General features: G+C 39.8%; 6 protein-coding genes across 6 annotated transcripts in view; 5 read left to right on the forward strand and 1 right to left on the reverse strand.

Annotated features, from left to right (window-relative positions):
• Positions 1 to 5,634: 5,634 nt before the first annotated feature.
• Positions 5,635 to 34,589, forward strand: nectin1a (nectin cell adhesion molecule 1a). The gene is made up of 11 exons (XM_012855245.3): positions 5,635 to 5,844; positions 5,976 to 6,054; positions 27,362 to 27,474; positions 29,161 to 29,419; positions 29,696 to 29,813; positions 31,208 to 31,389; positions 31,482 to 31,599; positions 31,709 to 31,860; positions 32,898 to 33,030; positions 33,133 to 33,193; positions 33,754 to 34,589. The coding sequence occupies exons 2-11, from the start codon at positions 6,003 to 6,005 to the stop codon at positions 34,069 to 34,071; spliced, it is 1,506 nt and encodes a 501-aa protein (XP_012710699.2). The 5' UTR covers positions 5,635 to 5,844; positions 5,976 to 6,002; the 3' UTR covers positions 34,072 to 34,589.
• Positions 34,590 to 48,321: 13,732 nt separating this feature from the next.
• vsig10l2 (V-set and immunoglobulin domain containing 10 like 2) lies at positions 48,322 to 61,492 on the forward strand. The gene is made up of 16 exons (XM_036143107.1): positions 48,322 to 48,414; positions 48,496 to 48,754; positions 49,407 to 49,682; positions 51,100 to 51,375; positions 53,172 to 53,456; positions 53,543 to 53,800; positions 54,885 to 55,163; positions 55,745 to 56,020; positions 57,216 to 57,503; positions 57,612 to 57,869; positions 57,954 to 58,244; positions 58,342 to 58,698; positions 59,128 to 59,250; positions 59,674 to 59,698; positions 60,181 to 60,281; positions 60,408 to 61,492. The coding sequence occupies exons 2-16, from the start codon at positions 48,574 to 48,576 to the stop codon at positions 60,488 to 60,490; spliced, it is 3,357 nt and encodes a 1,118-aa protein (XP_035999000.1). The 5' UTR covers positions 48,322 to 48,414; positions 48,496 to 48,573; the 3' UTR covers positions 60,491 to 61,492.
• A 5,282-nt stretch (positions 61,493 to 66,774) lies between these two features.
• Positions 66,775 to 77,901, forward strand: LOC105919805 (V-set and immunoglobulin domain-containing protein 10-like 2). The gene is made up of 12 exons (XM_021312185.2): positions 66,775 to 67,012; positions 67,664 to 68,047; positions 69,360 to 69,635; positions 70,209 to 70,484; positions 71,020 to 71,307; positions 71,384 to 71,641; positions 71,726 to 72,016; positions 74,714 to 75,070; positions 75,749 to 75,871; positions 75,976 to 76,000; positions 76,090 to 76,190; positions 77,169 to 77,901. The coding sequence occupies exons 1-12, from the start codon at positions 66,943 to 66,945 to the stop codon at positions 77,318 to 77,320; spliced, it is 2,601 nt and encodes an 866-aa protein (XP_021167860.2). The 5' UTR covers positions 66,775 to 66,942; the 3' UTR covers positions 77,321 to 77,901.
• A 23-nt stretch (positions 77,902 to 77,924) lies between these two features.
• On the reverse strand, positions 77,925 to 87,233 carry chek1 (checkpoint kinase 1). Its single transcript, XM_012855249.3, has 14 exons — positions 87,088 to 87,233; positions 86,840 to 86,905; positions 85,406 to 85,520; positions 85,232 to 85,340; positions 82,489 to 82,553; positions 81,856 to 81,925; positions 81,589 to 81,777; positions 81,013 to 81,117; positions 80,626 to 80,709; positions 80,282 to 80,345; positions 80,037 to 80,205; positions 79,811 to 79,942; positions 79,614 to 79,715; positions 77,925 to 78,028 (listed from the first exon to the last, which is right to left on the reverse strand). The coding sequence occupies exons 2-14, from the start codon at positions 86,902 to 86,904 to the stop codon at positions 77,933 to 77,935; spliced, it is 1,365 nt and encodes a 454-aa protein (XP_012710703.1). The 5' UTR covers position 86,905; positions 87,088 to 87,233; the 3' UTR covers positions 77,925 to 77,932.
• A 1,310-nt stretch (positions 87,234 to 88,543) lies between these two features.
• Positions 88,544 to 104,770, forward strand: LOC105919840 (complement factor B). Its single transcript, XM_036143109.1, has 19 exons — positions 88,544 to 88,561; positions 89,691 to 89,756; positions 91,497 to 91,703; positions 91,787 to 91,972; positions 92,462 to 92,638; positions 93,508 to 93,594; positions 93,844 to 93,983; positions 97,326 to 97,470; positions 97,572 to 97,700; positions 98,007 to 98,117; positions 100,853 to 100,987; positions 101,514 to 101,623; positions 101,878 to 102,010; positions 102,127 to 102,265; positions 102,361 to 102,437; positions 103,735 to 103,835; positions 103,927 to 104,056; positions 104,147 to 104,196; positions 104,313 to 104,770. Exons 2-19 carry the CDS (start codon positions 89,699 to 89,701, stop codon positions 104,487 to 104,489), a joined length of 2,292 nt encoding a protein of 763 aa, XP_035999002.1. The 5' UTR covers positions 88,544 to 88,561; positions 89,691 to 89,698; the 3' UTR covers positions 104,490 to 104,770.
• Positions 104,771 to 130,329: 25,559 nt separating this feature from the next.
• Positions 130,330 to 137,132, forward strand: part of layna (layilin a) — a gene marked incomplete in the record, with an annotated part of 75,994 nt that continues 69,191 nt past the window's right edge. The window contains 1 exon segment of the mRNA XM_036143111.1: positions 130,330 to 130,611.

Here is a 137,132-nt window from a genome sequence, read left to right on the forward strand (position 1 = left end):
AGATTGCATCAAGTCTTGACAAACAGCATTCACTCCTCCTGAAAGAGCGTAGAGCCACAGTGGACAGTTGTCTGCATTGTCCATGGCTTTGCAGCAATCCCTCATACTGAGCATGCATGAAGTGACAGTGGAGAAGAAAACTCCCCTTTAACAGGGAGGAAAACCTCTAGCAGAACTTGGCTCAGTGTGAACGGTCATCTGCCTCGACCGACTGGGGGTTAGACAAGACAGAGCAGAGACACATTAAAGCAGAAGCACACATTGATCCAGGAATCCTGTCTATGGTGAATGGTAATGGCCAATGATCTGTCTCCCCCGGATGATGTCACAGCTAACAGAACGCCAGACCAGGTGTACCTACTATTAAAAGAAAAGACAGAGAACAAAAAGTTAAAAGTTGAAATAACAACAAACAATGCAAACTGGAGAACAGTAGGAGAACTCAGCAGAGTGAGAAAAATAGACCATGATGTCCTCCAGCAGCCTAAACCTATAGCAGCATAACTATAGAGGTAGCTCAGAGTAAACTTAGCCACTCTAACTATAAACTTTGTCAGAAAGGAAAGTTTTAAGCCTAGTCTTTAAAGTAGACAGGGTGTCTGCCTCATGGACCAAAACTGGGAGTTGGTACCACAGGAGAGAAGCCTGATAGCTAAAGGATCTGCCTCTCATTCTACTTTTAGAGACTCTAGGATGTCTCTAATCCTAGTAAAATATGACTTACTTTTAGTTCCCTTTTTGCAGTGCATCCCATTTAAGGTAGAAAGCAATCCAAGCTAACCTCGTCCCATGTGACAAAGTAATATCCCCTAAACTTTATAACTGGTTGTACCTCCCTGAGCAGCAACAAATGCAAGCGAATATTTTAAACAATTGGCAATGAGTCTTTCACATTTCCATGGTGAAATTCATGGCAGAATTGTTTTACATCAGCCTCATTTAAGAGTTTTTGAGCATAAACCGCCTTTAAAGGTCATGCCGCAAAATCCCAATCAGATTTAAGTCTAGATTTGATCAGGTTGTTTAAAAACTGTAATAATTTTGTCAGGAACAACAGGGGTTTGATGGTTTCTTGTAGCTCCCTGAGGATCCTGCTGTCTGTTTGTGTTTTTCACCTTAGTATTGTTTAGCCTGAGATCTTTGTTTCTCTCATTAGTTTAAACTTCGGTTTAGTATTTATGTTTATAGCTTTAGTTGGTATCTGTTTGATTCAGTTTCTGTCTCGTTAACGTATGTCCATTATTATCTTATTAGTTCTGTTACATCCTTACTTTATCCTTGCCTTCCTTTAGTTTAGTTCCTGTTTCCGAATTCTGTTTGAGACATTCTTTCGAAAATTAGATACAGCTGTTATTAGATTCCTGTTTTAGTTAGCTTCTGTTATTAGTCTGTAATCTGTTAGATCTGTTTCTTGTTTGTTTAGTTAGGTTTTCCCCATGTCTGGCAATTCTCTAGTTCCCTGTTAGATTCTGTTTGTTCCCTTCACCTGCCAGTTCATTGGCCCTCTTTTCCTTCAGCACATTGTGTCACTCAGTTCACCTGTGCCTAATTATCCACCAGTAGTTCCCTTTGTTTCTTCCCCTATAAGTTCAATCCACTTTGTCTCACACATAGTCAGGTCCTCTGTCATCATCCTGTTATGATCTCGGCACTGCTGCTGGTCTGATCAGTCACTCAGTACACCTGCTCAGCTCCACTCCACCTGTAATCAGCATTCACCGGTTCCACCAGTTTCCACCACCATATAACCAGGCTTCAGACCAGCCATCAGTGCCAGATTGTTTCTAGCCATCCCGGTGAGATTCATCCAGCATTCTGATTCTGTCTGTCTGCCTACCTGCCTGTAATCCGACCTGTTCTGCCTTTGACTCTGAGCCTGCCAGCCTGCCCCCTGTTCTGATACTGTCTGCCTGTCTGAACGTCTGACCCGATTCAGCCCCTGGATTGCCTTGCCTGCCCAACCTGGACTGCCTACCTGTGATCCCGAGCCTCTCCACCTGTGAGTAACTGAGCCTGTCTAACCCCTGTGATTCTCTGATCCCAGCCTGTTATTGGACCTGGACTGGACCCCGACCCTGTTTCTGGACTCCCCCCTTTGGATTGTTCTCTGGACCTCTGCTTCCACGGCCCCGACCCCGGACTGTCCTCGGAAAAACGAGTTTGTAAAGCCCTTCAAGTCCCGCCGGCCTGCCTATCAGCAAGCCCACCTGCCTGCGGTTCTGAATGCCCTGCCAGTCCCAGATCTTTGTGATCCAGCCCCAGTCCACCCACACGAGCCGGCTCTCAGCGGTGTCAGACTCTGCCCCGACAAAGGGGTTTTTGTCCCAAGCGCAGACGATAGTCCTGCGAGTTGGCGGGCTTCCGCCTTCAATAAACAGCTTTATAACGTCACTGACTTGTCTTGGTTGTGTACTGGGTCCTACCTCCGAACATTACACATCCATCTATGCTACCCTGTTCTGGTCATCCCCTGCTGTGTTCCTGGTTCTGCTAAGCCTGTTGCCTTCCATAAATTATCACTTTGTTCAACATGCGACACCCAAGCTTTGATCTACGTCTTGGTCCGTCCACCACAACACTGACACATTCATCTTCTCTTTTATGACCCATACTGAGATGGACTTGTTGGTGTGCTTTGGATCATTTGTCCTGCAGGATGACCCAAGTGGACTTAAGGCCATGAACAGATCAGCATTCCTGCCAGCATTCAGGTAAAGAACGGAATTTAAGCTTCGACTAATTATGCCAACTCGTTCGTGTCCTGAAGTAGCCCCAGACCATCACTCTGCCACTAACATGTTTTACTGTAAATATGAAGTTATTTTTCCATAATACTCTATTGGTTTTACAATTGATATCCCAGGAAACCCACACCTTACAAAAATCTCTACTTTTCCCTTGTGAATATTTTTCAAATGAGTGAACTATCTGAGGAAAGTGGTGAAAATGTATAAAATTATCAGTAGAAAACTTTGCTGGAGAACCAAAACCTTACAAGTGAATTTGGAAACTTTTCTAGACAGATGGTGACTTTGTTTCTCATCTGTTCTTTAAGTTATTTAGATACATGTATGGCATGTTGTGTTTTTAAATCTTTTATCGCACTTATTATTAGCAGATGTGTTCCGTATGAGGTATTTCTTGATCCTAGACCAAGAATGAACAAGTGAGACTTTCATACAGGCTTGTAAGATTTTTTTCTTCTTTGAACCGAACCGATGTCAGCAAGCTTGAAGTGCTGCATAATTTGGCAAAAATATTTTATCAACATCTAAACAGACTCCAAAATAAGAGAGACCATTTCAACAGATAGAAGCCAAATAGACTTTCAGAGAAAAACAGCTCATCTCCGGGCTTTATGCTACGAGGATGATGGGCTCATTCTGGAGCCACAGGACCAGAGTATTTTGCAATCACTGAGTAAAAGCTGAACCTCTCTGTTTTCCAAAGTATCCTACAGTCAAATGTGAGGCCATCTGTCTAGGCTCAAGTTCAGAAAAACTGGGTCATGCAGCAGAACAGTGATCCAAAAACACAGCAACAAATCTACAACAGAACAAAAAAAAAAAAAAAAAATCACTGATGCATTCGGAGTGCAGACCTCAACTTGATTGAAATGCATGCATACATCCCATAATCTTGAAATGCAGAGTAAAGAAGACTGGGCCAAAAATCCTCCGCAATGATGGGTAGGATTGCTCAAGATTGCACAGAGGACATTAACGATGAAGTTTGTTTACTCACTGTTTCTCAAACACTGCTTGTTTTATTTATGTACAGTTTTAGACTTTAAAGTAAAAATATCTGTCATACATCTTTTCCTGATGTTAATTTAAAAAAATCAGGACTTACATGAAATTAAGTTTCTTATTGTCTTGTCTCGTCACTAGATACCAAACATGTCTGTAGGAGAAAGGCTAACAATGTAGCATCATACGTGTTGTTCTATCTAAACCTGAGCTGCTGTTTACCCATTGAATCACAATAACTTAATCTTACTGAACGATGCAATTTATCATATATAAATTATTGTTATAAGATAAAATGTCGCTCTCTGTTTGTTCTTAATGTTAACAAAATATTTTAGTTTTATTGCATTTTTGCTCATTCTTTTTGATACTATAGACTCAACTGCCTTGACGTGCTCACCATCATCCAAAGACCTTTTTTAAAATATTGTTTGTGTTGACTTGAATGTTTTTCTTCGCGTAGTTGCTGCTATCATGTCTATTTTGTGAGAATCCATGATTTCTTCTTTGGAAGAAGAACAACAAGAAGAGCCTTGACTAGCTTACCTTGTTGTAGTTGTGAACATGATGCCTGCAGCTTACATTTTCATTTGATACCATTAATTGGTTAAAACCAACCTTTGGTAGGCGGGCACTAGGTGTTGCTTCGTCCAATCAGCTCGCAAAGTTCTGCTGCATGTCCCTCTTTTCCCCAAACTGATTCGATAGGAGCAGTCCCAGAATTGATGATGTGCCAAATGTAAAGTGCTACACATTATCAATCTGGCTTGTCAGGTTATCTTGTACAGGTAAGTCAATCTCGTACTAAAAGTCTGATTGTTGTTTGAAAGGGATTTTGATTGACCCATGGTCAGCTAATTGACCCAGTTAGCTGATGAGGTGAATTGATTCAATGTATGTTACACACCTTCGAGGATGTACTTAAATTTCCAACAAGCTCGGGGTTCTATGACACCTTCTGCTACAATTATAAGAACTATTACCAATAACACAGACTTACGTCTAAGAATCCAAACTGGTCCTTCAAAGAAGTTGGATTTCATGCATGTTTGTATCTTAGTTATTCCTTAAAATGTTTTAGTGCGAGTGACCACTCTAAATCCTGCACAGTGGCACAGATTTTAGCATTGCTGCAAGCAAGAAGGTCTTGGGTTTGATTTCTCTTACCCATGCATGCACAGGTTCTGTCTGGGTACTCTTGGTTAGGTTAAAAGGCCATTCTAATTTGCCTTTGGTTTAATTGTGTTCTTGCAGGGTTGCGTATACATCTCTGTGTAGGATTGGTGGTCTCCGGTGATGCAGTCCAAGCAGGCTGCCCTCTCGGATAGGCATCACCACTTCATGACTCTACAATTAGGTGTGTGAAGAAGAACAACGGTTGTATGCACGATGCAAGTGGTCCAATGAACAATTATAGTATTATAATTATGCATGGCCTCCGCCCACCACCAGGGGGTGTTGTAGCACTCCTTGCATCCTCCCCTCTCACCGCTTTGTTTGAAACTACACAGATTGATAACTAGCACAGAGGCTGTCCTGAAGCTATTAAACATCTAACTGTTTTTCAAACGGTACATGTGTTTTTGTTGATAGGATAAAAGAAAGCAAAAAACAAAAAAACAAAAACACAAACCTTTTAGATGGAAAATACTAAACAATATATCACGGGATATGTTTTCTGGCGTGAAAATTACAGAGGAGTTTTTGGATTCATCTGAATAAACATCCAACATAAAATATCAGATCACTTTCATCTGAGGATAACAAAAGTGCAGCTAAAGGGGGGGATACAATGACAGCCCCTAAATTCTCTTGCTCCGTCCCTGTCTGGCCTGTTAATTGCGTCCCCAGCTCACAGCTCTTTCATTTATCCATACACCTTATATCTGCCCGCCTGGCGGGTTGGTCAGCACAGCCCTCGCTCAGTGACTGACAAACAGGCTGTTTGTCGGTCGGAGCTGGGGAGAAGTCTATCTCGGAAATAATCTGCCCACGCGTTTAAGCTGCTTTATCCCCGCCGAGCTCCAGAGCGCCGCAGCAGCTCCGACTCCACGCTGAGCGCCAGAAAGAAAAAGTGCCACAGGTCACGCTGAACGTGAGCTCTCCGTGTGACACACACAGGAGCGGACCCCGGTGCTCAAACCGAGTCTCTGTCCCTTTTTTCCCTTCCTTTCTTTTTATTCTAAGAGGAGTTCAGCAAGTTTACTCTGGGAATTTTAAACGCAGGGAGAAGCTGGCAACGGTGGTCCGGACATGGAACAGACTGGACTGTGGCTATTCTTCATGACTACTTGTGTTATTTCAGGTAATGTTGGTTTTGTTTTGGTAAAATATAATTTCTAAACAAGTATGTCAGCCTCCTATAGACCCAGCGCTCTGACACTGTCTTCCATTTAGTAGGAGAACTGTTTAGGTTTAACTAAAAATGCATCACTTCACAATTTGCTTTTGTGTAAGTATGTGGTGTTTAATGTATTTACACGTATTTACAAGCATAACCCTAACTATAAAAAACATTTGTGATCTCAAAAGGTACTATTTAAAAAAAATGCTAATTAGGACTCATTTGAGCCTGTTTTTAATTAGTTGAAATGTTAATTAATCTGATTTCCAGTGACAACACAGTGGTGATGTCATCTCTTAACATGGAAGGCTTACAATTATCATTTTCCAAACATAGGCTGTATGGCCAAGTCAAAGCTACTTAACCACTTTTAAAAAAATGAAATTGACTTGTCTTCCATTATGCACAACACTCAACACTCAACAATGTACAATGTCACACATCATAACGCTATATTGTTGTCCAAAAGTACAAGGACTGTAAAAAAAAGTAGTGGTCAGAGTAAAACATAGACATGTTATAAGGAAGAATGAGTAATTGGTCCTCACCAATGAAAATGTAGATATTGACATGTTATTTTTTTTAATCTAACTTAAAAAAAAATATATCTGAACATTTATCAAACATGACATTATGACCACTGGCAGGCGAAGCGAATAACAACGGTTATCTTTTCATCATTGCACCTGTCTGTTGGGGGGATATCTCAGGGACCATGTGTCCTGAAAGACGACGTGCCGTATCAGAGGCAGGGCACTGTCCACGAAGTTCGGAAAAGTGGTCAAAGGAAGAAACATTGAAGAACTGGTAACGAGGTCATGGGCAGCCCAGGCTCAATGATGCAAGTGTGAAGGCTGGTCCCTGTGGTCCAGTCAAACAGAGGAACTGCTGTAGCTCATGTCGCTAAAGATGTTAGTGCTGGTTCTGATGGAAAGGGGTCAGAATACACACTGCAATACACAGCTTGATGGGTATGGGGCTGCAGACCAGTTAGAGTGACTATTGTAGTCATAATGTTATGCCAGACTGGTGTAGAATACTGAGATTCTGAAAATGAAAATAAGGTATGGTGTAAGTATTTCAGCATACATTTGGAGTACTCTCAGCCATATAGCTACGTGCCATAGCTGCATTATGGTTGTGTAATTTAGCCTATAGTGAAGAGAAAGTTATTATTTCTCTAAACATTTCTGCTTGTTGTGTGCGGTTAACATTGTTTCATTTTGTTTGGTTTTGTCCCAATTACTTCACGTTATATTGGTTCCTTGTCAGTCCTCCTTTCGGTATATTTTGTCTCACTTTTGGAGACAGCACAAATGTTCCTCATGTTAATGATCCCTGTCAGGATTTAGAGTCCCGCTTTCCTGTGTGCGTATTTGTCAGATCCACATGTTGTCATAGTTACTTCCAGGTTTCTGTCATGGTTGGCCTTAGCTTCCTTGTGATTGTTTTTTTTTTTTTTGTTAGCTCATCCTGCACATTGAATCCGATCTTGCATCAAACAATTGCACTTGCTTCCACCTGTATCTTCCTGCTTCTTTACTATTGTCTGCGTAGTGCTTCTTCTGCCAATTGCACCACGACAGCATGGCTCATTTGGTATTCAGAGGGTATGTTGATACCATACCACCGGGTCACCATGTTACACATATATAATAATGTGTTTTATCACGGTTGGGTAATGAAGTACAGATTTTGTTGCTGGATTTTATAAAATACAAACTTCATATTCTTCAGTTGTGTGTGTGTGTATCTGGATCAATGGCGTCGCAAAAATCACAAGAGTTGAGCCGATCTGGCAGATTTTGCAATAGTTTTGAAGCATGGCAGTTGTGAGGGAGGTCAACTTTATGCGTTTGAGCCCTAGTTTGACATCCATGGATGGTGAAACTGAAGTGAACAATGACAACGGCGGTGGCTGTCTTCAGAACGTTAACTGGTATAAATCTGTTTATATTCCAGTTGGAGTTTTTCCATCTAAAGATATATTATATTTGCCTCGTTCAAAATGTGTAAATTCTGTTTTCTTTCTCTATCACAATATTTAGTTGGGTAATTAGTCAGTACAACAGCACTGCATGCTGTCTGAATTAGGGGTGGACAATAATTACATATTAATATATATCGCAATATAACTTTACTCTCTAAAGGTGATATGACATTTCTGATATTTCAATATACATTACAGTGTACGATTACAGCTTTGTCCCTGACTGATGTTCCGGGTTTTATTAAGTTTTATTTTATTTTTTAAAACAAATACTTCTAAGGTGTTATGTTGGCGGAGTTTTATGAACATGGCAAAATAATTGTCATAAGCTTGTACATGCATCTGTTTTGGGCATTCTTGGCAGTCTTCCTGAGGCTTTTATTTTCTTTATATCGATATCGTAATTATATTGTATCGACTGAAATTAACAAATATATCGTGATATAAGTTTTGTCCATGTTGTCCAGCCCTAGTCTGCATGTATACTACTTTAGATGTACAGAATACAAGTAAATATCTTTGACGAATGGTTTTGATTGGATGCCTCATGCCTTTTGTGATGTCACCAGAGGAACATATGAGTGAGGAAGCTTATTTCTTATAGGGTAGCCTTTATCTGATAATTAAAATGGCAAATTACAGGAAAATAACCAAATGAGTTGGAAAACTGACCCAAGACATATACCTGAGTGAGTTTGACTGATTTTTTCCAAAAAGCGTCTGGCTAGAAGGTTTCGCACTAAGATGAAAAAGTCAACAACATGATTTATATGTGCATTTGAGAATAGAAAAGCCTTTGTTATAAGTTCTGTTGCTATTAGATTATGCACAATAGAAATGCAGAAAAAAACAGTAGAGAAAGAGTTCACATTATCTTCTTATGGACTTTTTAAAATCTGTTGTGTTACTTACATCCGGAAACACCGCATCATAAATAGTTCCTCTGTTGACAAACGTAAACCTCACAAGCACTTCTCACTTTGAGACATGGGATGGTTAGCAACATCAGGCTCAGATGTGAAACGACACTAAATACTCAGCTGCTCAGCAAGACTTACATATCGTCTGCTAAACTTGTGTGAGGCAGTAGTTGAAAAAAAAAATTATTGGGTGCTGCTTCAGATGGCATAGCTGTTCCTAAAAGTTTATTGTGTGTTTGAATGAATGGTCCAAAGCCATGGCCACTGGAACAGGTGCAGCAGTGAAGTCACCGTGAGCTTGGGCAACGCATTCAGCCGGCATTTGCTCTGTGGCGGCGTCGTAGTGTACGGAGGGTGGTATGGGTAAAATGTAAAGCTAAAGCTGCTGTGACATCTGCTGTGATTGCCCGCCCCCCCCCCCCCTCCCCTTCCGCTCTTGACAATAACAATGCCTCGCTGTGTGAGCTGGGCAGTCACTGGCTGCCGTGCACATGTATGTGCATACGTGTTATTAGTATGAGTCCGCACCATGTGATTGTCATGTTGAAGGACGCAGCAGTGGATTAGAGCCGTGCAGGAGGCAACAACAAGACTGGTGCCAAGATTCAGCCTGCCGACTGTTGCTGCTGGGTTTTCGGTGTTTTTTTTTTGGAGCGGATCGGTGGGGGGGGTTTTGGGGAACCTGGCAATTATTGGTGACGAGCGCTGTCACAATCGGCTATTTGGTTTTTCCTCTTGCATTAAAACTCTGAGCTCCCCTGCATTCGGGCACACAGAAAAGACTGAATGAGGCTAACTGACTTGCTCATGCATTTCTGCATAATCCACTGCCCACAGCTGGAACACACAGACGCTACTCTACAGAAATAATCCTGCACAAACGCACTCCTTCTGTCATCTCTGCCTTTTGTTTGTCTCTTTTCTACTCCAGTCTCCCCAGATTTTGCAGATTTGAATCACTTTTAAGACGCATTGTGTCATCGGCCAGGTGACGCTTCTCCGCAGGTGTTTTTTTTTCCTTCCGATTTCTCTCCATCTCTTCTCCTTCTTGCCTTTTGTGTTCTCATGTAATGTCTGAGCCACACATGCAGCAGTCCCCATAATCCTGTGAGCTGGCCGCTGAACGCTGGCCAAGCGTACTCGCCACGTTCCTGCAATGCCACAGAGATTACACACCCACATAAACTCAAATACACACGCATGAAGACACGTGTGCGCGCCGGTTCCAATCAAAAACAAGACTATTGATTTCAGGGGCAACGAAGGCTTTTTATCCTGCAACAGTGCTTGGAAAAAATGTATTAGATTTCTCCTGTTTTTGGATTTTTGTCACACTTTGTTTCAGATCATCAGGCACCTTTTAAGAACAGAACTGAGTCAATCAAAAGGCCGTTTTCAAATAGTGATTGCATTTATTAACTGAACAAAACAACCGGAGAACATGTGAAAAAGTAATCACTGCTCATGTTAAATCCTGGGTTAACTGTGATCGACCACACTTTGCAGAAAGTTCAATTTCACTCGCAACACCCAGGGCTGATTACAGCCTGAACTGTAGAATCTGTGGAATCAAGAAAGTGGTTAAACCGAACCTGTCTGGCATCATGAAGTAGGCTAAACAATCTAAAAAAAGCCGCATATCATGCCTTGGACTAAAGTACAGAACAGATGAGAAAAAATAAATCATCTATCAGTCTGGAAAACGTTACAAGGCCATTTAAGGGTTTGGGACTCCAGAGAACCACGCAGAGAGAGAATCCTTATTCACAAAAGGAGACAACTTGGAACAGTACTGAACATTTCCAGGAGAGCACAGACCCCCAAAAATAAGCCCAAGAATGCATTGATCACTTGAGGTCACAGAAGAACCAACAATGTCTAAAGCTCTGGGAAAGCTTTACTTTCATCAGTTATACGGTTGTTGTTCATGATTCAACCATATGAAAGAAGCTGGGCAAAAATGTCAATCAATGTGAGAGTTTCTAGGTCAAAATCTGACTGAGAAAAAAAGAACACCAAAAAACATCTTGATAATCTCCAAGACCTTTGGGAAAATATCTTGTGGACTTACAAGACAAGGAAGAACTCTTTGAAAGGCATACATTGCAATAGCCTCGTGAGACCATCCTGATCTCGCGAGCTTTCAAGGTTTCACTCGCAGATCAGTCTGGCTACTCTCCGTTGAAGAAAATTTGGAGCTGTTCACCAAACGAACGTCCAATCAGCGTTGGCTTTGAGGCGGGTTGAGGTGTGACGCAACGAGAAGCGCGACTGTTCAGTCTAAAGAACATGGCGGCTTCAGCCGATGAAACTAGCGTTAGCGTGGCTATCGAGCAAGTTTTATCGGAATTACAGAGTATTTCTCTGCTGGGCTAACGAGCCTTTACCTGCAGCAGCAAGACTAGCTTGGCTTGTGGTTGTGTTTTCGTCGTCGCTCGTAACAGAGCGACAACGAAGCATGTTGACGAGTACGTTATATGCTTCGTTGATCTGATTGGTTTATTTGGCCCGTCTATCACCAACATAGGCCAATCAGCTAACCAGTATTTTCGCCCCTTCCCAAAATTACTTCAACGGAAGGTTTCCAGATGGATATGCGAAGCAAATCTATCTGGCGGCGTCAGGTTAACATTGCAATGCATTTTACATAAAATATACACTTTTCAGAAACATGTTTCTGACACTCAAACATTGTGGTGGGTGTTCACTTTGGTCTGGGGCTGCTTTGCTATTTAGATCAAGACCTGGACGACTTTTTGTATGTAATGCTGCTCTGAATTTTGCTCTTTGCCAGAATATCCTGAAGGAGAATGACCAACCATCAGCTCTTGAACTGTAACACAGGCACACTTCTGTTATGGAGCAGGGAAAGGATTCAAAGCTGCCCAGCGAGTCCACCTCAGAATGACTCAAAAACCAAAACAAAATGAAGGTTTTTCAATGACCTATTTAAAAGCCTGATCGAGATGCTGTAGCATGACCTCAAACTGGCAGGTTATGCCAAAAAAAACTTTAAATGTAGCTGAATTTAATTGATTCTGAAAAAAAAGGGTGGATCAAAATACCTCCACAGAAGCTCATTGCCAGTTATTGAAAATTAAATTTGTTGCTACCAAAAGTGCCACAAAAGTGGACATAGGTCCAGGTTGGTTTGGATAGCTCTGTCTCACTTAATTTTAATTGCATCTTTTTATTTACCTCTATTTATACAGGTATTCTCATTTAGATCCAACATCTTACTTTAAAGGGAGACCTGTTTACTTAAACAAAACTGAAATGAAAAACACAGTACTACACAGTATTACGTACATATTCTATTATCTAATTTAATTCAGCTCAATTAAACAAGCTGATAAAATATGATTGAAGTCATATTTCATATCCCTTAATGAATGAAATCATCAATAGAAAAACTGCCCTTTGTATTTGCTCGGGTTTACTTTATTCAATGTTAAAATTTGCTCTGCATTGTTTAAGCCTAACAAAAATACAAAAAACAGGAAGAAAAAAAAAACTTTAAAGGGGCCAATACTTTATCGCAGCACTGCAAATCAACGGAAGATAGGAATATATTTGGTACATTTTATGTCATCATACTTTTTTTTGTTGTTGCAAATTGTAAATTTGGCAACGGTTAAAGTAGTGACATTACAAAACAACCAAACCACTGTAAATATGGTTGGTGTCTGTCCTTTTCAGATTTTTCTGCATCACCAGTCACAAACCCAAACACACAAACAGGGCATGTAATCCCCGATCACCAGTCACCAATTCTATGAACGAAAGATTAAACAGTTAATCTGCCCTCTTCTCTTCTCTTCTCTTCTCTTCTCTTCTCTTCTCTTCTCTTCTCTTCTCTTCTCTTCTCTTCTCTTCTCTTTTCTCGCTGCATTTTTTAATACGTCTTTTCATCCAATACATGAGGTCATTGTTTCTGTCTGGTACTCATGTGGGTAAAAGGTTAGTAAACGCTGAACTGATTTTGAGATGAACAAAAGTTTGTGGTTTGTTCTTTCTTTTGGTCTTTTGTAACAGTTTTTGCATTTGGCTGAAAATGTCGCAATACAGAGTTCCCTTCAAAAGCATTCATACTCTAAACGTTTTCATGATTTTTCTCATGGCATATGCAAAGTATTGCATGATTGTAAAGTGTGAGAAATGGATACATAATCGCACAATTTTTTTTTTTATGCCTGCGTCAAATAATTAGGACACGGAGAAGAGAAGAGGTGTTAATGAGAAGATGGATAGATCACTGAGGACAAACTAACACTCCAGACATGGTACTGGCAGAATTATGCTGTGGAGGTGCTTTTCTTCAGCAGGGCAAAGAAAGGTGATCAGAGTGGACGGGGAGAAGGAAAGTTTTTATCTTCCTGCACGACTATAATAACATTTAGTACAAATAATTTTCATCTAGTCAAAGTCCAGACCATAATACAACCAAGAATGATCACCCACACCCTTTAAGATGGCACGGGAATATAATAACCCTCAAATATTGTGTGCAAGAAGTCCTTTGCAGATGCACACATTGATATTGTGGTGAGGCTTTCAGTTTGTAGTTCTATTGAGAATACAAGCATCACTTTTTTTTTTTTTTAGCCTGAAGTTCATAAGCGATTTGAAAGTGCTTCACAGCCAAACAACTTTAGATTATTTTTCTTGTTTTTTTGTGGTACTAGTGGCTCTTTTTTTCAAAGTAGGCTGACAGGAAAGGGGGTCTGAGAGAGGGGGGAAACAATTGAACCCGGGTCAGCCGGTTCGTGGACTAGCACACCCCACAACGAGACTATTTAAGGGAAAATATTACATAAATGTAATTTTTAGCTGTTAATCTAAAATATTGGCTAGCCGAGAAAAAAAAAAAGACAAATACAAATTCTAAATGCTTGGCTGTACATATGCATTTAACGTCTTTAACCTGATACCTCTAATTAACAGGAGTAGTAATAGGAAGATGATGAGGTGCACGCCTCTGCAACAACTATTATTAAAAGGACCATAAAAGAAATATCTAGAAATTGCAATGCAGAATTTCACAAAAATATGAGTGCCTAACTCTTTTACAGATTTCAATATGACTTCTGAAGCATTTACATCAGACTGACCTTGTACATTATGACTACTCAGACTTAGAGTGCATTAAACTTATCTACCAATACCAGTTCTCCAGAGTAACACCTACCATGACATGTGTGAGCCACATGCCTAGAATAACATTTCAATTTAAAATAAACTAGCAAAAAACAAACAAACGGAAAGAAAACTCCTGACATTTTGTTTTAAAGAAGCTGGAATATATGTTAGGAACATCTAACTGATTTTCAGTCATAGTTTGGCCAGCATGAATACGTGACCTTTTTACAGATATTTTTAACAATTAAGAGTCACAACACCTGCCGTTGCCTCAGTGTTTCATTCATACAGACATATGTTAAAATTAGCTTTTCAAATAACAGCAAAAGAAAGAGCCAGGATCTCCATGCAGGATGTTCATGAAAACCCCACCGTCATGCTGCGCTGCTCTAAGCGTTCCTAAATGTTGCCCATTCAAGCGGGAAACAGTATTGCCATTGTTTTACACCGTTCCCATGCTTGTCTCTTGCCAGCGTGCTCCTGTTTATGGTTTATTGACATGGTGAGCTCATTTCCCATACTATAAACAATAGAAGAATGTGAGCCGACACAATCGAAAAGAGGCAGCTGGGAGAGATGTGGAGGAAACAAGGGTTTCTGTACCGTCACTGAGGTAGTCTTTCTTTGCGCTGGCTTCAGCCTGAGCTCCTAATCAGCTCAGTTGCAGAGCTCATCAGAGCGGACTCTCTGTTCGGATGCTTGTGTTTGCTGAGAAGAAAAGACACGGACACCCAAGAATATTTTACATTTGATGAAAAAGAAAATATTCTTTACACAATCTCAATGGTTATACACTATATGATAATTTTTACTAATTGTCCTTGGTAATTTTTGTCGGGCCTTTAGGGAGTGATCTCTGAAGCTGAGTGGAATGTGAAAAAAAAAAATCATGCAATAAAGAAACTGACAATTGAAGACGGGTGATGAGGTTAATATGTCAGAATGAATTTGGGTGGTCAATCCAAACACACGAAGAAGACAACAATAGCAAAGTCTCCAGCCACATTGTAAGTCTCTAAGGTGCATAGTTGTATGATTTGTCCAGTGAGGTTAGGAGAGTCAGGACAAGGGTTGACTTAGAGTAGTAGCATGGAGACATTGCAAACCCTACACAGGCACTGCCCTGAACAACCCTCTTCTATCTGCACACTTTTCTGTAACCTGGCAAGCCAGATTGATAATGTGTAGTGCTCTCTGTTTAGTTTTACACATTATCAATCTGGGACTCCTGCCATCTAATCCATTCAGGGAAAGGAGGGACATTTGGCAGAACCTCCTGAGCTGATCGGGCAAAGTGACACTTATTGCCCGCCTACCAGAGTTTGGTGTTAGCCAATTACGGTATCGAATGAAAATGGCGTGAGAAGCTGGCACCATGTAACTTAGCCTGCAAATTGAATTCTCGCAGTATTTGTACGAATATCTTCTTTCAAAGATGAAATAGTGGACTCTTACAAAACAGATGTGAAAGCAGCGGCTACACGTGCGTCTTCCTGCGCTGCCGTGTTTATTTTTGGTTCAGCTGTGGGCTCAGCACCTCTTGTCTTTGTCCAAGCTGTATATCCCGCCTTAAACCATGATACTGCAACCTTATTGGCCGACTCGTGCCGGGTCACTTTGCAAACGGTTGAGGCGGGAGAAGGACCAGATGGATTCTTGTGTGTTTGCGAACGCAACAAATACCACGTGAATTTGGCTTGCAGGCAAGGTTAACTTTTCTGTTTAAAAATTGTGACTCTGGTAGCATGTTGGTATAAGTTGCAATTTCTGCTTCACGTCTTTCCAGCTCTTAGAGTGCAGAGGGGTCAGCGTCCCATTTCTAATTCAAATCAGTGTTTATAAAATAGTGTTTGATTTTGTTTCCTCTCCTGTAATGTTGTAAATAACAGAAAATAAATCAGATCAAATGCAATCAAATCAAAGTGATTGAATCCAGATTATTCGTACAGTGACAAATACCCTCATCTCCCATTTTGGTGGAAGACGAGGACAGTTTAGATCTCCAAGCCACCACAGCACCATCCAGTATGTGTGTTGGCTGCTGATTTACTGCTGTGACTGACATGATATGGACTTTGAAGAGTAGGAGGGCTTTTCTCGCTGACAGGTTGGAAACAGGCCTGAGAGTTTTCAGGGGCCTGGGCTTGAACAAGAACGTGCCATTTGCTGGATCTCCAGGATCACTTTTCTTTTCATTTCTTATTTCCTTTCATTTCTGATCAATACAAGTAGTAGTTATGCATTTTTGTTGTCTATTTAAAAAAAATCGGATTTATTACTTTTGTTTCTTGTCTGTAAAACTGGTAATTTAAGATTAGTTTTACTAATAATGAACTCTAGATTTTTCTCTTAGGTGCTTGGGTGACATGTCCCTATCTTGCAGTGCTAAAAAAATATATTAAATCCTGACCTTTTTATATGTATTGACTGTTCAATAGAAAAGGAAAAAAAAAATCACCTCAGATTGATCATTAACTAATTAGCTAATTGACGGTGGAATAATTGAGATTGATTTACCTCTCATATTGTACTTTGAATTAAAATAGTCTGAATCCATGCTAAGACTTCGTTCTATTTGCCTCGAGGTATTGACTTTGCAGCTATCCAGCCTTTGGAGGAACCAAGTGCTGGTAGTTTTCTAAAAAACGTCACCACTTTGCTTTTTTTCCCCCTAAACTATTGAGCAATGATGGATCTACTGACCTAAGACCTGGAGGGTTATCTGTCCCCCGGCAAGGGGAAGCAGCTCCTCATACTGGGTTCTGGAAGGCCAGAAGTACTGCTTGAAGCGACCGTCAGTCATCCAGACACAGGTGGTGGTACTGGCAGCATTATCGGCGTTGACTGTTTGTGAGAGAGCAATGAAATGTCAAAAATTAGTATTCGTGATCGGTGGGAATGTTCTTTTACAGAAACCGCTCATACAGAGACACTCTTCAGAGGCAAAACTTAGCTGGTTTCAGTGAGTTTAAAGTGAGAAAACGCCTTGGTAAATCCGCGGCTCTGATACAGCACATCTGCTTAAGTGTCTTTTATCTTTTCTCTTTTTTCCCCCCTTCAGGCGTGGCTCATGGTTTGTCTCTTCAGTTTGTCTGGACTTCCTCAGAGAAAAACCTTCTCATTTCTCCTCACCCCTCGGCCAATCACTGAAAAGCAGTGGCTTCACAGGAGTCAGCTCGGTTTGACCCTGCTCTTTAACAGAAAAAAGCTGCTCCTGATATGCTTGCATACAGAGTCCCTAAAGGCACATTGGGGGAAATAAAAAAAAAAAAAAACTTTCTGGTGCGCACCAGAAAGTGTCTGGTGGGACACAAGATACACGAAAGAGTAGATTTTTTTTAAATTTCTCTTCAATGTCCCTTTAGAGCCTCCATACTCGCAAGCGGGCGGAGGGACTCAATATACACTATGTTATTCATTTGGCTCAGACACTGAGAAAAAAACAGTTAGTGATTAATGCAATCCATGGAGGCCAGCAGATGGTTTTCTACGACAGACAGAGGACAAATAAAAGGGAAAAACATTGGTGAAAATATATGGGAAACCCATTAGGCGCTCACTCCATTCTTTCCTGCTTTGTCAAAATAAAGTGTACCCTTTAAAAAAAATAATGTTTTTTTTATTTAATTGTTTTAACGTATAAACTTTCTATTTGGTCTACAACAGTTAGCATGCATTGCTCTGAAATATGCTAAGCCGTCATTAATCTGTAGTGGTTTGCTTTCCAAAAAGATTTTTTTTTTCTGTCAGAAAGGTTAATTGAAGCAAAAATACCTTATCTGCTTTGAGAAACTATGAAACGGCCATTTCCCATTTATTAGTATTTCACACTTTAAAGATTGTTTTGTTTGCTTTCTGGCTCTAAAATGTAATGAATTTAGATAATAGTTATTAATCATACCTAATTTGCCAAGGTTTGTTCAAAGATGAGCATAAATGGGTAGCAATTATTGCCTGTTTCTATCAAGCTTCTAAGCACTTTACACACATACTATGTAGATATATTTTAACACCAGATGCAAGAAGCAATTGACTAGTTTCATCAGGTGTGCCTGTGACCACAACTTATTTGTAAATGTATGAACTTGTGAATAATTTTATTCAGAAAGTTGAATAATTGTGAGACTGGCATATTCACCCTTCATTTTTACATTTCTTGTTAAATCCCCCAGATCCTGTTCATGGTAATGCTAATGTTGTGAAAAGTGAAAAAAAAAAAAAAAGAAGTGAACCTGTTAACTAGTATTTTCTTACTTCAGCATCGTGGTGCAGAGCTGCAGTTGTGTTACTCTGCATCCATGTTGCCTTTCAGATTTTTGCCAGTCATGCTGTCACAGATTTATTTTCAGAGAAGACATTTTATTTACTGCCAACATTTTGTTCAAGTGGATTAGGCTGTGATGGATTTTGTCGTATCCGTTTGGTCTAAGCATTTAGTATTTTTTGGACTGGGAAGTGGAACAAGTATAAGGAAGAGGGGAATTACATTTGATGAAAGCCCAAGGAAACCTGTTTTTTTGAATTTTAAATTCTAATATTACTCATATGTTTCCTGTAATGTTCAAACTATTCAATCCCCTCATAACAAGCACTTTTACACTTAGAAGAGCTCCGTAGCGCTGCTGTTATCTTCTACTGGAGTGATTCAAGGCCAGATACCAGCTTCTGACAGCATTCCTGAGACGTCTTAGCTCTTTCCTCAGGGGCAAAGGCATCAACATACTACGGTATGTGTGTTTCATCCACCCTTTTTCACCTGAAATTTTCAATAGAAGTCAAGTCTGGTGATTATGTCGAACACTTTAGCTTCTTCCTGGATGTCTGCTGAAACCACTTTTTGGTGGGATTTGAGACATGCTTTGGATCATTTTCTCGTTTGAAGAACCAGTGATGCTTCAGCTTCCCCACAGGCAGCATATTTTTTTCTCCTTTGATTCCCTGATATTTAAATACATCTGACCCTCAACCTACAACAGGTTTCCAGTGGCAGAGTAAGCGATGTGGCCCCGAAGCATCACTGAGCCACCACCATGCTTCACTGTTGGCATGGTGTTTTTTTAATTTTTTTTATTGATGCCGTATTCTTGTTTCTTCCACCTTCAGATACAACGTACAATTTTAAGATTTTCTTCATTCCTTTATTCCATGTAGAGAAGATAAAATGACTACTGAATATATCAACATTTGTCTCAGTTTAAACGAGGCCATAAAATTTACACCAGATGTATGCAACAACCTAAGTAACTCACACAAACAAAGAAATCAAAGCAAATTATTCCACAAATTAAAATATGGCTAAAACAATTAAATGACCCAGGGAATAATTATATAACACAAAGGAAATAAGGTGAAATCTGTCACTATTCAGAAAGCATTCCTGTTTCAATGTGCAAGTCAATATCAGCTGGTTTAATAACAACTGATGGCCTATTAAAAGGTTCATAATTGCCAAAGGGTTGCATTGGGTGGTAAAACTGCAAAACCCCCCTCATAATCATACTAATGCCAATGATTCCAGCTGCATTTTTAAACTTTAGTGTTTAATTCTTCTTCTCTGTGCAATTCTCATTTTATTTATCTGTAATTTCATTGGAAGACTAAGTTGCTTTGATTTATTTATTTGTGTGGATTACTTGGCTTGTTGCCGACATTTAGTGTGAATTTTATTCCAATACAAATATTAGAAATAAATTTACTGGGAAAAACGTGATGTGTTCAGTACTTATTTCAGCCGCTGAACATGTATATTATACACCATAATGAATGATGTTTTTAAATCGGCAGTCTCCAGGCGGTCATGGCAGATGGCTGTTCACACTGAGCCTGGTTCTGCTGGAGGTTTCTTCCTGTTAGAGGGGAGTTTTCCTCTCCCCTGTTGTTACATACATGATTAGTATGAGAGATCGCTGCAAAGTCAGCAACACAATGCAAGTGACTATCCACCGTCGTCACATTCTCATCCAGGAGGAGTGAATGCTGCAAGTCATTAACTCCAGGCAACCTGCTGGGTTTCCTAGATAGAAAACTTTTTGAGATGACATTTGTTGTTAATTCCATCCATTTTCTAACACGTCTATCCCCTATTGGGGTCGCGAGGGGTGCTGGAGCCTATCTCCAGCTGTCAATGGGCGAGATGCGGGGTACACCCTGGACAGGACGCCAGTCCATCGAAGGGCTTGTTGTGAATTGGCTACGTATAAATAAACTAGAGCTGGACCGTATAGAAAAAAAGCACATCAATAAAATAGAAATCATATTGATCGAATTAAACATATATTTTAAATGCAGCCCTGGCTATTTTAATGCTGTTGCTTCGCACCCTATTTTTAGATACAGAACTAGGGCTGAACGATTTTGGAAAATAATCTAATTGCGATTTTTTTTTCTTAAAATTGCAATTTAATATGATTTTTTTCCAGTTTGATTTATCATGTCTTTTTAAACATATACAAACAACAAATCAATTTGTTTCCTCGCTGTGCGGATTAGTTGCTAAAAGACCCACAGTGTCTAAACTCGGAGCAGAAATGATTGCGTTCTGCCTAAGATATATTTCAACCAAAATTGCAATTTTGACTTTTCTCCGCATTAACCACAAGCAACAAAAATGGCCTCTAAATAAAGATGTTTGTAAACAAAGACTATTTAAAACAAGAACTTTTAATGTTTCTATTAATCAGAATATTATTCAAGAGAACAGCTTTTAATTGATCAATCCTTGTTGAACATAAAGTGCAACCAACAAGCAAGTCTATGTATTAAACTGATTGACCTGTACTTAATGCTATGTATGATTATATAAACTCTAAAACAAGTAATAAATTAGAATATCTCACTGCTGCAACTGTCTTCCCTTCCATGTGGAGGTAAACCCACTTTAAACATTTCACCAACACCTAATGGATGTGTCTGATTCACTAATTGTTACAGAGCCAAAAATTGCAGACTCTACGATTTGGAAATTGCATTTTTTTAAATCACGATTATATTGAAAATGCGATTAATTGTTCAGCCCTATACAGAACACACAAACACTGAATTCAAACTAAACCCTTTATTCAACTAACATTTTACAAAAACTGCAAGTTTTTAAGCTAGAAAAAAAAAGAATGTGTGCTCTCTGAACTCTTTGAATGGGGCAGCCTTGGTGACGGAGTTTTCCTGGGTCTGTGTTTCTGATTGGTTGGGAGGATGTAATGACTGTGATATTAACCTACATGATAGGCTAGAATACAAAAGGAAGGAAAACTGTTATTCTATTGAACTTTTTACTGACCCTTTTTGTTCTATCATCGATATACGTCTATTGATCGATATATATTGTTATTGAATTGTCGTCCAGCCCTAAAATAAACTGATCTGAATTGAAACTGAATTGAATAACTGGAAGTTGTGGTGGAATAAATGTATGCCTTTTAGCCGTTTTAAGGCCACAGTATAGAGTATAACTTATTTAAAAATGTTTAATTTTCTATTTCTATGTTGTTTTTAAACAACACTGGTATTGTTCAGCTAACTGTACACATTGCTAGCTATGAATGACTTCCACTAAAGAAGTAGGTAACATAGCCTGCAGAAAAGCTAGAAACGCCTTTTAGTGTCGCTCTTCAGGCCTTGGAAGGTCAGTCTCTGGTTATCCATATGTACAGCAGCAGATGGACTGTAGATTTTCTGATGCAGATGCATTTTAATATCCTAAATCCCATAATCTACTGCTCTCATTGCCATTGTTTGTCCTCCAGTCCAATCCAATCTAACTTTATTTATAAAGCGCTTTAAAAACAAACTGACCAAAGTGCTGTACATATTAAAAGCAAATAAACTGACATAAAATGAATAAAATAGAAAAAATATGTATTATATACAAAACCCAAAATGAAACCCCTAATTGGATAAAAAAAAAAAAAGCATATAAAATGGTGGGTTTTCAAAATATGACATAAAACCCATCAGGGAGGAGGCCTAATGCTCAGCCTCATCTGAGCTTCTGCCTGGTTCTCTGTACTGGAAAGAGCAGCAGGTCCGCAGATCTGGGAGAACAAGGGGGTATTTAAGGCTCTAAAATATCAGGGATATATAAATGCGGATTTACTTAAAAATATGGTTAATACCTGCTTAAAGGTTGTTTTAGTCAAAGAATACTTTAATCTGATAAACGAACCTCATCGAAAAGAAATTTCCAATTTACTGAATTTCTATATTTTCTCGATCTCTTATAAAGATGGCAGACTAATCCACTGAAGCTTTGATATTGTGATGTTTTTGTTAAAACCCGATCCAGCTGACGATGCATGGTAATCTTTCAATAAATGGGTAAATTAAAAGAATGTTGACTTTTTTTCTTCTCCTGACATCAGCTGAACTTCAAGCCCTGTCAGTCGAACAACAAGTGAAAATAAACTATTCTTAGGGATTGGCCAAAGCAATTTTTAAATAATTTTAGACACGTTATTTGAGTTCTAAACAATAAAACAGAGCTTAAAGGGGCTCGAATAGACACGGATCCATGAAAATAGTAGAATAGAATAGCCCCTTATCTATTTAAAATGGAGACTGTAGAGTGATGTCAATCGTACAAAGTTCAACGATGCAATTCTGAAAAAAAAACTTGCTGATTCTACAAAATGTGGCAGTAAATCTTAATACATGTAAAACAAGACACTCAGCTTTTTGATTATTTAAGGGAAGAAAATGGGAGTTGGAGTTAGAGTAGCACAACAGAACAACTGTTTCCCATTAATTGAAAAAAAAAATCAAATTTTCTATTAAAACTTCTGGTGCAATAACTAAACTGTGTTTAGTAGAGATATGTACGGTATATGAGTAGAGTAGAAAATGACTTGCTGTAGTTGGTCCTGTTTGCAGACTTAATTTAAAAAGCGTTTGTGTTAGGTTATTGTTGTTGTCATGATTTAGTTTTGTTTTATGTTTGGACATTCTGGACTGATGATGTCTCACTTCTCAGCTCAATCCCCTTCCAGCCTACAGTCACCTGAACTGGTTCCACCTGCTGCCATCACTCATCAGTCCTCTCTGCTCGCCTGTCACTCTCCCTGCTTATACCTGCCTCACTCAGCCGCTCTCTGCCAGAACGTCTCGTTTTGTTTCTCTGCGCCAGTGGCTTTCTTTCGGTTTTCCCTGGGATCAGTCCTCGCCTTGCCCTAGCTAGTCTGCTTGCTCCTGTTGGACCCATAACCCATAAAATTATCGTATTTACATATGTACTCTTGAAGTTTTATGACATTTGATGCATTTTCCAAGCAGTATAACTACTGTTTGTTTATCTTTGGTCTTTGACATCAACCTGCCAATGGGGCTAGAGATTGAAATTACCCACCTGGGTATAATCTCATGTATTTCGATGCTAATGTTCATTAATATGCAGTGTCCCAATTTTAAAAATAAAACAACCTGGTGGTTGAGTGGGAGGATCCTACTGTGGATCCCATCTGTACTCGCCTGCCATCAGTGTGCCGCCTCCTTGGTTCACCTGTTCTGGTCATGGCCTAGCGTAAGCACATTCTGGTCTCAGATTTTCAACACATTTTCCCACATTTGTAAAAAGATTGATCCAGTCACGATCATTGCTCTGATTTCATTTCAGATTGAGAGTGTTTACTTTGGATCAGCGGTGTCTCTTTTTGTTGAAATCGCTTCCAGCTCGTGTTGATATGAACTGGCCCCACAAACGCACATCAAAAATTGACCCATCGTTCTGGAAGGGCATTCCCAAAATCTCTGTTAAAAATGTTTTCTCTATTCTTAAAAGCTGGGGCTGTGACCAGAAAGATACCCGTTAAAATCAGCTCTACCAGTTTCCAATTTAGCCAAGAGGGCTCGTTAATTGTTCCAGAAACTTGTTGCTGACTACAAACACTGGTTTGCTGAAGAACATTTAAACAAATATAAGTGATAGTGTATAAATGGATAAGCCTAAAATGATTCATACACTTGGCAGATTTAGATTTGGTATTGTTTCATTCTGCCAAGATTGTTTCTCTTGTAAGGCAATAAACAATATGAGTATCAGTTTAGAAAAATAATAATGATTTTTCTTTATCAATATTACAGCACTATAACCCCCTTTTTTTTATAATTGCTGACCATTTTTTTTGCATGTTTCCACTTGTATTTTTGAATATATTTGTGGCAATTACCTCCAGTTTCCTCCTGTTTACCAGCACTATACTCTTCAGCTGTTCTGTGGAGGCACAGGTTCCTCTGTCAAATTCAGTTTGGTACATTAGCTGGGCCCCTCCAGAAGGTTAATATTCCTTCTAGTCAGAAAAAGAACGTGTTGGCAAAATTAAAATGTTAAAAAGCAGCACAGTGAAACGTTTATCCACTAGGGGGCACTAGACTTGTAAGTATGATGGTGAAGATTCTAAGGGGGGGTGGACCTGTTTCGGTTGAATTTGCATGTTATCTAAGCCATTACAAGGCCTTTGTTTGGGCAGTAGTATAAAGCTTGATGCTCCGCATTACTCCAGACTTTTTGAGAAAGCTTCCTGGAGAGGAAGCGAAACGTCTTCAACTACGGAAAGCAAGTCCAGTTGCTTTGTTTTTTACTTTTTTTGGAACTAGACTTGTAACTTCCAGGTTTAGCGCCCCTGAAGGTCACAGGCAACACTGCACTGTTGCAAAATTAAAGTCTCCCTCCGTGTTTTGGAATCTGATAGCAGACCACTTTGGACCAGCAGATTGGGAAGTCATGGAGTTACTGGTAAAGACAAGGCCACATTTACTGCTCTAGATTAAATCGTGCATCAGAGAACCAAAAACATGTCAGAGTGTCCTAACTGTTTTGTCTTGTTATTACGGTAGTCTGACTACCTCCGCCTGCTCAAATGTCATGATGTTGCATGTTGTTCTCAAGTGTGTTTAAACCTATAACTGGGAGTGACAAAGGGGGTGTCCTGCACCGTCCACCACCCCTCCCAAATTGTAGCTGATGCCAGTGCTGCCACAGCGAGCTCTTTGGCCTGACAAAACAACAAGCTGACGTTTAAAAAAAAAAAAAGATAGATTCTTTGGAGAATTTACAAATGCAGCAATATCAACTACATGAAATGGTTTATACGGTGATGTCACGGCACCTTTTTAATATATTTGACATTAAGCTAATGCTTAATAAAGGTTCAAAACTTACATGGTGCTGCTTTAAACATATAGGGTAATAAAATAATAAGAGGGTTGTAAATAATAAAACAATGCTAGGGTTGTAAATAATTGTAGAGTAACTGTATACATGATAGCCTGCAAGAATTTTTAAGCTCTCTGGATTCATGGTTTGACCCTCATTCCATCAAGAAAATCTGAAAGTTCAAAGTCACCATTAAAACCACCAAATTTAAGATGGCAACATTTACATTTCTGACTGAAACTATGAATACTGGTGAAGATTTAAAATTCCAATTCAGGTTTAAGCTTGGAGCTTGGAGCTCCACACTAGTCCAGACATTTTGAATTGAAAAAGCTTCCTGAATGGGAAGTGAAACGTCTTCAGCTTCAGAATCGATGTCCAGGTTTTCTTTTTTTGTTAGTTTTTTTAAAACCTTTAATTTTTTTCTTATTTTTGGTTTAAGATTACATGTTGTGAATTGGTGCTAGAGTGGGGCAATATGGACCAAAAATTATATCTCGATATTTTTAGACTGAATGTCGATATACAATATATTTATCTCAATATGTTTTTCTATTTATAAAGTAACCACAAAAAAGGCATCTCTGAATCAAAGCTTTATCCCAAATGTCTCACAGACAGATTTTTTTTTTTTAACAAACAGCTGTAGATAAATATGAGAAACTGCTGAATAATAACCTACTGGAATACATAAAAATATCATTCTAACGCAACATAGACCACCTCAAAATAAATGATATAGTGTCATCTTATATCTCTTTTAAAAAAATCTGGTTGGTCCACCATAAGGACCAAACCCCCAGGCCTAAGATGAGCGGAGTGGTGTCTGCGGTTCAGTGCAGTGAGGAATGTTCTGCTCTTTATATTGAAGAAACCAAACAGACACATGGCTCAACACAGGAGAGCTGCCTCCTCAGGACAAGACTCAGCCGTCCACCTGCACCTTAAGGACAAAGGACACTCTTCTGAGGACTAAAATGTTCACATTTTGGACAGTGAAGACAGATTGTTTGAAAGACCGACCTCAAACAGAGGAGGAGGGCTCACATCAATAGGTTTGATTCCTGCTAAGTTTCACCCCAATTCACACCTCCATGCATGTGACCACAACATTTCTGCAGTGAGTGAGTGCAACGACTTTCCATTGTGAGGGGCGATCAATTCCAGGTGAATCTGTATGTGAATCTCAGCTCTAACGAGGCCTCGCCGGCAGGTCCACCAAGCTTGGAACTCCACGCTACTGCAGACATTTTGAATTGAGAAGCGAAACGTCTTAGACTTCAGCATAAAAGTCCAGTTTTTATTTTTTAACCTTTTTTTTTTTTGATTGATCATGGCCTGGATGACTGAGAATCTTCACCAACATGTTTAGAAGAGCAAGTGCACAGGAAAAACCCGTTGAATGCTGGAGCTGATCACATGGATTAAAATAGCTAAATACAGCACCGGTCTTGGCAGAGAAGGCCCTTTTTTGAGGTCTCTTATCCTGCAGGGTTAGAAGAGGACATATTTTGGAAACTCTGAAAATAATGCAATTTTATTGAGTAAAATGTAAGGGTGAAACGTTTCTGTGGGTCGGTCTGTGTATGTGTGCATATTTGTATATTAATACATGAGAATTAGAGCAGTTATTGTTTCATGGTGTATTGTTCAGTGTACTCTCTTTGTCGTCTAACCCACATCCTAATTAGGAGGAATTCCATCCTCCATGACCAAAACAAAACAAAACAATGAGCTTTATTTGCTGAGTCTGACGGGCACAGGTAAACAAATGTGATGCATGTACTCTCGGTACAGAAAGTGGGCGTGGCTCCGTTGTGGATTTGTTAAAGGAGATCAGTAAGTCAGTAGAAGGAGTAACTAAACAAATCCTGCTTATTTATACCTCCAGCTAATCCACACATTCTTTGGCCGCAGTTCACCTGCTCCCCTGCCAACAAGCATCACCTTTTTACAGCTTCGCTCACATGTTGAGCATGCTGTAAAACCCTGCTGGCCTTATACTCTGGTTTGTGAATTTTACAGTAATTTATTACCTGAATCTTTATTTAATCTCATTTTTTTTATTTGTTGCAGAAGTAAATGGACAGAGAGTGGAAATGGATGACGGAAAGTCTGGATATGTTGGCTCAAGGGTGGATCTGCGCTGCCGGTTCATCAACAGTAACCCACCTGTCAAAATATCCCAGGTATGCAAAAAAAAATTGTTGGATTAATGCAGCCATATACAGATTGAAATTAAATACAGAAATAATTAAAACCTAAATAAAATAGTACAGCTTCTCACTTTAAGTCACACCCCCTTACAACCACATGCAAGTATTTTCAATTTCCAGTCATCAAAACAATTAAAGTACAATTATTTTGGCTCATCAGTTAGTAAATGCCACCATAACCTGTCATTAATACAGGTTACGGTGGTTTATGTCTCTCTGCAGCGCAGAAATAAATGCATAGTTTTTAGCATAATTTTTATAAAGATTTCTTTGAAGGCCTGAAACATTTAGGTCACAAATAAAATAAATTCAAGGGAAGTCTGTGATTATGCCAATACCTTTTTACCGCACTGTACCAAATCGTGTTTCACTACAATTTCTTCTAAACTAAAACCAATATGTTTTGAAAATGTACTATTTATTTTACCTAACAAGATTCTCAGAATAATATCCTCATTTCGTGATTTAACAGCTTGTTGTTGTTTTTTTTAAATAAAATAAATTTCAGATTTTAAATCATCAGCCTTTTTTTATTCTTTAACCATAGCCTAAAATTTTCCTCAATTTCTGTTTTCATGTTTTAGTTTTGCATAAATGACGCCTATCGATACGTCCCCATTTTTATGGTCGAACATAATATTAATGTTGTTTAACTCCAATGGTGTATAGACTGTTTTAAAAACTTGTTAACAAATGTATCAAATGTAGCAATAATGTATCACTGCAAAAGTTTGTAAGCTGCTTTTCAGCTCATACCATCTGACTGAAATGAGGATCAGCAACTGGGTAGGAAATCAATCTGAAGCTAGAAGCTTTGAAAGCTTTGCTAATGAATTGTACAAAATGAAACCCAGTGCTACAGCAGCAAGCAAATGTCATTTGCTGCTCCCTATGGCTTTATGTTTCTGCTTTTAAAGAACCAGATTTAAAGTATATATTTATAAGTAGTCTTCAGTAGTGTTCCTGTTAAATTCAGTTCAGTTTATTTATAGGGAACTACAACACAAACAAGCCAAATTTGGTCCAAATTCAAAACATTTTTTTTAAATCTAAACATATATTCAGATTTGCATTAGTAGAATCCAATTCAATCCAACGTATTAAACAATAAAGTACAAGTAAATTCAGCTTAGAATATACTGATTGGTAAAAAGTTACCTTTCTAAGCAAGCTAAGACACTGGAACAACCATTATGGTGCGTTCACACTGAAATACCACACCATGAAATCCTGGTCCTCCCTGTTGAGTTGCATGTGCTCAACTGGCACCAGAAAATGCTATTATTGGGCTTTCTTCGTCTGGAAACAGATGCATACAACACCTTATGGGCACGGCCATGATGAACTGGTTGAACTCGCATATCTGACAATACAGCGATCTGATTGGCTGAGCAGCAAAACACGAATCACGTGACCCCTTGGACCGGAGCGCCATAGTTTAGATTTTTTTATCGGCAATAACTTATTAATGTGCAAATGAAAATGTGGGAACATTGGTGTTTTGAGATCACTGCTATGTGTAGCAACTTATCCAAGTGCAAGAAAGTTGCCCCCTGACAGTTCATACGAAAAGTCATCCTACAGATTCTGGCCAACGGCCTATATTCTCCAAAAACTTTTTTAAATTTCTTGCTTGATCCAAAATATTTTCTTCTCAAGGTAACATGGCAGAAACTGGTGAATGGCTCCAAGCAGAACGTAGCGATCGCGAATCCATCCCTGGGCGTGTCTGTGGCCCCGCCTTACAGGGACCGCGTCACCTTCAAGAACGCGGCAGTCAGGCGGCGAACTCCGACGCTGGAGGACACGACCATCATCTTCTCTACGCTCCGCCTCTCTGATGAAGCCACCTACATCTGTGAATACACCACGTTCCCCGCAGGAAACCGAGAGAGCACCGTAAACCTCACTGTGTATGGTAGGAACGTGATTGATAAACACAACTGAGTGGCCTTTCAGTGTCTTATATGTGAAACTCTTCATGGCTTTGAAGGGTGAAACACTGTTTGGTTATGTGTCGTGGATTCTTTGTGCATAAATGGCTAGTTAATCTCTCTGAAATATTTTTCATATAACCATAGTATGTTAATTAGGTGAAATTTGGCCATACACACTCTGGTCAGCCCACCAGACTGACAGAAGTATCTGCACCGTTGTGAAATAGTAACATGTACATACTTTAATATTCTTTCAGTCCGGCCAACAACTCAGATGAGTTTGTCCACACCAACGCTGGTGGCTCGTTCATCAAACCTGAAAACTCCCGTGGCCACCTGCATCTCTGCCAACGGAAAGCCTCCTGGCACCATTAGGTTTGTTATCGTCTGAAATGCAAATGTAGAATAAGTGTTTCATCAAAGTATTCATACTTTTAGAACTTTTTCACACATCGAAATATCACAGCTATAAACTGTGCTGTTGTAATAGACCAACACCAAGTAAAATGTGTTGAATGTGAAGTGGAAGGAAAATTATGATTTTCACAGATACATTTTAAAGAAATCTGGCAAGCAATCAGATTTTCTTCAAGGATTTCTCTACATTTAGCTGCAGTTGTCCTCCCCACACCTTGATGCTGCCACCACCACCTCTATGTTTTACTATTTGGATTGGGAGAGTTTTGCATGTAGCCCCTTCTACATGAATGTGTGGCCTTTATGGCCACAAAACCTTATGTTCCCTATTCAAGGGGGAGCCAGCAACTCAAGAACCCAAAGAACAGAGGCTACACAAGGTTAAAATGAGTAATAGTTTATCCCAAAAAAACATAAATACCAAAAATACTTTCAACCCCATAACTCAAGGTAACCTGGGTAAAATAAGCACATTAAAATATAACATGTTCAAAACCCTTCAGGGAGCCTATGGAGTGAAACTCAATAAAACAGTTAAAAAAAAAGAGTCTGGAAATACTTTTCAATCGTCACCAGGAATAGGGCCAAATTCGCCACCAAGAGCCTCCACTTGATCTACGCTGCTAATCCTGCTGATTTGTCTTCGTTTTCACCAGCCAGCAGTTGTTTTTTCCCACTTGACCTGGTGCTTCTGGGTAGAGCGCAGCATCTTGGCTGCTTCATTTTAAAATTGCTCCTTTCCTAGCCTGTCTGGGCGGATGGCCATGTTTTGTTAGCTTTGAAGTTGTGCCATACTCTTTCCATTTTTGTCTTATGAAAAATGAACAAAGAGGTCACTGGGGAAAAGGCAGTGCACTTCCTGGACAGGTCGCCAATCCATCATCAGATAACAGAAACACACCGAACAAACGACCGTGCACCCACACACTCCCACCCAAGAGCCAACAGCCAATAACGAGTGCCCAGTTAACCTAACGAGCATGTTTTTGGACTATACGAGGAATCCCGAGGACCCGGAGAGAACCCAAACAGGCACAGGGTGAACATGCAAACTCTGTTTTTACAGAAAGGCAACATGGTTAACACCTTTTCCAGAATGCTGGGGGATTGGCTGAATGCAAATGCAACCACACCTTTCCAAATCTTATTTGTAAGACTTGGCTGTAACGTGACAACATTTTAAAAAGCGGTATGAATACTTCTGCAAGACACTGTGAATGAACGTCAAAATTACAACTCTGTCCTGTGTGCTCGCTTTAAAAAAACAAACAAAAAACAAAACGTTATTTCATCCTCCACAAATATGTTTGTGTGTCTGTGACATGGCACTGACTCCTCTTTGATGGGAACAGGTGGGAGACCAGGGTGCCTGGAGAAGTGACCACCCGGGAGTACATAAACTCGGATGGGACCTTCACTGTCCAGAGCGACTACATATTGGTGCCCAGCAGGGAAACCCACAGGGAGACGCTGACCTGCGTCACTACCTACAACGAGGAGGTCTATACGGACAGCGTCACTCTAGATATCCAGTGTAAGCAAAAGATGTCACGGATAAAGAGATCTTTTCAGATTTAAATTCGCATTATGAGTAAAAAGCTGATTTTGCTGCTTCTTCCGCTTCAGATGAGCCAGATGTTATGATTGAAGGGTTTGACGGAAACTGGTACGTGAACAGAGAGAACGTCCAGTTGAGTTGCCAAGCTGACGCCAATCCTGCCGTCTCTCTGTACCAGTGGAGGCTGTAAGTGCCGTGCCCGCGTACACAGATTCGCAACTGTGACTGAAACAACCTGCTCGCGTAGTTACCTTTGCCTTTTTGTTTTGTGTTTCTGTGTTTGTATGCTCTGCAGGATTAACAGCTCCATACCGAGCAACGTCGAAATCCGAGACAATGTCCTCTTGTTTAAAGGGCCTGTCACGTACGACGTCCAGGGAACATACGTTTGCGATGCGACCAATAGCATCGGGACCAGCTCCGCCTCTGTGGAAGTCAGCGTTTTAGGTAAGGTAGTTGGACAACATCTCAAATTCAGTACTTCTAAGTTTTTCAAAAACCATTATATGTTGAAATTCACTGACCTAAAAGGCGAAAAGCCGAAAAACGAGCCCTTGAAGGAGTTTGAGAGGGGTAGCATTTTGGGTTTGCATGAGGCTGGGTGGTTTCGGTACTGGCAAATGACTCCACATGTGGGGTGTAAAGACAGACCAAGCGAGGATTGTCATATTGTGCACTAAGTTATAGAACTCCATGACATCTGTGACTGCAATAAGGTCACAAGTGATGGTCTCTTTACAAAAGCCCTGGCTACAGGTTTACCGTTCACCCAAAGCAGAGGCTGATACATGCACAAGGTTATCATGTTGAGTGGTAAATATCTATTCTTCATCACTGGAGATGAGGATGATGGAGGCATATGGTGATGCTGAGGGACTTAAACCAACTCTGCCTATGCTGTTGAGTTGCATTGCTTTTACTCTTGGCATCATAGTGTAGAGAGCCTTTGGGGATGTCTTCAGGCTACCTCTGGTAGGGACTGGTGGGAATCTGCCGTGGCCCAACATGTCAGGCACCCTGTGCCTTGAGATGACCTGGCACTATATAGATAAAATTGAACTGAATTGAACAGCATAAATTTCTACTTCAAGTGCCAATCTGCAAGATTGGCAAAGTCAGTAACAAGACCTGTGGTCGGCTTTGCTACAAAATCACTTCTTGTAATCAGTGCATTCCTCCAGGGGTGCAACATTTCGACGACTTTGCGCCATTATATTTTCCCATACTGCCAGTTTTGTCATCTGTGTGATCTGATTCTTGAATTAAAAAAAACAACATTGTCGATATTTGTTGAGTTTATTTCCCTTCCACAGCTCTGTTTATATCTTTATTCCAAAAACTACATTTTAGTTTCAAGTATTAAAACCTTTATTCAAAATGTTTTGAATTATCAATTAGATTCTATTTCCTATTAACTATTGAAAATGAAATTCAGATTATTTGGGCAATTAAAGTTTTTATTTCTGTGTCTGCTTATCCTACAGAGAAGCCTCTGCCGCAGATTGCAACAGGAGATGTCATCAGTGTAATCGCCTTACTACTGGCTGCCGGAGTGCTGATGGGCATTACTATCACCGTCCTTGTGCTCAAAATAAGAACCAGAAAGGATAGCTCATCGTACGTAAAAAATTTATCTCAGACTCACATTTTTGCTTTTTATCAGTGATTTTGGTCCATCTTTACATGTTTTTTTATTCTTTCCTCTTGCTTTTCTATCAGAGGAGACTCACCATCCAGAAAACAGTCTCAACCGATCAGAAAAAGACCAGAAGATATTCAGGTAACCAGTGTTTTGTGCTTAAAATGTACAATTTAGAGGGCTTAGAATCGGTCTATGCTGCAATAAACCATATTATAATGCTGTAATGTTACTTTTTGTGCTGTATGAGAGGGGAAAAATGTATGAGTAAAACTCCCATGTTAACAACACCTCCGTGATGGAAAGCCATATTTGAAATTAATCGCATGCTGCCGTCTAATAAACACCAGCCCTGCCTACTTAGCACCCTTTTGTGCTCAAAACTATTAAGTTGCCTTAAACCAACACACAGGAAAATGTGGCTTATGTACACTAATGCCTGCAAAGGTACCTTGTCCGGATTTTACATCTTTCACCCCAATAAACAGGCCCTATATAAACCAGGTGCGGCTCAAAAATGACACACTTACTTCATAGATCAAAACTTAATGTTCCAAAAACTGGGTGCGGATGCAGGAATAGACCTTGTTTTCTACCTCCCCACCGTTTTTCTGCAGGACACCAACAAACAAAAAGCAGTTCAGAGAACGCCTTCTGGCTCTCACCTCGACTTTTAACGTTCTGCTTTTGTTTCTCTGCAGCATGCCGGGCGGTTTTATGAGGAACTTCCAAACACAGCGGACTACGTGAGCTACAGACTCGCCTGTAACAAGGAGGACTTTCCGGAACCCTACTCCCCACCGATCAACCCTCCGCTCTCCTTTCTTCCCCAGCAGCCATACCCCTCCTCACAGTTGATGCCTGTTTTGGGTGCCAGCAGTGCCAGCACGCCGTCAAAAAACACTTTCGCTCCTTCAGCACACACAACAGCCGTCTTTAAATACCCCTCTGTGCCGGGTTTATCATCTCCTCCGCCTGGAGTGGGACAATATACTTTTCCCAAAGAACAGTATGTCTGAAGCAGCATCGTGTCACAAGCCCAAACTTCTTGAACCAGAACATATCTTTAGAAAAGGTTTGGCGCAGCTTATTTGAAGCTAGCTGGACTATCAGGCAGCAGCTCTGCTCTACGGAGATCTGAGGACAATGAGCATTTTGATGATGGACTTTTACGGTCGTTTCACTTACTTGTTCTGTCTTTCTTTGTCTTAACTGAATGTTGAAAGGGAATCTTGTGATCCATATTCGATGTTTAGGGTAGAGAACGAGCGTTTGAATAAATAATGCTATTGGCTTTATGAAAGGTTTATTTAATCATGATGAATGGTTTACCCTGATGTTTGCTCTCCTTACTTTGTCCACGTCAACATTATTTTATAAAGAAAAGAAAGAAAAAGAAAAACATGAATTCCTTTCTCCAATTTCTGATGGCTCTCTGTTTTCTCATTGCAAACAAACAAAACCCTTTTATGTAAGGTTTTTGGCATCGTCGCATGGTCTACCGTACTTCTGTGCTTGTATTTTGTATCTTTAATGTTTTATTGTTCTTAAAGAAAAGAAAAAAACAACTTTATATTCCTAAGTTGTGTATGGAACTAACTGTTTACTATTGGTATCTGTTGTTGTTGTTGTTGTTGGATGAACGTTGGAAATTTTAGCAAATAAATGTGATCACATAAACGATTAACTGCTTTTTTGTTTTAGGTACTTCTTTGTCAGCTTTCGTCAACTCAAGTATATCCGTTGGTAGATGGGAAAGCCCTTGTGGCAGTATGACAGCTGACAGGAGGGGACAGACTCCGTTGGGACAGGTATGGGTTAGCCACCCCCATAGTTTCTGTTGCTGATCAGCATATAGGACCACCATAGCTATGAAAAGTCGAAAGAAGGAAATACCCCCAGAGTCTGAGAAGATTAATCTGCTGTCATCATGGTAACAGACCCTGGACTGAATATGACTATGAGTAACGAGAGCACAGACCAACGGAAAGCCACGAGGACTGCCACAGTTACATGTGCAGCGGGAAGCCCTCAGCTTTACGTATGTATATGTGGTTTGGAGAAGAGTTACATCGTTAGGGAAGGAAAAAGTGCAAGACATGGGCCCCGCATTAACTACTTTCTGTGGAAGGAGTCAATTCAGTTGAGTGAAGCACAGCAACTGGACTCAAACCATGGTGTGGAGTGCATCGGTACTCCATTCATAGAAGAGGTGTCCTCCAGCACTGAGAGGGCAGCATCAGAGAATCCCACCAAGCTTCTCAAACCTCCGTCTGAAAGGAGGATGACCGGGCACAGGCCAAAAGTGAATTAGCCCACTGTGGCACATAAGAAACTGTGGGAATTGACCAAGATTTGAGCTTGACATTGGAGGAGTTGAAAGGCACACCCTGTACATACCCAACAGGTGTTGGTATGTTCTCCGACGGCATGTAAGGTTCTCTTTGGGTATTTTTTGTCCACTTTTCAAAAACATGCGTATTAGGATAAGTGGTCACTTTACATGGCCCTTACCTGTATGGATTATTGTCTCTCTGTTGCCCAGTGATGGACTGCTGACCTGTTTGCCGTGCACCCTGCCCGCAAACACTGACCCCACACTGTGACCTCAGACGAATTAAGCACATTCAGAAAAAGAGATGTTTGGATGACCTATGCACTAAAAATATTGCAGAATAACTGTTGCTGGCAAAATGCTACAGTTCATCGATTAAAGGCATACTATGCAACATTGTTCAGTTGATTAATGTGTTCCATACCGTTTTGGATGATTAAATGAGTCATTTCAGGTCGAACAAAGGATGCTGACTTTGATTTTTCTCGGCCGCCCTGGTGGTCTGTGGGGGAAATACCGCCATTGCAGGAGCCCTCGGCCCGCACACACAGGCTCAGAAGTCTCGTGCAAGACCGTGAGAGTCGGTCTTGCTTTACGGCGAAAACTCCATGTGTTTTTGCCCTGCCATTCACTATATGCACGCGCGAAAGCAACAACAAAGAAACATGCAAGAATATCGAGTTTTTATTATTATTATTGTTATTATTTTTTTTTTTTGAATGTTGGTGAGGCGGTAGCGTGAGTTTGGCGAGGCGGCCGCGGCGGCCGCCTCGCCAAGATAGCGCTGCGGGAAGCTTGATGTTCATACTTTCACTGTGTTAGTCATTGTTTGTACTGCCGTTTTTTTTAAATTTCATTGCGTTCGCCTGTCTGCTAAGCTCAAAACAACCGAGCCTGGTTTGACGGAGAAACCAGAACAGCTGAGCATCTTTATGACAGTGCACTTTTACTTTCGCCCTCTGGGGGGAGCCTCGCTGGAAAATCAACCCCAGTTGCATGGTATACCTTTAAACTGTTACAATTTGGTCCCTGAAAAGCTTAAAATCTAAAGAGATAGTTAAGGGGGGTTTGAAACAAGGTTCTGTTAAAAGATCTCAAGCATTTAACATTTTAGCCTCTTCTTTCTTAAAAATCAAGATGAGCTGTTTCCACAGGCTAAAGCTAACAGTCGGTCTGTCATGGGGAAAAGACAAAAGCAGACTCAGACCTTAAAACAATTCCAGTCTTAAAAATGTCATAATGGTTTGTGCAAGCAGAAATAAATGAACCTTTTACACATTGGCAGGTTTGCATTGGGCTGTTATATATTCACAAGGCGATCATTGTTTACACAGGTAATGAGGGTGGAGGTGCCCACCACTAGTTACATTCCTGTGTAAAACATTTGCCTACAATGAATTTGCAAACTTCTTTACTGCAAGGTGTTAGAAGGGCAGTTTGTACATCAATGTCAGCTCCAGTGCCAATACAGTCTCCAGTTAGAACTAAATAAACTAAAATGTCTAAATTCTGCAAAAATAAATAAATAAATAAAAAATACAAAGGTTCATCAGTTAGGTTCCCCCTCCAGCTGTCTTGATATTTTACCCACAGGTTTCCTTGAGAAAATTTCGCCTGTCGCAGCGTCTGATTTGACTCAGACAATAAACACGTCCCTTTCATCAGGTGATTTGCCCCAGGCCTTGAAAACGGCAATTATTCGATCACTGTTGAAAAGGAGCAAGTTGGAAAAGTTGCTACTGCAGAACTACAGGTCCATCTCAAACCTCGCATTTATCAGTAAGCTTATTGAAAAAGCTGTGTTTCTACAGTTAAATACCTTTCTAACAGTGACCAGCTGTTTTGACGTTTTCCAGTCAGGTTTCTGTGCTCACCACAGTATTAAGATGGGTCTCATCAAGGTGTTCATTTAAATCTGTATTAATACAGACTGTGGAAGAATCACAATGCTGGTACTTTTGGACCTCAGTGCAGCATTTGATACAATTGATCACTCAATTTTGTTAAGTGTCTGGAAAATGGGCTGGTCTTTCTGGCACAGCACTTTGACTGGGTTCAAAAATTACTTGAAGAATAATTTTGATGTGGCATTTCAAAATAAGAGCCACTAGAAATCTGTATATATTAAGTAATTTTGACCAAAGTTCCTGTTCAACTTGGTTCAAAGTGACTAAATGTAGAGATTTTGATTGGCTCTTATTTTGAAATTCCACATCAGAATTGTCTGAAACTTATTGAGCCACATCTGGAGGTGTTCTACTGTCATGCTGAAGTGGCAGCTTGATTATCTTTCGTTTAGTTGCTATAGGGACGGCAACTTTAGTCAAAATTACTTAATATATACAGATTTCTAAGACTCTACAAAAGTAGAGCACATCAGCCCAGTTCTGGCTAGACTAGTCTTTTACTAGTGCTCGTGTGCTCCGTCTTCATCACTAGTTCAAGCCTGGTTAAGCCTGCCGTGTCAGCCACTACTCAACCTTTCAATAAACCTCTTAAAACCTAACTCTATATCTGGCTGGAATATTAGGTTCTTAGAGTATTACTCATTACAGTTTGTAGTCCAACTGTTTTTAAAAATCAGAAATATTTGCTTTTAGTTTCAATTTTCCTATGTTTTGATCATGTAACACACTTTGCATTGTCCTGGTACTGAAATGTGCTATACAAATAAACTTGCCTAGTCTTACAACAGAACATGTAAAGCATTTCTGGTTGGTATATGAAAAAGGAAAGTAAAATATTGTAGGCTACTCTTGGTTAACAAGAAGGAGATCAGTGATTTATTTTTTTAAGTCAACCAGCACTAGGATTCACAAATCTCTCAACTTTATATCAATGTTATCTACGTGAGATGTCACACCACAGTTTCTCACGGAAGATCTGGGAAACTTCTGTTTGGCTCTAATGAGCACTGTTACAAGTTAATATTAAAAAAGGATGTTGACTCCAAAACTCGACTTTCAACCTAGGGAGGGAGTTTTTTTTTCCTTATCTGTGTCAGGCTCTTCCTGGCATCTTCTGAAAAACCCTCCCAAGGTCTCAGTAAAGTGAAATACAATGGGCTTACACAGAAATTAAAACTTTGCAGATGCAACAGGCGGAGAGAATATGTTTATCAGGTCATTCAAGGTGATAAGGAGAAACTTCATTCAACAGGTACCTGTAGTAACAATGTAAGAGTGGAAGAAAAGTATAAAAATTGTGTTGCATTTTACTGTTTTATGTTCACTCTGACGGGAGATGAGTAACAAAAAGGAAACACAGATTCTCTTCCATATGGCACATACGATAGAAACTAACAGACATCTACAGATTGACAGTTCTTATCAGGAGTTTAATGACTGAACAGCTTTGGTGTTTAGTTTTAGCTCCAGCTGCCAGCTCAGCATACCAAAGCTTCCCACTTTCAGAAACTTTTGATCTAATAGAAGTCTGGACAAATGGCCATGAGAATTTATTCACTTATGTATAATTTCATATCCAGCTGTTCTCTGAAGGCCTCAGAGATTTGTTAGAAAATAAAGAGCAGCATGACGACCAAGAAACACACCAGTCAGGTCATTGTAGTGTAATATTACCCTCAAATATGTGAACTTTACTTTTTATTTCATTAATAAATAGTAATTAATTAATACAACTGCAGACCAAAGGGTTTCTGTTATGCACGCAGAATGTGTGTTTGTGTTCTCATTTTTTCTCGCCGAGGGCTTAAATCTTTTCCTGATTATTTTGTCACTCTGATGATTAATAATAATCATGTTCATCTTTTAAAACGTGTAGGCCGTTTCAGGCATTGATTATTAGTTTTATGCTTAAAAATTGATGCGGTTAAAATTATTCATTTATTTTGCCTGAGGTATTTTAAAGTTATATTGTGTGGTTTAAGAACCTTTGAAGATTTTCTGAAGTCTTGTGTAAAAATATCTCCTTTATTGAGAAATCGTGGGTTACCCATCCTCTGCCATCATTCCTGATAACCTGGTTGCACCTCATCTCTTGTTAAGGTGTCCTGCTCATTGGAGCTAGTAGTGGGGTTCAGATTGTCACATCAGTGACCTCAGTGCCAGAGATTTGTGAAGTGTTTATCCAGCCAATAGAATGTGCCATCAGCCCGGTCAAGTCTGATCAGCTTTGCCTTGCATGATTGCTTTAAAATTCATTGTTTTGTTTTTGTCACTTAGATAAGAAATAAGATTGAAGAGTGTAAATCTTTTTGAACAAGGTTCATTAAAGTCTCATGAAGCCTGGATATTCATTGGAGCATAATCGTCTGAAAAATGATATTCCTGAATGGTCACTTAATACCTTAGACATCCTTCTGTTTTTTTAAGTAAGTAATTTGTTCTTTGTCATTATCTTTGTCATTTGTTTTGTTTATTAGATATATTTATAACTATGTTATGTGTGCAAGTATAAACAAATTTGATTATAATTGATTTACACCTTCATTTTACTAGCAGAAGTGGTGATGTTCTCATAGTCTATTGATGACGTGTCCTCATCTGTGATGGAAAATAAATAACTGCACCAAGGAATAAAGCAAAGATTTTACATCAGACTGAAAACCAGTCTGATTAAATAATCAGTTTAATTTGGGCTGTAATGAACATTACGGCAAGATGATTTAGATGGTTGTTATTACCTATTTTGTCAAGTTGTCAAGGAACTCAATTCATTGTGTACCCAGAAAACGCCACACTCTCAATCTTAGCATATGCTTGGTATCGTCTTACCAAGAGAGGAATTTGATATCTGTTCTCCAGTCACTCATCACTAAACATCTCATATTACATTCTACAGCTTTCTTTTTACAATCTGTCCTTCTGTTTCTCCTGGATAAACAGAATAATATAGGAATAGCACAATGCTCTTTTTAAAACACAAAATATTTACTGCTGTCTTTAAGCAAATGTGAAGGATTTAAACTGTTTTAATAGAAACCTCTGCTATATTGGGGGTAATATGAGCACACATCACTGTTAGTAAACTACAGGGCATTCCAGCAAGATTCCTGATTTCTTAATCTAATTTAATCCGAATCCCATCTGTGGACTTTACTCTCTCTAATCAGTCCTGCCATGACCTATGTGATTAGAAAATGAAGCATTTAATTTTGAACCTTAGTCTCAAAAAGACTAATGTCATGGAAATATGTTTTTTGTTTTTACATTATTACTTTAATTGTGTGTCAATGACTATTTTCATTTGTAACGTTCTTAATGACAGAGAAGCTCAATCAACACCGGGAGTCTGCTGAGAAAATCTTAGAAGTAATTACGTTTATCTCTCTGTTAAGTCATCTGTTATAACTACATATTTTATTCTGCCTTTAATAATGTCTGCACTTGATATCTGCATTGATTATTTCTTTGTATTTTTATGTATTTTGGACAGCACCAATGTGTGGACAAGTTAAAAATGCCATGATTTATTTCTAATCTTTCAACATTTTCACACCCATAACGTTAAAATCACAAATGCCTGTTTTATTTAATTTTATGTAATAAACTAGCCCTAGTAACTGTGAAGAAGAAAAATTATACATAAATGCAACATTGGCTTTTGTTCAGCCTTCCCTACTCTGTGGTGTGATAACAGCAGCAATTATTAGTAAATGGCTACTTGTATAGCACTTTATCAAGTCCAACAACCCATTCACGCACACATTCACACCCTGATGGTGGTGAACTATGTTTGTAGCCACAGCTGCCCTGGGGCGGACTGACAGAAGCAATACATTGGCGCCACCTCTGACCACCGCCAGCAAGCATTGGATTCAAGGTTCATCAGTCAGAGCCTCCTGTCCAACACCCCAGAGTTAAGCTTGCAACATACTCCATGGGAAATGATAAATTTGTTCTCTCTTTACTTACCGTAAATTTTAGTTTGACAACAAAAACTAGACACGAGTTTTTGAAAAAACTCATATAAAAACAAAATATGCCTTCTCAGATGTTAAAATCATCTTTGTATGTCTTTATCAAATAAGGCTTGATAAGTTGCAACCTGTGCAGCGACAACTTTTAATCAATTTCAAATGGCAAAATATTAATCTCAAACTTTTAATGTTGGCCCCAAACAATCTTGGTTGTGTTAGGTAATGTGCAGGTATGTGCATTTATGCATGAGCATGTGTGCGTGGAAGTCTAAACCGGTCACCCATGCAAATGACCTGCATAATAGATGAGGTTGCTATCCCTGTGTCATCCTAAGCCTGAAGGAAAGCAAAGGAGAAGAGACGGACAGAAAAAAGGAAAACAACAACTGGATAACGCTCAATCAGGATTTAAATTTTGTCTTGTGGCTTCAGCTATAATAATCGAGAATCATTTGGATCATTTGGAGACACAACTCTAGTGGAAATAATGTGCTAGAAAGGGATACTTTGGTGTCCAAAAACTTCAGCTTTCAATGGGTTCCCCAGTTTTTGGGGTAAAGGTTTTGATGGACTCAGGATCTTCATGATACCATGGTAACCCAAGTGCAAGAGAGAGAATTTTTATTTCTTTCAACAAGTTTATTTGTTTTGACAACATGTGGTAAGGTTTGAAATCTATCTATCTATCTATCTATCTATCTATCTATCTATCTATCTATCTATCTATCTATCTATCTATCTATCTATCTATCTATCTATCTATCTATCTATCTATCTATCTATCTATCTATCTATCTATCTATCTATCTATCTATCTATCTATCTATCTATCTATCTATCTACCAGTTCTCTATAAGTTATCGTATTTACTCATGATTACAAATGATGGCACGATGACACACAGTACCTCTCAGTGTAGTAAACAATATCTAAGTTACTTAAATGTGTTTAACAATTTTAAAGTCTTAGCAAAATTGTACATTTTTTATTTATTTCAGAAGTTATTCTGTGCAGTAACGTGAGGTAAATACTTTGTAATCAACCCTGGCTGCAGTTGAACAACCATGGCACATGAAACCACCAGCTTTGTTTCTTTTGTACACATAAACACAAGCGCGCACATTTTACCAGTATAACATGGTTTCATCTCTCTCCTTTAGCCCTTCAGATAAATCACACTGGGGAAGTGGTGTATCGTGACATCAGTGTGTACGGGGTGGTGGACAAAGCTGTGGTTTTGGAGTGTGGAACAGCGTTACCTGACTTATACATTTGGAGCTTCACTAAGCCGGGCACTGATGCCATCAAAGCAGTGCTTTACGATTTGGGGAAAGGACCAAGGATCCAGAAGTTGGCTAAGATGGTCGGGCCATTGTCGATCCTACCAAACACAGCATCTGTAAGCATAGAGAAACTGCCTCTGGCTGCTCATGGCTTGTTCACCTGCCAGGCTTTCTATGACATTGAGGATGAGCCTATAGTTTACTACTACTATGTACATCTAACTGTCCAAGGTAAGATTCCCTCTAACATATGACTCTACTTAGAAGGATGCTTCAAAGTTAGTGATATTGATGTAACCTTGCAAGCTAATGCAAGGTTACAGAGTGGCAACCTGCACATTATAAATCTGGGCCTGCTCCCTTCAAATCTGTCCAGGTGAATGAGAGACACTCAGCAAAACTTTCCAAGCTGATTGGGGCGAAGCGACACCTAGTGGCTGATTTTAGCCAATCACGGTATACAATGAAAATGTTGCAAGCAGCAGGCGCCACGAGTAACCACAACAAGTTTATGTTGGTCAAAGCACTTCTTGCTGTTCTTCTTTTAAAGAAGAAATTGTTGATTCTGACGGAACATATGTGAAAGCAGCAACTATGCGTGTGTCGTCTAGCACTGCTATATTTGAGTTCTTGCTCTTGTTACAGATGTAAGTCCCACCTCAAACTATAATACTGCAATGTGATCGACCCGAATAGTTTTTGGTTTTGGCCCGAACAGTTGAGATGGGACAAGATGGATTCTCATGTGTTTGTGAATGCACAAATACTGTGAGAATTCAGCTTGCAGGTAAGGGTAATGTCTTCATGACATTGTCAGCTGCTGTTTTTCTGTCTTGATGTTGCTGAGGAGTCAGTGATTTCTATTACCCCTGTTATTGAATATTGGAATAACCCCTGAAAACAGACAAAGACTCACAGAGGAAGACCAGAATTAGTCCAGATGGGAAAAGGTATATATTTTGTAAATCCAAACCTTGGAGAGCTATTTGAGCAAGTTCCAGGTACAACAGTGGAGATCAACTTTTGATGCAATTTTAGTCAGATTTCTTATGCGAGGGGTGCTGGTGCCTATCTCCAGCTGTCAAAGGGCGAGAGGCGGGGTACACCCTGGACAGGTCGCCAGTCCATCGCAGCCTAGGCACATTAGTCAGATGCAAATCAAAGATCAATTCACCCCTCTTTCAAACCATCTATTATCTTTGTTCAAAATCTGGACATAATTGTAGTCCAAGAGTGGCCTTTGTTCTTGAGGTGCAAGTGGACTGCTGAGTCTTGTCCTGAGCTGCTGGCCCTCCTGTGCTGTGCCATGCAGTGATGTAGCTGTTGTTTACTTTCTCCGATGTAGGAATCTGAGCAGTACAGGGTAGGTGCTTGGAAGCTGGGTCTTCCAGAGTTTATTGAAGGTAGACAGGAACACCTCTGTTCTGGTAAGACATGAAAAGAGTTTGGATTGTCTTAAGCATGTTGTGTCCACTGCTAACGTACAATCTTGAACTGGAGAGACAGAGTGTTGACAAAAGCATCCAAGAGCCATTTGATTAAGTACTCTGTTGGCTAACATTTATAGGTGGCCCCAATTCTATTTCATTAGAGAGACAGTCTGGGACAAGAAACCGTCTTTGTTTGCTGCTGATTTTTCCATATAACGCTCTGTGGTGCCAACCTCAGGGTAAAAGTCTGAAAAGTTTGTGTGCAGGATGTGTAGGGTCTGCAGAGGCAGCCTTTTCCTGACCCTAGACCTGGATGGAAGGTCGGCCTCAGTAATCTTCTCTGCAAACCTGTTTGTTCCTTGCAGTTTTAACCTGTCCTGCTTTGTGGATGAGTCAAACCACGCAGTGATGGATGAACACAGGACAGACTGAATGATGGCAGTGTAGACGATGATTAGTAGCTCCTGTACAAGGTTGTACATATTGAATTGAAGTACAGTCTTAGCTGGCATTCTTTTGAAAAGTGCCTATGTGTGAGGACCAGCTCAGCTCCTGAGAAAGGATGGTTCCAAGGACTCAGAAATGACTCACAACAGACAGAAGAAGACAGCAGAAATGATCTTATCTGTATTTTCGCGTGCATTGTGGGATCCCAATACATTCCCTATTTGGATGGAAACCACTGTGGTACTGTTTGATCATTTAATCATGTGAATGATGTAAATTTCTAGAACAAAATTTTGATTATTTCAAACAATCTGTTTAATGAATTATTATAAGCAAACCGAGATTATGTGACTTATAGCGTCATGTAGTGCAAAAATATCGTCAATGCTGGCATTGGCAAAAAAAACTAAATTAGCTCCTTTTCCAGGAAATGGACAATGACTGACCAAGAGGAAACATCTTAAACTCAAAGCACTGACCCATGAGCACCAGGCAGGGGATAAAGATCTGGCTGCTGCTAATCATTTAGTGATGTCAAGTTGTTTATGAAAAGAAAATTCAGTCTAAAATTACTCCTCTTATGAATGCTGGTATAAAGTCCTTCTTAGTCAAATCGTCAGTGTGTGGCGATTTTGCATGGCTGCCAGGTTAAGGAGTCTTTTACATTACTACTGGTGTCAGATATCATAGTAATTGTGCTTTTGAAAGTAAAAATGCTAAATTTCTATAATATTACACACCTGAAACATCACTGACACCAGCGATTCTGTTTCAAATACAGTTCCCATCAGCAAACCATATCTCGTGTTGAGCGAAGTATCTCCATTGGAAGGATCTCCTATATGGATGAACTGCAGTGTGGAAAATGGCTCTGAACCAATCCAATACATGTGGCAACATCAAACTCTCGATGAAAACATCTCGAACTTCTCACTGAGCAACGGCAGCATCTTCGCTGTGACCAGCATCAGCCGAAACCACACGGGCTGGTACCAATGTGAGGCCAGCAATGCTGTCAACAATGAGACCTCTGACCGCTTACTGTTAAATGTCACATGTAAGTAATTTGGATTTTCTTTGGTGAGTCCGCGTGCATGACTGCATGCGTGTGTGTGTTTGTTTGTGTGTGTGTGTGTGTAGTGAGGGGCTTAGTGCCTCTTACTTTAAATGAATCCTCTGTATCTGCCATTGAATGAGGATTTGTAGAAAAACATTGACTGTGTGGGTTTTTTGGATTTCTGTACATTTTATATACCTTTTATATTTTGTCTTGTAACTTTTTGACATTAATATTTTTCAGTTGGCTTGTATCTTTTTTTTTTTTTTTTTACGTGTTTCACCTGTTTTTTTTAATTTATTTTTTTTATCTGTGATCAGTACACCATTGCTGACTCAGTAATACTCTACCCAGGGCTTTTACTTTCCAATTCTCTCACTTCACTGTTACAGCATGCTGTTTCTTGCAATTCATCCAACAACTCTGTCTCACATCTTGATGTGGAGTTGCTTAATGTTTCACCATTATTCTTACATGTTTATCTAAATATCGGTTACGCTTATAATTTGGTCATTCCTTTACAAACTCCCATAAATTTGATGCTAAATAGGAAATTGCAAATATTGTTGTTGTTAAAAGCTTGAGCCACCCCCTCTTCTGAACAAGGACAAGCATTGGTTTCAGAACGCTGAGCCCTTCAACTGAACAATTTTAATTTTATAGCAATAGTTACTTAATGCTAAAAGAAACTGCAGAAAAATTACTACATTGTAGTTGATAAATTTTTTGCCACTGCAAGTTTGCGGACAAATCAGCAAAACTTGTTATGTATGATAATCTGACCTGTTTCAATAAACTTTACGGGTGATATCAGAACTACAGATAATGATTAAAAAAGGTAATTAATATTGACGAGTAATGCTAACCCCAGGAGTATGGTTACAAAAAAATTAAATAAAACTGGACACCCTTTGTTGTTACACTTTTGGACAAATGAATATATTATCATCTAGACGTTTTTCTGCTTAGGATGCCTCAGGATGTATGTGCATTTGAAATTGCATAACTAATATAAGGAGTATCACACCAAATGCACATAATCAGAAAAATATTATTCAGCAATCTGAAGAAAATGTGTCCAGTTTAAACCTCAGATATTTAGCTTGGTGTGGTCCTGACCGTTGACATGAAAATAACAGATCCAATGAGCTCCCTGGGACCTTCAAAAATAATATTGTAGCAACAGATTGAGTGTTTTAAAATATTTAAAGCAATTCCTTGCTGAAAGCACAATGTCAGAAGCTAAAAGAAACTGACAAAAACCCTATGACGTCTTCAGAGGACCTATAGGCTCTTGCTACCATTAATATAGAAATGACCCAATGCATACGGGAAAACATCCGTAAGCACAGCTGGCTGAAAACTAAGAAATCAAAAGTCCTCAGCAGAGTCAAGTCACCCCACAGCATCTCAATAATCAACAATAATATAGAACTGAATACTTCATGGCATGTTTTTTTTCAACTGTATATCTTATCTGCTATGTGGCTTGAGTTTGACCTGAGTTTGAACTCACACTGAACTGCCTCAGTGGAGGCAATCTGAAGCGAAGGTGCCATTACGTCCTGCTAAAACGGGCTGACTGCACGCACAACAGCACATACCTGTGCTCACTTTGATAACAAGGTTAGAAAACTGCCTCACTAATCCAAGAAGTCGTTGAAATATGAGAGAAAGGGTGGTGGCGCCGGGGCAAAAAAAAATGTGACCCATGTACAGAGGCCTCAGTCCCTGGAGCAAGTGTCACAGGTTCAAGTCCCAACGCATATACCTTTGCTGCATGTCGCTCCTCTATCGCTCTTCGCCTATTTCCTGTCTGGTGACGGTTAAATAAAGGCCACAAGAGCCATAAACATATAGAAAAAAAAGAAATATGTAAGACAGCGTGTTAACAAACATTTAACTACAGCTAAAAAAAAGCATGTGGCAGAATAAAGCATGTTTTTTCCATCAGATTTTGCTGTCCTCAGTTTTTTTCTAAATACTTTTCCTCCAGTTTTCATTTTCTACTTAAATGTTTCGTCTGTTATGACCTCTGAGACTTTTTTTTTTCCTACAAGAAATTTTTAAAGATTTTGATCAAGTTAACATAACTTTTCACAGACATCTGGCAAATAAAGAAATATTCCTCATCGACGTACTGACTCCTAAAAAAAAAAATGTAGTTTAAAAACGAGGCAGGAGAAGTCCTTGGGAAAATAAAATAACATCTCTGGTGTAAGTGTGTATCTCTGATCTTCGGTTTTCCTCTGTGTTCATGTTTTTTTTATTTTTATTTTTTTTCAGATGGTCCAGATGAACCTCAGATAGATGTGACTCCATACCATATAACAAAGCATGGATACTCCGCTCTGGAGAATGAGACGGTTTCCATGTACTGTCAGGCCCAGTCCAACCCAGCCAGTCAGTACATCTGGCTTTACAACAACTCCCAAATTGACTCCAGCCCACTATTCACTCTTGACAAAATCCTCCGAGCCCACACTGGCAACTACACCTGCTTGGCCCAGAACTCCCTCCTCCACACCCAGTCCAGTAAAACCCTCAGCCTGACTGTCTACTGTGAGTGCTCACCTCTGACCAGACCTTTTATTTAACCATCATTTTCTCGTGTTATGCTCTGTTGTCAGTCTCGTTTATTTCCCTGCAGACCCCCCTGATGGCTCCCCCTTGTGCTCCGTGGAGCCTGCTCTGAATCACACCGCTCTCATGCTCCTCTGCTCCTGGCTTGGAGGATTTCCCTCCCCGTCCCTCCACTGGACCGGAGACTCTACACAGGCGGGACAGAAACAGGCTGATACGGGGCAACAAACACCTCTACTAACTATGACGGTTTCGTCTGAGAGTCTGAATCTTAACAGCAGCTCGTTCACATGCGTCGGCTCCCATCCTGCTCTGCGGCGTCCTGCAGAGTGCAGCACACAAACACGTGAGAACACCAACATTAGGACTGTCGGGACAAACCGGAGAGAAAGCTTGCACTCTTCACTTTTTCTTTCTCCCATGCCAGATATCCCTCCTGTGGAGCCAGTGTGTTTCACCAACGTGACCAGCGACAGGCAGTATCTGAGGCTGTCCTGCTCCTGGGATGGGGGGGTACCCAAAGCCCTGGTGTGGTGGGAAGGGCCGGAGGACCAAAGCAAGGGGGGGACAAGAAAACTCCAACACCCTGGTCCTCCGCTACGGGGCCGCCCTCAGCGGGAAACCCTACACCTGCTACGCCAAACACCCACTTCTGGCTGCAGCAAAGACCTGCAGGATCACACTGGGTTAGTGCTCATCATCCCTGTACAGAACAATGGGAGTGGACATGATATGCAAATAAATGCACGTTTTTTTTTTTTTATGTGCACAGAAACCTACATAGCAGCAACGACGCGACAACCATCTTTGTAGAAACTATTTTTTAAACTAATGCAGTTGCATATACAGGCTGATATTTTTTTTCCTGAAAAGCATATTATTCACAAACGAAATGCTAATAGTGTTTAAACAACAATAAAAAATAATGGCTTTTGTATGAACTACAGATGCTCGGATCAGGATTTGTTTGTTGTTGTTGATTATCCAAGAGCAGGAATTAGTTTCTATTTCATCCCAGTCTGATTCTTAACTAATGGCTTTTAATAGTTAAAAGGTGTCATAAAATAACCCATGACATTTCTTCAGTACCACATGGTCTTCGTTAATGTGGGTCCTAATTCAACTCCCTTACCGATGATCTTATGGATCGTGAGGTGACTGATATTTTCTCCCAGCTGACGTTGCTGTAGGGCAGCCTTAATATTCACCTCCAATGTGTTCACAAGTTTAACAGCTTGAGAAAACAATTACAATCTTCTGATAAGTCATTTGGTGCTTAGTCATAACACTATTTGTCTCCTCTCTCTCGCTACATCTGCTATTTTCTCCTCTGCGTAGTTTCCGTCAGTAAGCCGAACCTCCTGATGAGTGATGCATCCCCAAAGGAGGGATCTACAATCCGGATGCACTGCAACGTAGAGAAGGGGACTGAGCCGATTCATTACGTGTGGCAGCATCAACCTCATAATGGCAGCTTCGTGACGTTCGGAGAGGGTAGCAGCGGCTTCATTAACGTGACAAACGTCGTCCGTAACCAGACTGGCTGGTACCGCTGCGTTGCAGGCAACGCCGTCAACAGCGAGAGCTCAGAGCAATTATGGCTCAACGTCACATGTAAGCAGCAAACCATCCCCAGGCAATTTCTATCCTTCCATGTTTGGTTTTGGTTTGAAAATTCAACCCATACTTTAGCCTATGCCTTCACTTATATATTCACCAAGATTGTTCCCCTTAAACTTTAACATTCCATTTGCTCAGATCAAATATAATTACATAATGACAGATAAAAGCTGTTGAATGGATTCTCTGTTTTATACGTCGTCCAATAGATTCAACTCTACAACCGAAACATTTTCTTCTCCGATCTGTTTGTAATTGTAGTTTGCCTTCTTTGCTTTGGATTCCACAAATCAAATGTACTTTACTGTTACCTGCAAAAATAGCCCTACCAAATTAAACAATTTCCGAACTCATGACAACCAAACTTCAAAGTATCTAATTGGAATTTATTTTAACATTTTACCAAAGTAATGCAATACTGGTAAATAAAAGGAAGATGATGAAAGGCTGTCAAAGGTCTTAGAGTGAAAAGAGCTGAAATCAAATGCTTGACACACAGCTCAGATTTTTATCAGTGACACGCTTGAATAAAGGAAAGCACACCTAACCGCCTTTAGAAATTCATTTTTTAAATAGAGGCATTCTTTGTAGGATTTGATCTCGGTATAAAAGCAGCAGTTTGTGAAAGCTTTTCAGAATTAGATGCTTTTTCTTCAGCAGGGACAGGATATCTGGTCAATGTGGCTGGACGTAAAAAAAGGGCAAACATGGAAGATAACCTGTTTGAGGCTGCAAAAAAAAAAAAAAAAACTGGAGATAGGAGCAACGGTTTACCTTCCAGAAGGACAAAACAACTAAACAGATATCCAGAGCTACAATGCAACTGTTGGGATTAAACAATATTTTTTTGTGTTAGAATCCTGTTGTCAATGCACAGAAGAGCGACAGTATTTTGCAGAGACAGTTGTGCAAACATTGCTGTCGCATGTGTAATTGCACCAAACGGTGGTTCTCCAAGGTACTGACTCAGGCCAGCTGCATACAAATGCATCTTTTTAAGTTTTGTATTTGCAAAAAATCACAAACCCCTTGTATGATTTTTCCACTTAACAATTAGGCTCTGCTTTGTGTCTATAATCTAAAATCAGAATAAAAAATACATTAAAGTTTATATTTGTGGCATGGCAAAAATGATAAAAGGTCAAAGAACAATTTTACTTCTCCAAGGCACTTTATAATTTTTTACAAGAAGACTAAACTTCGATGAAGCTGCCATTTTTTGCAATAACATTTTTTTTTTTTTTTTTTTTTACAAAAAACAAAGAATTGGTCAAAACCAAATAAAGTGGAAGAAAATGAATTAGTCATCTTGGTTAATCAGTGAATGGTTTCCGACAACACAGCTGCCCTACTCTGTTGTTATATTACTAACGGAGCTGTTCCTAACATTGGTTATATTATCTCTGCTCAGTCGGTCCAGATGCTCCTCGGATTGACGTGGCTCCCTCCAGCGTCGTGCAGCGGGGATACGCAGCACTGGAGAACGAGACGGTTTCACTGATGTGCCTGGCCCAGTCCAATCCAGCCAGCCAATACGTCTGGTTCCACAATGACTCTGAAGTGTACACTGGGCCCCAGCTCACCATCACCAAGATCCTGCGTGCACACGCTGGTGACTACACCTGTGTGGGACAAAACTCCTACCTGAACACGCGGTCCAGGAAAACCATCACCATGACTGTTCACTGTGAGTGAGACTTTTCAAATCAGCTGTATCTGTGATGCCTCCCTGTAAGCTCCTGGGCTTAAACCAAATCTGTGTCTAGCGTGTGTAAAGTATATAGAAATCTGACAGAAATCACATTTTTTATAATTTCAAAAGAACCCTCTTTGATTTTAGCTTGATCAAGTCCAAAGTTTTCTGCTGGTTTAATCCGGCTAGGCTCTCTTTTCATCTAAAACCCTCTTATTTCTAGTTTCAATCGTAAAACTCTGGCAGTCTTCAAAGCAGACTCAAAGGAGGTATAGGGGCGTCTTTCCAGCATCACATAGATGATTTAAATAATAATGAAAAGCTCCAAAATGTGCATCTCTTTTCAGATTTGTCTAACCCTTTCACACAGATTCTTGTAGTTCCTATAAAATTACTTTGATCAAATAACAGAACAAAAATCTCAAGAGAGGAAGACAAACGCTAAAACATTAAAGGGTAGTTCAGGTCTTTCTTTTAGTAGAAATCCAGATTAGTTAAAGAACGGCTGAAGCATACAGCTGGCCTAGCAGGACTCAAAGCTGTTCTAGTGAACAACAACCAGTCTGAAAAAAATTTAGGGTGAATCACTCAAATGCTATTGAATGAACCCTTAAATAAAAATCTTGTTTGCACGGGGCTCTGCTAATTATTCACACCGGAAATTAAAGTAGAAGGCGCTGTGCCACCAAAGTGTGAAAATTCACTAACATGGCAAACTGCTTAGGCTACTGTATTATTTTTGCTCTTTACATTGCTTTTATTTTCGTATCAGATATTTGCTCTGATGCTGTACATGTTTCACCCAGGAGGATTATTGGTGGTGCACCTTCTTCTATATCCATTTCCTGTCGGAAAGCTGCCCAATAGAAGCATAGATTGGATGTTTTTGATATTAGAGTTGGTTTAAAATGGAGAAAAAAAATGCTTTTGGTCTTTGCCCGTCTCAGACTAGCTGTTAGCTTTAGCCTTTACACTCAGTGGAGACATTAACACACTTTTCTGCAGCAGATATTTACTGCTTTTACCAGCTTAATAAAAAAATTACCCCAAAACCCCTAAACTTATAGTGTTTTCACTTACATCAACAAATCAAGACCAAAAATTAGTATTTTTCTCATTTCACGGACTAATGTCTCTTTTCAGACAACTTACTTTAATCATTAATCAATGTCAGATATCAGGGTAAATATACCAGATATATTTTATTTAGAGGAACATTTTGTTCATCTCATTTCTATTTATGTTTGAATGATTTAATTGAATTGGAACAGAAAATTTAATTTAATGTTTACCAAATAGTTTTTTATGTGATACTTGGTTGTTTCAAGTATTTCTGAAATTGATATTCTTTTTATTATAATTATTTAATTTCTGAAATTGATTTATTTATTATTTGTTAAATGTGTTAAATTTGTTAATTGTCTGAAATAAATTCCTTTCATCATCATCATCATCAATGTGAAAAAAGAGATGATGAAGTATTATTCTAAAATTAAATTTGAACGATTCTTTTACTTAAATTTGATTAAAAAGATTTTTCAAAAAAAGTCATTTTGTAATTTAATTTCCACATGGACATAAACCTCTGGGTGCCGTTTACTCTTTGTCCCATCCATCCAGGAAGCAGATCATGTTACTTTACTAGTTGCTGTTCTGACAACCTACAGCTAGAAATGATTAGAAATGGTAACATGTAACATTTTAATGTAATGTAATGCAACCTTAGGTAGTGAATATGCACAAATTATTAGAACACTACCCTTCCCTAATAACATATTTAATCCCTGCAGATCCACCTGACGGCTCCCCCGTCTGCTCTGTGGAGCCGGCCCTGAATCACACCTCGCTGAGGCTGCTCTGCTCCTGGCCCGGTGGATTCCCCTCCCCGTCCCTCCACTGGACAGGAGACCTGATCCCTGCAGGACAACAACAGCTCAACAAAGAACCACAAACAAGTCCATCCAGCTCAAATATCCTGCTGCCCTCTGGAGGTTTGACTCCTAACAGCAGCTTGTTTACGTGTCATGGCTCCCACCCTGCTCTGAAGCAACAGACAGAGTGCAGCACACGCACCAGTGAGTCCAGAAAGTTGCTGAAAATGATATATGACATAAAGTAGCTTATGTGTGTAAGCTATCCCATTTTATTCCTCCTACATTAGAGACACCGTCAGCAGAGCCCGTGTGTTTCTCCAATGTGACGAACGACAAACAGTTTCTGATCCTGTCCTGCTCCTGGGAAGGAGGGGTCCCAAAAGCCTTGCTGTGGTGGAAGGGCCCAGGTGGTCAGGGCAAAGACGGAGAAGAGAGCGCTAATGTCCTGATTGTTCGTCACAGCACCTTTCAGTATGGGAAGCCCTACATGTGCTATGCCAAACATCCACTTCTGGTCCAGACCAAAACCTGCGGGCTTACGCTGGGTCAGTGCTCATGTTCACGAATAGCAACAGTTGCAGATGTAGCCTATTTTCATGCATGGTCTGAGCTGGAAAGACATGAGAACTGTCACAGGTATAAAGCACAACAGTGCCAGAGCCTTTAAATGCAATAACAAAACAACACAACACTTTGTCTGTATTTTCTTGTCCAACTAGAAGTTTGACCTTTTGTAAAAAATTATTCACCTTCTTCGTAAGTTTTACGGTGAAAATAATTTTACCAACACAACTTAATTAGAAGGAGCAAACTATTTCTACCATTTTTACAAGACCAAACAAGACTCGAAAGTGCAAAGGTGCATGGGTTCCGATCTCACAGTTGATAACGCAATAAAAAAAATTAACAACCCAACATTCTTAAGTTTATAAGTAAAAAGAATTCTGAAAGAAATTTGGAGTTGCAGCCAGCTTAAAAGTAAACGTAGCAGATATACTCTTAACAAAAACCTCACCCATGACAATGTACAAAAGCACCGTTTTCCTCTGTAGTGTGAGATGTTTCCCGTAATAAGTGCAACCACACAGTATGCACATATATAATGTAAGCTTTTTCTGTTTTGTTCACATTCATACATGTTAGAACGTGTACTGTCAGAGGAACATCAGTAGTTTTAATGTATGACATACATTCACAATTATTGTCTTTCTTCTCTATCCTCTCCGTAAGAACACGTCACATCACAGCATTTGTCACACAGTTGACATTTGCAAGGCAAAAGTACAGGTCTTAATAACATTCAGGTTATTTTTCTAAATGCCATTTTATGTTTTATCTTTCTTTAGTTGTCTCATGGTTAAATTATATTTTATTTTCGGACTTTAACGTTTTTACATTGTTACAGACAATCTTGTTTCCTTTGTTCGACATGTTGATCTATTTGTTTCATAATTCTTTACACATTTACTTAGCTCAGCATTTTTTGTTGTTGTGACTGTTAATTGCTGCTTTCAGCCTTGTTCTTTTGTATTACCCTCTAAAAAGCATTTTGTGTTACATCTGACAGTAAAAGAGCTTTATACATCATTTCTGACTGATTCATTGTAGTTATTTTTTTTTTTTTTACAGTGCCTGTGAGTAAACCATCCCTTCTGATAAGAGACCCATCCCCAGTGGAAGGATCTACAGTAGAGATGCGATGTAACGTAGAAAATGGGACTGGACCTATCCGGTACGTGTGGCAGCAGGAGATTCAAAGAGGCAACATCACAATTTTTGCCCAGGGCAGCAACAGCAGCATCATCACCCTGACCAACGTTAACCGGAGCTACAGTGGCCGGTACCGCTGTGTAGGCAGCAACTTCATCAATACTGAGAGCTCTGACTGGGTGTTTCTGGATATCATCTGTAAGTTCTATTTACATCTGGGTAAATTATGCTCATTTGTAGGAGTTTCTCATCTTTTCAAACGTGTTATCTTTTCTTGCTGTAAGAGAAATGTTTCCATGAACTATTTAGAAACCGCATGAACCCCCCTTCTCTCTCAGCACAAAAAAAAAAAATCCTTTATTGCTCGGGATTCAATTTGTACGCTTTGTTCTCCAGTATTTCTTAGGTGATACATTTTAAGACGTTTAGTACTTACCAGATACTTTCCTGAAACTTTGCGCTAACCTTGGAAGTAACCAGTAAATCCCACGAAGGTTTTAGGAAAGTTACCTCTTACCTCTAGGAAAGTACCTATATGATGGAAACATTTCCTACATAGTACAGACGGGTTCCTCAAAGAACGTGATTAGTTCCACAACATGTTCTGGAAATGTAAAGTTCGACTAACGATCCAGGAAAGTGCCTGGTAAGCTCCATAAAGCTAACTTCTAGATATAGTCTGTGCCATATTGCAGGATGCTTTCTTAGAAACTCATATACTATGTTTAGTAGATATCATTCAGCCCTTGGCTGTGTTTGTGGTCTTTTTCCCCCTCCAGTTGGTCCAGATGTTCCTGAGATAGACGTAACTCCACACAGCATAACCGATCGAGGGTTCTCCGCTCTGGAAACTGAGTCTGTGTTGTTGTCATGTCAAGCCCCGTCCAATCCAGCCAGTCAGTACATTTGGTACTACAACAACTCCCAGGTGTACACTGGGCCGCAGTACACTATTGCCAAGGTCTTTCGTGCACACACTGGTGACTACACCTGCTTGGCGCAGAACACCCGCCTGAATACCCGCTCCAAAAAAACAGTCAACCTCATTGTCTTCTGTGAGTGTGATGTCTGACATATTTCATATCGATATTTAAATTAGTTACTTTTTATATATTGGGAGCAAGACAAAGTAAGACTTTGTCACTTTTATTTAATCTCAATTAACTCAAAGTCTTTTACAATTGCATTTTCAGTTTAAAACCTCCTGTTTAGAGTAGCTGGTTCATGTTTTCCTTTGTGTGCTTCATTGGATAGGTGGAGTCAAAGGAAACCATTTGTTCATGCAATGTTCTTAAGTATAATTTAGCAATAGACATTCAGTGCATGCGAAAACTCAGGTCGGAGACAGTACCAACACCAATATTAACCTCGTTCAGTCTACTTTAACACTGATCTCTGAACTTAGCATGTTTGGGAGTAAAAACATCTTCTCTTCTATCTACATTGCACTTAAGGATATTCCTAACTGCCTGTAATTATATTTTCTGTATGGGACTGCGGTCATGTGTTGACACAGAAATATAAGTTGTGTGTCATTAACTTACATATGGCAAGAGACGTAGTAAAACTCATTAGACTGCATAAGGGGGACCATATTGGAATTTAATAATAGTGGTCTGGAAATACAGCCTTGAGGAACCTCATTTGATCTGCATACATTCACATTTATAATTGCTCTAACAGGCCATGTGGGAACCAGTTCAGTACAGTACTTGACATAATTGTGTTATTTCAAAATGATGGTGGAAAATGCATGTGTCCTGACCAGTGACCAGTTAGTACCAAGATCCTTATCCTGGTTTTTCCTCCCTGTTCTTTATGCTTATCGTGTAATTTATTTGCTATGTTACATTTCCGGTATTTAAAACAAAATTACTTCTTGATCATTCAAAAAACACGTTCTTTATATTAATCTTGTATGATTGGTGCAAAATAAATAAAAGCTACAAAATGTAGCTATACATCTCACTAAACTAACACATGTAACTCAACTGAACTAAAACAATTATACGTCAGATATTGATGTGTACAGTGGGAACCTGTATTTATTTGTGTTATTTAGCTAGTTTTATGTAGTTTAATTGTTTTCTTTTAAGAAACACAAGGGTGTGACATCTGAATTGAAATAAACTGCTTTGACAGCCACCCTAAAGAATAAATTTGCTTTTTTTTTGTTGGGTTTGTTTTACCCTAATGACTTCAAACAAGAGTTCATTGATCTATTCTATATTCCCCACCCGGACCCTCCAGACCCTCCACCCGGGCTCCCCTCCTGCTCTCTGGAACCAGCTCAGAATCACACTTCTCTAAGGCTTCTCTGCTCCTGGTCGGGTGGATTCCCTTCTCCGTCCCTCCGCTGGACTGGGGAAGCAATAAAAGCGGGTCAAGAACAAGAGGAAACAGGACAGCAGTGGAGCGTACAAAGCAGTGCTCCCCTCTTGTTGCCCTCTGAAGGCCTGATTCCAAACAACAGCTTGTTCACATGCGTCGGAGAACATCCTGCGAGAAAACAGCTGGCAGAATGCAGCACACGCACATGTAAGCACAAATATTAAGATGAATAAGCAACACCGAACAGAAGTAAAGGAGACATTAATGTTGTATGTTTAGATTTTCTAAGTTCTTGCGTTTTATTTCTCCATACAGATATCCCCCCTGCAGAACCGCTGTGCTTCGCCTACGTCACAAACAATCAGCAATATCTCATGCTGTCCTGCTCCTGGGATGGAGGGGCCCCAAAGGCCTTGGTGTGGTGGGAGGGACCAGGGGGCCAAAGCAAAGGAGGACAAGAAAACTCCAACATCCTGGTCCTCCGTTATGGGGCCGCCCGAAGCGGGAAACCCTACACCTGCTACGCTAAGCACCCGCTTCTGATGGAAGCAAAGAGCTGCACGCTCACACTCGGTCAGTCCTCGTCCTCACTGTACAAAACAATAAATAAACAGACGGGAGTTTTTTTTCTTAATACCTTATGCGTTTTATGTATAGAGGCCCCCGTCCTGTTGACGCAGCGCAGAGTCGTGTCTGTGTACGAAGGGAGTGACGTGCAGCTCACCTGCAATCTGAGAGCCAATTACCTTCCAGCCAACGACATCACCTGGTTCAACAATCAGGGCGTGGACGTCCGAGAAACCTCAAAGTACATGCTGCTGCGAACGTCCGCCTGGGCCAACCTGACCGTGAGAGACGCCGAAGAGACGCAGGACAGCGGCGAGTACAGATGCTCCACTTCCAACGCGGTGGGAGGCGCTGAAGTCAACGTCACTCTGGTGGTCAAGAGTAAGAACAGCTGCTCTTTGGATAGCCTGGAAGAGTAACTCCGACAGCTGTCAGACCAGTGAAGTGCATATTTCTGTTTGCTTTGCCCTTGTATCAGAACACCCAGCGCCGCCCAATGCAACCCTGATCAGAGCGATGTACAACAGCCGCCATCGTAACGAGGTGGAGCTGGAGTGGCAGGTAGAGGATGTGGAGGAGAACGGAGGTTGGACTGGTTTCCACCTGGAGCAGCGGTGGGTGTCCGAGCGACCTAATAGGAGAGGAAGCAGCAATGAACCACAGGTGCAGATGGAGGAGAGGGCCGGTCCCCAAGACTGGTCCCGTATGGTCATCCAGGATCCAAGCATCAGGAGTTACACAGTTCGAGGGCTGATCCCAACTGCTACCTACCAGTTCCGCGTAATATCCATCAACCACCGCACCATCGGACACCCCTCAGTCGCCAAGACTCCAGGTAACAGAGAGGAAACGGAAAGTTTAGTGATAATTTTGTGGCATTTTTGCTATCAAAGAAACAATGACATACACTTCACCCCCATATGGCTTACACTTGCGTCCCCCTCAAGTTTGTTTGCTTGTTTCTATCTTTCAATAAAAGCAGCATTTTTTATGTGCTGGAATGATAAAGAGGGACCCATTTTAGGAAGAATCAAGGATGCAATATCAATTGTGAACAAAAATGCATAAAAGTTAAGAGAGTTACTGACCACAATGGGATAATGGTTTGGTTTTTTATTGTATGAGACAAAACCCGTTCTTGATTTATTTTTATTTTTGTTTTTACAATTTAATACACTTGGTGAGTTTTATAGCTGTGGATTTTGTTTTCCTTGCAGAGTTAGACTTTATATTTAATCTGTGTTCAACTGTGATGTTTTTGCAGTGGAACTGCGTGACAACGTGTACCCGGCTGTGGTTGGAGCCGCTGTCGGTGGGATGCTCTTTGCAGCCATTCCTACTGTGCTGCTGCTTGTGTACATCATACGGAACCACAAAAGCAGTCCTCGTGAGTCCCACACATTAAAGGCTCTTTGAGAAGGTCATAACCTGGGAATATGTTGTCGTCAGTAACTGTTTACATCTTCATTTAGTATAAATCCAGATTAGCTGGTCCCAGAGGCTAAAGCTCATGGCCAAAGTGGCCCTATACCGTCATCTATAAACAACTTCAGACCTAAAAACTGTTTTTTAAGACAGTAGAAGCCCACTTTGGTCTTTTACCATCTTGGATATTAGCACATAGCTTTAGCTTTCAGGATCGACTAAACTCAGTTTATATTAAAAGATGTCAAGGTACTTAGCTACTGAAGAACACATCCACTTTGTAACCTTTTAATGGAGCCTAATTTGAAAAATCCTGAACTGTCGCTTTAAAACGGATACTGAACTAGGTGGTGCTATATTAATGGTCTGTGTTTTCTGCCCTCAGGACTACGTGCAATGCTGTTTGGCCGGTGAGTATTTCAGCATTTACTGTATCTAAAGACAAATCAGCAATTTATTTTTCCATACACCTAACTATGAGAATGTTAGACCGTCAAAACTCCCAAAACTTCTTCATGTTGTAGACAGAAAAAGTTAGATACTGTTCAACCAGCTTTAAACCCAACCACAACAGATTAATGAGCAGCTCACTCCTGGTTTGCTGGTTTTCATTAGCTCATCTGCATTTTTACAAAGGATTTGTGGAAATGCAGTGTGTAGATAAGCATTTTTAAATATACTCTAGCTTTCTGGCACATGCTTTGTTTAAAAGGATTTATATTCAGTGTTCAGTGATTATAAATAATGTGATTTGCCGATTTAGTTTGGCCCTAACAATTACATACAGTCTTTGTATTATTCAGGAGTAAATAAGAAATTAGTTTTCTGTGTACCTTTGCAAACACCTATTTATCTATAAATGCACTTTATTTGTTTTTGCTTGCTATTCCAGGCAACACAGTCAGTCCAGGGAAAACATTAATTTCCCAGAGGATGAGGCGGTTGCAGGTTCAGACGGTGGACTACAGAACACTACTGGATCACCGAGTCCAGGCAAGATAAACTCACACCAAACACATTTATGTTCAGTCCAAGCACAGATTCTAAATGTGATCACAACGTAGCGACTAGCTAAATTTTACCTGCTGACCTACCTGATGCTGGGGCACGGTTTTTCAGGTATGGCAGAACCAAAAGTGTCATCTCTTCCCACCGCTTCATCCCCGTCACACATCGGCCAGGATCTCCCACTGCAGACGTAACGAGCCCCTTACCGCCATCTTCTTTAAGGCTGGAGGATTATCTTATGAACCCAAATCGTTTGGCTATAACTAAAACCCATATTTATTTTTATAGCCTGTACAACGTTTTTTTTTAATGACACCAAGGGCTTTTATTAATGTGTGAGCAATTTAAATTTATAATCTGTTTAGGTAGTGATGAAGATTGATTTTTGAGCTAACTTTTCCACAGCTAAAGAACAAAGCCAGAAAAAACAAAGCTATATGTCTGAATGTCACAATAATTTTAAGCAATAAATTACATGCTGAAATAAGGTGTGTTTTTTTTTAAATACAAAAGTGTTTGCTATCTTTACAAACATATACAGATACAGATACAAACATATCTCCAGAAAGTGTAATGTTGTCCATGCTATCCAGGCACTCTACTGACTCTTAGCTCTACAGAATGCACTCTTGGTATTTTACATTAGATGTTTTTTTTTTCATTGCATCACTAGAAACACAATTTTCTCTATTGCATCTGTAGAATCACAATGTAATAAGGAAGAACCTCCTCCATCTTCAAACTAATGTTTTTTACAGATTAAAGCTGTGCCTGTATGCTGTCTTTATCTTGCCACCCCCTCGCTGTACCCGAGTTCCCTCTTTGTCCTTCTTCTTGAGATTTGATGGCGGTTGGTAAAATTCTTTTAGTGCAACCCCTCTGTGTCCTGTAAGTGTTGACTTCATTAAATTTATCCATTCAACATGACACCATGCTATGTGTTAATTAAGTTTCAGGCACCACACCTGCGAGCTTGCCTCTTGTGGTGTTCCAGACATAGAAATAAGTGAACCATTAAGTTTGGGGTTGGTAGATACCTTTGGGTCTGATGATGCTCCTATGTGGTGGAGAATGTTGAGGTTGTTAAGTATGTAAATAGAGGAAATATAACAGTTCACCTATAGGGGCCGCTGTGTAAAGAAGAAGGGCAGGGCTGTTGGATGAAAAATAAAGTTGCCGTGTGTTCTTTCCAGTAATCTGCTTGAACATTCTTTTATTTTGAACCAGTGTATCATACACGACACCTCTCTCCTGTCCTGCAATCAAGTTCATTCCACATACCTGTTTCCTGCTCTTTACAAGCTCTCCTGTCTTGGGGGGTCGTGGCCGTGTGGTTAGAGCAGCGTGCTTGCACTCAGAGAAGGATGCAAGTACCCGGTTCAATCACAGTGCCTGCACTCTGGGTCCCTGAGCAAGACCCTTAACCCCAGATTGCTCCCCGGGCGCTGCACATGGCAGCCCACTGCTCCCCAAGGGTGATGGGTTAAATGCAGAAAGCAAATTTCATTGCAATGTATGTTTCAATGACAATAAAGATGATATTACTATTACTACTTTCTTTAATCGGATATAGTGTTTCCATTGTGGTTGATGCTTCAATTCAGAGGTTGCTGGTAATAAACACTCAAAAATTGTTTGCCAACAGGTATTAAACTAGATGACATTGTCTGGTGTGATTGGTTCTCTATGAAAACTGAGTTAAAATTGTAAAAAAGTCCAAGGGCATTCACAAGGATTTGTCAGGATATGTGGAGTTTGAACCCAAATTAAGCCGCACACAGCTTTAGTTTAAGAGTTTTATTGAAGCCAGGATGAGTTGTGGAGAGAGAGAAAACCAGAGTCTTGACTGAGCAGGAGCAGAAGGAAGTAGATGGCACGGGCTGGAGAGAGCCTTCGGGTGGAACCCAAGGATGCAGGTGAGTTTCGGGACGGGACCTGAGCGGTGCTTGGAGCGGGATCCAAGGGGGCCAGAGAGATTACTTGGCGCTGAGGTAGCAGGAGAACCAGCAGCACAGCAGAGGGATGACTTGCAGGCAGGCGTCGACGAAAGGAACTCTGACAGGCAGACGTGGGAAAATCTCTGACTGACAGACGATGCTTGGGTGAAGGATGATGACAATCCAGTGGGGAAGAGCAGACTGAGGGAGGTTTAAGTAGTGGTGTTGGCAGGTGCACTGAATCCAGGCTTAATTAGGAACAGCAGGTGGAACTAATGAGAAGGTGGAGTGAGAGCAGGGCTGCATGAGAGGTGGAAAGATCTGGAAAGTTCATGGGGACACAGGCAGGCCAAAACTGTATCATGAAATTTTTTTTGGGTGTAATATAAAGTTTTCAGTCAATATGTTTTTGGACTAAATTGAAATTTTGAGTATTCTTATGACCAACAATTAATCAATATAATTCCCGAAAAGACAAATACACTGTTACACCATGGTTTAAGTAAAGGGTACAGGATGGTTTGTTTCCAGGTACAAAAAGGAGCTAAGAACGGGCAAAATGGCAAAACATTGGTGAGAAATGGGTAGCTTTTTAAAAAAAAATTTTTTTTTAAAGATGGGTTTGTTGTGGGTTAGAAGATTCCCATCCCACTCAACAGTGAACCGGGTTCAAACTCACAAAGGATCCATTTCCTTCCAGATGCAGGTCACCTCCATGTCTGATCAGAAACATTGCTCAAAGCCTTTTCAGGCTTTTAGCTGGTATTAGGTATACTACAACAGGACTTACTTTCATGAATCCTTTAGTATTAAATCCCGAAATAATAATAATAATAATATCTATAATTATAATAATAAAGGATATGTTCCAGTTTAAGTTTTTTTTTGCATATCCTAATTCAGATTTTAATTTTATGATAATCCCTCAAAGTTTAATATTTTTTTCTGTCTTTGTCTTGTCAAGTAATAAAGCAACACATTTGTTGTTGTGCGGATAATAACTTAATTGTGTGGAGCCTAATAAGTTTAAAATTATGAATAAAATCTTCCATCCTGCCTGTAATTCTATCACTGACACAAATAAGAAATAAGGAGATGTTTGATCTGAGATTCAGTGAACAATATTCTCATCACTCCATCATAATGTTTTTGAAGCTACCAAAGGGAGAAAACTGTTCAGAGTAAAGATATTTATTTTGTACAGGTAATAGCAAAGATGAAAGGGTTGATTTGTAAAAAAAGAAATTAAAAAAATGTGGATGACATAAAAAGAAAGTTGCTCTTATGTTTAAATTTTGGAATATAGATTCATTTTAAATAGAATTTGACTCCTTAAATTGAGAAAGTCTCAGATTTGCATCTCTTTTACAGATTTGGTGCTGCTCTCCGGGAAGGAAATTTGAAGAGGCATCAAGGATCATTAACGCTGACAGCATGTTGTGTTTTTACAGTTGATTAAATAAACCGTCATTGGGTTGCAAAGTGTCAGAACAGTGATGAGAAACAGACTGGCCTGTATCTTCACATTTATTCTGACTTTTCACATCATTTTATTTCAGGTAAGCTTTCGTATAATTTTATATGGGTATCAGATGGAGGCTGAAACCTCGTGGAGCTATTAACCTCACCTTTGAGTCTCTGTTTGCCCTTGTCAGGGAAGGAAAACTGATCTCTGTCCTGCATTCATTCATGAAAAACATCTCACGTTACATTCTCACGGACCCACTTAGCACTCCCTCCTCCTCTTTCTCTTGTGTAAGCCAATTCTTCTTCTTAAAATAAAAGAAATAATTCTGATGTGGTGTATAAATAAAGGTAAATAATTGCATTAATATTGACCTTTAAACAAGTAAAATGGTGGATGTTTCAGGGCATTGTGAGCTCACACAGATAATTATGATCAAATGCCTGTTTTAATTCTAATCTGATCAGAAAAGTTTGCCATGTCTCTTCAATCCTTCCTGACTTTAGAGATAAGAACATGAAGCCTTTCAGTTCAACTTAATATGGTCACTCATGGAAATAATAACGCAGTACAGCCTTTTGCTATACATAGAAATTATGCTTTTTTTTGCAGAATATAAGAAGTTCGGGCTTTGCGATATATATATATATATATATATATATATATATATATATATATATATATATATATATATATATATATATATATATATATTGTAATGCAATATAAGTAACCACAACTGCTTGAACTTTAAACCTCTTGAGTCAATATTTTGTCACCTATTTATAACAGGTCCAAGGCCACCATAGTGAACAGACCACACAGCTACTCATCTCCGCTGAGAATTTATTAAAGATATATATTTCACTCTTTCTCTGAATTCACTACACACACTAAGGTGCACACAATATGCCAAAAGAAATGATAATTTAGCTCCGACACCTTTTAAACAATGGATGATGTCAAAGCAAATTACAATGACTGGTTGTAAAAATAGTGAGGGAGACTAAAACCCTTGACCTTTATGCTGCTGTGTACATAAGTGTGTCTGTGTCTGTGTCTGTCCCGCCCAAAGTGGCTGCTGTAATTTTGGCCCCTAAAAAGTATTTGTACCCCACTGCAAGTATTACTTTATAACCTAACTCTGCTTTAAACCTTTCCACAACTTCCTCCTTGACCTATCTGCTGTATTTCTTGGTCTCATTGATGCATTTTGCTCACTTCTGTTCTCCAACAAACCTCCACACAACAGCTGGATTCATACTGAAAGGACATTAAACACAGGTGGATTCCATTTAATTAGGGTTCTTCTGAAGTTAGTTGGTTGTTCTGTATTTTATTTAAAGGAATAGGGGGTATATGGGGCCAAATACATGTCTACACATTTAGCTTTTTAGATAAGTTTTTGGGAAAATAAATGTGAAAGCCATGTGTTTTGTTTTTCTTTGGCGTCACAGTTATGCTTTTTTTTGGCATACATCAATCACAAACATATTGCTATTCTCATGATCTGCAGTATTATTAGGCAAATAATAGTCAAGTTTTGCCAAGTGATAAAATTTAATGAGTAGAGATGTGCATTGTCCATAATACTTAATGGGAAATGTGCTGCAAAGAGATATCTAACTAAAACTGGTCATAATTTATGTTTGAGATGGCTTTTAAGAGGCAGTTCAGCAAATACTAATTAAAGTAAAATACATAGTTACAAATAAATAAATAATAGCACAGGTGTTGTACTGAGTATGGTTCCCTGTTTGGCTCATTCACTGTGTGTCTTTGCTTGTTCTCCTGTTAAACAGTGCTGCAAAATCCTACACTTCATTCATATTATCCATGATTTAATAAATTCAATCTGAAGCTACAGAGTACAGTTCAGTTTCAGTGGCACCATTTTCCAGATCTGTAACGTTCTTGGAGTGCAGATGCGGGGTGTCGGGTGCTCAAAGGTAAAGGTGAGTCGGACTGGGCAGAGAAACACTTGACACGCCAGGCCAGGCTGGGCACCAGAAACTGGTATTTGCTGAAATGATAAAAAAACAGGTTTTTGAGACTTTTCATCTTAAAGGAAAGTAAATTTTGACCTTATTTAAAAAATCCCCTTATCAAGCACCAGTGGCATTTGTAAAATTTCTGAAACAACCTAATGCGTTGTTTCTTAAAATACCCAATGCTTTTGTTTTTGTCCCCTGATTAGTGTGCAGTTTGCCTGTAAATACATTATGTTGCGTTACAACCACAAACGGATCTACAGTGATAGACCAACACAAAATAGTTCATACATGGAAGAAAAACAATAAATTGTTTTACCAATACATTTTGAAAAGCATTCAGCACCATTTTTCTGATCCCTGTACATTAAGCCACCTAATTAGTAAATAGAAATCATCTGGGCACCCAGAAGCAGGACCATGGCAACTCTGGAGTAGCTGCAGAGATCTACTGCTCAGGTGAGACAATCTGTTGACAAGACAGCCATTGGTTATGTGCTCAACGAATCTGGCCTTTATGTAAGTCATGGGGATATCGGTTTAATGTTTTCATTAAAGAGTGCAAGGGACAGTGGCTGCTTCAGCTAAATAAGCATTAAGAAATTTTGATAGAAGCTGAACATTTTAAATACCACATATCCCTTTCTTTCCACCTTCACAATTACCCACCACTTGGTGCTGGCCTAACTCGTAAAATCCTGATAACATGAATCAATTTGTGTGGTTGATTAGGGGAGTATGAATAACTTTGCAAAGCCCCGTAATCCAAAGAATGCAGAAACAGAAGCTTTTTCAAATTTATATATCATATTTTGTGTCTGCTGTGTAGAGGGACTGTCCAACACGAAGAAATGCTCGTCGTAACACCGCAGATGTCAGATTTATATAATGCAGCCCCGACTTCGTCTTATTCAACATGCATGAGTGCATGTGGAAGGGTAACCCTATGAGTTAGTCCTACATAATGCACGAGTCCAGTATCGCCGTGTTATTCTAACCCCGCAGAGAAGCACAGGGAGCTGGAGAGAAAGGAAAAACACATCAATAATTGAACGCAAATCAGTCTCTTCCTACTCTCAGCCTAATGAAGTCAGTGCCTTCAACTGGACTCCTCAGAACACCTGCGGATGAGAGCGACAGGAACCCCGACTCAGACGGAGCGCGCCGGTGTTAACAGGTTTTTTTCTGGAGTTTGAGTTCTGCAGCATTTCTCGGAGTAGAGAGGCAGCTGGACCCAGGATCATCATGATACCATGGTGGCCAAACTGTTAGGGCTGGCCTTTCTTTGTCTCACGACCAGTCCTTTCACCTTTACTGCGCACGGTAAGGATTCAGTGTGTTTGGATTCATTTACGAACACCAAAATTCCTTTTTAAAATTACTATTTGACTATGAAATATTTATTTTTTTAATGGTAATTTTACTAAGTGTTAAATTGACACTTAATTGCATAGCTATCCTTAATTATCTTGTAAGGCACCTGTACAGAAATGCATTATTTATTATTCCCTATTAGGCTATAGCAGGATTCTTCCATACTTCCCATACCACTTCAGTGGGTAGATACTGTGCTGACTGTATTTGTGCAAATGATTTTGACAATTAAGCAAACAAAAAACCCCACAAACAAAACTCTTTAATATCATCTCTTTCCAAGTTCTAATTGTTTTTTTTTTTATTTCTTCCAGCATAATTTTTGCAATTAAAGTGACTTAATTTTTCCTTTTTGCCATCATTTCTACTATATTTGTCATCGAACAACTAAATATGACTAGCATATACATTGGGATAATTTATTTTTAGAGAAATAGAAAAGTTAAAATATTTAAGTTGCATTTGACAGCAAAGAAAGTAAAATAGCGTTGTCAGTACTTGTTTTAAATCCGGTACCGTATTAGTTACTGCAGTGTAACCAATCCTGCAGCTGAACAGCAGCAGGCCACATGACACCACCGTCTCCTTGTCCCTTTGCAGGCACGTCACTGTATCCCGTCCCGACTTCGTCTGTGAAGATCAATCCAAACTGGGAGGTGGTCTACCAGGACGCCGAGGTTTACGGTGTGGTGGGCAGGGCGGTGATCCTGGAGTGTGGCGCCACCTTGCCTGATATTTACATATGGAGCTTCACCAAGCCCGGCAGCGACGCCATCACAGCAGTGGTGTATAACCTGGGGAAAGGGCCGAGGATCCAGAAGTTTGCTGAAACACTCGGACAGCTGGCGATCATCTCAAACAGTGCGGCCGTGAGCATCGAGAAGCTGCCTCTTGCTGCTCATGGCCTGTTCACGTGCCAGGCCTTCTACAATATCGACAAAGAGCCCATAGTCTACTATTACTACGTCCACCTCACCGTCAGAGGTAAGGCTCTCAACTCAAATTACGATTCAAGCAGGGGTGTATGTAACAGGCTCAGCTTTTCTGAGTACTCTGAAACTTCTTCTGTTTTAATGAAACATCCAATCAAGGGTCTATTTGTAAGCGATATTTGTCTTTTTTTGGTGAAAATCAATAAATCAATAAATAATATAGTTTAAGGATAATCAATCTCACATGGTGTCTCGCTTTAGACTTGTATTTAAAATATGTAAAAAAAAAAAAACATCCATTTGGGTGTTTTTGAGTTTATTTGCCTGTAGTAACGGGGAGTGGTGGCCTAGTGGTTAGAGCATTGTGCTTGGGTCCTGGAGGTTCTGAGTTCAACTCCCACAGACTACCACTCTGGGTCACTGAGCAAGACCCTAAAGACCAGATTGCTCACCAGGCGCCGCACAGGGGCAGCCCACTGTTTCCCAAGGGAAAGGGTTAAATGCAGGAGTAAATTTATCTATTGTGAGTTCAATAAAGTTCAATTATTAGTGATGTGAAACTTTTTGTCCCTTTTCATAAATTTATTTGTTTTTTGCTCTTTTTTTTGCTAAATATTTCAGATCATCAGCAATGCATTTTATTATTAGACAAAGATACGATGAGAAAATGCAAAAAGCTATCCAAACCAACTTGACCCTATGTTAAAAAAGTATCTGCTCCCCAAACCTAAACCCATAATTGGCCGTTCCACCCTTGGCAGCACTAGCTGCCATTGGCCAAAAAGTATTTTCCATCCCTGTAGATAAATTCTGGCCCCCTTGGCAGCGTTGTTCTAATTCAGCATCATCGGGAGGTTTTCTAGCAGGAACCACCGACTTTGACTTTGACTAGGCCATTTCAGAACTTTTATTTTATCTTTTATCCATTCAAAGGTGGACTTGCTGGTGTGCTTTGGGTCATTGTCCTGATGCACAGACAGGGTTTAAAACTTTGTTATCTTAGGAGATATTGGTGAATTCAGAAATAAAGCACCTGGTACAAAGCTTAATAATAGTTATTTAGTCTACAATAAAGCGCAATCTGCAAAAATCCTCATAAACATTTCAAGAGACTGTCCATTCTACTGGTATTAAAAATACAAATTCACATCCGATGTAGGATATCTGAGATAAGACAAATTAACTGAACTCTTAATATGAAAAAACAAATATGAGCCGCTTAAAATGCTTAAAAGCAGATAAAGTAAGAAGAGGTCAGAATGTAAGGATTGATTAAACCACGCACAGTATAATAAAAATTATTTATCTATTTAGGTAGCAGTCTTCCTCATCTGTAGCTCTTCCTGTCTTTGTCTTTAATGCAGTCCCCGTCACTAAGCCGTACCTTTTGCTGAGCGATGTGTCTCCGGTGGAAGGGTCCACAATGTGGATGCGATGCAACCTGGAGAACGGGACGGGCCCAATACAGTACGTGTGGCAGCATGAAACCCGTGGCGGCAACGTCACCGTCATGGCCCAGGGCAGCAGCAACGTCATCAACGTGACGGACGTCAACCGAAACCACACGGGCTGGTACCGCTGCGTGGCCACCAATGACGTCAACAGCGAGAGCTCCAACCGCCTGTGGCTGGACACCATCTGTGAGTGTTAGAAATCAGCTTTCAACAATCATTTTCCCTCATTCCTCTACAAAACGGTCCCCGGGTTTGCAAATTCACTACGATGAGTCTCTTGTATTAAAATGTCTTGACATAAAATTACACAAACTTGATATTTTTCCATTCTGTCACATTGCAACCACAAAGGTCAGTGGATTTTGTAATAGATCGACAAAAACTAGCACGTAACTGTAAAGTGGAAGGAAATTTATTTCGTTCTTACTGTTAGGATATCAACAAGGTTTTTCTAAATGAAAATTTAAAAAAATGTGTATGACTTAGTGTCAGTATAAAACCAAGGGACACAGGGGGGGATTATGCAAAGCTTGTACAGATGTACCCCAAATAGTTGCACCTGTCAGATTTGTATTTGTAGACAATCGTGTAAAAGAAATGGCATAAAATACCAATAAAACCCAACTAACTTTGTGGTTGTAGCATGAAAGTATGTGACGGACTTAAAAAGGAAATGGCTGCTTGTACAAAGTACTGTATGTGTGTACCCCTCTTGGCCATTCGTCTCTGATTGGCTGCATCCATGTTCTGCCTCTGCAGTCGGTCCGGACGTTCCCCGGATAGACGTCACCCCGTATACCGTGACAGAGCGGGGCTACTCAGCTCTGGAGAGAGAGACGGTCTCATTGATGTGTCAAGCCCAGTCCAATCCCATCAGTCAGTACGTTTGGTTCTACAACAACTCCCAGGTGTACAGCGGGCCGCAGTTCACCATCACCAAGATCCTTCGCATGCACACGGGAGACTACGCCTGCTTGGCCCAGAACACGTACCTGAACACCCAGTCCAAAAAGACCATCAGCCTTACTGTCTACTGTGAGTGTGACCTCTGACCTCTGGCCATGTAATTAACTATGTGGCTCTTTTCTCTGCCCTGGGCTCTTCAGTTCCGGTGTTTTCTCTGTCTTGGTACTCTAAGATGCAGAACTAGAGATGGGGTCTTTCCTCTTTTTTTTTGCCTTAACCTCCATTGTGTCCATTTCACACATCTAGCTTTTTTTTTGTTTGCTTTCTTTCTTAATTCTCACACAACTCAGTATTTCAGTCTCACTCACTCAGAGACTCCAGATCAAACTCATAACACAAATACACAAAGCAGAGAAAAGAAGTCTTGCAGATCCATTCAGCTATTGGACCTTTGGAGATTTTGATGGCAATCTGGCGGGTACCGTGTGTTACAGCCAACGCAAGCAAGTATAGATTGACCATAGAGGTCATTTCTTGTTATTCGCTCTGCTCTATTGTCACGCAAAAAGATCAAAACTTAGCACTCTGAAAAAATGTATCGTGGTGAATTTATCTCCACTTCGAACGTCACTGCGTGGCCCCTGTATGCCCTTTTACCCTGCAGACCCTCCTGACGGCTCCCCCTCCTGCTCTGTGGCGCCCGCTCTGAATCACACCGCTCTGAAGCTGCTCTGCGACTGGCCCGGTGGGTTCCCCTCCCCGTCCCTGGACTGGACCGGAGACCTGGCGCAGGCGGCAAAACCCCCGGCTAACAAAGACCAACAACTCAATCTACAGAGCGGCTCGGCCGTCCTCCTACCCTCTCAGAACCTGACGCCTAACAACAGCCTGTTCAGATGTGTGGGCTCCCATCCGGCTCTAAAACAATCTGCGGAGTGCAGCACACGCTCGTGTAAGTACAGAAAGGAAGCAGATGACAAAACCGCCGCGTGCACATGTTTCATTTTCCGTAACCCTCCTCCATACAGATATCCCCCCTGCAGAACCGGTGTGCTTCGCCTACGTCACAAACAATCAGCAATATCTCATGCTGTCCTGCTCCTGGGATGGAGGGGCCCCAAAGGCCTTGGTGTGGTGGGAGGGACCAGGGGGCCAAAGCAAAGGAGGACAAGAAAACTCCAACATCCTGGTCCTCCGTTATGGGGCTGCCCGAAGCGGTAAACCCTACACCTGCTACGCTAAACACCCGCTTCTGATGGAAGCAAAGAGCTGCACGCTCACACTCGGTCAGTCCTCGTCCTCACTGTACAAAACAATAAATAAACAGACGAGAGTTTTTTTTCTTAATACCTTATGCGTTTTATGTATAGAGGCCCCCGTCCTGTTGACGCAGCGCAGAGTCGTGTCTGTGTACGAAGGGAGTGACGTGCAGCTCACCTGCAATCTGAGAGCCAATTACCTTCCAGCCAACGACATCACCTGGTTCAACAATCAGGGCGTGGACGTGCGAGAAACCTCAAAGTACATGCTGCTGCGAACGTCCGCCTGGGCCAACCTGACCGTGAGAGATGCCGAAGAGACGCAGGACAGCGGCGAGTACAGATGCTCCACTTCAAACGCGGTGGGAGGCGCTGAAATCAACGTCACTCTGGTGGTCAAGAGTAAGAATCTGTTTTCACTTTTCTTTCCAAGCACTTGTTCATCTGGAGACTTGGGCGCTTTAAATAGAGGCTACAACTCTGACTAGTTGACTTAGCAGGGCAAGATTGTTTAGTTGTAGATTTAGAGGGATGCACGTGATTAAAATTTTTTCAGGGTTCGGGGAGGTAACTTCTGTTAGATATAGTTTACACCCTAAGTGGGTTACGTTTCGTGGAAACATTTTTTTGCTTTTTTGTGCTAGCAATCTTGTAATTTTTCATAAGTGTTTTAAACTAGTTATGACAGATCTGACATGCATGAAACTCTGACATGCAAATATTTTCTTGTATTCAACAGATTTGTTACATGTTTAAAGCCTTGAATGTGAAAGCAGCTCCTGCCTGAAAACAGTCTTTTCTACCAAGATAGATTGTTTACAGTGTCAAAGGGATGTTATAGGAAAAACTGTACAGTACATTTTTCTTATTGGCTGTCTACCACTACAAACCTGTTCCCAAGGACCCTTTCTGATTGGCTTTTCAAGCCCTCATGGAAAACTCCAGCTCCAGAAGGAACCCGCTCCTAAAGCGGCTGAGTTCCAAAAACGTATAAAGAGAGAGAAAAAAAGAGAGAACTGGCTTTGCTAAATTGAGTTAGAACCAACCCTGATCAACAGTTTCCGTATAATGCTCAAATCATCTCAAAATGGCATCTAGAACATCGCAATGGTTCCAATCCAAGAGAGCACCTCTGGAATGAGGTGGAACAGATGATGTACATCATTTGCATTCCAACAAATCTGCACCAACTACTTTATTCTAATATGTACCAAAATATCTGAGAAGCGTTTTTTCAGAAGTTGTTGAATCTATGCTATGGAGATTTAAAGTGTAACCCCGCCCTCAGATACATTTTGAAAATCTCCACCAATGTGGGAGATGCCAAGAGACACTGGGGGCCACAGCAAGACGGGTTTGGTTGTATCCAACTAATTTCTCGGTCAGATAGGGGGCCCCATCCAGACTAAGTGGCCACGAAACCGACTAAATTTGAAACCGACTTCCAGAGTTGACTTGTCTGAAGCAGCCCCTTGATGACTCTGTGTTGATACCCCTATCCACATAACCATCTACACACTGGCGTTTCTGCATTTGGGCTGTGATGTAGACATATACAAAGCTGTAGTAAACTTTTTTGATGCTAAAAAAAGTTTATTTGGCCTTATTTTGAAAATAAGGCCAAAATAAGGCCAAATTAGGCCTTAAGTTTATTTGGCCTTATTTGCCTGCCTAAAACCAAAATGGGTCAGCCAATCACGTTGCAGTATCATGGTTTGCTGCTGTCGCATCTGTTATGTCAGAATCCACGACTGTCACTGTGAAAAACGTTTTGTTTCTTATGGCGCCTGCTGCTTACAACATTTTCATTTGATACTGTGATTGGCTAAAACCAACCTTTGTTAGGCGGGCACTAGGTGTCGCTTCGCCCAATCAGCTTGGAGAGTTCTGCTGAATGCGCCTCCTTTCCCTGCAGGGATTCGATGTGAGCGGTCACAGATTGATAATGTGCAGAAAGTAGAGTGCTAAACATTATCAATCTGGCAGGTTAGTGCATTCTGGCAAATTGAGTGGCCTGTGCTGATTTTCAGCAAGTTTTAACACCAGGGGGCGATGTAAGCAGGAGAGGAACCTGTGGCTCTGGAGCTGCAAGTGGCTCTTTGAACTTTCCACAGTGGCTCTTAATAACTAATGCTACAAATTATGTTTTTATCATGGTATTTAAATGTAATAATGATAATAAATGTAAATTTTTCTTGGAATAATTGCTTTTAATTTTTACAACAGAATTATGCTAAAAGTGCAGTAATATTTAATTTTAAATCAATATTTTTTCATTATGTAGGAAACTATGATTTTTTTTTTACATCATTATCCACAAATATCAACATCCCCATTCTATTTTTTCAAACCTCAAAATAGACATAAAAGGGTGTTTCTTTAACAATGACAACATATTTCCTACAGATCTTTATAAAAAATTATAAATTGTCCTTTTTCAAAAGGCCAGGCAACATTTGCGGCTCTGAACGAGTTTAATTCAAGTGGACTGTAGGCAAAATGGCTCTTTAGACTGTAAAGGTTGCAGGCCTCTGGGATTGCCAAAAAGACTGAATCGATTTTTATGAAACTTTGTAAGGTACCACTCCGAGTCTATGTTAACAATATGGTTATGATTGACCGAAGCTGTACGGGCCCAATTTATACAGTTTATCTGAGAAAAAAAAGTTGATTTTGGGTTTAGTTACTCTGTAAGGTAGTTGTGAAGGAAAAAGAGTATCCAACATTGTACTAACAAGTGACACAAGAGACACACACTGCAAAAACGTAACTAAAAATAAGTAATATTTTCTTAAAATGAGTGTATCTGTCCTTGATTTAAGCAGGTAAATAAGATGATCTGCCAATGGAATAAGACTTTTGCACTTAAAATAGGAACAACTCATCTCCATCATATCTTATTTCAAGTGCCGGATGTCTAATTATCTTATTATAGGGGTCAAAATACTCATTCCATTGGCAGATAATATTATTTACCTGCTCAAATCTAGGACAAAAACACACATTTTAAGAACATTTTACTTATTTTTAGATCCGTTTTTGCAGTGCACAGACAGTAAACACAATTACATATTTTCCTCCGCTTTGTTTCTGTATCAGAACACCCGATGCCACCAAATGCGACCCTGATCATGGCGATGTACAACAGCCCGAAGCGTAACGAGGTGGAGCTGGAGTGGCAGGTAGAAGGTGCGGAGGAGAACGGAGGTTGGACTGGTTTCCACCTGGAGCACCAGTGGGTGTCTGAGCGACCGCGCAGGAGAGGAGGCCGCAACGAATCACAGCTATGGACGGAGGAGAGGATCGGTCCCCAGGACTGGTTCCGTACCATCATCGAGGATCCAGGCGTCAGGAAGCACACGGTTCGAGGGCTGACCCCAACTGTGACGTACCAGTTCCGCGTCATACCCATCAACCACCGCACCATCGGACACCCCTCTCCTGCAAAAACTCCAGGTACAGTAAGTGACCTCCAAAAAGACAAGCATACATGCAAGATTTGAGAGCAGATAAATGCAGATCGCGTAGGCAGTACAACTTCAGTTGGAGCAGATAATATTTTAAAGCTGTTGAGATGAGAATTTTTGTGTGAATGCAGCCCCGTTTACTGTATTAACGGTCTAACATTTTCTTTTCCTTTTTATCCTCTTAGGTGAAAGACAACAAAAATCAAACGCACATTAAAACACACCTGACACATTCACATCTCTTTGTTTCACCGTTTCCTTTCCTCTCCTTTCCAGACTTTCTGAATACTGACCCCATTTAATTCTTCTCATAACATACGTGATTTATTGGTCATAAAATAAGTAGATCATGCTGTATGTGATATAGAAATCTTACTGAGTTAACTAATGGACTTGAGATTAATGGGTTTGTTGAGTCAGAGAATAGAGTAATTTTTTTTTTAAATAAATACTTTAAACATGAAATTATCGACAATCTAATTTGCAAGCTGCTTAAATGTGCTTTGCAATGGTGCGTTTGTAGCACAAATAATTGGTTCAGGACCAATTCAGATTCCTACTGAACTTATTTGTCAAGTTAAACTGCTTTTCTGTAGTTTTTATTTAAATATTTTTTTTATCTCAGAGGTGTACTATTTTTGCAATGTGCAACTGTGGTGTCTTGCAGCGGAACCCCGCTACAACATGTACCCTGCTGTGGTTGGAGCAGCTATAGGCGGGATGCTCTTTGCAGCCATCCTCACAGTGCTGCTGCTCGTGTTCATAATCCGCAACCGCAACAACAATCCCAGTGAGTCCTACACACGAGCATGAACATTTTGTAAATGCAGCATGTAGTAATAAAGCTACTTAAACACTTTTTGCTGTGTTAATGTTGTATGTTTGTCCCCCCAGGACTGCACGACATGCTGTTTGGCATGTGAGTATCTGGTTATTCCTATTTGCTGAGCCATACAAGGCCTTGGTGTATGGCTACAGTGTAAGTTTTTTTTTTTAATTCATTTCTAGGCAGCACAGCCAGTCAAGAGAGAACATAAATTTTCCAGAGGATGAAATGGTCAGAGGGTCAGATGGAGGAATAGAGGACATCGGTGGATCATCCCTTCCAGGCAAGATAATCTCGCTTAAAAAACAACAAAAAAAAAAAACAAACTTATTTCTCATTTCTTCCTGTTTTTAACATTAACATAATGTGGTGCAATTTTACAGTTTAAACAGCATTGACCAAGAAAAGATGATCCCAAAATTAAAACTAATATTTTTGTCTCGATCTGACCCAAGTAATCGAAGAACAGAAAACTTGCAGACGAAAATTCCCAGTCTGGTTCTTTCCTATAATCGCGTGTCCTGCATTGACATGAAAACTGATTAGCTTCAAAGTTTAATAAAAATACTGTAAAAGTGCACATTTGATCAGTAGTGCATGGTCTATATATCAGTATAGTAATTTGGAGCATTGAACTCGCTCTCACTGATGATGTTCTGGATCCTGCAGGTTTTCAATGTTTTGTTGTTGTTGAAAGTAACAGCTTGTATGTTCATTCATACTTGGTTAAAGACACATGGATTCTTGTGCATTTTTCCCCCCAATAACTTCTTTTAACCTTTTTTTTTTTACCCAAGTTGTTTTTGTGTGTGTGTGTGTTTTCCATGGTTGCTAAATGGTGTATATCCACTGCAGAAACCTCTCTAGGGACCAGGCTACTTTTCCAGAGTAGTTTTAATGTGTTTAAGAAGAAAGCAGATCAGAGATCAGAACCTCTTTTGAAGCATTGTTGGTTATTTGAAGCCAAATAAGAACAAGAACCTTAAACCTTTCAGTAGATAAACGCTCATAGTAGCTGATTTCTGTTAATAAAGTATTATTATATCACTTCTGCTGACGTAATCATATTTCCATCTTAATTTCAGGGTGTTTATTACTACTGAGGTTAAATTTAAATTATATATAGGCCTAACATAGAAAAATATATACTGAACCCCAGGAAAAAAATAAATAAAATTAAAGTGTTTTTTTTTTTAAATTCATGACTGCATCATTCCGGCTGATCTTTAAGATGCTGAACTTCAATGTTGGTTTCTTGCAGGGCCAGTGGTCTCTATACCCAGGGCATCCTCGCCCCTCACCACGTCACCCAGGAGTGCCACTCCCACGCCCGCCACCAGCCAAGCTCCTCCCACCGGAGAGGATAACGAGCCCGTCAGCGTCACAATCACAGTCAAGGCTGCAGGATCCTAAACTAATCAAAGCTATCAGCTGTAGTTTAAAGTGGACCTCTTGTTGTAGCAGTCTGGTGCACTTCGCGTTGTCTCAATAAACCTGAAGTAACATTTAGACGTTCTTGTACAAAAACAAAACAACCCATAGCAAACCTTTGTCATCCAGTCACTTCTAGCACGAGCTGAACAGTTAATTTAATGTGTATAATATGTACATGTGTTTTTTAATTAACTCTTTGCCTTAGCAGTCCTCTGTTTATTTCGGTTTTTAACCTTTGAATGCTTTTAGATTTTCACGGTGAACAATAAGACAATCCGTTTGTGTCTCAATCAGTTAAATGATCCTAGCAGGATTTTCTCATTATCACAGATTATAGTAAACAGGATGTTGTTGTTTTTTCTATTTTATTCAGCTTTGAACTTCAGCATATAAAAACATAACCAGTCTTTACAAACAGCACATTGAGGGAAACTGGAACCAATTCATCACTACAGAGAACCTGACTCTAGACTTGCTCTTTTAACTTTAAATCAATTAGGAACAAAACAAACAAGTGTTGACATGAACATGTAAATATATACAGTTTTTTTTCCTCTGAACAGTCCACAGCAGTGTTTTTTTTTCCCTCCATTATGTGATGGGGAGTAAAATCTTCTGGGTGCTGACCACGTCACCGAGCTTCTGCTTTATCTTCACAAAGAGACGCTTGAACTCCAAACCGTCGCCCTGAAAAGGCAAAGACACTTCAGCATTTCTGAGCAACAGCAAATAGGAACTCCCATAAAGAGGTGCAATAATAATAATTCATAGATGTTAAATATCAGTTTCCTGAATTTCTATTGCTGCTTCTGCACCTTCTCTTTATTTTTTTTGGGAGTTTTTAAGCCCATTTGGCATTGCATGTTTAAGGTCAGAAGCATGAATTCAACCGGACGCGTAACGTAAGCAGCGCGGCTTACGGGCGTGTTTTTAAAAGCGTGCATCAACACCAGACGCTGCAAAGCGTGCTCCACAGCTGCGCGTTTCTGCACAGAGAAGAACTGTCGCCACATGGAAAGAGCACCAAGTAGAAGGTGCACCTTGGCCTCGCTAGTTGACGAGGTGCGGCGAGAGGAAAGGCAAAGTGCTCAGCAAAAAACGGGAGCATTCCATCAATCCGCCGTGTCAACAGCAAGGGGACTTCTACCACCTTGTGGCCGAACTGAACTATTTGGGATAGTTTCAGAAGTGAACTTTGACACAAGATGCTGCATTCTCGTAACCTGACTCCGCCAGATGTATTTCGTTCTGCCTATCTTCACTCACATACATCTGGGACCTCTCCATAGGAATTGCCTTTATTGAAGGCTGGGCCTTATCAAAACTCCTTGCATATGATTGGATAAGCCACTTGTCTGTCATCTTTATCGACGTGCTATTTCAACCACTCACACCGAAGCTAACCCGTGACGCTGTGAGAGCGACGCAGGAAAAAACAAAACTTTTTTTTTTAATGTGTTTGCGGCTCTATTGGCACGCGTTTTATTGACAGTGAGCTGACAGGAAGGGGGGGGGGGGGGGGGGGGGGGAGAGACAGGCGGCAAAGCGCCGCGGGTCGGAGTCGATCCCGGGCCGACCGCGTCGAGGACTAAAGGCCTCCTAATATGGTTTGCTCTAACCGCTAACCGCTCCGGGGCGCGTCCGCGCCCGCCGTGGAAGCGCCCCGGAAAACAAAACTTGCCAAATCCGGTCGGGAGAAGGGCGAAAACATTGTTTCCACCAACAAAAGCCTTCAGAGGCGTTCTCAGATGTTCTTTTAATGAAACAATATTAGGTAGATTGGACAACACGGAAGAAATAGCAGCATCAATGTTAACGCTTGATTCCTGGATGCGAGCCGCCATTGCTATCTGAATCAAAACAGTCTCACGGTCGCGTCTCCACTACGTCACATCTATGAAACTCCAGCCCTGCGTCCTGATTGGCCAGACCATAAAATTGGTTGAAGAAATCACTTTCAATGGGCAATGTCCCAGATGGATGTGAGTGAAGCTAGGCGGAGCTACATACATCTGGCGGAGTCAGGTTAGCATTCCCGTTCATTCCCTGCCAAACAGGAGCGTATACGTGTCTCAAATTAGAGCTTAAAAAGCACGTTGTACAGCACGCGCCTATCATGCTTCTCGCGTAAATTTATTGACCGATTAAAATGAAAAGCTAACCTAAGCGTAGGAGGCTTGGTGTGTTTCCTCCTTTAGAAGAATTCAACCTGAATGCTTTTTCACGTCGTGATCCCAACAGTCAGGCACCAGTCTGAACGGCAGCAACTCACCTTAGAAAGTCTGAAATCCAGCAACACTCGCTGATTCATCTCACGCAAAAAGACTTTGAAGATCAGCTTGCTGTTCCGTTTGTCCAGTGTGGTCACGGTAACCTGAAGGAGGAGGGAGAACTTCATTAAGGCGAATACCCGGCATGGTGCGGCTCCAGTTAGAGGAGGAAGGAACATTTTGGGCTCGGCAGGTTTACCTGCTGGGTGCAGGTGAGTTTAAAAGCAAGCGCCATGCCGTCACAGACGTCTTTCAGGGCGGATAAGGACGCGTCGGCGTTGACGTTGGTGAAGAAGCGGGTCATTCTCCGGACCAATCTTTGCCACGGTGACTGTTACAGAGAGAAAGACAAAGTTCGAGCATTTAAAATAAGAGTTACCGATTCCTGCACGTCCCACACACTCAGTAGTGAGCTTGTGGATTACCTGGCTGGCTCCCGGCGTGCACAGCAGCTGACTGCCCAGCAACATGTGCTCAGGTTTAGTCGGCTGGGAGAAGCTGACTTGTCCTTCGGTCGGACCGATTACCAACATGGCTTCCCATCTGTCTGCAGCAAAATCGGGCTGGGAACTGGAGAACTGCATCCTGTCATCACTACAGAGCAAGATCACAACATTTAGATTTTACACTAAACTGCATGAAGGCATCTTTTAGAAGCAAGATTTTTAACCTGTTTGTCCGCGTAAGGTCCAAACCCGTTCGAAGAACTTTGTTTGATCCTGATTTCTGACAACCTACAGAGATCAACAGGCAGAAATCAGCCTCGGCAATATTAACCCGTGAAGATACATGATTGATTAAAATATAATCTGAAAGCATGAAAGGTGTTGGAGAAACTAAAGATTAAAAACATTTAACAAATCTAAACTAAAAAGTTAAACGTGCTTTAAATATATAAAAAATTGGCCTTTTGTGAAACAACAAAAATACAACACAAGGAATATTATTTGATCTTTGTGAAAAATGATGCTAAACTAATCCTACATGAAGACTGAAAGGTAAAAGCAAGCCTGCCTTGAGTAAACCAGCGGTCCTTCTGTAGATCTGCGATTGTGATTCTTGCGTCGGGAAACGGCAGTAGCAATTTGGACAGCAAACCTGAGAAAAATCGATGAAAGAATAAATAAAAATAAGAATTGTTTTTGTCTAGTAATCAGAACTGTATACAGAAAAAACGTCACCACAGTCCCTCTCTTGTCACTGAAAGGCCAAAAAAATCAATAAAAAGCAAAAATAAAATCTGATTCATGCAAACATTTCCAAAGAAACCGTCTTTCGTTATGAGCAAACAGAAGCGGCTACCTTTCAGGAGTGAAAATAACACAAACTTTTTAGACAAAGTGTAATTTCTAACCACAATATGGGTCACATATCTGCTAGTAAGTGTAGTCTGAGTCTTACTGAGAGGCACGGGCTGTATTTTCTTCCAGGGAGGTAGGTAGGTTTTCTTTTGGAGCCAGTCTGAGTACTCCTGGCAGCTCTCGGTGGGCTGGTCCCACGGCAGCTCTGATGCAGCAAAACAAGGGGAGAGACAGATCACCTGCAGATCACTTATACCTCAAATGGTGGCAATCATCAAAAGGCAGAAATGTAGTTTTATAATGAATAGAAAAAAAGGCCATAAAATATATGACGCAGTATAACAAACCCAGGCTAACACTGAATTTATTTTCCCTTAAGACATTTTTATCATATTCAATTTTGTTATCACCACCAAAATGAATAGTTTCCAGAACACCATCTAATTAATATTTTACTAGTTCTGTGAAGCTGCAAAATCCATCCAATCCCTTTAGTGTCACATAAATGAAGAAGAGAAGCGCTCATAGATTTAAAGTCAATAACCATGTCACAAATAACTGATAGACAACTTTGAAGGGCTAAATGTATACAAGACTTGAGGAATCAGGCATCTTCCAAACACCGGACGTCCTGGGGAAAGGTTTCTGTGGTCCAAACGCGCCATTTGTGTCTTACCTCCCGCCAGCATGGCAGTCAGAACTATCCCACAGGCCCAGATATCTGCAGGCTGAGCTCTGTACTCCTGCTGGCTGAGCAGCTCTGGAGCGACGTAGGGGAGCGTTCCACAGAGGCGATTCAGCAGACGCTCCCGCCCTTTGAAACGGAACATGGTGGCCAGGCCGAAATCCGTCAGCTTCAGGTTGTCTTGAGAGGAAAGAACACGTCACAATTGGTAATATCGATACATTTAAAGCATGAGTTACACACATTTAATTTTCTCACCTTTGTCATCCAGCAGAATATTCTCTGGCTTTATGTCTCTATGAGTGATGCCAAGGTTGTGAAGGTACTCCTGCGAAAGAGCAAGCGAGAAAATACGAAGGAAAAGAAACAAAGTTTGAACCAGATGTGGCTTTTTACACCAGGAGTGTCAAACTCATTTCTATATTGGTCCACCTTGGCATCATGAAGTCATTCAAAGCGGTGGTTGCACCTTTATAGATGATACTTTTGATCTCATAATTTCATTCTAGTTCACACAAAAATGTAGAAAATACATAAATAATTCACAGTAACATAAAAGTAGCACCCTTAGGCCCAGTTGATACAGTTTGTCTGCAAAAATAAGTTGATATTGGGTTGAGTTACACTTTAAACTCATGCTTCTGCATCACTTTTCCTCTTTTTGGACATTTCTGGGTTGTTTTAATGTGTTGTGGGAAAACTGACATCTAGTGGCAGGATGCTGTTACTACACAGTTAAAAAATAATCAACATTCGCTACAGGAGACACTGTTTTGTCCACTTTAAAAGGACATATGCCTCTACTTTATGACATGATAAGCCTTTTTTGGCTTGAGAGCTGGGAAAATTGCCTTGAGTTTGACATTTTTTACACAATCTGAATTAACTCACCACAGCGGCTATTAGCTGCTGGAAGAACCGATGAGCGTCCTTCTCTGGCATCCCCACATCAGGCTCTAAAAAAACAGAAGAAGCCCCAGGGGACAGAAAGGTTTAAACAAAGTGTTTAAAAATTATATGCAAGTGCCACAACACAGAAGAGTTTATTTACAGCGTGTTTTTACCCTGCATTGAGCTTTCATATTTAGTCGTGTTACATTCATAAACCTGAATGCAATTCATTTGGATTTTATGTGAAAGAAGAACACAAAGTAAAAAAAAAAAATTGTGATAGGAAAAGTACACATAATTGGAATTTATAATTATTTAAATTCTTTTAAAATAAAATCCTAAAGTTTAGCATGAGTTTGTATGAGCCAGGTCAGGAACAAATCTTCAAATTCAGCAGGGAGTTTATTCCAAAGTCTAGGAGGTGCCACAAAAAAAAAAATAATTAAAATAAAAAATAAAAAAATGATCGATCGCCCCACTGTTTTTATTTAGACCTGGGCTCTTCCAACAATAAGAGCTTTAAAAAGAAGCATTAACATTTTAAGATCAACCCTAGACTGAATGGGGAGCTAGCGAAGGGATTTAAGTGTTGGTGTGAGGTGGTCATGTTTTTCTCCATATGTCAATGAGAAACACTGTGTAAAACAGCAGGGATGTAAATACTTTTTGAGTTTATTGGGAGCAGTGATTGGTTAAAGTTTAACGATTACTGGGGGGAAGGATCTGAGGTAATGCTCCTTTGTGCATTTAGGATGCAGGTGTTCACCAGCTCTGCAACAACCCCATGCATGAGGTGGGAGACACTGCCCAGCAGTTATGTTTTTTTTTTTTTTTTTTTGTTCACCATTGTCCCTTTTTCTCCCAGCATCTGCACTTTACTCTGAGTCAAGTGAATAAAATCCCATGAAACGGCACTCAAACGTCACCAGATTTGTAAATAAGAGTCTGCCTGAGTCTGATTTATTTTATATATAAATCTAGTTTTTTTCTTTGGAGGTCTGAGATGTTTGTTAGAAAACATTTGTGGACAATCAGCATCACAAAGACAAAGGAACACATCAGACAAGCCAGAGGTGCAGTTATGTGAAAGTTTAAAACAGGGTTAGGTTATTAAACAATATCCCAGGCTTCAAACCTCTCACAGAGCTCTGCTCAATCAATTATCGAAAATAGAACAAGTCTGGCACGCACAGAACCTACAGACACACCGCCTTCAAGCTAAACTGACAAGGCAGTAGGGTTGCCAAAAGTGTCGACACGCTGAAAGTCATCAATACTTAAACTCTGTATCCGGATACAATACTAATTTGGCATGGTATCGATAATAAATGTTTTGCAAACGGAGAAGGAAAACCAAAAGATCTCGACAAGCCTGAGAGCAAACAGCTTTAAAGTGGTAACAACGAAGTCAGGCAGCACAAGGACCGGCACCCTGGTTAGTAAATTAAAGTTACATTCATAGTTTATTACATTAAACGTATCACTGATGTTAGTGCCACCGGTGATCCATATTAATGTTGTGTGATTAGCTGTGGCTAGCATGCTACTAGGCATGTGTTATATTTGGATTATTTATTTAGCATTTATTTGCACTTAATTAACTAGCATCTGTGATTCTGTTGAGAAAGCATGTTCCATGCTGAGCTTTTCATGTTAATAAAATATTTTTTATGCCTTTGAATTATTGTCTTTTCATCCCGCAATCAGCCAATTATTTTATGTTGTGGTTTCGAACAGCTATAAGCAGGAAAAATAAAGGATTTTCAAGCAAGAAGCAGAAACAGACCCACAGCAACTCTGAGTTGGGGAAAGAGCTTTAGTCTGTCGCCTTCTCCAAATTGTCTACCTGTCTCCGAGCATGAAAGAGAACAATGTTCACTAAAGCCAATTACACGTCCTGTTTGCAGTTTGCCACAGATCGTGTGCGGAGATGCAGAAAAGATGTGTTAGAAGGTGCTCCGGTCAGACGAGAGCAGAACTGAATGCTAAGTATAGTGAAAAGCACTCCAATTCTAAAAACCCCCACCAATCCAGGGCTGTGAAACAAGGTGGTGGAGACATAATTCTGTGGAGATGCTGCTTCAGCAGCATCTCCACAGAATTATGGGTTAACAGATAGAGTTAATCCAGAGCGATCCTGGAGTAAAACCTGTCAGAGACTGCAGAAGACTTGAGGAGGTTCAGCTTCTAGCAGAACAATGTTATCCTAAACAGCTGCAGCAGCAGGAATAAAATGGTTCAGATCAAATCACATTCATAAGTAACTGAGAAGATTATGCTTTTCACGCAGTCTGAGTGTGTTTGGGCTATTTCGGCAAAGAAGAACGGACAGAAAACTCGACATGTTGAACGCTGGTAGAGACAAAGCTCAAAAAGCATGAAGCTGTAACGGCACAACCGGCGGCTCAGGGAAGCTAAATAATAGAAACGGGACAAATGTTGAAAGCCAGAATTTCATGTAATATTAATTATCCCTTTACCTCATGATTATGAACTATGTCGTGTCTGCTAAAATCCGGAGACAATACGTTAAAGGTCGTGCTTGAAATGGGACAAAAGGTGAAACATTCAAGGTAGAGATGTATTTTTGTAAGGGGATGCTGATGAAGAATTTCTACTGAGAATAAATGGCCATGGCACGAAAACGCTCCGCAACAACTTGCACTGGAAGTCCAATTCCTTGATGGCGCCCAACAATCGTGGTGGAATAAAGGCGACAGCGAGAGGGCATGTGGCGCGTTACCGATACGGTCGAACAGCTCTCCTCCGGTGCAGTACTCCAGAAAAAGGTAAACGGTCGGCCCTTCTTTCCGATGACCGAAGAACTTCACGATGTTGGGGTGGGTGAGCATCTAGCGGAGAATAAGCGTTAAAATGTGCGCATTGTGAGGCTTAAGGTGCAAAGTAACCCGCCTACCTTATGGATGCAGACCTCCTTTTTGACATTGTCGGCACACTCTTTACCCTGAGAGGTGTCGATCACCTTCACGGCCACCGCCTCCTCGGTCTGCCTGTTCACCAACAACCTCACTCTGACGCAGGCAGAACAGAAACAAACCCCGGGTTACATTATGACGCACACTCAGCTCCGTTAGGTTTATCTATAGGGCGCCAATTAGGGCTGGGCAACATATTGAGATTAACAAACTAAAAACATTAAAAGAGATAAGATTAGATGAGACTATAGCGTTTATATCGAGGTGGTCTATGTTGCTTTAGAATGATATTTTTATGTATTCCAGTAGATTATTATTCAGCAGTTTCTCATATTCATCTACAGCTGTTTGTTAAAAAAAAACTCTGCTTGTGAGACATTTGGGATAAAGCTTTGATTCAAAGATGCCTTTTTATAGTTATTTTAAGAAAAGAAAAACATACTGAGATAAATATATTGTGTATTGACATTCAGTCTAAAAATATTGAGAAATTTTGATCCATATCGCCAATTCACAACATGTCATCTCAAACCAGAAAAAGATTAACTAAAAAAACAAAAACAAAACAACAACTAAACATCGATTCTGAAGCTTTAGACGTTTCGCTTCCCATCCAGGAGACTTTCTCAATTCAAAATGTCTGGACTAGTGTGGAGCTCCAAGCTTTGTAGACCTGTCGGCGAGGCCTCGTTGGAGCTTAGAGTTTCACTTACATACCTACATCAGAAGCAGTACAAACAGTGAGGAAATGTCTACAACAAGATGATAACCTGAACAACAGGACTAATTTAACTCAGACCACATCTGTACCCTACTGGACCTTTGTCTTTCCACAACCTACTTCAAGATCAATGATCACTTTTACAGACAGAAGCATGGCGGTGCTATGGGATCTCCAGGATCACCGATTGTGGCCAATCTTTACATGGAAGAAATGGAAAAGAGAGCCTCGGAATCTTTCAGAGGAACACCCTCCAAACCGCAGGTTCAGAGATGTAGACGAGACGAGGGTCAAGTTCCAGGCAAAAGAAGTAGAAGCTTTGATAATATAGACACAAATGTTTATAACAGAAATGTATTGGTAAGGGAATTGTTCTTTTTTTTTTTCTTTTTCTTTTTTACAATATTACTCTATAAAGAACGACCCTGTGCCACTGATTATTGTAAGCATAGAGCTCCACAGTGGACATGACATCTGTTGGGGCCAGGCCTCACTGGGACGCCACTGATGAGAACGATCCAAGTGAAATGTGTTGCCTTTTTCATATACGGCTTTCTAAGCTGGGTGCAAATGATTTGCGAAGCATGCACAAGTGTTGCCTGTGAGTTCTGTTGCATTTTTCTAGTGGACAAATATGCCCAATACATCGTCTGACGGCTACAGCAAATAGATTTATATTGTATTATTATCTTACTCTCCGTAGGCTCCTTCTCCTAGAACCTGAACGACGTCCCAGTCCTTTACGAAAGGCACCGCCATGCTGCACAAAAAAAGACAGAAACTAAATCTGAATCACCCTGGAACAAAGTTTAATAGCATATATCCAAACACGTCTGTATCACATATGATGGACAACAGCTGTCTGGACGTGCTGCTGGGAATAACGCTGCACAGCTAAATGTCACAACACACACTAACTAATGAGTGTTTATCGCATCGTACCTGCACAGCTTTGCTCTACAGCCGCGGGGTCCGGACGAAGCGATTTGCGAAAGGCTAAAAGAGCTCCGTCACGCATCTGAGGCAGACCCTTCCTCGCGAGCATTTGGCGCCTTGCTGTTTCACACACACAGGAGGCAACTTCCGGTAGGCTTCGTCATTTCCGCCAGACCAAAACTGGTTCCGTGCGCTGCAATGTCGCCCTCTGCAGCAATAAAACAAATTAGATTAAATTAAAAAAAGCATTATTTTAAAATCTTCAGATCGTATACAATCTCTGACAAAAATATGGCAGTCAGTTGTATTGCTGCAAAAAAAATAAAAAAAAAAATAAATAAAATAAAATAAAAAAAAATTATAAAATAGAAATTTTATGTTAAGATCAATTAGAATAATACTACTAATAATAAAAAAACTTGATAAAATGTCTTAAAGAAAAAAATAAAGAAACAAGAAACACATTTTAACTAAAAACGTTGAAAAGGATAAGTCTTTACAACATACACGAGGGAAAAAGTAATAACCACTTTAGGGGGAAATGTTAAATAAATAAATAAAATTATAGCAAAGAATTTACCTTTTCTTCAGATTTTATATTTCTGCTCTTGTTGTTTTAATTACTTCACTTTACAATGACACAATTACCCAAACTCAAGAACTGTAATGTAACGAGGTAATCAAACAAAATACCAAATAAAACTCAAATATATGCAGAAAACATGCCACCCTGTGATCTTAAATACATTCAAGAAATTGTTATGAGTAATTTGAGTCTTTTAAAATGTGGAGATTAGATAAACTAAATTCTAAAGTAAAATGGAGTCACTTTGCCTGGGGATTTTGAGCCCAGTTTAATAAATTAATATTGTTGTTGTTGTTATTTATTTATTTTTAAATCAGGCCATAATGAGAATAGATAAAATGATCATTCTGGCAAACTGACTAAACCAGTTTATGGAGCTAAGATATGGAAACTAACTACTGTCTTTCTTATTCAGATTAAATAGTTTTGAATCAGAAAAAGAACAATGCTAGCAATATGGAAATTAGGAAACAAAAAATCTAGTCCATGTATTGATATGTTTCAGTTTTATAACCTAACTTATACCGTCTCCCACCTAACCAAGTTTGTCCAGAAGATGGAGCTGGAGAAAATAATACAGGGCTAAAAACTGTCATGATTTGGGTTTTGTCTTGGTTCAGGTTATCCGTTTTAGTAGTTAAGTTTCTGCTTTTGGGTTCTTTCTTGTTTTGGCTTTGTTTTAGACGTGTTGTTCTGTTAAGATTAACTGTTATTTAAGTGTCACTTTATCAGCTCGGTTTGTTCTCCCCTCAGCAATCAGTCAGCTCCCTTGCCCTGATTAGTTCCACCTGCTCACTTGTGATTAGTCTTCACTCTTGTTCATCTGCTCACTCCCCTATATAGTCCTGCCACAAACCTCTGCAATCGGCCAGATCATTGTCTTTTGAGCCTTTGGTGAGTTTTGTCTTGCATTCCCTTTTGGTTTGTCCTGTCAACTTTACCCAATTGTCTCCAGCATTTCTAAGCCAGCCTGAACCCTGTACCTGTTTTTTTTCTGCCCTGTTCTGATTGCTTACTCGTTTTGCTGACCTGATTCTTCCCTTGGATTATCGGAGCTTGCCTTATCCCTGTTGCATTCCTGCCTGTTTTGGGCTGCCATTTTTGTGTACCGTTTTTGGACTGTAATTCTGACCACTGAGTTTGGCCTGCCCCTGTATTGTTTAGATTGTCTCCATTAAACCTGCTTTTTCATTCACCCTGCTTGTTCGGCCTGAATACTGGGTCCTGAATCAGTCTCTCGTTCGTGACAAAAACAAACGAATAAACAAAAAAAAAAAAAAAAAAAGAGAGATAACTGGCTAACTAAGACCTTTACATGCTTTTTTTTTGTTTTTTTTTTGTTTTTAAATAAATGTATTTATAAATTATTATTTAATAAAATAAATTATATTTTCCGGCTGCAGGTCTCCCTACATGAATGGCTCATAAAAGTTATTAACACAAAAGAGGAGTAAGTCCTTCCTAGAACACATTCTAAGGTTACACTGCAGTTAATATCTGTGGTAAATCCACAGGTTAATCAACAAACATCAATGAAATGTGCCTTAGCTTTTGGGAAATGATGAGGCAAATGTTTGTACTTTATCTCTGTTTCACAATGACTTTGTTTTTTTTTTAACATGTGACCCAGTATGTACACACAGTGGGAAAACCTGAAACCCAAAGAAGAAAATAGTTATGTCCCAATTGGGAATAAATATTTGACTGTTTGACTGGAGAAAATCCACAGGAAATTCAAAATATTCCTACTTAACTAAATCCTCTTTATTTAGGATTTTTCTTTTTTCATCTTCATCTATTTGGATAAACATTTCAAACAAAATAGTCCTGCTTGTATGTGTGTATCCTTTGGGAAACACACATACTGTATTGAATGTTTTTTTTTTTTTTTTTACTGGTCAACCAGTTAATGAGTGACAGACTGGTCTTTGTCCTGTGCCCCACTCTGAACCTTATCATCTACTCTGAAATAAATTAGATGCTCCTGCTGTTTCATTACATTTCCAGTCTGTTCTCTTGTTAGGCTGAAACATGGGGACTTCAAGCAGCTTGAGCTTGTTTGCTGCACTCTTGTGTCTCCTCAGTTTGGGTAAGAAACTTTTTTTAATTATCATACAATCCCTACATTTTACTTATGTGTGCAGAATATCAAAATATCCATGTATCTAACTTGTACAGTTTAATGATACGTTTTTTTCCTGCTGTTGAAACACCAAAGCTTAATAGTTAATTTCCCCGGACATTTAAACAGTCAGCAGCTGAGATTATGAAATGATTTTAATGCACCTTGATTTACATGAAAAAAAGCAGCAAAATATTTTAACATACATTTGACAATAAAAAAAGTTGATTTACTCCAGTGATGACATTTCCTTGGGTAAGCATTACTCTTGAAAGACTCATACTACTACTACTACTAATAATAATTATAATAAACTTTTGAATTGTTTAATTGTTTAACAAATTACCAGTTTAACTTTTTTAGTTTTTTTTTAATTACTTTGGAGGCTGCATATTATGTTGCGCAGACATTGTAAGTAAGTAAAGTTTGACCATATAGCCCCTTTCATAGATAAAACCACACGGTACCATTGAAATAATACAAAAAGCTGAAAAGTTAAAATAACAAGAGAACAAAATTTAGTGGAAATATTTCACTGCACTTTACAGTATAACAAGGGCTTCTAGCCTGATGGCAAAAACAGTAATCCCCCCAGCTAGTTCTGGAGCTGCCCCAGTGTCTCCTCCCAAAGTGAGGAGATGGGGTGTCCTGTAAAATGCCCAGGAGGAATGCTATTGAGCTGTTAGAATCACTTTAACTGAATCCTTTTTACACAAAGGAGCAGCAGCTGCTCTTCAAGTTTTCCTAGAGTGAAGGAGTACGTCACCCCATCTCCAAAGCTAAGCCTATCTACCCTGGAGGGAGTTGATTTCTGCCCCTTGTACCTGCGATTTTGGTCATGATCCAATTATGTGAAGGCCAAATAATGACAACCTTACATCACCCACAAACAAACAACCAAATGCTTAAACTCTCCTTCGCTTGGGGCTAAGACTTATTTCCAGTGGAGTCATGACCCCAGACCTTGAGAAGCTGACTCTCATGCTGGCTGCTAACACTCGGTTGGCAAATCTTTCTGTGCACACTGAAGGTCCACAGAACCACATCATTTGCAAATAGCAAAGATGAGTCCCTGAAATTCTCAAACCAGAACTGGCCCATTAACACCAAAAAAGCAGACTGGGCACTAGGGGAAGCCCTAAATGATTCCCACCTGCACTAAGAAGCTCAACGTTTTGTTGAAAATGCAGATAAAGTTTTAGAAAGTGTTAAATATAGTATCCTAAGAACCTAGAGAGGTTTCCAGCTCTAAACCTCTAAACTTTTTAACTGTGATCTGAAAGTCAGTAGTTTGCACAGAACCATAAGGCTTTTTCATATGACATACTTTTCTTTGTTTTATTATTCAAATTCAATAAGAAATTTATTCAAAAGTAACAAGATTTCACATTAAATAGGATTTAAAATACAATCAAGACTCACGCTGCTGTAAAAACATTTCTGTGTATAAATGAATAAAGACAGTGAAATGTTTAACACACATCAAGAAAACCTAAAAAAAAAAATTGGAAGTGAATTATACTCAGTTTAATTCTTTACAAGAAATGAAGACTCAGCAGAGGTAGATTTGGATTTTAGAATAACAAAGAATTAGCCAGTAAAGTATACCCCATACCATTTTTGTGTCTTATTAAACACAAACCTATAGCCTCTGTAGCAGGAAACAAAACAAAGATGCATTTCTGTCTCTTTTTTTTTTTTTTTTAGGTGTTACGGTTCGGTGTGATTGCACTAGGGATGGCATGGAAATGGAGGGTGGTGATTATACATTGTCCAGGAATCTGGATAGTGGCAGCTTAATGATCTACAGCTGTAAAGATGGATACTACCCTTACCCTGACTTAACCCGCGTCTGCCAATCTAATGGTGTCTGGAAACCTCTACCCAAAAAATTCAAACCGCAGAAATGCAAACGTGAGGTCCACATCTTTTGATGGTTCATAAAATACCTCAGATTACTCGTCCACTTTGCAACTCTTGACTTTATTTCTTTGCAGGTGTGGAATGCCCTGACCCAACCGTACTGGAGAATGGTAACGTCTTCCCTTATCAGTACAGGTACTTTGTGGGCAACGAAACCTCATACGAGTGCTACTCTGGATACACCTTGAGAGGCTCATCCAGTCGGATCTGCTTACAAAATGGGAAGTGGAATGGCTCCACGCCAATCTGCAGCCGGGATTGTGAGTCCTGAGCAACATTTGTTTTCTCTCTATTTTTTCATTTTACAAACTTTTAAGGTGCACTGAAATGTTGTATAGGGGACAAACGCATGCATTAGGTATGTTTTAAACTGGAGTAAAAATCAGTATTAGAGACAGAGCTATCCCTGATAATGTTATACAATTTTAAACACTGAAGGCAAGGATCTTCTTATGCTGATGCCAGCCAACATAAGACGACCAGGCCATAAACATATGGATAAATGCATTAGCGAGTACACTACACCATTAGATTATGATATATCTGCCAAATCATCAGATCATATTCATCATGATGTTAAGCATGAAGTTTCTGTGTTAATTCTGTGTGTGGGATCCCCTCATCAACAATTGCAATGTTAGATTAAGGCCTTCATCTCACCACTGAGAATTTTGAGTAGAACATCCACTCCATTCTCTCCTTTGAAGAACAAAGGACATTTGTGTCTTGTCTTCTGTGTTTTTGCACAGCCGGAGATGTCTGTCCTGATCCCGGAGTCCCACCCGGGGCCGCAAAAACAGGAAATTTGTTTGGGATTGACGACAAAGTGAAATACACCTGCAATAACAACCTCTTTCTGGTGGGCTCTAGTGAAAGGGTGTGCCAGGAGAACGGCCAGTGGACAGGAAATGAGCCAGCATGCTACTGTAAGATTTCTTCATTTCGTTCTGGTAGCTAAGAAGGACTGAACCATTATTATGTTAATTAGGTAGCAAACTAATTTAAAATTCAGGGATTATCAATATATAAAGAATTCGACAATGAATACATAAAAATATTTCACTTTCAGACTTTAGATGCCTGATTGTTGTTGAATTTTGATGAATTTTATATGGAAATCATTGTTTGACTTTTCAGTCTTTTGATTTTTCAATGTTTTTTATTTTTCAGCGTTTCATTTTTCAATGTTTTTTCCCAAATTTTACAATGCCAAACCTCTATTTCAATGTCATTGCAAGCTGTCACTAGTTTAGTTCCATAACTATGCTCGACCTGTCAGCTTAGTAGGAGGGACATGTCTTGGTAGGTTTGCAGTGGTGCCAATCTCCTTCCAATGGGAAAATAATTCATAATTTTCCCTCCTCTTCATAATTTAGCACTATTTTGTGTTGGGTTACCACATCAAAGTTTACAGTTGTGATAATGTCAACAAGTGTGTCTTCAAACCTCTTCTGTGGCTCTGAGGACTCAGAAAAGCACAGCTTGATCCTGTGACCGTTTTGTAGTTTAGTTTGGAACATGATTGATTAAAAAGATCTTGTCAGATGCTAATTGTCTGTCACTTTCACAATCAAACAATCCAACTTTTATACGCACCTGCTTTGAAAAGACCAGTCAAAATTTTTATTTTGCATCTGTACTTCTTTTATTTTGGTAGCAAGTAATACAACATGTGCATCTCATTTTCACTTTATGCTAATTATGAGCTTTATCGATTTTGGTAGATATGTTTGCTCTCTAGCCTTATAAATCTAAATCACTGTAAATCTTTTTATTTTGCTGCTACTTCTTGTAGATAAGCATACGTATGACACCCCAAAAGAGGTTTCGGAAGCATTTGGATACGCGATTAAAGAGACCCTCACCACCACACAGTCGCTTAGTAAGTTCCTGAACTTAATCTTAATACTGCTATTCCTGTTAGATATATTTGTTCCTGTTATGTGTTTTTAAGCAAATATAGTAGTGTATTACCTTTTGTCTTACATAACCAAGCAGATACTGATACATTCCTAGTCAAATGGCATGATGACAAAGATGCAGATTTATTTCTAGTTGTGCTTTCTTAATTGTGTAAAATAAGTGGAAAATAATTCAAATGGGTAACTCTGAAGAACTTCTGACTACACAGATGATATCCAAGGAGGGAGATTAATCAGGATTTCAAAAAATGGGACTCTCAACATCTATATTGCTGTGGACATTTCTGAGAGCATTAAACAAGAGGAATTTGACCAAGCAAGAAATGCTGTGATAACTCTGATTAAAAAGGTAAGACACATAAAACTAGACAGTGGTGAGGAAGCCGTTTAAGTTGTTCAAAGCATACTGTCTTACTTATGTCGGGTGACTTTTCTTTTTAGTTTTTCTTTAATCAATAATCAAATGGACATCCATGGAGTAGGATATGAGCCAAACAGCACATTAAAGGGGACATATCATTGCATTTAAATCCTTCCTTTTCACATTTAAATCATTCAGGTGTGGTCTATATAAAGTCGATATGCAATGCTTTGGTCAATAATTTGGCAATTATTGTTGCCCCACATCCCCCTTTTTGCTCCTGTCGTCTGAGAGAAACTTGTTTTGGTGCTGTCTCTTTAAAGGTAGAGTCTGCGAAGTATTTCTTCTTTTTTCTTTCTACCGATTCCCTCCTTTTCCCTCCTTTTCTTCACATAAACTTGTATGTGGTTTGCTTCTTGAGATTGTCAACCATGTTCAAAGTATACGGTGAGAGCAGCGGAGCTACAATGAATGGCTAACACAGAAGCTAACCGCTAAGTTAACCACTAAGCTAACCGGATACATAAACACTAGAAGTGCGTATGCACAGCCACCAATCGGAAACTCAGAAGGAATGTGCACGCACACTGGCGTTATGTGAGCGCATCAGAATGATTGGCATGTGGGACAACCAATAGATAAGGTGATTTCCCCCCCCCCCCATTTGTACCAAATGGCTAGGATTGGCTAGTTTTTACAGGCCTACAGTTTCCACAGAGATCACATTTTCAACCTCCCTTTTGTTAGGATCCCTGAACATTTCTGTTAATTAGTTCATCAGACTCACCTGTGTTTGATGTTAATTCCCCTCTGTATTTAAGTCCAGTGTGTTTGTTTCCCCGTTGTCGTATCGTCCTGTTTCTGAGCTCCCGTTGCATCCCTTGTGTATTCCTGTCAGTTACCGCCATTAAATATTATCATTTGCACCATGCGCCTGTCTTCGCCTCGTTGCCACTTTGGTCCTCCTCTGCAAATCATGACAACTTTTTCTCAATACATAATGTGTTGAATGCATCCAGGATAGAAGGACCATTTTACCCAGTATAACAAAGTGTTTCTGAATAGGATTACGAACTATGGCTTTAAACGCAAAGGAGGAACTTCACACCCCATCCCTTCCATGTTGCAGTGCATTCCACTCCACTCCACCTAAAGTGACTTTTGCATGATTATGTCCCCTCTAAAAAGCATTGACAAATCTTTAAACAAACTGTTTAAAGAGGACATAGCATGCAGAGTCCACTTTTTTTAGCCATTAAATATTTGTTTGTGTGTACTTGGAGTCTCTAGGAATGCTGAAAAGTTTAATGTTGTCTTTCCCGGTGTTGCGTAACTACTTTCATATTCTTTTTGGGACATATTTTTCAAGCTGTTCAGCTTTCTCTGTTTTCTATAACCTTTTCCGAACGGTTACATCACAGTATCTGCTGCGGCTCTACCAATCAAGGTCATGGACTTTGGGTTTACCAATTTGGCAAATCCACCATTTTTGTTTTTCGCTATGATTTTGTAGCCCAAGCTGAAGGATGCTGAAGCTTGGATTGGTGCACATGTTTGATTGTAGGATGTATTAACACACACAATTTATTACGTCATTCCCCAACATAGTACAAAAATGGTTGAACAAGGGGAAGTGGAACAATCTGTGACCTGGAGAAGGGCGGCTTGTGAGGTGATGCATTTGCATTTAAAGAGACTGCATCAAAAACCTAGTTGCTCTCAGAACAGGGGAAAAAGATGGGCTGTGGGACTACAGTAAAGAGGAATTCAGGCCAAAGTATTGAAGTAAATATTTCAATGGGGAAAGAAAGAACTGAATAGCAAGATATGTCCCCTTTAAAATGATTTATTTCAAATAGTTTTATAATGCCATGCCTTCAAAGAAGGATGCTTAATTTACAAAAAGATGCTTCAAATGTGTTTTATGAGAAAAGCAAGGTGTTAGGATTGCCTTTGGTTAAAACCATTTTAAAGAATCATAGAGCAAGCAAAGTGGTCTTCAATGAGTTACTCAACAAAGAGGATGAAGGTGTGGTTGCAGGATAATGTGAGGAAAATCAAGGATTGAAAGGTAACTGTACAAACAGTACATCTTACCAATCAATTAGTTTTAATTGTCTAAGAAACAAAAAATGATAAGGATGTGCTATACTAAGAGAAAGCCCACAGCTGAATCTGACCGGACATTTTGGAAGACCTTTAAAACATTTTTTCAGTAGCGGAATAATCTTAAAAGGTTTTCCTTTGCCTTGAACAATGAACAAATCTCCCATTACTTTAAAATCAACAGAGGCACAGACATTTCAAAATGTAAATGCACAAAATCAAAAGGATTTGGGTATTATGAATTCACAAAAAAAAATTACTTACCCCGGCAACACCCTCCACCTCATAAAGTGACAATGCCAAAAGAATCTAGACAAATTGCCAGAGTGTCAGGATAAATTTGCAAAGCACTCTGAGTCCACAACATGGATGAGCATCATAAACTTTACTGTTCATTAAAACATCGTGCTAAAATAAGCGACGTTCATGTGTCATCCACAGCTCATATTAATTTTTTAAATATTATTTTCTAATGGAAAGGTCAACTGCTGTAGAGCTCTCTCTGCGTTACGATACGCTGAGTGTGCAGAGACTCAGCAACATAGTGCTTGGACTGCAGTTATGGTATGATGGCTCTGCTGATTGCGGGTGGAGTTGGGGGTCTGAGGATGCACACGGGGTGAGACCACAGGACTGCTTGTTGATGGGTGCTGGCAATGCAGATGCTGAGCTCTTAAAGCAGGTTAGAAATGCCGCAGTTAGTGCTGCTCGGTCTGGGCATTTAATCAATTGATGACAAGAATTAAAAAAAGACATGTTGGAGCACACAGGAGGACATTTTTTTGCATATACGGCAGAGTTGTTCCCTCTGAAAACACTGTGTGGACGAACAGGTTTGCCAGTTGGGTCTGATTATGCATGAAGCTTTTATTTAGTGTCTGCCACACACTTATAGGCTCATTTGACATACTGTCCATCGTCCAATATGGCTGCCACAACCACAGCCCATTACAGATAAATTTAATTATGAATTACAAATCATAACCTTGACTGATGTTTCTTGGCACGAGGCCCTTGGCTCGTTGTCAAAGCAGGCTTCCAGAAATGCACACTGCTGATAAATGGATCCCTTTCTCTATAAAATAACAACCATGAGCAATTTAAAATATCAAGACTCGCTGGATTAACACTGCTTCACAGCAATCTTTCAAGTTAGCTTTTAAAGGGAGTGAGGGAACGTTTATACAGGTTCCCCCACCTCATCTGAGTTGCTGTTTTCCACAGATCGCCTCCTTCAGTGTGTCACCAAACTACGAAATCCTCTTCTTCTCATCTGAGATATACGAAGTGGTGAACATTCTGAATTTTTTTGATGCCAAAGTTGAACTTAATGAAGTCGTAAAAGACCTGGAAAAGTTTGAAATAGGAGGTGAGGCAAGCACAAGTGCACAATGTCATCATGTTTCAAATACATACCTGGACTCTGGTGTGTGGTTTAACATATGCGTTTGTGTCTGGTTTGTTTTAAAGACAGAAACACTGGAACAAATCTGAACCTGGTCTTCACAACCTTTGAGAACAAAATGGCTTTCATACAGAGGCAAGTTGGAGATGAGGCATTTAAAGATCACCGGCATGTCCTGATCCTCTTCACTGATGGTAACAAGCACATCTCACTTATTGCTTGCACACACAATATCTTCTGCAATTCTTTGCAAATGTGGTAGCAAGTCTAAAAAAAATCCTGTTCCTAATTTTTGGTAGTTTATGTTAAGGTCAAGCAAATGGCATAATCATTGGCTAAGTTATGCAATTTTGGGGTTTCCTAGTTTTCAATGCAGGAATTGGTTACAACATGAAATAAAACCTATAACGACTTTCACACATCTTCAGGGACACCAATAATTGTTGTTTTGTTTACATCAAAGACCTTTACCAGCCAAAGTTTTTTTTCCCTCCCTGCAGGTGCCTACAATATGGGCGGTTCTCCCTTACCTACTGTTGCCAGGATAAAGAACAGAGTTTATATGAATCACACTGAGGATAAACAGGCCGGATCAAGAGATGAACATCTCGGTAAGTTTAGTTTTAAACATGCCAGTCTCCTTTAAACACTGTAGCTTCGGGGATCTAGCTTTTATGAAGTCCAAGTCAGAAACGTTTGTCTTTTAGGGAATTTGTGTGAATAACAAAGTAATGGTTTAATTGTGTGGAAGGAGAACAACACATGGTTTTCAAGATCTTTTATTTAAAAGAAACTGAAAAGTATGGCTTGTATTCAATCGCTCTGAGACAATGCTTTCTACAACCACCCTTTGCTGCATTTACAGATGCATTTTGGGGAGTTTTTCCTAATTTCAAAAATGGCATCCAACCTAGCCAGCCAGACTAATGTGTAGCCTTCTACATTCTGCACATTATCGATATGAGACCTATTTGGGGCAAAGAAGGACATTCAGCAGAAACTTTCTAAGCCGATTGGGTGAAGTGTCACCTACTAACCGCCTACCAAAGGTTAATTTTAACCAATCACAGTATCAAATTGAAACATAAGATGCGGGCGTTATGATAAAGTACTAGAAGTTAAGCAAGTCAAGACACTTCTTGCTGTTCTTTCAAAGAAGTTGTGGATACTCACAAAACAGATGTGATAGCAGCAGCTCCATCCTCCTGTGCTGACATGTTTATATCGGTTCAGCTGTGAGCTCAACACCTCTTGCTTTCGTCACCACGGTTTGTCCCGCCTTAAACCATAAACCTGCTTTTTGATTTGTTATCAAACGATCGAAGCCGGAGCAGTACAAGATGGATTCTTGTGTGTTTGTGAAGGCACAAATACCATGAGAATTCATCTTGCATGCAAGGTTACCAAGGTAGGGCAGGGGTCATATTCCTGCTCACTCCTGTCAAGTGGTGGTCTCCCACCTCATAGAAAACAGTCAAGTTTCTCAGTCTCTTCTGAAGAGCATCCCCACAGCATGATGCTGCAACCACTATGTTCAGAATGTATGAAACCCAGATATAATTTTATTTTCACACAGAACGATACAGTATTAACACGAAAATGTTAATAAACTGTATTTATTTAGAAGAAATCTTCTACGCTTCATTTTAAGATGAAAAATCCACAGTGCTGTATATGCGCATATGGCTTGTGGTCTCTGCTTCAATAATTGTTGCGAATATGCTCAATAGGCTGAAATCAGGGGAACAGGTGAGACATCTAAGGTGAAAATTAGTCATTAAAGAGGAGAGTGAGAGAAATTGGAGGCAACAGAGGAGAGAATCGCAACGGATCTGGGAGAAGAAAACGAGCCAGAATCAGAAAATGTCTTTCCCTCTCCTGGCTTTACGTTGTTTACGTCAGCAGAGGAAACATTTAATTCGGGCCAAAAGGTTTTTTTTTTTACGAGATTAAATTGAGTGACTCGGTCTCTATACGGATCGCGCAGCGCCTACAAACAGCGCTGCTGCTCATGGTGCCACGACTTTGAACCGGTGACAAGCTCTGACGCGCAGGACACGCACACCGCTGTCGTTACCGCTGGTCCTGGGAAAAAAATAAATAAAAAAAAACGTTGGTCCTGGGGGGGATTTCTTGACTATGCTGACGCACAGATCTGTATTACTTCTCATTGCGATTCAGACAGGCGCAGACTGCACCGTGCAGTTCATTTTAAAGAGGCAGTTTTAGCGCATATTTAGACAGAAACGGGCTGTGGGAGCCGAGGTGTGTTGCCGTGGGCGTGTTTACCTGCTGAAGGTACAGCTGTGAAACAATCAGAAAGATTTCGCTGATTAATAGCATCTTTATGGAGCGCTAGAGTTATTGTTACTCTGTGCTGCTTCACCAGTTCTCGCTCGTCATCGGACAAAAATCAAACTGCTTCGTGTTTGTATTTTGCGGTGTAAATTGTGCGTCAGACTCAGATTTAGAAGGTTCTTTATATATATATATATATATATATATATATATATATATATATATAATATATATATATATATATATATATATATAATATATATATATCTATATATATATATATCTATATATATATATCTATATATATATATATATATATATATATATATATATATATATATATAAAAAATATACACTGTTAGGATATCAACGAGGTCAAGTGGAACAAGCAGTTTATCCCAGAACTGAATGGCAAACTTAGATAGCACTGACCCAAAAGATTGGCACATATCTATCAGATACCACCCTGGAGGTGACAGTTTTTCTACTGATGTCACAGTTTGGATGTGTACAGCCCTTACATGGGTGTGTACCTAGATCCCTATATAATGTATGTGTGATGAGCAATCGGGGCATCTTGCCGATCAAGAGCACATCAGTGTTAAGTAGATAAAATATAACTAAAAGCATACTTGTCTATTTTATGCGTCCTAACTTCAAGGTCATATTTAAGTGGGGGTCGCCTGACTGGGTAAAAAGAGCTGGGTCCACTCAGGGTGTTTCACCGCCAGAAGGGGCGGTAGACTTTAACAATACATATATAAATCTTGGGGGTGCGTCAAACCTGGCTGGGACATGGAAGGGGGTGCGCGGCTAAAAAAAGTTTGGGAACCCCTGACTTTGAGCATGGTTGTAACTGAAAACATGTGCAAGCCCTTTTCAGATACTTATTTTCTACTATTTCACAATTGTTTTGTGTTTAGTTTAATATAATACCAATAGAATACATTAAATGTAATGTGATCAAAATTTTAAAAATGGTTCAAGGGGTACAAATATTTTGTCAAAGCAAGGAAACATTAACCTGTCATGTACCACCACTTTACAGACATTTATATCTTTGCCATTGGAGCTGACATCTTCGATGAAGACCTGCAGCCCCTCACTGCAGGAACAGGAGGCAACCATTACTTCAGGATGTCAAAAATTGCAGAATTACGAGAGACCTTCGATGACATAATTGGTGAGCCCTCCTTGAAAAGGGAAAGCGGTGTTTGTTCTGTTTGTTTAGCTGTGATGTGTGTGTGCGAGCATGCTCTTTTATGCTAGTACCCGTAACTCCTCATTGAGCACTTATTATGATCAGGGGAGACTAACAATCTTAAATGGGGGCCTGGATGGTTCTCCAGTTTCCCAAAGTAGTCAAGATGCAAGCTGCTCGCTCCCGATGTGGATGGATATGATGGAGCACCCTGACAGACTAGTTATGGAGTAATTTAATTCATGGCCGTGGACACTGAGCACAAAAGCGAATGTAATATTTATACGTATTTGCACAATTCTGGCTTGTGTTTAAAGAAATAGATCAATAATTGGGCGAACATCCACATATGTGTATATTTTGAATCTTGTGAGAAGCTGAAGTCATAATCCTTTCATCTGTGCACAAACGTGACAAAAACAGTTCATTGTTTAAATTGAGCAATTTCTACAGTTAAATCTAACCATGATTCATCTGATTTTTTTTGTTTGTTCTTTTTTGAATTCAGATGAAAGAGAAGTTGTAGGTCTCTGTGGCCTGCACCGAGATTATGAAACCACATATGACAAAGAAAGCAAGAGGAAAAGATATCCGTGGTTGGCATTTGTCATTAACAAGGTGAACAATTCAGCAATTTAGTGAACTAATCATGAAGTTTATTCAACATGGTGAAATGGCATTAAATGTCTGTAAAATATGAAATGATGGCTTTTAAAAGAAAATTTTCATCACTCTCTGTTATCTGCCAGAGTGACGTTCCATCCTAATTTGGTTGTGAGATTTTTATCTGGACTAAATTAATTACCTCGGCATAAAAGCATCACGGTTTAACAGTATACACTTACTATACTACCTCTCCTGTACAACTTCAGGGAGCAAAAACCAAAACTTGCATCGGCTCGCTGGTGTCGCCTGACTTTGTCCTGACCGCTGCCCACTGCTTCACCTTTGGGGATGAACCGACGGATATAAAGGTGGAGATTGAAGATGGACAGGGTAGCAGAGGTAATGATAAATGTTGACGGAAGACTTTTCCATTGCCTAAACAAAACATTCATTTTTTCACCGTTAAATAAAACAGATGCAGCATTGTCCATTTATTACTGAATCTTTTTATGCAGAGAAAAAAGTGAAAACTTTCAAGTTGCACCCAAAGTACAACGTCGAGGGCAGACGGAATGTGGGCGTGGCCGAGTTTTATGACTATGATGTGGCTCTTATCCAACTGGAGGAACCAGTGAAGATCTCTAGTGCTGCGAGGTATTCAATGGTTCAGATGTTAAATATCATGGCTCCAATTAGAATAGCTTAATGATACAGCAGTTCTCACATTCTTGTTTTAATTTTTTTTTCAGACCAATATGCATACCTTGCACCCAGGAGACCAGCGACGCTCTCAAGCTGGTTGGCGAGTCGACTTGCAAGCAACAAGGTTTGGTTGTTTTGCCACTGTGCTCTGTTATATCAAATTTAAATAAGATATTTACATATGCTTTATTGTTGTATACTTATTATGAACATTTGAGATAAATGGAGGCTTACCTATGGATGCTCTGTAAGGCAACACCTCAAACACACAGCTTCCTTGTTTTACATCCAGAAAATAAAAAAAGAAGCGTCTGAAACACTTTGCATAATAAGTGGCATCAGGAGGAAAAACATTATGAGAAAATATTGAAGCAGCATCTCAAGACACTAGCCAGTACATTAAGAGTGTGGGGACAAGCAGATCTTCGAAATGACCCATAAATTACTGCTAAATCAGTTACAAAGGGCCTAAAGAAAAAAACAGTCAATCAGGAAAAGATTAGTTTGATACAAAATGTCAAATAAAACGAAAAACCTGGTTAAAAGAAGAATATTAAAAAAAGAAATTGCAAATTGACAAATTAATACTATTGATTATAAAGCACATAAAAATATTGTAAAAATAATTTCATGAATTTTAGCTCATTTTAGTCCTGGCTAGGGTGTAAGCATACACATATTTTATTTACGATTAAGCTAAACAACTGCAACTTTATTATCATTAATGTAAAATGTGCTATATTATTGTTTCAACCAGCATGGGACTCCTCCACAGATATGTTTGATTGCAATATGTCTGTAAAGCACATAAACCCAACAGCTCACTAATGATGGGACATTTCTGCCAAAGAATTGTGCTGAACTTTATTCTTTAGGAGTGTAGTTTTCTTTACAGCATATATCTCCATGTAGACAACAGACCTTTGAACTACTAAGTTTTCCAAACATGTTTTTTTTTTTTTCCCACAAATTAACCAAATTTCGATGGAGCAAGTAATTTTACGTGAGTATAACACTATATGAAAAAGCTTAGCTGCACCAAAGTACCTCACACAAATACAAAATTCGGAGTTGATTACCGACTTGTATAAAGAATAACAAAATATGTAACATTTAATGAAGTCATATTAAATAAAGCATATTCTTTGTTTTGGGAGAGCAGGACTCCGACTTGATTGAAGCAAAAACTACTTCAGTTTTTACACACGACAAAATAGGGGGAATGTAAAAAAAGAAATAAAAAAAATTCAAGAGTATTGAATTTCTTTTGGGAGGAGGGGGATGGAAACATCTCCTCTGAAGACCCAATGTTTTAAATGTTTAATAGGAAAAGATTATGTTTTCATTTGAGCTAAATTGACTTGTAGTTAAAACAGAGGCCCAGTACCAGTTTATTTATTTATTTTGTTCTGAATTAACAGAGCAGCTCCTGTTAAAGAATCAACTTGAGCGACTGAGTTTCCTAACAAGGAAGGATCCGCTGGTGGCAGAAAAGGACGTCCACGCCAAGCTTGGAGAAAACGTTGGTTTGATATAAATGAGTCTGTTCACATGTGCTGCTTTATCTCCCAACTTAATGCCTCATTGTCAATATCTTGGATGACTTATTGCAGAGACCAGCATGCATAAGAAAAGCACTGCTGGCACCAGGCATCACCGCTGCTAACGAAACGATTGCTGTGACCGATAACTTCTTGTGCACCGGTGGTCGGTCACCGCAGAGAGATCACATAGCATGCACAGGTATGTACGCTCCCGTCCCTTTTCAACATGATTAACAATCGAGGTGCAGTGTGCCGTGGTGACTGTGTCTGTGGGAAATTGTTGGGACAGGTGATTCTGGCGGGGCTGTATTCAAGAACTACGAGCAGCGGACAATCCAGGTAACCAGCCGTGTCTGGCAATTGTGCCATAAATTGGTTATGTTATCACGAATATGTACCTGAAACAGCTGTTCAGCCAAAGTCACGGCTGAGGTGATTCCTTTTTTTTGTCACAGATCGGAGTGGTCAGCTGGGGAACTCATCAGCTGTGCGGCTCCACGGACGGTCTGATCGAATCCACTGATGATTCCAGAGATTTCCACATCAATCTTTTTAAAATGGTCCCTTTCCTTAGTGAAAACCTTGGAGATGATAATCAAGACTACACAGCGCTAAAGTTTCTGAAAAACTAAACAGAGCTGCACGCTGTAATCTGTTTCATGAGATTACATGTGCTCCTAAAGCACACGCTTGCTCTCTTTTAAGATCAACCTTTCGGCAGTACCCCACATAAGAGGCATTCAGTGAGTATTTGGTAGTTTCATGAAATGATTGAATATATATTGTGGTCAAAATGTCCCCTCTTTTAACCATGGAGGATCATCTGTGTAATAAATCCTTGTGCCATTTTAAAGCTGCACACAGTCAGAAAAATAACCATTTCTTGGATTAAAGTTTTACATATACAATTTTACCCGTTTCCATCTTCTTTATTTGGCATTATTATTATTAAATTATTAATATTGGTGTTCATACACTATCATCTATACCACCTTATCCTCACAGTATCTTGGTACTTCCTGGATAGATTGTCAGTCCATCACAGGGCAACAAAGAGATATTCAGCACAAACAACCATTCACACACACTGCTGAGGGCAATTCCGCAAAATCGGTTAAACAAACATTCGTAGTTCCTCGACTGTGAAAAGAAGCTGTGGTACCCGGAAAGAACCTACACACACACTGGGAGATTTTTCAAACTCCATGCAGAAAGACACCTGCCTCTAATTTTAATTCAGGACGTTTTTCCTGAATGGCAGCATTGCTTCAAACTCCTCTATCCTGCATTATCTATTGTTGTTGTTATTTATTATTATTATTTATTAGTTCATATTATTATTATTATAATTATTATCATTAGTAGTTGTAGTAGTAGTTTTATACTTTGTAAAAAAAAAAAAAATGTAAGTGTGACTGCTGGCCTTTTGTGATAAGTTCCTACCAGCTTTGCACAGATATGTACTAACTTTTATCATTATTATTATATTATTTTTATTTTGCAAGGCTCAGTCAGACTGGATGGAGAGAAGACCTGACATCAGTTGTCAAGTCTTCACAAATTCTCAGTTGGGTCTAGAGTTTGACTAAGAAACGTGCTTTTATGTGAACCTATTATGTTTTTATATCGTCACCCTGCTGAAAGGGGAACATCTGCTCCAGTCTCCAATCTTTATCAACCTTTGACAGTTTTTTTTTTTTTTTTTATTCATTAAGGTTGCTCTGTAATTTCCCTTTTCCTACTGAACAAAGCCACCTTTACCTTACACTTCCAAATATGTGCTGTGTTATGTTGGTCTATGGCATCAAGCCCCCCCCCCCCCCCCCCAGCCTCGTGAGACCATCCTGATCTCGCGAGCTTTCAAGGTTTCACTCGCAGATCAGTCTGGCTACTCTCCGTTGAAGAAAACTTGGAGCCGTTCACCAAACGAACGTCCAATCAGCGTTGGCTTTGAGGCGGGTTTAGGTGTGACGCAACGAGAAGTGCGACAGTTCAGTCTAAAGAACATGGTGGCTTCAGCCGATGAAACTAGCGTTAGCGTGGCTATCGAGCAAGTTTTATCGGAATTACAGAGTATTTCTTTGCTGAGCTAACAAGCCTTTACCTGCAGCAGCAAGAGTAGCTTGGCTTGTGGTTGTGTTTTCGTCGTCGCTCGTAACAGAGGAGGACGAATCTGATTGGTTTATTTGGCCCGTCTATCACCAACATAGGCCAATCAGCTAACCAGTATTTTCGCCCCTTCCCAAAATTACTTCAACGGAAGGTTTCCAGATGGATATGCGGAGCAAATCTATCTGGGGGAGTCAGGTAACCCCCCCCCCCCCCAATATACTTAGAAGTTTGTGGCTTTAAAGGGGCAGTGATGAAGGTAGTATGGCTTCTTATGCTAGTCCTTAAAAATCAAAACTGCAACCAGTTTATAGCAAGACTGGGTGTTTACATAATCTCTCTCCTTAATTGTCAGTCTTAAAAAAATACTAAAGGGAAACAAACATTTATGACTATTTCAGTGTGATCTACACAGTCTCTCAGATGACCCAAATGGCCAGAGGCAGATAGATCAGCTTTTTCAATAAGATGTTGCACAACTTAGCTTTCCAAAACAAACTAACACACAGTTCCCATAAATGACCAACACAGTCTGAGTCCTTGAAAGAACCAGCAGCCGTCTAAAGAAAAGTCAACAAGAGAAGCTGCCAAGAGCCGATGGCACATGGCTTACCAGTTACCAGTGGTTAGACTGGAGGTAATTTGGACAAAAAATAAATAAAGTTAGTCACGGAACAGGTTTTAGGCATAGGAATGTGTTCTTTTAATGGGTTCCGATGATCAGTTTGTTAAACTGTGGCATAATTTGTTGTCTTATTTTGTCTCAGCCATTTTCACAATATATTGAAAAAAACTCTTGTGAGTTGTATCTTTCTATATGGAGAAAATTATTTTAGTGTAGAGACTCACACAGACAAAAAGAGGCAATTAGAGAGATTTGACATAAAATTGAAAAGGCAATCGGACTCCGGCAGAAGATGTGAAAGCTGTGAATGTTTATGAGCTTGGATGTTCATTTCAGGATTAGGATTAGTGAAGTCTTCCCCCCTGGGGTCCAGACACTGGTGGTAGACGCTAGAGGAGAGAAGGAAGACAGGTGACTCTTGTGAGCATGAAGGAGGAGGGTCTAAACTCAGCTGAAGGGCAGGATAAGCCATGTGTGCAGAGCCTTATAAGCGAGTCTTGTGAGATGGTAGGATGAGGACTTGAGGCAGATTGGCTGGTGCTTGGACGCTTGACAAGGCAGTCATTGGATGCAGGTGCACAGGAGGTAAAACATGGGGCAAAACATAGAAAAACCTAACTAAATCAGATAAAGCAAAACCCCATTTCCCCCCATAGCACTGATGTGGTATGGTCCAAATCAGCTCAGCCTCTTGGCCCCCTGCTGGTTCTTCAGCCAAGTGACTGGAGCAACTGCAAAACTCAAACAGAATATAAATTAAACAGTCATTACAAAAACAGGGTAAAACAAAATGTACATTTTCAAATACAGTGCAATGGTTATAAATAAATTCCAAATAATGAAATGGCTCTGTAAATGAAACTGCATATGAAAAAAAAAAAAATTTGTAACCATGAGGCTGTAAATGCAGCCACTACACTCAGGAACAGTTTATTTTCCCACAAGCCTTCACTCTAATGAACAGCTGACTCTGACAAAACAAGTGCTGTTAATTTCTACCCTTCATATAGTCATATAAGGTAAGGTATAAAGTACACCAATCCACCTGCCTCATGTACATAATGCCATAATTCTCATTAATTCCAGCATTCCCATTCTCTGCACTCATCACCCTGTGGATATGTATGTTTGTACGTGTATGTGCACCTGTACATCACTTCCACCTCCGACATGTACATAATAATAATGAAAATAATATTTAGTCCTGCATCCTTGCACTCTGCTCATTGCACCATTGCATTATTGTCTCAATTTGTCCCCTTGTTTATATCAGACAGAGATCAACGCTTTTCAAATGTGTTGTCTATACTGCAGATTGTTTGATTTTTATTACTTGACTATTGTGTTGTTTTATTAATGTATAAGTAAGCACTTTGTGAGTATTGCACAATCCAATTGCACAGTCCAATTTTTTGTATGTGTACACATACCTAGCAAACAAAGCTGATTCTGACTCTGATCATTATATAACCCAACTTTCTAAGAAACTGTTTCCATTCAAAAAGGTTCTTAAACAATTCTGGGATTTTTTGAAAAATTAAAAGTGCAAAAATAGACCACTTTGAAGAATTGCTCCAGCCTTAAAAGGTTTCATCCAAACTCTTTTATGGCTGCTCAGGTCCTGCTGATAAAGCTGCCCAGCTTGCTCCCCCCTGCAGGTCAGTGACTAAAGCCACATTTTCAGCAGCAAGTGGGCTTTACGGTGGAAAAGTACCGTGGAGTTGATTTTATTTGCGTTGAGGAGCAGAGGTGTCAAGCAACGAAGTACAAATACTTTGTTACTGTACTTAAGTACACTTTTTAGGTATCTATACTTTACTCCATTACTTATTTTTCTTCCTACTTCTCAATTCAATTCAATTTTATTTATATAGCGCCAAATCATGAAACATGTCATCTCAAGGCACTTTACAAAATCAAGTTCAATCATATTATACAGATTGGGTCAGATTATACAGATTGGTCAAAAATGTCCTATATAAGGAAACCAGTTGATTGCATCAAAGTCCCGACAAGCAACATTCACTCCTGGGGAACCGTAGAGCCACAGGGAGAGTCGTCTGCATTGTACATGGCTTTGCTGCAATCCCTTATACTGAGCAAGCATGAAGCGACAGTGGGAAGAAAAACTCCCCATTAACGGGAAGGAAAACCTCCGGCAGAACCGGGCTCAGTATGAACGGTCATCTGCCTCGACCGACTGGGGTTACGGAAGACAGAGCAGAGACACAACAAGAGAGACAAAAAAGCACAGAAGCACACATTGATCTAGTAATCTGTTCTACATTAGATGGTAGTAGCGGATGAGCCGTCTTCTCTGGATGATGTCACAGTTAACAGAACGCCAGACCAGGTGTACCTACTATGAAGAAAAAGAGAGAGAGCAAAAAGTTAAAAGCTGAAATGACGACAGTCATTTCAATGTAATACAATGCAAAACTGGAGAACAGTAGACTGAAGAACAGTAGAAATCAGTAGAGTGAGAAAATTAGACCCTGATGTCCTCCAGCAGCCTAGGCCTATCACAGCACAACTATAGAGATAGCTCAGTGTATGAGCCACTCTAACTATAAGCTTTGTCAAAAAGGAAAGTTTTAAGATTAGTCTTAAAAATAGATAGGGTGTCTGCCTCACAGACCAAAACTGGGAGTTGGTTCCACAGGAGAGGAGCCTGATAGCTAAAGGATCTGCCTCCCATTCTACTTTTACAGACTCTAGGAACCACCAGCAGACCTGCAGTCTGAGAGCGAAGTGCTCTGTTAGGAACATACGGGGTAATCAGAGCTCTGATATATGATGGAGCTTGATTATTAAGGGCTTTATACGTTAGAAGGAGAATTTTAAATTCTATTCTTGATTTAACAGGAAGCCAATGAAGGGAAGCTAAAATTGGAGAAATATGATCCCTCTTGTTGATTTTCATCAGAACTCTTGCCGCAGCATTTTGAATCAGCTGAAGACTTCGAACTGCATTTTGTGGACTTCCTGATAATAAAGAATTACAATAGTCCAGCCTTGAAGTAACAAATGCATGGACTACTTTTTCAGCATCACTCCTGGACAGAATGTTTCTAATTTTGGCGATATTCCAGAGGTGAAAAAAGGAAACTCTGGAAACCTGTTTAATATGGGATTTAAATTACATGTCTTGGTCGAAAACAACACCAAGATTTTTAACTTTATTACCAGAGGCCAAGTTAATGCCATCCAGATTAAGTGATTGATTAAGAACTTTATTTTTTGAAGACTCTGGCCCAAAGATTACAACTTCTGTCTTGTCAGAATTTAAATGCAGGAAATTTAAAGTCATCCAGCTTTTGATGTCATCAAGACATGACTGCAGTCGAAGTAACTGATTGGATTCATCAGGATTTATGGATAAATATAGCTGAGTGTCATCAGCATAACAGTGGAAATTAATCCCATGCTGTCTGATAATTTTGCCAATCGGAAGCATATATATATAGTAAATAGAATTGATCAAAGGACTGAACCCTGTGGTACTCCACAAGTGACCCTAGAGTTTGAGGAAGATTTATTATTAACATGAACAAACTGGAATCTGTCCGACAGATAAGATTTAAACCAGCCTAGTGCTTTTCCCTTAATCCCTACAGTATGCTCAAGTCTTTGTAGGAGAATATTGTGATCAACTGTATCAAATGCAGCACTGAGATCTAACAGGACAAGTATAGACACAAGTCCATTATCTGAGGCCATGAGAATATCATTAGTGACCTTCACCAGAGCTGTTTCAGTGCTATGATGAGCTCTGAAGCCTGACTGAAACTCCTCAAGTAGGTCATTACTTTGTAAATGTTCACATAGTTGATTAGCAACTACTTTCTCAAGAATTTTAGATAAGAAAAGAAGATTAGATATAGGTCTGTAATTTACTAACTCATCTTGATCAAGAGATGGTTTCTTAAGTAAAGGTTTAATAACAGCTACTTTAAAAGCCTGTGGTACATATCCATTTACCAAGGATAGATTAATCATGTCTAAAATAGGACCACTGATCAGAGGGAATACCTCCTTAAACAACTTGGTTGGGATTGGGTCTAACATACAGGTAGAAGGTTTAGATGAAGCTAAAATTTTAGATAGCTCAGAAAGCTCTACTGCTTTTAAACAGTTCAGACACTGCGCAGGTTCTAAGGATTCCTCCAATGCTGCCTCACTTACTGAGGACGAGGTAATCATGTTTGGCAGCTCTGAATTAAACCAAGGAGCCAGCTTCCTGTGAATAATCACCTTCTTTTTCAAGGGAGCTACATTGTCTAATGCAGAACGCAATGACGAAGTCATACCGTTTACAAAGACATCTATTTGTGAATTGGAAGAAACAACATTGCTGCCATCTACAGGGCATTTCTGCAATACGGAGGATATTAAAGGGGAAGTCCGGTCAACAAGGAAAAATCAGGGTATCATTAGCTATAACTAAAACTAATACGTTTGTGGTTATTTAATGAACTTATCTTTAATCAATAAGAAAATAAAAACATAAATTGTCGTCTGAATCACTGTGTATGGGGGCTGACATTACTGCCCATATTTGGGCAGTAAGGGGCGTTTGACATCACATCCTGGGGCGTGGAAAAGCGGAAGCGGCGACAGCATTTCTCTCCGCTTTCCATGCAAAGTCAATAGGAGCCGTTCTACATAGCTGCGATCATCAATAATTTTTTCGGATTTCCAGAGGACTTCACCGCTGACATTCCCAAGAGCTTTTTGCTGAAGCAACAATGCCCACGTGCATGGCCATCGGATGTTCCAACACAACTGGTAAAAGTGGAAAAAACATTGCTTATTTCAACTTTCTGATTCATGAGCCACCGGGCTCGGTGCTGGATTGCCAACTTGAAGAGAACGGATTTACCATCTAACTTCTGGCCAGAGAGAAAACACGTCATATGCAGCGACCATTTTGAAGAAGAATGTTTTGAACATGACATGAGAGTGAGGATTTTCGGTAAGTTATTTTTTATTTTAGAATTTTTTATTTAGAATTTGCGGGGATGGTCACCGAGCAGAGGGGCGGAGGGATACCGCATGTGATGTGGTATCCCTCCGCCCCAGCATGTGCTGGAACGCTCTTATATTTTAATATTTATACAATAATGACCACCTGCCCTTTTTACTAGAGGGCAAATATATAACTTAAGTCACTTCAGCGATCTCTCCTCCGCTGTGTGTGTGTGTGTGTGTGTGTGTGTGTGTGTGTGTGCGCGCTCCGCTGCAGCGTGCAGCGCCGTGCTGCGGCGGAGCGCGCGCACACACACACACACACACACACACACACACACACACACACACACACACACACACACACACACACACACACACACACACGCGTGTATACATATATACTGTAGGACCCGACTGAGTTTGCACTGGAAATAGGTACGCTGGAATAGGTACGCATGTTGGAAAATAGTGCGCCGTGACAAACAGAGCATAGAAACTTGCTCAACTGCGGGTCCGCCGAGTGACGTCAAAAAATGGGAGGTGAAAGTACTATTCTTGACCAAGATGGATTCCTCCACATAAACATGATTAAATGAAAATTATTCATAATTAAAAAAACGTATAATTTTTTGCACAGTATGTAGTAGTTTTGTATTTAAAGTACTTTCAGTGGTTTAAATTCTGATTTTGACCGGACTTCTCCTTTAAAAAGGGGACAGACTCTTTAAGTTTTGATACAGCATTATCCGATAAAGATCTACTATAATGGAACCCTCTTTTGGGGGTGGAGAACTCAGTTAGATTAAACTCAAATGTTATTAAAAAATGATCAGATAGGACCGGGTTGTGAGGAAATACTGTTAATTCTTCACAATCAATGCCATATGTCAGCACAAGGTCTAAAGTATGGAGCCAAGAGTACGTCGGTTTATGCACATTTTGAGCAAAACCAATTGAATCTAGGATAGTTTTAAAGGCTACACTAAGGTTATCACATTCTGTGTCAACATGGATGTTAAAATCACCCACTATAATAGCCTTATCAGTATTTAACACCAAATCAGATAAGAAATCTGACAACTCATCCAAAAACTGAGTGTAAGGGCCTGGTGGACGATACAAAACAACAAACAGAAGAGGTTTTATTGCTTTGCAGTTTGGATGAGGGAAACTGAGGGTTAAATGTTCAAAAGAACTGTAGTTATTAATTGGCCTAGGACTAATTAATAAATCAGACTGAAAGATGGTTGCCACTCCTCCTCCTCTTCCCACAGATCTGGGAATGTGGAAATTTGAATAATTGGAGGGAGTTGACTCATTTATACTAACGTAGTCCTCTTGTAGCCAGGTTTCTGTGAGACAAAACAAATCAATCTGTTTATCAGAAATCAATTCGTTAACTAACAAAGTCTTTGGAGGGAGAGACCTTATATTTAATAGACCACATTTAATTGTTTTATTTTTAGGTTCAAGGTGAACCGTATTGATTTTTATTAGGTTTTTATGATATGTTCCTTTTAGATAAGTTTTTGATCTGTTAAGTTTTGGCCGTGGGAAAGACACCGTCTCAATAGGATAATGGACGGGTAACAGTACAGAAGCTGCAGAGAGGTGTGTTAAACTACGGCTCTGCTTCCTGGTCTAATGATTCTGACTTTTACTCATTACATTTTCACACAAGTATCTGTACTTTCTATTCATTACATTTTTAAAACGAACGTTACTCATTACTCTTGGCTTCAGTTTAATATTTATAAATATTTATTTCACGTAATGTGCGCCATCCAATGCAGATAATTGGCGCCATCCACACCTAGTGAGAACTAGTGTAATTGGATGAGTCATATAACGCAAACACTCATTGGTTAGCTATTCTATAGCTATTCTCTTTTTATCTCTCTTTCTCTCTCTCTCTTTCTCTCTCTCTCTCTCTCTCTCTCTCCACACACAAACTACATAGAATGTTTTTGCACCAAAGGGTATAGTTTACCTTAGGTATTTGATGGAACTCACACAGTTATGTTCTGGCAGTTCTGCAGGCTTGAATACTACCTCTGTTTGGAATTGAATTCCAATAAAGTTTAAGAGAGAACATGCTACTTGAATGACTTTGTCTATGACTAATGGGTTAATGATTATGTTGTGGCTTGGGCCACATGTAGAACTAATCAGTGTTTAAATTAAGCTTTCAATTCATATAGTGGCATTTTTTAAAGGTTACTTTATACTTTTATACTTTAAGTAGTTTTTGGAGCACATACTTTTTCACTTTTACTTGAGTAAAGAGGTCAAGTTGATACTTTAACTTTTACCAGAGTGTTTTTAAACTGCACTATCTATACTTCTACTTAAGTAACAAATGTGTGTACTTTTGACACCACTGTTGAGGAGTAAGTAAAAAAGTGTTCATTATGAAGCGAGAATTTGGAAATCATTTGAAAAAAAGGCTAATGCATTAATGGCTTTTTATTGAAGTGCAGGAAAGGTTTGAACAGAGAAAAGTGATCTGAAGTGTGAACAGAAGCTGATGGAGACAGTTTCATTGGAGAAAAACGGTTGGATGACAGTGAGTTTTTGAGCAAATTTTTATTATAAATTGTAGGCTAAAAGTCAGAAACAGGTTAGCAGTTGGGAAAAGTTGTTGGAAATTTGGGAGAGAATTAAACATTTGTTTGAGACAACTGAAAAACAAAAAAAAGGAAGACACCTTTTGTACAAGCATAGTTTTAACTAGTGTCATTTGTTGCAAAATAGCATATTAAAATGCCTAAATGAGCTTTTACACTTTTAAAGATAAAACATAATTTGCGATTAAAATTTTTCATTGTTTGACAGCTCCAGTTTAGACATAATACACCAGACTTAAATCTGGTTGATCAAAAGAAAGCAGGAAACAGCCCACTAACAGCTTCTGCTCATTGTAGGTCTGGGAATCACAAGTCAGCAGAACTAATGTTAAAAGTTAAAGGTTAAAAGGTAAAATGGAGCTTAATCGTGTTTGGCAAAAGGACAATGCTGCTGATTTGATAGATTTTTTTAACACTGCATCTAGTCATGAGTCACTTTTGGAGTTATCCTCAAATGAAGCAGCTGGTGTTGAGGAAACTATGACAAATGTTAATGGCTTGCATCGTTTTACTATAGATACTGATATTGCAGAGCGGCAGAAATTAGCAGGAATGGAAAGTATTAATGGAAAATTAAAGGACGGATCCCAAAGTATTCATCATTTGCAGCCGCATTCTCAAAGTCACCCCAAAATGCAGATGCCCTTGTAACAAAATAATTTAGGAGCAGAGGAATTTGTTCCTTAGTGGTTGGGTGATGTGCAACTCCTGGTGAATAAATGTCCTCGCATTGCTGCTGGTGGTAGATTGTGGCTGGCTGAATTAGATAATTTGACCAAAGGCAAAAAACTGGCCCTGGGTGATTTTAGAGCCATTTTAGGATGTTGTGTGTTCTCTTCTGCTGCAGATGATATTGAAAATGATGCTCGAACGTTCCACATGCCAGATGAAACTTTATTGTCTTTAGTAATTTCTTACTTGGAAGATGTAGTTACACAGCATTTTCCCTTATCCACCCAAGCAGTGGTTCCTAAGTTTGACTGGGACTCACAACAGCAACTGAAGAAATACATAAATCGGGCCGCAGAAGAATGGATCAAACACACAGGTGTGGATCGTAAAACAAATCGGTCCAATCTGGGTGAATTATTTAGAGAAGTAGTGTTAAAAGGTGTACCCTTTTCAGTATCTCAGCTGACAAACTTAAATCCTGATATGAATGGTTGTAAATACGCTCGCTGGGAAAAACATTTGGTACACTATTTGCATGTGGCTCAAGGGGAGGAGAGGAAGACAAAGCAAGAGGTAGAGGAATTACAAGTTCAATTACTAAAATCACAGTTACTGGAAGCAAAATGGAAAGTGAGTAAGAGAAAGCAAAAGATTGAATATATGAATGTATCAGCAGTTGTATCTCAAGGTGCTCCAATCCTGACGGTCTCACCTCAGTCTAATTTAATCCAAGGAGGGGGTTTTTATCCTCTTGTTTTCTATCATCCATTTAATTACAGGTCTGTTGGTCCTGGACGTGGAGGAAGATGGCAGTGTGGTGGTCAGCGTGAGCATGGGGGAAGGAGCAGAGGGCTGAAAGGACGAGGCAGATATGGCAGAACTTTAAGAACACCCACCGACATCTGCTACATCTGTGGTTGCTCTGGACATTGGGTACGGGACTGTGTAGCTCATCTTACCCCACCAGCAGGTCAGCCTGGCATGGTGCCACCAAATCTTAACGTGACCTCACCTCCACAAGGTCAGTACCCCCGGCAAGGGGATAACTCTTCCTATGGACGATATTAACACACCCCTGAGAATGACCAAACAGCATGAGCACTGCAGATCCCGAGCTGTCAGGGGAAATGACAGCATGAACTCTCAGCACATACCGGAGCTACATATTCCATGAGTTTCTGAGTTGTGGACTGAGACTTTGTCACTGAGATGCTTCTCAGAGAAATAACAGCATCTGCTATTGCAACATGTGGGGGAAGGGTTGCTGACATCTGTTGGGGACTGTGAACAGAATTCGCTGCATCTGGTGTTCTCTCAGTGTTCCAGCCATGGAAGCCTTGAATGCAAAGTCTAAAGTTCCTTCCTACCTTCACTTGATTTGCCACATGCCAATCTGATCTATGACAGGACCCACACAAACTGGTAACAAGAATCTTTAAGGTAAAACATAGACAGTCACTTCTATGAATATGTATGTGGCACCCGAGCGTGTGGAGGTTGCTACTGCTGAACAAGTATAATGGTATGTGATGTTGGATGACATGTTTCCTCATATTTTTCTTTCTCCCCATGTTTTGAGCACCAGGCATCAGGGACATGGTTAAACATTCTTTTCAGGCAACTGATTGAGCACCTACCAGCGTACTGGTTTGGTGTTTTGAAAATATACTAATATCTATTAAATTGTCTGTGATGTAACTGATAAGTTCTTTCTTTTTAAACATGAGTTTTTTGGCGCGCATGTGGCGCAGCGGTTAGCGCAACCCATATACAGAGGCCTTAGTCCTTGACACGGTCGACCCGGGTTCGAATGCGACCCGCGGTCCTTTGCCGAATGTCTCTTCCCCCTCTTCTACCCCCCTTTCTGTCAGCCTACTTTCGGAAAAAGCGAGCCAATAGAGCCGCAAAAAATCCCCCCCAAAAAAACATGAGTTTTTGATTCATATTATGGCCAGGAACATGCTGATTATCATTAAGTAGCAGAAGGTGTACTTTGCCATCACAATTATGAGCAGAAAATCCACTGGGGTGGGATTACTTTCACGTGCTCCAGTTACGTTTAAGGTCACTGTTGAATTGTCTCTCTGGGTTAACTATTGCAGCCATAAATCTAGAGCAGGGGGTTTAATATCAGTGTGCCTTCCTTGTGGTGGCAATTTTACAACTTTGTGCCCCAGCCTGGAATGCACACATATGCTTAGAGCTAAACCTTCGGTTTTTAAACAAAATATCTACAATTTCTGTGTTTTATCCATAAGTGGCCATTTCCACTTTGGAGTCTTCATTATCAGTGGTACACATGTATAGATTTGACAAATCTGGTATGCTATTTCTCATTAGCTAAAGAATATCAAGATTTTTTCTAGTTTAATTATAAAAGTTGCCCGCTACGGTATACGAGACGGCCACCAGGATGTGCTATATTACCAGGTATTTTTAATCAGGTTATAAAAGATGTTTTACAGACATGTCCTTTGCCAAGAAACACCACCCTGATTCGGTATGTTAATGACCTGCTGTTGTCTTCTCTTACTGCTGAGATCTGCCTTCAGGCCGCAAAGTTAGTTTTGGGACATCTTTATCAACACGGTTTTAAGGTCAGTACAGATAACTTGTAAATTGCCAGAAAATTAGTCTTTCCTGGGCTGTGTTATTTCCGCAGGAACACCCAGTATTTACTCTGGCTACAAATAGAGCATCCTCACAAAGCCGAACTGCTGCATGTGACAGAGACTATCAGGCTGCAGTCGTCACAACATTCTGGTTATATTGATCTCATGCAACCTTTGAGGGACCTCGTGAAGATATCAGGTATGATAAATTTGAATAATGTTCTGATTTGTATTCAAGATACGAGGAAGTGCTTTTCCTACTTCAACAAAGATTAGCATTTGCAGTTGAATTGACTCCCCTGACGACTCTTTACTGTTTTCTGTTGATGTTTCTGTAACAATACTAGCGGTAAATGGTGTTTGTTTCAGGAAAAGGGGGAGAGAGAGTAATGTTAATGTATTGTTAAGAAAAATTAAATATCTTAGTTGAGACAGACTTAGACAGACTTCTACATCGCACTGTGAAATCATCTTGAATGCTAATGTAAACTCTGTCTCCATATTTCATTTCTATGAATTAAATATGCATATTACAATGTTTTACCTCTGATCAATGCTTTTTCTCATTTATTGTCAAATCTTAAACCGGGGCAAAAATGGGCCTTTATTAGCGAAGCAGAATTAGGCCAATAATACTATTACAACACTACGGTGCCGTGACCCGGATTTGACATTAAGTGGAGGAACCTTTTCAATTTGGGCACGAAGAAGTAATCACTTACAGCAAAACAGGGTCAACCCGTAAAAAAAGTAAGTAGATTTTGATTCTCCTATTGGCTAGAGATTAGATGTAGGCTAAATAAAGTGTTGCTGTGGGTGAGAAGCTTTCTTTTCAAAATATCAGACGTTGAACAAAGCAACTAGTGTGAGAGGTTTGAATGGAATTTATATTGAAACCGAGAAATGATTGAATGTGATTTATGTGTATGTCCATGTCAGAAAAACGTAAAATAAGATAGAAACGATAAAAGAGAATAAAAGCCAAGAAGCCTTAAATGGTAAGGCTGTCGAAAAATAAAATAAAACAAAATAAAAAGATAAAAAAAACAAAGACAAAAAATATGTCCGGAGGATTGGCCACACGCAAACCAGACTGACAAATTGGTGATTTTAGGGCTGAGGAGTGCGCTACCTCTTGAGAATTTGGGACACTCATAAAGAAGCAGAGAATAAAAAAAACTGTTATAAGAAGAAAATAGATGAAATAAGGGGCCCCAGGAGAACAATAGGATTGTTTTCTAGCATCAGAACAAGGTTCTGATGATGAGATATTAAAATCAGACAACGTTCTGTCGAGCGGAAGGGTACTAGAGTAGACCCTCCTCGCGCGCAAAGCTGTCTCTGTCTAAATATTAATGTTTGTTATGTTTTGAATGTCTCGGTTGTGAATGGGATCCATGGAGTGTGAGTGAGAAGCACAGACTGATTGAGCCCTGCGGCTCAACAAAGTGTGGGTGTCTGTGTGTGTGTTTCTGCTGGGGTGTGAATTCCCCTTTCCCTGGCTCTGGGCCTCAAAATAAGATAAGTGATTGTGGAGCAGAGTACATTTGGTTAAGTTAAAAGTGTTCATTATGGAGCAAGAATCTGGCTAAAGATATGGGTGAAAAACTAAGGGGAATTTGGAAATCATTGAAAAAAACTTTGATGCATCAATGATGTTTGTTGAAGTGCAGGAGAAGTTTGAATGGAGAAATACGATTCGAGGTATTGGCTGCAAGCTGATTGGGTGAGTTGCATTGGAAAGCACACGACCGGCTGCATCTTGGTGAGTTTTGGAGAAATTTATCTTCTGTTAGAGTATCATTTTAATTAGTGTTATCTATTGCAAAATAGCATTTTAAAATGCCTAATGAACGTATACACTTTCAGAATTAAAATATAATTTGCGATTAAATAGTGATTAAAAGGTTTTCATTATTTGATAGCCCTAGTTATAATAGATAAATAAATAGATATAATTCGTCAGACTTAAATCTAGCTGATTAATAGAGAGTAGAAAATAGCACCATATCAGCTTCTGCTCATTTGCAGGCCTGGGAAAACACGAGTAAGCAAAACTAAAAAAGTTGAGGTTAAAATGTACCTTAACACTAGAAGTCCCAGAGAATTTCCGTTTTCTTGCAAGCCCCCCTCCCCTCTTCAGGTTAGTGTATTCACTCTACCTTGCTAACTGTCCCTATTGTAATGCAAATAACCTGTGACGGGTCCTAGTTCCTGAGCTGAGAACAGGTCATAGCCATGCTTTTCCAACAAGGCAAGGCTGAGCCTATTTATATTGTCCATTCACCAACAGACTCATTTATATTGCAAAGTTCACTATGTGAAAGAAAGAACAACTTAGAGAATAATTGTATTTTGTCTTGTCTCGCCTTTTTATGTCATTCAACACTTCAGCTTAGAAAATAACAAACAGTATGACTTCAGTATTGGAGTAACATTGATTTCACCCAAGGAAAAGCACTACATACGAAGCTACTATTGTCCCATTTAGCAGTTTCCACAAACCCAAGGTGAGTCCTTCCTGCATTTGCGACGGGTATACTTTGTGCAGTGCACACAATGCTCAGTGCTGTAGTTCCTGTTGCAGAGATTGCGCACCTGGCACTGTGTTGTTTTACCATGAGAAAGTATCTTCATCTCACGATGCTGTCTCATCTTTCTCATCTTTTCTTCTTGTATTGCCTTTTCCTGCATAAACCTCTAACAAAGTTCATCAAATTGTCCATAGTTACAGTCCTGCCCTGGTCCATAAATGGCTCCATCAGTTTCACAACAATGTTCTCAGACAGCCTTTCTCCTGTGGGGCGGAAGGGATATTTTCCCAAATAGGGGATAGCATTACACATGTATTTTGTGTCCAGATCCATTGCAATCCAAAACTTAATTCCAAATTTATCAGGCTTGGATGCAATGTATTGTAGAAAGGGACAACGAACCTTTGATGGAAATAACTGCTAATCAACAGGAATATGTTGCCCTGGACTGTAGGACACACACAGTTTTGTACAAACTGTTGCCAGATGTTTGAAATTGCAGCAAATTTGTCCATTTTCACATGTTCCAAACGAGTGTCTTTGTTGTCGAAGCGCAGATATTTCATTATCAGGGGTGAATTTACCATTAGGCGAAACTAGGCAGTTGCCTAGGGCCCCGAAAATCGAGCCAGGCTTTGAGAATGACGTTGTTCCACCAGACTGAGAGAGTCCAGCATCATCCACTCTGCTGGTAAGCAGTCAGCACAGTGGATTTCCTGAAGATGACCCAGATCTGGCCAATCAGCTGTCTGATCATGCACGCTGCTCAATACCACAGAGAGGACCGCTCCAGGTGAGGAACAGGATCTTGCCAAGAAATGGAGACAGGCGCAGATTTACTTCCAGCTATTATTTCATTCAAATAAAAATGGAGAACAGATAAGTAGATCATTGCTTGTCTGCTAGAAAAAGGGACAAAATAAAACATAGAGGAAAACAACAAGAAAATGGATAAGAGAGGGACAAAAGGAGAAAAAAATAATGTATATCTATTCTCTTAAAATTTCTGTATCTGTATAATGGGTCTGATTTGTGTTGTCTTCACAATTCAGAGGGCCCCATGTCTTTCTTTGCCTAGGGCCCCAAATTTCCTAAATCCACCCCTGTTCATCATATCTTGAAACTGGTTTCGAGGCATTGTGGCTTTGATGTGTGAATTCCCAAAGTCTTTGGACCACAAATCCCGCATGGATCCAACACTCCCCTGTGCTGCCTTCATAAACAGAACTGCAATGAAAGCCACCAGCTCATACGCACTCATTTTCCAGCCATGTTCTGTTATGCGACCCTGCTGGACTGTGCAGTCTCTGATGGTCATCAGCACACCAATATCCACCAAACAGAGGAAGCTTTGGAGGCGACTTGTAGTTTTTTTGGCTTGCAAACTCAATTTGGCCCTCCAGTATATATATACGAGCGTGTGTGTGTGCGTGTGTATGTGCACGCACACACACACGCAGCGTCGCGGAGGAGAGATAGCGCTGAACCGACTTGAGTTATATTTGCCCCCTAGTAAATAGGGCAGATGGTCATTATTGTATAAATATTCTTGATAGCCGTCTTTACAACGTTCCAGCACATGCAGATATACAGCTGATCGCTGCGCTGGTGGCTCCGCTGTCTGAAATTATTCCGGTCTTGGCGACACTGATGATGTAGATCTAGCTATATTAAATTACAAATATATTTTTTTTCCCCTGCTCTCAGGTAAAACACTCGTCAACAGAGAGGTTTGAGCTAAAACCGAAACTGAAGGGGGTGGAATGGTTCTACAACAACAGGGCTAATGGGGCGTTTACATCTGAACAGGGATTCATGAGTTGTGAAGTACTGTCGGGGGGGACTGGAGGCTGACGAAAATTCTCGTATCTCTGGGACTTCTAGTGGTACTAGTGTGGGCAAAAGGATATTGCGGTTGATTTGATAGATTTTGTTAACCCTGCATGAGTCATGAGTCAGTTTTAAAGTTATCCTCAAATGAAACAGCTAAAATTGCGGAATCTATGTGACGATCTCGGCACTGGCTCTGATCTTTTCCTTTGTTCAGCACACCTGCTCATTCTCCACCCTGCCCGCAATTAGTCCTCATCTGTTCCACCTGTTTTCACCTCCTTATAATCCCTGTGCAGATCAGAAGCCAGTGCCAGATTGTCTCAAGCTACCTGTACGAGCATTCCAGCGTTTCCTTGTTCTGCCTGTCTGTGTCTGACCTGATTCTGCCCTTCGTTACCGAGCCTGCCTGTTCCCCGTTCTGATTCTGCCTGGAGCCTTGACCCCCGCCTGTGAGTACCGGATTCTGCCTTGCCCCTGTGGTTATTCTGAGCCCGCCTGTTATCGGACCTGGACCGGACCTGGACCTCGCCTATTGGATTCCCCTCTCTGTGCTGCCGCTGGATAACTGCCTCTCTGTGATCGGACCCGGACCCCCCTGGATAACGCCCCTGGATTTCCCTGAACGGATCGTCTGCCCGCCTGTAGTCGCTCTACGGCTTCAGTCCTGGAACCCTGGCCCGAAATTAAAGCCCAAGCTTCGGAGTCCCACTACCAGGTTAGTGATCCAGCCTCCCTCATTCTTGCCCGACACCACCAGCTGATCACTAACCTGTTGTCTCTGCTGCAGGGAGGTTTCCGGTCTCTGAGCGAGCAGCGAGCTCCGAGTGCCTGCGGCGGCGCATCTTTAATAAACTTGCTTAAAACATCACTGACCTGTCTGGTTTGAATTCTGGATCCAGTTTCCTGTTCATTACAATCTATGACAAATGTTAATGGATTGCATCATTTTATTATAGATACTGATATTACAGAACGGCAGAAATGAGTAGAAACGGGAAATATTACGGAATAATCACAGGACAGTCCCCAAATTATTCAGTATATGTATCCACATTTTCAAAGTTCTACCAAAATGCAGATGCCCTTGTCACACAGTAATTTAAGAACAGAGGAATTTTCTACTTGTTCACTTGGTGATATGCAACTTCTGATGAATAAACTCCCCAGCATCGGTGCTGGTGGTCGATCATGGCTGGTTGAATTACAAACTTTAACCAAAGGCTTACAACTGGCTCTCAGTGATTTTTAGAACCATTTTAAGACTTTCTGTGTCTGCGTCTATAATAGCTGTCATTGAAAATGTTGCTCAAACGTTCCATATGCCTGATGAAACTTTATTGTCTTCAGTGATTTTTTCCTTGGAAGTTGCAATTATACAGCACTTTCCATTATCCACATCAGTAGAGCTTCCTGAATTCGCCTGGGACCTGCAACAGCGTCCTAAAGATTACATAACTCAAGCTGCAGAGAAATGGATCAAACACACAGGTGTGGATCCTAAAACAAATCGCTCCAATCTGGGTAAATTATTTAGAGTGGCAGTTTTGGATGGGGTTCCTTCTTTAGTGTCCCTGGTTATGAAACAAAATCCTGATATGCCTGGGTGTTCGCATGCTCGTTGGGAAACCATGCAGTTTGATAGACTATTTGCATGTGGCTCAAAGGGAGGACAGAAAGACGAAGCGAGACTTAGAGGACTTGCAACTTCAATTACTTAAATTACAATTACTAGAAGTAAAGCGGAAAGTGAGCACAAGAAAGCAGGAAATGGCACAAAGAAATGTCTCAGCGGTTGCATCACATGGTGCTCAAACCCTGACGGTTCCACCACAGTCTAATTTCATTCAAGGAGGGGGGGCGCCTCCTTCGCTTTTCTGTTCTTCATTTGATTCCAGATTTGTTGTTCCTGCGCATGGACGCGGATCGCATTGTGACAATCAGTGCAGACATGGGGGTAGGAGCAGAGGACCGAAAGACGAGGTGGACATGTCAGAACTTTTCGAACATCTACAGACATCTGCTGCAACTGTGGTCACACTGGGCACTGAGCCAGGAATTGTTTCGCATCAGCAAGTCAGCCTGGCTTGACGTCCCAATACGACCTCACATCTAGAAGGTCGGTACCCCAGCAAGGGGATAACGCTCCCATGAACAATGTTTACGCACCCTGGAAAAGTGGCCAACGCTCATGAACAGCACAGATCCCAAGCTGTCAAGGTAAGTGACTGTATGAACTTTCTGCAGATATTGGAGCCACTTGATTCATCAGCATCTGAGTTGTGAAAAGGGGACTTTGTCACTGAGGTGCGTCGCAGAGACATTACAGTGATCTGCTACTGCAACACTAGGAGAAGAAATGTAGAGTTCCACACATGGAAGCCTTGAATATTAAGTCTTAACTCCGATCTCATGTTTGCCTAATCTGTTGCATGTCAGTCCGAGTTCATCTCAGGAGCCACACACAAACTGGTATTAAACATCTTTAAGGTAAAACACAGACAGTTATTTCTAGCCGTATACTACTGAACAAATTTAATGGGATGTGATCTGGATGGCCTGTGTTCTCATATTTTTTTCTTTCTCTCCATCTTTTAAGTTCCTGGGCAGATGGATCGGAGCTGGTTAATAATTTCTTAAGGCAGCAAATTGAGCATATCCTAGTGCACAGGTTTGCGGTTTTGACAATATATTCATGTTTATTCACTTTTTGTTATGTACACAATTAAACAGCGGACAGTGTACAACTATGAGCAGGAGATTCACTGGGTGGACCTGTCTCTCTGGTTAACAACTGCATGCCATACATTTCCAGAATGGGAGTTGTTATCAGCTTCGGACTTCCTGGGGCCATTTTTACGACGAGGCCTCTCTCTGGTATGCACATGTGCCCTGAGATACACATTCTGTTTCTAAACCAAATGTTATTCCTTACCAGACAATAACATTTGTCTGGTTAAACAATATTTTAAGCTATTTTTATCAGCTCACAAGTATTGAGATTTTTCTATTGTACATATAACAGTTGCCAGCTATGTTGTACCAGCTTTTCACCAGGATTAGCTATATCACCAGGTGTTTCATTCAGGTTAAAAACAATGTTTTATATGTATTTTGCCCAAATACACCACCCTGTCTCAGTATGTAAATAACTTAGAACATCCAGCATTCTCACAAAGCTGAATTGCTGTGTGCCACTGAGAACATAAACTCGTAGTTATTATTTCATTTAGATACCCTGATCTTATGCAACTTCTGCCTGCTTTACCACGGGTGAGCATTTGCAGTTAATTGACTCCCTATGATGACTAAATATTGTTCATTGTTAATGTTTTGTAACAAAATAATTTTGTTCTCAAACAGAGGGATAGAGAACAGAAACTTGGAGGGGTGGGGGGTTCCTTAACAGGACCTAATGGGAGGTATGTGACTGCGTTGTAAATTACATAACAAATTAGATAACGGTTAAAAAAAACCCCCGAAAGAACTCTCCCATGGCTCTCTGAATGTTTGTTCAGTCGACTCCTAAGAAACAGGCCCATAAATTGGATTTAATGGGCGAAGTGTCAAACAGAACGTATCTGCTGGACAAAGACTCCATAAAGCCGGTTAGCTCAGTTTAACCCTTCCCTTCCTGGAAGGGTTAAACAGATAGGTTTTGGAAACAGGCCCACAGGTTTAGCAGTACAATAAGTGAATGTTAAATAAAATAGAAAAACTACATCAACTAGAAAAAACTGGATAAAATAGAAAAACAGAGGGTAACTTAATGCATATATAAGCTAGTTCTATTACAGATCCTGTAGTTTAAAATCATTGGTGTGTCAGGATTTGTAACAACTTGATAGACAGATGTGGATGCAGGACTTTTTAATTTGAGGATGGTATCTCTTAAAGGTAAACAAAGCGAGGAATTCATTGCAAGGGGACTACATTTTATGAAATGACATGATGGGGGTTTGCGTTTTCTCTCAGATTAGAAACAGGAACTTTTTCTGAACCACACAGAATAGGACAGCTAAGTATTGAGTAAAGGGTACAGAATTTAATAGAATGGTGACATACTATTAGATCTGGCACCCGGAAAGGTTTGTGTGGAGTGGTGCAATGTGTGGTCACTTTAATTCAAAGAGCATGCTGACATTCTTATAGGATAAATGTACTTTGATTTAAAACCTGCATTAACAAATTTTTGATTACACAGACAAGTCTATCCCCACCAGAGGTCGAAAGTATTTGTGTGTGTGCATGTGTTCTCTTGCAGGACAATCAGAGGCCCACGGAAGGAGAGGACAGAGAAATTGTGATAAAGTGTCTCATTAACTATTACATTTCTAATATAGGTTTCCCATAGGATGAAGATGGAACAATGGAAGGTGGTAAGGATTAATGGGGATTCTAAAAACAATTGGCTAAAATCTGTGCACAGACTAAAATTGAAAATGGGGTAACAAGCTTTGGTGTTTCTTTCTTGTGGGAGTGTTCAGTTAATTTCATTACAGGATACAATTCCATATGATTGAAAGGAGTTTTATCCTTTATTTATCTAAGCACGTGAAAAACCATGAGCAAGAAAACGTCGAGCGACATACGAAACTTCTCTCATTGCCCCGACAGACCCAGACCCACAGACTGACGTCACTGACTGAGGCGTTTCAGTCCTTCCAAAAACATCCAGGTAGATAAGATTGGTCATCTTTAGCAGCAGTTCATGTTAACTTTCAAAGTAGATATTATCCATCATATGTTACTGGAGCCGTCACAGAAAATGTAATTAAGACCTTGAAAGAACCCGGTACATATATCCTATTAAAAAGTGTTATTTAAGATAACATTAGCTAATCCTTTATTTGTCCCACGACGAGGAAAATTATAGGATTAAAGCAACAGGCAGGTGCACACAACACAGACAAAATTACATAAGGATTGAAAGATATAAGAGGTGGATTAGGACAAAAAAACACTTAACATAACATTATTATTATTATTATTATTATTATTATTATTATTATTATTATTTAATTGCAATAATAAAATAAAAATCACAAAACCCAAAAGGTCAACAGTTTCATGATACATCAAACTTAAATGTTAAAAGTATCGGTATTAGATCGATATCGGTGATACTGCCCCTGTATTTACTTGGTATCGGATCGATTAAAAATTCCCGGTATCGCACACCGCTAATGGTCAGCAGCACCAAGTTCCTGGGGGTGCACATCACGGACAACCTTACCTGGTCTGTGAACACCATGTCACTGGTGAAGAAGGCACAGAAAAGACTGTACTTCCTGCGGAGGATGAGGAGAGCCCGCCTGCCCCCGCCCATCCTCAAGACCTTCTACAGAAGCACTATAGAGAGCATTCTAACCAGCTGTCTCTCTGTGTGGTGTGGAGGCTGCAGTGCCGCCGACTAGAAGAACGTGAGGAGAGTGGTGAAGACAGCAGAAGGGATCATCGGGGTTCCTCTTCCCTCCATTAAGGACCTTTCATCACAGCAATGTGTGTCCCGAGCCCGTAACATCATCAGAGACCCCACACACCCCCACCATGGACTGTTCTCAATGCTACCTTCTGGGAAGAGGTTCCGCAGCATTCGCTGCAGGTCCACCAGGTTTTGTAAAAGCTGAAACTATAACTGGACTCTGTACCACATGTGTCCTGCATTGTTTACATTTCAATTGATGTACTGTGAAATTACAGCAGCACTTTATCCTGTAACTTTATCCTGCATAGTTACTTTATTCTGAAATCCACTGCAATTCACTGAAATTCTCAAGCTGTATGCAAACGAAATTTTGTTCTGTATGCACTCTGTGCATACAAGATGACAATAAAGTTTGTCTAAGTCTAAGTCTAAGCATTGCATGATAATTTGGTTTTTATTCTGTGGTTTGATCGGATGGTAGTACTTTGACTGGTTCTATACATTTCTAAAATGACATCAATGTTTATCTGGTTTAAGACTTCTATAGTCATTTTCAGTCATTATATGGTGTAGCATACATTTAGTAGTAAATTTTTCAGTTTGGGAAACAATAACCCCTCTTCAGGTATAAGATTAACATTTTCTTGGCAGTTGCACATATATAATGGGATAACACATCACTGATGAAGGTACCTTCTTTTATTTGGTTCAAGTATATTTTAGGATTCAAATAGCTAAGTAACTTTTCAGTTTTCAAGTTGGGATATCTTACTTTTAAGGGGAAAATTTGAACTTAATTTGGTGTAACAAATATGTCTAGTATTTCATTTGGTTGTAGGTTTCTGTTCTGTTATGATTTTATTAATTATCAACAGAGGGGAGAGTGGTTTAGGAAATTCCATCTTATCATTTACACTTTGTTTGAGGGGTTCAAGAAATTAAATTAGTTCTAGCTAAGTTATTGATTTGATCTGTTAGATCAAAACAGAGGGAATTGTTGAGGAAAATATCTTAATTGTTATATCAATCAGGCATTTGTATGGAAGTAATAAGGAATTACTGGCCTCTAAAGCTGTGTCTCCTTTGAGGCAAAGTAAGCAGCTTGCAGGATGTCTTGAGAGTGGGTTTATGGCTATGAGGTCATTTGGCTTGAGCCCTGATAAGACAGTTTGAGTAATAAATTAGCCATACTGCATGGGAACTTTGAGGGTAGATCACGCTTGGGGCCATAGGGTCTGGGACCGCCCCCCCCCCCCCCACAAACTAATCAGAACGGGCAGTCAGTCTTTTAAAAGATGTCTTTAGAGTAGTGTAAGACAGACAGAATCGTTTGCAGCACCATGAGGTAATATGGCGAAATGCTAATGTAAGTTTCTGTCTCCTTTTGGAATTCCAAATTGATTAAATGTGCATATTTTAAATGTTTACCTCTGATCATTGTTTCTCCTTTACTGCCAAATCTTAAACCGGGGTAAGGTGGGTCTTCAGAGATAAGCAGGAGCAGGCCGGGATTAATATCTACAGTTGCTACACATCCACCTGGACACACCATCCCCATGACAGTGAAAATGACAAATCAAAAATGACAGTGAAACATGGTGGAGGAAGCATCATGTTGTGGGGAAGCTTTTCTTCAACATGAAGAGATAAGCCAATCAGAGTTAATGGAAATCAGAGTTAATACAGGGCAATGTATTTACCATCCAAAAAACCTGTTAGAGGCTGCAAAATACAATCAATGATTGATCATTCTCGACTCATTCTTAGTCAGTAATGAACACGCGCTTTGTAAAGATTAACAAGTGCTTAAAATGCTGCCAACATACATGTTCATTTAAAACTAGGTAGTGCCCAATTTGTCTAACATAATCTGTTAACCCTGTTTTAAAATGTCTAAATACGTTTAAATTTGTAAAAGGAACCCGGAACATACCCAGAGCAGAGTCAACATCCTCCTGAGGTCATACTTCCCAGAACAGGTGATAAAGTCCCATATTAGTACCCTCCAAATGTAAATGCTAACAAACACACAGCGTTGCTCAAATTAATCCCTCTTCAACATTTCTTTTAAAAGGCATGATATTTTCTTTAACATTTGGGTACTGATTGCACTATATTTTTAATTAAACTGCTGAAAAGAAATAACACCCCATAAAATTAAATTTAAGTTTAAATTATTAGGTGTAAAAAGAATAAAAAACTCTTGAAAGATAATTTCACCAGCTGTTCAAGAATAACACAACCTTATGTAAAACTGACATAAAAGTCATAATTTCACCTTTCAAGTTTGAAAGGAGCACATCGATGGTTTTTAGGTTTTCTTTCCTCCTAAATACACTTTAATTTACTTAAAAAATTGTAAAATTACATTTAAAAATGGATGAATACATTAAAACTTAACTTACTTCCATTTATTTTACATTTTTGTAACAATTTTTCTTGACATAGGAAATGTTCCCTACTGATTAAATGCGGTCATGTTCGAAGTCGGATTTTTCAGTTTGATTTCACGGTGCTGCAAAGAAAGACAGTTTGAGTTTTAAAGCAGCAGCAGCTGCAAAACTGGCCAAAGAAATGTAGTTTTCTATTATTTTTAATTCAGTCTGACAAATGAAGAATTGAAATACCCCATCTCAGTGCCCCTTCCTCATAATGATGAACATCATTTCTGATTAAAATACAGAAGGATTTTTTCACAGTTCAAGACCGATTTTGCTTTTGTTCCAACTGTGCTCTGCTTATTGATTTAAAGGAGAGAGGGCTGGATTTGAAAAGGTAAAGTCATGTCTTCCAAACTGAGGTAATGTATCTAATTCAAAGGATGTCACATGTATCCAAGTATTCAAAATACAATTCTCAGCTTTCATCTTTACTTTTTTATTCAATACAGATCTTAGATGTCAAACAAATGTCTGCTGCTTTGCAACGAGTTAGAACACTGCCGCCCGGTGGAGCTGAGAATAATGTTTTAAATGGTCCCTGATTGAGTTAGCAGGGGGGATCATTTCTATGTAACACTTTTGTAATGATGATATCGAAAGCTTAAGTAATAAAAGAATGAGTGAAATCTCCCTCTTTTCAGCGTTTACGATGAGAAGCACTCGGGCAATTGGATGTCCTGTGATCGATGTAGCCTCTTCTCTTATCGTTAGGACTGCTCTTAACAGATTAACTGCCCCCCTCCCAAACATGCAGTCTTTTTCTCCTCCTTTCTCACTGCTCCTCCTTCTGGCTGTCACACACCCACAGTCTTTTTCAGAAGATACAACAGGAGACTTGTCTCTCTGATTTTCTTTTTCTTAAATCTATTTTTTTAATGTCCACCTTTTCTGACACTCATCTTGCGACGTTTAGGTAGATTTGGTCTGGATTTGTTTGAACTGATTTGACCACCTGGCAGACGGACAGAAATGAAGAAGACTAAACTTAAGTTGAAGTTCTGGTAGTAAGATAGTAAATGAAGATGGATCTGGTGATTGCCTTTCTTCTGCTCTTTTGTGTTCATCCATCTGCAGGAGCAAGCCTCATCACAGGTAAACTATTCCCAAAAAATACACAACATTGGTCAAAGTCAAGAACTTTTCAATTAATTTGAGGATCTGTTTTTTATTTTTATGTTTTGGATTTGGGACTTTAAACTGGACTTTGATTCCTGAAGCAGACATATTTGAAGCGAGGGGTAAGCAGACAGCATATTATGAATCTGTCTTAGTATGTGCATGCATCATATTTTATGCAGAATATAACAAGTCGGGGGCTTTGGGATTTCAATGAAGCTATGTCAATGAAGCTATATATATATATATATATATATATATATATATATATATATATATATATATATATATATATATAGTTGTTGTTTTTTACTTGTCATGCAATACAACTATTTACACCTACTAGAACCTTTCCTATTTTGTTATATTAGTCACCTTCATTCCTCTTGAGTAAATATTTTGTGACCTATTCATAACAGTTACAGGTCCATATCTTTTGGAGTATGTTTCCATCAACTTCACATGTATGGAGGAGCAATCCTGCCATAATTAAAAAAAAAAACCATACAGAAATAAATGAAGGACTTAATAATATAAAATTGCTTGCAAAAGTCAATAATATAATAAGCCAATAATATGAATTTGTGTGCCGATGTGACAAAATAATAAAAAGATGATATTTCTTCAACAATTGATAAATTATTCATCAAAAATATAGATTTTAACTTCCACTTTTATTTTTACTTTTCTTATTGCTTTTATGCTGACTTATATTTAACCCACTTGTTTTCTGTTATACATTTTTATTGAATTCTTTATGTTGTCTTTGTGTATTTATTGCAAGTGGGGTTTTTTTGTTCCGTATCTCCACTGCAACTTTTTTTTATTGTTTCATATTTATTCATACCAACATTTTTAAAAGATATTTTTATTTTTGTTTCATACTGATTTACACCACAAAATTTTTAAAGCATGTTTTTACTCCACCATGAAAATTTCTTCTTCTTTTATTTTAACATTCTTCTATTTGTGAAACAATGATTTATTTCTGCCTCTAACGTTTCTAACTGTTTTTTTACCCACAGAATTTTTGCCTGCCCTTGTTATTTCCTTCTACCCTTTTTCCACTTCGCATTTTTCTACTTCATATTATTTTTTTCCACTTCGTCCATCTGACCGCAGCCGTTAATGTTAAAACAATGACAGGGAGGGAGGGAGGCGGCTTCACCGGCAAAGCTTCACAACTACTGGCCAAGGCCTGGCTCCCCGGAAACAAGCCTGCATCAGAGCAGACGACTGGCCGCTTTCCCAGAATGCACCACGGCCGCAGCTTGATTCTGGATTGCGCAAACAGAGCTCACAGTGGTAAGTTAAAAAGTACCTTTTCTGCTGCTGTTGTTCTTTAAAAGTATGTTTTCAGATCTTTTGAAACGAGAACATTATACTTTTAAGCTGCACTATATGGCTGGTTTACAGAGTTGGTGTGTAATTAAAAAACAAGTCCGACGTTGAGTAGACCAATAAACCGCAGACCTCCGAGGCTAACTGCAGCCAGGGCTAAAGTTAGACGGTATGTAGTACCCTTCTATCGGCCTAGTCGTATGTGAAGTACCGCTGGTTCTGATGGCATTTTTTTGTTGTTTTAATTCGCCAAAACATTCATTTGTTTTCTGTTTATCTGACTGACTTGTGTTGCTTTGCTAGCCCATCTGTGCCAACTGGTAGGCATTTTAAGATTGACAGCCTGTTTCCTACTTTTATCTTTAAAAAACATTGAGGATAGTATTAAACAAGTGATAAGGTTGAAACTGTGACTATTTCTCTATAAATCATTGAAATGAAAACACAATTTTAACATATTAGTAACAGTATGGCAGTAGGGTTAAGCTACTTTGTTGTACCTATTGACCACCGCATTGATTATTAAGAAGGAAAAGTAATTTCTATGTCTGCCCACCTTTACAGTGATCTATAAATTATGTGCAATTAGTTCTGTTCATTCTTTCAGTGAAATGCCAAAAATAATCAATACATCTTACAATGAGAATCTTTACATTATAAAAAATACTATAGTTAATATTAGAGAAGGGAAGCCATTTGTTACGTTTACTATACTTGACCAGTTTTACAGGAATATACATTTTACTTTTTCTTTCCTGAGAACTATATTAATCTACATGTTACCCAGGTATAGAAGGCCCATGGATGGCCACGGGAGATAGAGGTGCTGGTGACCCTCTACCGGCTGGCCTGCGGTGCATCCTATAGTGCAACAGCTGTCATCTTTAGGATGCCCTTCTGTGCCAGGTGGTACACAGAGTTATACACTCCCTGATGGGGACCATTCAAAAATGTATTTTCTTCCCAAAAAGACAAGATTTGGAGGGAATGGGTGCTGGTTTTGCCCGCCTTGCCGGGAACGAGGCCTTCAAAGCAGCAGTTGGTGCCATTGATGAGTGCCATGTGCGAATTGTTCCACATGCTGACCCACAAAAGAAATGTTATTTAAACAGAAAATTCTTCCCCTCAATCATCCTGCAGGATGTGTGTGACACACGGAGAAAGATTTTGAATGTTTACTTCGACCACGTCGGCTCTGTCCATGACTCACTGGTACTGCTGCGCTCTCCGTTGCATAAAAATGCCTAATACCCACCAGAGGGCTTTTTTTCTACTCTGCGATGGTGGGTTCCCAAGTCTCCGGTACCTGATCACCCTCCTGACGCCCTATCGCCAGCCAGTTGCCAGTAGGATCTCTTACCTTCTTGTCATTAAATAGAGCCAACAATGACACACAATTGATACATAGATTATATGAATTGGATAGAAGATTAAGATATATCAGCATATTACCTAAATTACAGGTTATTTTATATTTGGTACAGTCCAAGTGGAGGCACGCTACAACAGGCACCACGCCAAGGCGAGAAACATTATTGGGCATGCCTTTGGTGCTCTAAAGACGCGGTGGCGTTTAATCTTCTTTAGGGCGCTGGAGGTCCGCCCAGCGTTTGCCCCAAAAGTAATCAGTGCCTCCTTCATCCTCCACAATATTAGTATAGAGGCAGGTGACCAGCTTGATGTGAAGGAGGAGGTCGACCCAGTAGAGAAAGGCCATCTTGTGGCCGAAGACAGCTGTCTGGAAACTGCCTCCGAGCCAGAATGGCAGCCCAGTTCTGCTCCAGCAGAGCTGGCTGCATGTTTAAGTGAACATGACTACATCTGACCTAACCTAGATCAGTTGTTGTCATGTACACATGCTGCTTCATTAAAAAAAATTTCCTGTAAAAATACATTAAATAATCAGTAAATTAATTTCCGTTCCTATTATTTTTCAATTGTTTGTTTCTGGGTGTTGTCTATTTGTCTAAAGGTGTTTATAAAAGTTAATTCTTTGTTTTAAATCATATGTTAATAATTTTTTGAACATGTTACATCTTTCTCTCTTTCTCCTCTCAATTCTTCGTGTCCTCACTCAGAAGAAACTCACTTAGATGTATACTTAAAAACATGTATAGATTTTATTTATAACTTGTCAACAAGTTTTTCAAAAGGGGACAAATATTATTGGCCCTTTCCGTAGCCTCCCTCTCCCTTGCTTCCTCCCTAGCTAAGGCTGCCCTCTCTCTCCTCATCGCTCTCAGTTTGCTCCTTCAGGAAGTCAAGCTGAGACCATCAAGTCAAATGGTTTGTCATTTTAGTTAATCTGTACAATATCCTTCAACCCTGAGTTTTCTCAGGTAATACCAGAAATGTGGTGAGAATAATACATAATGTGAGCTAATATTATGCAGGGAGTTTTGTTATTTTACCTTATATTTTTTCACCACATCCCGCCACTTCTTTTTGGCCTGCTTTGGTGTGACCTGCAGGCCAGAGGTTCTCACAAAATCACTAGTTGAATAGAAAACACAAGACTTGTCACAAGAGCTGAACATAAACATTTAGGCAGACATAAATAAAAATTACTTACTGCTATCTGGTTTTGGAGGAGTTCCTCCTGCCAGTAAATAGGCCCTTTTAAACAATGGATGACGTAAAAGCAAACTAGAGTAATTGATTGTAAAATAGTGGGGGAGACTAAAACCCTTGACCTTTATGCTGCTGTGTATATAAGTGTGTTATCAGACAGGTTGTTGATCTCAGCCTGCGGCTTTCAGAGTGTTTGTTCATGTGCGCGCCTCCAACTATCCATCTGTGTCTGTCTCGCCCAAAGTAGCTGCTGTTATTTTGGCCTCTAAAAATATTTGCAACCACTCCAAGTATTACTTTATAACTTGACTCTGCCTTAAACCTTTCCACAACTTCCTCCTTGACCTGTCTGCTGTATTCCTTGGTCTCACTGATGCATTTTGCTCACTTCTGTTCTCCAACAAACCTCCACACAACAGCTGGATTCATACTGAAATGACATTAAACACAGGTGGATTCCATTTATTAGGCTTCTTCTGAAGGTAGTTGGCTGCTCTGGATTTTATTTAAAGAAAGCAGAATACAGGGGGTCAAATACATGTTTAGACATTTTGCTTTACAGATCAGTATTTGTCAAAATACATGTGAAAGCCATGTGTTTTGTTTTTCTTTGGCGTCACAGGTATGTTTTTCTTGGCACATCAATCATAAACATATTACTATGCTCATGAATTATTAGGCAAATAAACGTTTTTCTAAATAATAGTGTATTGTGTGTATTGTTCACTACACTAATACTTAATGGGAAATGTGCTGCATAAAAATCTAACTAAAGTTAGAAATTATGTTTGAGATGACTTTTAAGAGAAAGTTCAACAAATACTAATTAAAGTAAAATATATAGTTACAAATAAATAAATAATAGCACAGGTGTTGTACTGAGTATGGTTTCCTGTCTGGGTCATTCACTGTGTGTCTTTGCTTGTTCTCCTTTAAACAGTGCTGCAAAATCCTACACTTCATTCATATCATCCATGATTTAATAAATTCGATCTGAAGCTGACAGAAAACAGTTGAGTTTCAGTGGCACCATTTTCCAGATCTGTAATGTTCTTGGAGTGCAGATGCGGTGTGTGTCAGATGCTCAAAGGTAAAGGTGAGTCGGACTGGGCAGGGAACACTTGCCACGCCAGGCCAGGCTGGGCACCGGAAACTGGTACTTGCTGAAATTATCAAAAAAAGGTTTTTGAGCATTTTCCTCTCAAAGGAAAGTCAATTGTGACCTTATTTTAAAAGCCCCCTGTCAAGCACCAGTGCCTTTTATACAATTTCTGAACAACCTTAGAACACCCTGATTAGTGTGCAGTTTGGCTGTAAAGGCATTGCTTTGCAAAAACATTCCTGCCCACTGGAACCTTTTTTACATTATATCGTATGACAACAAAGTTGTACTTTGATAGAATCAATGCAGAGTCAATACAGGATTCTCGACACTGAGTTCAGAGCTAATGAACAGTTATTCAGTCTACAATCAAGCGCAGTCTGCAAAATACTCAAACATTCTAGAGACTGTCCCATTCTAGTGGCATTAAAAATTAAAATTTGCATCTGATTGCAAGTTATCTCAGAGAAGAACACTTAACTCGAACAGTACCTTAAAATGAAAGCATGATCAGCCACTAAAATGCTTAAAAGCAGATAAAGTATCACCTAAAAAAGGTCTCAATGTGTGGATTGTTAAACCACGCACAGTATAATAAAATTATTATCTATTTAGGTAACAGCTTTCCTCATCTGTAGCTCTTCCTGTCTATGTCTTTAATGCAGTTCCCAGTCACTAGCCTTACCTTAAGCTGAGCGATGTGTCTCCGGTGGAAGGGTCCACAATGTGGGTGCGATGCAACCTGGAAAACGGGAAGGGGCCAATACAGTACGTATGGCAGCACGATATTATGCAAAGCTTGTACAAATGTAGCCCGAATAATTGCATCTGTCAGATTTGTATTCGTAGACAATCGTGTGTTTATCACAAAAATGGCATAAAATACCAATAAAACACAGCTAACTTTGTGGTTGTAGCATGAAAGTATTTGAGGAACTTAAAAAGGAAATGGCTGCTTGTGAAAAGAACTGTGTGTGTGCCTGGGCTTTTCGTCTCTGATTGGCTGCATCCATGTTCTGTCTCTACAGTGGTCCGGACGACATTCTCCCGATAAACGTCACCCCATACACTGTGACAGAGCGGGGGTACTCAGCTCTGAAGAGAGAGACGGTCTCATTGATGTGTCAAGCCTAGTCCAATTCAGTCAGTCAGTACGTTTGGTTCTACAACAACTTCCAGGTGTACAGCGGGCCGCAGTTCGCCATCACCAAGATTCTTTGCATGCACACGGGAGACTACGCCTGATTGGCCCAAAACACATACCTGAACACCCAGTCCAAAAAAACATCAGTTTTT

The sequence above is a fragment of the Fundulus heteroclitus genome, chromosome 11, assembly GCF_011125445.2.
Source record: "Fundulus heteroclitus isolate FHET01 chromosome 11, MU-UCD_Fhet_4.1, whole genome shotgun sequence".
NCBI lineage: Eukaryota > Metazoa > Chordata > Actinopteri > Cyprinodontiformes > Fundulidae > Fundulus > Fundulus heteroclitus.

Bases quoted from the DNA above. Each gene is read 5' to 3' on its own strand.
- nectin1a (XM_012855245.3), top strand. From the start codon at position 6,003: ATGGAACAGACTGGACTGTGGCTATTCTTCATGACTACTTGTGTTATT. The intron at 29,814-31,207 runs GTTTGTTATCGT...TGATGGGAACAG, and splicing joins AAGCCTCCTGGCACCATTAG to GTGGGAGACCAGGGTGCCTG. The intron at 31,600-31,708 runs GTAAGTGCCGTG...TATGCTCTGCAG, and splicing joins TCTCTGTACCAGTGGAGGCT to GATTAACAGCTCCATACCGA.
- vsig10l2 (XM_036143107.1), top strand. From the start codon at position 48,574: ATGGGGGGGTACCCAAAGCCCTGGTGTGGTGGGAAGGGCCGGAGGACC. The intron at 48,755-49,406 runs GTTAGTGCTCAT...TCCTCTGCGTAG, and splicing joins GACCTGCAGGATCACACTGG to TTTCCGTCAGTAAGCCGAAC. The intron at 51,376-53,171 runs GTGAGTGAGACT...TAATCCCTGCAG, and splicing joins CATCACCATGACTGTTCACT to ATCCACCTGACGGCTCCCCC.
- LOC105919805 (XM_021312185.2), top strand. From the start codon at position 66,943: ATGGTGGCCAAACTGTTAGGGCTGGCCTTTCTTTGTCTCACGACCAGT. The intron at 68,048-69,359 runs GTAAGGCTCTCA...TCTTTAATGCAG, and splicing joins CGTCCACCTCACCGTCAGAG to TCCCCGTCACTAAGCCGTAC. The intron at 72,017-74,713 runs GTAAGAATCTGT...TTTCTGTATCAG, and splicing joins CGTCACTCTGGTGGTCAAGA to AACACCCGATGCCACCAAAT.
- chek1 (XM_012855249.3), bottom strand. From the start codon at position 86,904: ATGGCGGTGCCTTTCGTAAAGGACTGGGACGTCGTTCAGGTTCTAGGA. The intron at 81,118-81,588 runs GTAAGACACAAA...TTGCTGCATCAG, and splicing joins GACTGCCATGCTGGCGGGAG to AGCTGCCGTGGGACCAGCCC. The intron at 78,029-79,613 runs GTGAGTTGCTGC...TTGCCTTTTCAG, and splicing joins TGGATTTCAGACTTTCTAAG to GGCGACGGTTTGGAGTTCAA.
- LOC105919840 (XM_036143109.1), top strand. From the start codon at position 89,699: ATGGGGACTTCAAGCAGCTTGAGCTTGTTTGCTGCACTCTTGTGTCTC. The intron at 93,595-93,843 runs GTAAGTTCCTGA...CTGACTACACAG, and splicing joins CACCACCACACAGTCGCTTA to ATGATATCCAAGGAGGGAGA. The intron at 97,471-97,571 runs GTGAGGCAAGCA...TTTGTTTTAAAG, and splicing joins GGAAAAGTTTGAAATAGGAG to ACAGAAACACTGGAACAAAT.